This window comes from Hemitrygon akajei, chromosome 15 (genome assembly GCF_048418815.1).
Source record: "Hemitrygon akajei chromosome 15, sHemAka1.3, whole genome shotgun sequence".
NCBI lineage: Eukaryota > Metazoa > Chordata > Chondrichthyes > Myliobatiformes > Dasyatidae > Hemitrygon > Hemitrygon akajei.
Genome location: NC_133138.1, coordinates 67,123,063 through 67,267,241, shown reverse-complemented (window position 1 = coordinate 67,267,241; position 144,179 = coordinate 67,123,063). Strand labels below are relative to the sequence as shown.

General features: G+C 39.5%; 1 protein-coding gene across 2 annotated transcripts; it reads right to left on the bottom strand.

The window, feature by feature from the left end:
- Positions 1 to 29,449: 29,449 nt before the first annotated feature.
- cpeb4b (cytoplasmic polyadenylation element binding protein 4b) lies at positions 29,450 to 135,143 on the bottom strand. 2 transcript variants are annotated; one of them, XM_073067714.1, is made up of 10 exons: positions 133,838 to 135,143; positions 119,779 to 119,869; positions 97,891 to 97,941; positions 90,484 to 90,507; positions 61,972 to 62,145; positions 61,014 to 61,103; positions 55,183 to 55,301; positions 54,584 to 54,698; positions 35,797 to 35,978; positions 29,450 to 33,633 (listed from the first exon to the last, which is right to left on the bottom strand). In XM_073067714.1, the coding sequence occupies exons 1-10, from the start codon at positions 134,861 to 134,863 to the stop codon at positions 33,406 to 33,408; spliced, it is 2,100 nt and encodes a 699-aa protein (XP_072923815.1). In that variant the 5' UTR covers positions 134,864 to 135,143; the 3' UTR covers positions 29,450 to 33,405. The 2 variants fall into 2 exon arrangements, with proteins under 2 accessions (XP_072923815.1, XP_072923816.1); XM_073067715.1 differs by lacking the exon at positions 90,484 to 90,507 and having other exon boundaries at positions 133,838 to 135,142.
- Positions 135,144 to 144,179: the final 9,036 nt, after the last annotated feature.

Genomic DNA, 144,179 nt, shown 5'->3' with positions numbered 1-144,179 from the left:
TCCTTGAAGATGTCTTGAATACTACAAAGGCTAATACCCAAGATGGAGCTGACTAACTTTACAACTTTCTGTAGCTTATTTCAATCCTGTGCAGTAGCTCCCCCCCCCCCCCCCCAATGCCAAACAGTGATGCAGCCTGTCTGAATGCTCTCCACGGTACATCTGTAGAAGTTTTCAAGTGTTTCAGATGACAAACCAAATCTCTTCAAACTTCTAATGAAGTATAGCCACTGTTTTGCCTTCTTTATAACTGCATCAAAATGTTGGGACCAGGTTAGGTCCTCAGAGATCTTGACACCCAGGAACTTGAAACTGCTCACTCTCTCCACTTCTGATCCCTCTATGAGGATTGGTTTGTGTTCCCTTGTCCTACCCTTCCTGAAGTCCACAATCAGCTCTTTGGTCTTACTGACATTTCGTGCAAGTTTGTTGCTACGACACCGCTCAACTAGCTGGTATATCTCACTCCTGTATGTCCTCTCGTCGCAATAGACAATAGGTGCAGGAGTAGGCCATTCGGCCCATCAAACCAGCACCACCATTCAATGTGATCATGGCTGATCATCCACAATCAGTACCCTGTTCCTGCCTTCTCCCCATATCCCTTGACTTCACTATCTTTAAGAGCTCTATCTAACTCTTTCTTGAAAACATCCAGAGAATTGGCCTCCACTGGCTTCTGAGGCAGAGAATTCCATAGATCCACAACTCTCTGGGTGAAAAAGTTTTTCCTCAACTCTGTTCTAAATGGCCTACCCCTTATTCTTAAACTGTGGCCTCTGGTTCTGGACTCCCCCAACACCGAGAACATTTTTCCTGCCTCTAGCGTGTCCAATCTGTTAATAATCTTATATATTTCAATCAGATCCCCTCTATTCCTTCTAAATTCCAGTGTATACAAGTCAGTCGCTCCAATCTTTCAACATATCACAGTCCTGCCATCCCAGGAATTAACCTCGTGAACCTACGCTGCACTCCCTCAATAGCAAGAATGTCCTTCCTCAAATTTGGAGACCAAAACTTAATACTCCAGGTGTGGTCTCACCAGGGCCCTGTACAACTGCAGAAGGACCTCTTTCCTCCTATACTCAACTCCCCTTGTTATGAAGGCCAACATGCCATTAGCTTTCTTCACTGCCTGCTGTACCTGCATGCTTACTTTCAGTGATTGATGAACAAGGACACCTAGATCTCATTGTACTTCCCCTTTTCCTAACGTGACACCATTCAGATAGTAATCTGCCTTTCTGGTCTTGCCACCAAAGTGGATAACCTCACATTTATCCACATTAAACTGCATCTGCCATACATTTGCCCACTCACCCAACCTGTCCAAGTCACCCTGCATTCTCCTAACATCCTCCTCATATTTCACACTACTACCCAGCTTTGTGTCATCTGCAAATTTGCTAATGTTACTTTTAATCCCTTCACCTAAATCATTAATGTATATTGTAAATAGCTGCGGTCCCAGCACCGAGCCTTGCGGTACCCCACTGGTCACAGCCTGCCATTCTGAAAAGGACCCGTTAATCGCTACTCTTTGTTCCCTGTCTGCCAACCAATTTTCTATCCATGTGAATACCCTACCCCCAATACCATGTGCTTTAATTTTGCCCACTAATCTCCTATGTGGGACCTTATCAAAGGCTTTCTGAAAGTCCAGGTACACTACATCCACTGGCTCTCCCTTGTTCATTTTCATAGTTACATCCTCAAAAAATTCCAGAAGATTAGTCAAGCATGATTTCTCCTTCGTAAATCCATGCTGACTCAGGCCGATCCTGTTACTGCTATCCAAATGTGCTGCTATTTCATCTTTTATAATTGACTCCAGCATCTTCCCCGCCACTGATGTCAGACTAACTGGTCTATAATTCCCTGTTTTTTCTCTCCCTCCTTTCTTAAAAAGTGGGATAACATTAGCTACCCTCCAATCCACAGGAACTGATCCTGAATCTATAGAACATTGGAAAATGATTACCAATGCATCCACGATTTCTAGAGCCACCTCCTTAAGTACCCTGGGATGCAGACCATTAGGCCCTGGGGATTTGTTAGTCTTCAGTCCCATCAGTCTACCCAACACCATTTTCTGCCTAATGTGAATTTCCTTCAGTTCCTCTGTTACCCTAGGTCCTCTGGCCACTATTACAACTGGGAGATTGTCTGTGTCCTCCATAGTGAAGACAGATCCAAAGTACCTGTTCAACTCGTCTGCCATTTCCTTGTTCCCCATAATAAATTCACCCGTTTCTGCCTTCAAGGGCCCAACTTTGGTCTTAACTAATTTTTTCCTCTTCACATACCTAAAGAAGCTTTTACTATCCTCCTTTATATTCTTGGCTAGCTTACCTTCGTACCTCATCTTTTCTCCCTGTATTGCCTTTTTAGTAATCTTCTGTTGCTCTTTAAAAGTTTCCCAATCCTCCGGTTTCCCGCTCATCTTTGCTATGTTATACTTCTCTTTTATTTTTATACTGTCCTTGACTTCCTTTGTCAGCCAGGGTCACCCCTTACTCGCCTTAGAATCTTTCTTCCTCTTTGGAATGAACTGATCCTGCACCTTCTGAATTATTCCCAGAAATACCTGCCATTGTTGTTCCACTTTCATCCCTGCGAGGGTATCCTTCCAGTCAACTTTGGCTAACTCCTCCCTCATGGCTCCATAGTCCCCTTTGTTCAACTGTAATACTGACACTTCCGATTTTCCCTTCTCCCTCTTAAGTTGTAGATTAAAACTTATCATATTATGGTCACTACCTCCTAATGGCTCCTTTAGCTTAAGTTTCCTTATCAAATCTGGTTCATTACACAATACTAGATCCAGAATTGCCTTCTCCCTGGTAGGCTCCAGTACAAGCTGCTCTAAGAATCCATCTCGGAGGCACTCCGCAAACTCCCTTTCTTGGGGTCCAGTACCAGTACTCCATCTCTATCTGAGATTCTACCAGCAATGGTTGTATATTAACAAATTTATAGATGGTATTTGAGCTATGCCTAGTCACACAGTCATGGATGTAGAGAGAGTAGAGCAGTGGGCTAAGCGCACACCGCTGAGGTGCGCCAGTGTTGACTGTCAGCGAGGAGGATATGTTATCACCAATCCACACAGGTTGTGGTCTTCCGTTTAGGAAGTCAAGGATCCAATTACAGAGGGAGGTACAGAGGCCCGAGTTCTGTAGCTGATTGTTCAGGACTATAGAAATGATGCTGGTAAACACTGAGCTATAGTCAATGAACAGCATCCTGACATATTTGTTTGTATTGTCCAGGAGACCGAGGGCCATGTGAAGAGCCATTGCAATTGGATCTGCCGTAGACCTATTGTGGCAATAGGCAAATTGCAGTGGCTCCAGATCCTTGCTGAGGCAGGAGTTGATTCCAGCCATGGCCAACCTCCCAAAGCATTTCATCACCAAAGGTGTGAGTGCACATCTTACAAAGTGTTTATTGCCTTTGTAATATTTTCCTCTTGAGCTCTGTTCGGCTGTTTTTTTTCTAAGGCCTTTGAGTAAATTCTGTTGAAAGTTTTCACTTTATCACACTACGATCTATTTTCTTTGCTTATTGACATCCTGGACAAATATGTTTTATATTCATCCATGAATTCTATCGTATCCCACTGTTCTGTTTTATATTCTACTAGCTCTATTTCACCTTTCCTTATGGTTAGTGTTCTGCACTTAACTAGTCCAAAGTTCATGATTTTTTCTTTAGAAGATAGTTCTACTATTTGAATTAATTGCTTTAGTTTGACTGATGAAGTTTAACAAAGATGAAGGTCTCACTCTAAGAAAGAACTGGAATTCAATTGTAAACAAGGCAGGAGAGCAGAAACCTGATTGGATGAGGACTAACCAATCAGGAGGGACAGACTACAGGCCTATAGAAACAACTGAACTAGACATGCCCAGGCATTATCTCTCATGAAGGTGGTAGAGTTTGTCATCGAGATGTCAGTTATAATCAATACCTGTACCCATCTGGAAGCTCAAGAAGGGTTTATTCATCATTTCTGCCAGGAAAGCACTAGATACTTCCTCATAAAGCCCTGACTCCCACAAACATATCTCATCCGGTCATTGAGGCATGCAAGCTTCGAAAGCCTGCACCAACGTTCTGGTTCTCCTTGAAGTTACCTTTTAAGCAAGGATGCAATGTTGAGACTTTATAAAGCACTGGCAAGGCCTCACTTGGAGTATTGTGAGCAGGTTTGGGCCCCTTATCTAAGAAAGGATGTGCTGAAGCTGGAGAGTGTTCAAAGAAGGTTCACAAAATGTTTCCAGGCTTGAATGGCTTGTCATATGAAGAATATTTGATGGGTCTGGGCCTGCATTCACAGGAATTCAGAAGAATGAAAGGTGACCTCATTGAAACCTATCGGATGGTGAAAGGCCTTGATAGTGTGGATGTGGAGAGGATGTTTCCTGTGGTGGGAGAATCTAAGACCAGAGGACACAAACGCAGAGCAGAGGGACGTCCTTTTAGAATGGAGATGAGGAGGAACTTCTTTAACCAGAGGGTAGTGCATCTATGGATTTCTTTGCCACAGGCAGCTGTAGAGGCCAAGTCTTTTTGTATATATAGCAGCACTGCTCCTATATCTTATAGTCTTATGGTCTTTTATGCACGACTACATTTCATTGTGTGTGATGGACCACTGCAACACAAATTGAGCTGGCAAATAACACATTAGAGCCAGGTCAGATCCAACCAAAGCTGAGATAAGCTGGTGGTGTCTGCTAAATAATCAAAACAAAACAATACACTTTAGCCATTAATGTATTAAAATGTCTGAATTTCTGACGTAAATGTAATTCTTAAATTAGTCTTTAAAAACTTAAACACAAAGTTGTAAGGTTATTGGTCTTGACTTCATTCAGTAATAAAGGTATCCTTCTTGAATCTTGTTATTAATAGATACCTATTGTAATCTTTAGATATTTAAATTAATCTTTAATCTCTGTTTTATTTCTAGAAGCCGTGGGTGCTCATGATTGGAGCAATTCCTGACTGAAGCCATCAACACCTATCTCTAACTTTGATCCTGTCTTAAAATTTGCTGAATCTCAATGGGCACCATCAGTATTTCACCCAAAGCACCTTTGCCAATTAAGCAGATGAGCAATCAGCTTAAGCAGGATATACAACAGTGGACATGGGAAAAAATCCCGTGTTTATTCTGGCCCTTCAGGGTTTGAGCTCCTTAGAACAATATGGTTTTTGCCAGAGGAGTTTTCTTAAACACGATAGCTATAGGTCTTCGACCTAAGATGTTAACTCTTCCTCTCTTTGCAAAGATGTAGCCTCACCTTTGAATTTCCAGCATTTTTTCTATTTAAGCTCCATGTAATACTTTACTCTGAAAAACACAATTACTTTTTCTATTCTTTCAAAACACTTAATTTCTCCTTTGCTTCCCAGCTACTTGGCTGACTGTATTAGCAAGGACACAACAAGGATCCTGGAGCAGTGAAAGTGAACTCTCTGGATCAGAATGGGAATCTAGCCTAGCCGCCCATTTAAACATTAAATGATGCATCTGGTCATTCATCTACGAGTGATGGCGTTGTTGAATGTAGAGACTTGCAACATTTCTCAATGATCAGTAGCTGTTTCTGCAGACCTCTGAAAGCCCATACGAGATGGCAGGTATATGTTCTTTTAACCGGATAACAATCAGCTCCTATGGTATCTATCCTCTTTGTTCCTGGACAAATTAGCAAAGATTATATGCTGGCACTGAAAGATATTTATCTCCATTGAGCTTACCTTCAACACGCGTTTGTAATTTGCTGTGCATTTCTGCCAAGGAAGCAGATGCCTGGAAAAGATAAGTGATTTGAAGTACATTACAAGAAGGTTAATTAAGTCCATACATTTAACCTGGTGCCTCAACAAAACTGCATCAGTTCAACAAAACTCCGTCTGAAGCATTCCCTGGGAATCAAGGATGACTTTACTCTGGTCCTGGGGTGTTTGAGATGACTGATGAGGATAACCAGACACAGCAGGTTCTTCCACAGATGGGACGGGAGGTGCCTGATGGGGTGACTGGGTCATTAGTATGTGAGATAGTTTCTTCCCTCCGCCAGTTACGGACAGCTTCTGTGTGCTCCTGATACATGGACAGTCCAAATGCTCCTTCTACAGTACGAGTGGCTGTGGGCCAGGGATGGCCAGGTGCTAACTGCAGGGAAGATTTGAGAGTATCCTTAAATCTTCTGTCTGCCTGGCAATCTCTTCCCGCAGCGAAACTCAAAATTGAGTGTCTGATTCAGGAATCTGTTGCTGAGATGCTGCTGGATATAATTAAGGACTCGATGCTGCAGGTGTTAGATAGGGAGAGGATATAGGCAATGTATGAGAAAGATTTTGTGACGATCATCTCAATTGCTTTGAGGTTCCTCTTGTCGTAACCAATGGATGCAAATCAGTCAATCACAGTGAAAACTGGGGTCTGGCAGCTTTGTACCATTGCTCTGATTGGATGAAGGGATGAAAAGTTGACTGTCCATTTCTCCCTACAGATGCTGCCTGATCTGCTGAGTTCCTCCAGTACCCTTTCTGTATTGCTTCAGATTTAACACACGCAGTCTCTTGTGTCTCCATTGGTCAGAAAATATCTTCAGTCTTTCTCAATGCATTGCTCCATCTCATCTCCAACGAACTTCCCACTACAGTGGAATTAAACTACAGGACAATAGGGACGCTGTTCAACCTGAACTCTCCTACACTCCAGAACTAACGTCACCCCTACCTGAATATTACGTTGCAGTACATAGCTGGCACCTACACTCGTGCATGGTTAAAGGCTGAACACCAAACTGGTGAAGTCTCATAAACTGAGGCATCCAGGAAGAAAGGCCTTACACATGACTTTTGCAAAGTAAAGGTCATAATGATACAGCATGGTTTAAAGATCATAATGTGAAATTTAGCCCAGAATGTACGGTCTAGTGAGCAACAAGAACCTTGGGCATCTCAGAGAGCTAGATTAGAATGAAAAACACCTAAATAGTCTTATTTGTAGTTTTACTTTCTATTGTTAAAATTCTGGTTCCCAACCTTGATTTATTGAGTTGTCAAGGTTCAGTGGTCATGCTCTCTCTTCAGTCAGAAGATGTGTGGATTTGAGATCTTCATAGAAGTTTGAGCATTAAATCGACTTCAGTCTTCCAGTATAGCAATGAGATGCTGTTTCTCAGATGAGATAGTTACTGAAGCTCTTTTGGGTATTAAAAAATCCTAACTCAAGGAAAAATAGTCTGTTCTATCCAATATTCAGCCTGTAACCAATATAATCCAAATAGACAATGTTGCTAATAGTTGCAGGATTTGTTGTATGCAGAATAGATACTCTATATTCCTACCTTACAGCAATGGCAGTATGTCACTGGCTGTAATGATTGGGTGATTCTGAAGTAGCAAAAGGCACTGCATAATGGCAAATTTTTCATTTACAGCCAACGACTACAGATATCTTTACCCCCTTTAAGTTTTCATAAAAAATGCAAAAAGCTAATCATCCATCCACAGTTTTCCAGTGGGCTTCATTCATTGCTAAAGCTGGGCAAGGTTTAAAAAAAGCTCGGGGCCTTTTGGAACTTTTCAGAGGCTGTGATCATCGTGAAAAGTAGCTTGCAAGAGGTTCCAAAGGAGCTCGTGGTCTTTTGGAATTTTCCAGAGAGCAGCGATCATCACGATCTTTTAGGCACTCAGGAAGGGCCAATAAAAAGGAGCAAGGTGTAGGTGGAGTGGCCTTTGTGTGAGTGGGCCAGTGTTAGAGTGGTCGGGGTTTGGCACAACAGGCTTCGGCAAGAACAGGCAGAGGCTAGAGGCATAGCAAGTGTAGGCAGGATGGTAGTTCAGGCAGTGGAACGATCCTCCTGTGAGATGTGGGATTTCAGGTTACCTAATGGTCTCCATGATGGCTACATCTGCAGGAAGTGCACCCAAATTTAGCGCCTGCTTAACAAGGTCAAGGAGCTGGATGTACTCAAGACTCTCCGGCAGGTGGAGCACCTCATAAATGAGACTGTTATTGAGGGGGTCATACCCAGAGTGCAGGCTTCAGATAGTAGGTGGGTGACCAGCAGGAGAAATAAGGGGAGTAAGCAGTTAGTGCAGGGTTCCCCTGTGGCCGGTCCCCTTGGCAACAAGCTTGGATATGCTCAGGAAGGTGGGGGGCAGGAATAACCTACCAGGGTAGAGCAGCGGTAGTCAGGACAGTGGCCACATGGCCGGCTCTGAGGCGCAGCAGGTAAGGATACAGCGATAGAGATAGGAGACTCGATAGTAAGGGGGATGGGCAGCGGGTTCTGTGGCCGGAACAGAGAAGCCAGGATGGTGTGTTGCCTCCCAGGTGCCAGGATCCCAGTTGTCTGAGAGTGGCTGCAGAAGATTCTCAAGAGGGGCAGTGAGAAGGCAAAGGTTGTGGTGCACATTGGCACCAATGACATAGGCAGAAAGGGGGACAGAGGTCCTGGGGAGTGCATTTAGGGAATTGGGGAAGAAGCTGAAGAGCAGAACCTACAGGTGGTAATCTCTGGATGACTCCCAGTACCATGTGTTAGTCAGGGCTGGAATTGGATGATAGTACAGATGAATGAGTGGCTGAGGAACTGGTGCAGGGGACAGGATTTCAGATTTCTGGATCATTGTGATCTCCTCCGGGGAAAGTACATCCTGTACAAAAACAACAGGTCATACCTGAACCCGAGAGGGACCGATATCATTGTGGGCAGGTTTGCTGGAGCTGTTGGGGAGGGTTTAAACTGATCTGGCAGGGGGATGGGAACCAGAGTGATAGGGCTGAGGATGGGGCGGTTGGTGCACACGTCAATGTATTGCGTAGTGAGACTGTGAGGAAGGACAGGCAGATCATTAGGGCCAAATTGAAGTCAGTGGAAATGTAAATCAGGCAGTTGAATTGTAACATTGGGTCAAAATCAAAAAGGGTGATGAACACAGGACTAAAGGTGTTATATTTGAATGCACACAGTATATGGAATAAGGTAGCTAATCCTGTAGTGTAATTAGGGACTGGCAGGTATGACATTGCAGGCGTCTCTGAGTCATGGCTGAAAGAAGATCGTAGTTGGGAGCTTAACGTCCATGGATAGATCTTGTACTGAAAGGACAGGAAGGTAGGCAAAGGGATGGAGTGGCTCTGTTGGTAAAAAGTCAAATCCTTAGAAAGAGGTGACATAGGATTGGAAGGTGTAGAATCTTGGTGGGTAAAGTTAAGAAATTGCAAGGGGTAATAAGACCCCGATGAGAGTTATATACAGGCCCCTGAACAATAGCCAGGATGTGGGATATAAATTACACTGCAAATTAGAAAAAGCATGTAATAAGGGTAATGTTACAATAGCCATGGGAGATTTCAATATGCAGATAGAGACTGGCAAAATCAGGTTGGTGCTGGATCCCAAGAAAGGGAATTTTTAGAATTCTTATGAGGTGGCTTTTTAGAGCAGCTTGTAGTTGAGCCTACTAGGGGAAAGACAATTCTGGATTGGGCGTTGTGTAATGAACCAGGTTTGATTAGGGAACTTAAGGAAAAGGCATCCTTTGGAGGCAGTGATCATAATATGATAGAATTTACCCTGCAATTTGAGAGAGAGAGAAGCTAGAATCACATGTATCATTATTACAGTGGAGTAAAGGGAATTGCGGAGGCATGAGAGAGGAGCTGGCCAAACTTGATTGGAAGGGAACACCAGCAGGGATGATGGCAGAACAGCAATGGCTGGAGTTTCTGGGAGTAGTTTGGAAGGAGCAGGATAGATACATTGCGAAGATGAAGAAGGATTCTAAAGGGAGGGCTGAGGGTGAAAAAGACAGCATAAAAGGAAATGACAGGGCATATAATAAAGCAAGAAGGAGTGAGAAGTTAGAGGAGTGGGAACCTTTTGAAAACAAAAGAAAGCAACTAAAAATCCAGAAGGAGAGAAGAGATGAAATATGAAGGGAAGCTAGTTAATAATACAAAAGAGAGTACCAAAAGTTTTTTGCAAATATACGAAGAACAAAAGAGAGCCAAATGTCGGACTGCTGGAAAGTGCTGCTGGAGTGGTAGTAATCAGAAACAAAAATGGGTGGAGGAATTTAATAAATATTTTGCATCAGTCTTCACCGTGGAAGACAACAGCAGTGTGCCAGAAACATATGAGTATCAGAGGACAGAAGCTGTCAGGAGTTTGAACATTCTCCCTGAGACGACATGGGTTTCCTACAGGTGCTTTGGTTTCCCCCATAGTCCAAAAGACGTACTGCTGGCTAGGCTAATTGTCAATTTTCCCAGGACTAGGCTCTGGTTGAACTGGGGGTTGCTGGGCAGTGCAGCTCAAAGGGCTGGAAGGTCTATTCCGCATTGTATCTCATCAATCAATCAATCAGTATGCTTAAAGAGAAGGTGATGAGAAAGCTGAAATGTCTGAATGTAGATAAGTCACTTGGACCAGATGCCCTACACCCCCGGTTTCTGAAAGAGGCGGCTGAAGAGATTGTGGAGGCATTATTCAGATTCAGATTCAGTTTATTGTCATTTAGAAACCACAAATGCAATGCAGTTAAAAAATGAGACAATGTTCCTCCAAAATGATGTCACAAAAAAGCATATGGCAAAACAGACTACACCAGAAAATCCACATAACATTTGGCAATCCCCAATCCAGAGTCCGGAGAGGCTGCTGCGTATTAATATCGCGCTACCATCTTAGCGAGTTCCCCGGAAAGGAGCTCCAATTCCACCAGACAAAACAAGACCAAAAACTAAAGCTACAAGACCTGCACAAAATCACATAGTTACAACATATAGTTACAACAGTGCAAACAATAGCATAATTGATAAAAAAAAAGACCATGGGCACAGTAAAAATAGTCCAAAGATGTTAAAAGACTATAAGTTCAAAAGAAACCACCACACAGTTTCCACAAGTCCTCAGAGTCCCGATAGACTCGTCATCCCACGCAGGCGGCAAAGGGAATACCCCCACTATGGACTTCCACGGTGCCACCTGACTCAGCCTCGCAGACACAGCACACACTGAAAGCGACCTGACCATACTGGACTCCAAGTCCGTCAAACCTCCGAGCCGACGACCATCCCCTCCGGCACAGCTTCTCCGAGCACCATCCTCTGCCGAGCGTATTAAGACGCCCCCGCCAACGGCCATCGGCAATGCGACCCCGAGGACTGGGGGCCAGTTCTTCTCAGCAGAGACCCGGACCTCACAGCAGCAGCAGCAACGAAGAAGGTCTTCCTGGAGATTTCCAGATGTTCCTCTGTGCTCCCACGTCTGTTATTCACCTGATTATGATTGCGCACGGCACCCGGCTTCACAAATAACAGGTAATCAGTAATAATAAATAACAGATAATTAGTAATGATCTTTCAAGAATCACTAGATTCTGGAATGGTTCCGAAGGACTGGAACATTGCAAAATTCACTCCACTCTTCAAGAAGGGAGAGTGACAAAAGAAGGTGAATTAGAGACTAGTTAGCCTGGCTTCCATGATTGGGAAGAAATCGTACTCCGTTATTAAGGAAGAAGTTCTGGGGTACATGTTAATGTAGGCAAAAGTCAACATGGTTTCCTGAAGAATAAATCTTGCTTGACAAATCTGTTGGAATTCTTTGAGGAAATAAGAGTCAGAGAAACAACGCTGCATCAGTGGATGTTGTTTACTTGGATTTTCAGAAGGCCTTTGACAAGATGCCGCACATGATGATTGGCTGACCAGCTGGAGACAAAGAATGGGAATAAAAGGGGCCTAACAATGACTCCTTTGCTTGCATTTTTGGAAATTGTTCTATTTCTATCTTTAATATCTCTATTTTTCCCTTTCAGGGTTCTTTTGACCTGGAGTTGCACTCTGACTTTGGCTCTTTGCAGAAGTGGGACCCGCTCTCTGGGTCTCACAACTGGCTGCTCTTTGATATGCCAAAGACTAATGCGCCTCCAGGGTTCTGGGATTCTGTGGCACTGGAGACGGGCAGTCTCGAGGTCGGTGCCGCCTTTGAAAACTGGTGGGAGTCGTGGAAGATGGAAGATCGAAAGCAGTGAACTGGCTGCTGGCTGTTTCCCCAGAGACCTGAGTTCTTCGGGCACAGAGCTCGGAAGAAGTGTTGCAACAGACTTTTAACACTGTAAATCGGCGAGTTGTTTTGTTATGTCTCCCCTCTCGCTGTGAAATGGGACACCTCTCTTTCCCTTATGAGGGAGAGAGAGAGCCTGTGGTATGTCGAATACTGGGTGAAAGAGCAGTCTCTGGGATACTGCAAGCCCGTGTCTTTATTGATGCTTTGCTGTACGCGTGAGTGCTCATTGGGGGGTGCCGATGCTTTTTTGCTGGTGGGGGTGGGGGGATTGCTGCTTTGCTGCCGTGTATGTGTGGCGGGGGAGCTGGGGGGGGCTTTGCGGTTCTAACATTTTAACTGTCATTCATTCTTTGAGGCACTCCTCTGTTTTCGTGGACGTTTGCAAAGAAAAAGAATTTCGGGATGTATATTACATACATTTCTCTTTCATTAAATGTACCTATTGAAACCTATTCTGGTTAGCTGCCAATGATCAGTGGTATTCTGCAGGGGTCGGTATTGGAACTTCTCACATTATATGTCAGTGATTTGAATGATGGGATTGACGGCCTTATGGCCATGTTTGTAGATGATACAAAGTTAGGTGGAGGGGCAGTTATCGTTGAGGAAGCAGAGAATCTGCAGAAGGTCATAGACAGATTGGGAGAATGGTCTAAGAAGCGGCAGATGGAATACAGTGTAGGGAAATGTATAGGCATGCACTTTGGTAGAAGGAATAAAGGTGTAGACTGTTTTTTAAGTGGGAAAAAATTTCAAAAATCAGAGGTGCGAGGGGACTTGCGAGTCCTTGTGTAGGAGTCCCTGAAGGTTAACTTGTAGGTTGAGTTGGTGGTAAGGAAGGCAAATGCAACGTTAACATTCATTTCAGTAAGACTAGAATTAAAGAGCAAGCATGTGATACTGAGGCCCTATAAGGTACTTCTCAGACTGCTCTAAGAGAATTGTGAGCGGTTTTTGGCCCCTTATCTAAGAAAAGACGTGCAGGCTTTGGAGGCTCATGAAATGATTCTGGGAATGAAAGGGTTAACATTTGATGGCTCTGGCCCTGTGCTCATTGGAGTTGAGAAGAATGAGGTGTGATCTCATTGAAACCTGTCAGATACTGAACGGCCTAAATAGAGTGGGTGAGGAGATGGTTTCCTACAGTGGATGGGTCTCGCAGCAGAGGGCACTGCCTCAGACTAGAAAAGAGATGAGGAGAAGTTTCTTTAGTCAGAGGGTGGTGAACCCGTGGAATTCATTATCACGTGGAGAGATAATAAATCAGCCATGATGGAATAGTAGAGCAGACTCGATGGGACTCCTATGTCTTATGGTCTAATATGTTAAAAGTTTATAAAACCAAGTGATATAGCTTAAATATCATCTGACACTAATCATTAACAGAGTTATCCTGAGCCATATATAAACTACCGTACAATTTATATTCATTGCTCTGCCCTGGTTTGTGATCCTGTTCATAATACATTCTAAAAGCAAGCCTTATCTTCTTCAGCAGAGGTCCTGTGTCTCCATGCTGTGTGTTAAGTGATCAGACTTACAACTAGAAAGTGCTGAAAATACACAGAATTCAGTCCACAGCTGAATGGGAGAGATAGGCTGATAGTTCTGGGTGTTAGGTGGGGACGGGACATTGATGGTCCCACACTAAATGGTAATTCATGTAGTTCACCTTTCTTACTGTTATATTTCCAGATGTTTTATGTTTTTCTTTTTAATTCAAGTATACAATTTGACAATTTGTAATTGTAATCAGCAACGATTTACACTTGAGAAAACTCTTAACATAATAAAGATTCCAAAGGATATTGTATATTAGTAGGAAGATTTCATACCAAGAATGTTAACATTGAGTCACATAAGGAGATACTTAGGCAGATGACTGAAGTCTTTGCAAAGATAGATTTAGAAGCATCTTAAAAGCGTTAGAAGAAATGCAAGATTTTAAGACTTGGATTAAGACAGCGTTTAAAAGCTGCCATTGTTGTGGTTAGTTTCAAGGGTGTACAAAAGTCCATAATTGGAGGAATGTAGATATTTTAGAATATTAAAAGGCTGTAGGGGATGAAAGGGAAAGGGAGGGACAAGCACACAGAGGAATTCGAAAACAAGGATGAAAATGTTAAGATTTAGTGGATCCCAGCATAGATCAGCAAGCGCAGGAGTGATGATGAGTAGGTCTTTGTGTAAACTAGGATTTGGCTGAATTTTGAGTGACCTCTGCTTTCTGATACTGGAATGAAGAAGGCCCGGGAGTGTGCCAGAATATTCATAGCTGCAGGCATCAAAGCCGAGAACAAGTGTTTCTGTAATAAATAAACTGAGGCTTGCCTGGCATTGGCCTGTGTTAAAGAAGATAGAATCAAGTGGTCTTGGAAAGGCATAATGATGAGGTCTGCACGTCAGCTCAGGATTAAATATGAGAGTATTGCAAACGTTCAGAGATCTAGACGTTAATCAGGGCGTGGCACAGGATCAGTTGGTAAAACACTCAGCTTGTGTGGAGAATATTGAAATTACTTTGGCCTTTCCAGTATTTAAGTGGATGAAATTCTACCCAGTTGGACTTTGGCGTGGGCCAATTTAAAACTGGAGATGGTGAACTAAATCTATGTGTCATCAACACATGGAGCCTGGATCATTTTTTCAGATGACGTTACTAAGGAGCGAGCAGCAAGTCGTTGAGAAGTAAGGAGACAGGTCAAGAGGAACACCAAAGGGAAGAGTGGCCAGTGATTTATGACTTACTGACTAAGTGTTTGGTTAAGAATGGAAACAGTCAGTATGGTTCCATCCAAATGGACAATTGTGGAGATTTGATGTAGGCAGGTTGAGAAGCATGGGGAGCCACTGTAATAAGTAAAATGTGATTGGTGACTTCAGCATTGGTTATTTCACTACAGCAGGGCAAATTAAGAAACTCTCCAACTTGTATCACTTCTACTCCAGAACCAAAGTCACCCAGCTTAGGTCACCGAGCTGCAGTTTGCAGATGATGCCTGTGTTTGTGCATGTTTGGAGTCCCGTCTCTAAGTTATAGTCACCTTGTGTGCTGAAGTACACAGGACAGGTTTGGCATTTGGTCAAAACAAAGGTCCCCTACCAAACTGATCCCACAGCACAACGGTGCCCAGCAACAAGGTATAATGTAGATTTGTGGGATCCTCCGAACAGTGAGAGCCTACAGAACCCCAGAATTGACCATCATACCAATTCAGCTCACAAGCTGCTCACCTCCTGCCCACCTGCGTTGTGTCTCGTGGGTGCTAATTTGGTCTCATCAGCTACTTCAGAACATTAAGGAACTGAACTGGAAGCAGGTCATTGTGAACTTTGAGGTACTGCCGAAGAAGAAGACCCATTTGCAGAGAAAAAATATGCAAGTAATTTCAGGGAAGCCTTTCAGAGTGAAAGAAAGGATTTTCATTTTTAACACTCTCAGGCTGTTTGAGAACAGCTCAAACTGTTAGTACATGAACAGCTCAAACAGCTCAACACCAGTCGGTGTTGGCAAAGTGGCAGCCCCTATGCACAAATTCTTAAATTCAGAAATAGAATAACTGAGACTGGGCGTTTGGAAGAACTCTCTGCTTTTCTTCAAAGATAGGTTGTGGAATATTTAACATTTTTATTTACTGAGATATCAGCCCTTTTGGCGCTTTGAGCCACGCCTCCCAGTAACCCCCGATTTAACCCCAAGACTAATCACTGTATAATTTGCAATGACTAATTAACCTACTAACCAGTACATCTTTCGACTGTGGGAGGAAACCGGAGCACCTGGGAAACCACACATATTCCTTGAGGAGGATGTACAGGCCCCTTACAGATAGTGTTGGAATAAATTCCGAACTCTGGCTCCCTGAGCTGTAATAAAATCGCGCTAACCGTTAACTTACTGTGGCGCCCTGGGATATCTCATCTGGAGCAAAGCACCACCTGCAGTTCACAACTCCTTAAACCTACCAGCTTAGTTACTGGGATGCAGAGGGTGGGTGAGGTCATTGGATTCACAGATTTCTGATGCAGCCTCAGGAGCCTACGTTCAGTTCTACCCTTGGTCGCTGTTTATGCAGAGTTTGCATGTTTTTATTTACTGAGATCAGCATGGATCAGACCCTTCGAGCTGTGCAGCCCAACAATCACCCCCATTCAGTCTTAGCCTAATCATGGGACAATTTCCAATGACTAATTAGCTTACCAAGTGGTAGGTCTTTGGACTGTGGGAGGAAACCAGACCACCCGGAGGAAACCCATGCTTTCTTAACCACAGAGTCAACCTGCGCATCTGCTTTGAGTGTCCTATGGACTCGGACCCCAAGATCCCTCTGATCCTCCACACTGCCAAGAGTCTTACCATTAATACTATATTCTGTCATCATAATTGACCTAACAAAATGAACCACCTCACACTTACCTGGTTTGAACTCCATCAGCCACTTCTCAGCCCAGTTTTGTATCCTATCAATGTCCCGCTGTAACCTCCGACAGCCCTCCACACTATCCACAACACCCCCAACCTTTGTGTCATCAGCAAATGTACTAACCCATCCCTCCACTTCCTCATCCAGGTCATTTATAAAAATCACAAAGAGTAAGGGTCCCAAAACAGATCCCTGAGGCACACTACTGGTGACTGATCTCCATACAGAATATGACCCATCTACAGCCACTCTTTGCCTTCTGTGGGCAAGACAGTTCTGGATCCACCAAGAAATTTCTCCTTGGATTCCATGCCTCCTTACTTTCTCAATAAGCCTTGCATGGGGTACCTTGTCAGATGCCTTTCTGAAATCCATATATACTACATCTACTGCTCTACCATCATCAATGTGTTTAGTCACATCCTCAAAAAATTCAATCAGGCTCGTAAGGCACAACCTGTCTTTGACAAAGCCATGCTGACTATTCCTAATCATATTATGCCTCTCCAAATGTTCATAAATCCTGTCAGGGCCTTCTCCATCAACTCACCAACTCACTGGTCTATAATTTCCTGGGTTATCTCTACTCCCTTTCTTGAATAATGGAATAACATCCGCAACCCTCCAATCCTCCAGAACCTTTCCCATCCCCATTGCTGATGCAAAGATCATTGTCAGAGGCTCAGCAATTTCCTCCCTCGCTTCCTACAGCAACCTGGGGTACATTTCGTCTGGTCCCAGTGACTTATCCAACTTGATGCTTTCCAAAAGCTCCTGCACATTCTCTTAATATCTACATGCTCAAGCTTTTCAGTCCACTGTAAGTCACCCTTACAAATGACAAGGTCCTTTTCCGTAGTGAATACTGAAGCAAAGTATTCAGTAAGTACCTCCACTATTTCCTCCGGTTCCATACACACTTTTCCACTGTCACACTTGATTGGTCCTATTCTCTTACGTCTTACCCTCGTGTTCTTCACATACTGTAGAATGCCTTGGGGTTTTCCTCAATTCTGTCCGCCAAGGCCTTCGCATGGCCCCTTCTGGCTCTCCTAATTTCATTCTTAAGCTCCTTCCTGCTAGCCTTATAATCTTCTAGATCTCTATCATTACCTAGTTTTTTGATCCTTTCGTAAGCTCAAATGATATTGGCAACTCTCCAAGTTGACGGTATATATCCTCTTTAAATTTTACTGAACCCCAGTTTGATGGGGTTCTTCTCCCATTTCCTTCAGCATGGTTGGATATATTTTATTATATTGCAGCATTGGTCAGAAGCAATTTTTTGGTTTTCTTTATTATAATATCTTTCATCTTTCTTTTAATCATTTCAATGCTTTCCTTTGCTCTAACATCCCTTATTGTAAATATTAATGTAAAGTAGGTGGCAGTTACAATACTGTATCATAAATTACTATCCTCACTTCTTGGAGGTCTCACTTTGCACTTGCCAGTTTTTTTTGTGAGATGCTTCAGTGTAACTTGTAATAATATTCCATCTGGCAAAAGCACCAGTTAATCTGTGTAGTCAGAAAGGGAGACTGCAATGATATGATGTATGTTTTCTCATCTGCCCTTCTACAAGCTGTTATTTGACTTTAATTTCCTGTTTGGAGTGGGAGGCCTCTCGTAGTCTTTCATTACCCAAGAAGTATGTCATAGTCAATAGGAAATTTTCAGGGACACACACTACATGAAAAAGCATTTGGCAAAGCTTTTTATTTTTAATTCGGGAGTCAGATGAGTAACGTATGCTTTCAGTTACTGCAGAGTCATGCACAAAGGATGTTTCAAAGATAAGTCACGTCATCATGACGCATAAACCAAAAAAGGTTTGCTGAAATGCCTTTTGAGTTTGTACCACTTTGGAAATATGAAAATATAATTCTCTCTATCCCTTCTGTTTCCTCCTGATCCAACTGACCTAACACTCCATCTCCTTCCCTTTCCCTGTCCTCTTTTCCAATCACCCAGAGACTCCTGCCACTAGTTCCCCTCTCGACTCTTCCCCTTTATTCCATGTTCCACTGTCCTCTCCTATCACATTCTACTTTTCACCTTTCACTTCCCACCTTCTTGCAATATTCCTACTTGTTTGCCTCCCTCATCTGCTTGCCACCCCCTCACTTGGATCCATCAGATCTTGCTCCACTCCTCCCCAACTTTTTATACTAGCCATCTCCCCTCTTTATTTCTAGCCCCGATAAAGGGTCTCACCTGGCTAATTCCCTCCATAGATCCTGCCTGACCCACCGAGCTCCTCCAGCAACTTTGTGAGTTGTGTAAAATTACAAAGACACAATGGATGTTTTGAGAGAATACTGCATGACTGCTGATGCCATTTCTCAGTTAGACCTTAAACTGAGCCCCTCGTTTCTTCTTGAAATTACATGGAGATTCCAAGCCCCGATGTTAAGAGAAGAAGAACACTCTTGATTCCCTTTTTGGTATTTATCCCTCTAATTTAAGTTACTGAAACAATGGGCTAAAAAGTGCTAAAAAATATCAGCAGTCCAGTGTCAGCAGTTACCTCCAAAGGCATTAAGCAGTCCAGGACTCCTTGATGAAGAGAGAGATCCTGAACGTATTAGCTACTTATTGGCATGGTTTCCCTGACTGAGTGTTGGCATAGGAATCCTAGAGTTCAGCAGCAGTAAGACTTTAGGTTTGTGGACTTTAGGAAGGGCAAGCTGAGGGAACACACACCATAGAGGGGTCAGCAGTGGAAAGGGTGAGCAGTTTCTAGTTTCTGGGTGTGAACATCTCTGAAGATCTATCCTGGGCCCAACATATTTACGAAGAAGGCACTACAGCAGCTATACTTCATTAGGAGTTTGAGGAGAACTGGTTTGTCACCAAAGACACTTGCAAATTTCTACAGATGTACTGTGGAGAGCATTCTAACTGGTTGCATCACTGTCTGGCATGGAAGGGCCAGATAGTGATGGAACTATCAGGATTGGAAACAGCTGCAGAAAATTGTAAACTCAGCCAGTTCCATCATGGGCACTGGCCTCCCTGGTATCCAGGCCATCTTCAAAAGGTGATGCTTCAACCATTAAGGACCCCATCATCCAGGGTATGTCCTCTTCTCATTGCCGCCATCAAGAAGGAGGTAAAGGAGACTGAATACATACTCAGCATTTCAGGAACAGCTAATTTCGTCCACTGTCAGATTTCTGAATAGACAATGAATCCACAAACACCCCATCGCTATATTTTTCCTCTCTTTTTTGCACTACTTATTTATTACACACACACACACATATATACTTTTAGTAATTTCTAGGTTCTTTTTGTTATTATGTTTTGCAATGTACTGCTGCCATAAAACAGCACATTTCATGCCAGTGATATTAAACCTGACTCTGATTTTGATTCAGCATCATTCAATCTTACTATAATTCCTCAGCAGTTGTTAGATCGTGGCAAGATAGACTCCACATTCTATTCATCTCAACAAAAATGAGGAGCAAGACAATTTAAAATATTTTGGAAGTTTTTATTTGAGTTGTTTAATTTCTTTAAAGAATCCGAATCCAGCTTATTATCGCTGTCCTATATGGCATGAAACTTGTTGTTTCACGGACAAGATAACAATAAATTACAAAATAAATAATGCAAAGGAGGTAGTGTTCATGGACCATTCAGAAATCTGTTGATTGAGGGGAAGCTACTGTTCCTGAATCGTTGAGTGTGGGTCTTCAGTCTCCTATACCCCCTTTCTGCTGGGAATAACAAGAGGGCATATCCTGGATGGTGACGGTCCTTGATATTGATGCCGCCATTTTGATACAGCACCTCTTAACAATGTCATTGATGGTGGAGAGGGTTGTGCCCATGATGGAACTGGCTGAGCCTACAACCCTCCCAGCCTGTTGCAATCTGGTGCATTGGAGCCTCCATACAGGCTGGGATGCAACCAGTCAGAATACTCTTCATTGTACACCTTTGGAAAATTGGAAGAGTTTTTGGTAACCTACCAAATCTCAAACTGCAATCAAACTAGAGCTTCTTTTTGATTGCGTCAATGTATTGAGAACAGGATAGATCTGAACTAACTCTTGTCTCCCAATGAGCAAGTCAAGAATCTAGTTGTGGAGGCACAGGTTTAGAAGTTTGGTGATTAATATTAAGGGCATGATGATAGTATATACTGAGCTGTCATTGATAACCAACAGCCTAATGTCTAGATACTCCAAAGCAGAGTGGAGAACCAATAAGATTGCATTCATTTTAGTCTCAATGCTGAAGTGGCTGAATTGCATGGGTCCAGGACTTGCTCAGGGTGGAGTGAATTCTACCTCGAACCAGCCTTTTGAAGCACTTCACTGTGAGTGCTGCTGGTTGATAGCAAAGATAATTTAAAACTAGTTTAATTTTTTATAAGTTTTGAATGTTTATGGAAGTCTTTCGAGGCCTGTGACATGATGCCTATCACAGGAGGCTTTGCCTATATCTCTTGTCACAGCTGGTTGGGAATTCTGGACTGCCCAAATTTACAGTAGGTTTTCTTTTCAGGTGGAGTGGGGATGGGTAGGGATTAGAGTGTCATTGACAAGACCAGCATTTATTGCCTATTCCTAAATGACCATGAGAAGCTGGTATTCAACCACCTTTTGGACCTACTGCCATCATTTTGGAATTTCACATGCTTCTTCTGGGCAGGGAGTTCCGGGATTCAGAATGAATACTGTTGAAGAAACTGTGTGTTTCCAGTCTTCTGGTTTGAGCCTTATAACGTGAAAATTGTATTTCCATGCACCGTCTACCTAGGTTTTCCTAATTAATAAAGGTCATGGGTTTGGGCACTGCTGATGGAATTGTTAAGTAACTGCAGCATATTTAGGAGCCATCTAATACTGGTTGTAGAGGAAAGGAAGATTCATGGTAATAGGTTTTTAATTGACTTGCGTTGTCCTGTAAGTTGCTGAGCCTGTACATGGTTGGAGCTCCATTTTTTGGGCAAATGGAGTTATTCCCTCACAGTTCTGATTTATGCCTTAGAGATGGTGGAAAGTCTTTGCAATATCAGACCACTCACTCACCAAAGGGAACCCAGTCTTCTGATTTTCTTTTGCAATAACTATATTTATGTTGGTAATCCAACTGAGTTACTGTTTAATGGTGACACTCCCTGAATGTATATAGCTGGGCATTAAGTAATGGCAATGCCATTGTATGTTAGGAGATGAAATAGGTCTTTCTCTTGCCCAAGACCATAATAGGACTTTCTCTTGTGCAGACTATAAGGACCATAACACCCATTGCCTGGCACTTTTGTGGTACAAATATTATTTGTCACTTACCAGTCCATTTCTCAATGTTGCCTAGGTCATGAATTGAAGAGTTACAAATGGAACTGAACATTTTGCAAGCATACTCACTTCTGACTTTATGACAGAAGGAAGCTCATTTAAAAAATGGGCCGGGAAACTTCTGGGGCTGGGATGACTGATCTCCAACAACTACAACCATCATATTTTGAATAAGATGGAACTGCCACTGTTGGATTATTTCCACTTTGTCTATTAACATAACACGTGGACAGTATCTTCCATCAAAATGCTCACGAATGAGATTTGTTTGATCAGGAGGTCAGTAGGTGAACTTAATCTGTCCTGTTTTTCACCATCATTGTGGTTGTACTTGAACTGCTTGGCTAGAGGATCTGCTAGTTCTGGAGCACAAATCTTCAATATTATAGCTGAAAGCATGTCAGGGTTCATAACTTTTGTTCTCAGCCATTTGTTTATTACTTGGAGTGAATTCAATTGGCTGAGAACTGGCTTAACTAGTGATAGGGAACTCAGAACCAAGTAGGCATGAACCATTCAGTCATTACTTTTGGTTGAACATGTAGTGAATGCTTCAACACATCTTTAGCAATCATAAGATAGGCTCCATAGAGAATTGGAACATTCTTGTTGGAGGCATTTCCTTCCCCTGTTGGCTGTTTAATTGTCCTCTATCATTCTAGGAGTCTCCAGATGTGGTATTTTAGCTGACATATTTACCTTTGCCTATTGCCTGCTACTTTTGCTTTTCAGATCATGTAGTTCTCTGCAACCATGGGGGCTTAACCCAAGCAGCAAGTTCAGGACCAATTTTTTTTTTTCTCTGAGGTTGTTGTGTTTGACTATATCCAAATCAACTCTTCATATTACTCTGAAGCACTTTCTGATAGATGTTCTCAGGTACTCTGTAGGAGATGATCTCACCCTTGACTATTTAGGAATAAAATCTGGAAATACTCTCTGCCAAATGGGGAGTTAAAAAAATTAAACTGATTACGGAATAAAAGATTGCTGTGGCTGTGCAGGAAAGCATAGTTGAGTACAATTGAATTAACTACTATCTTATGAAATGGTGGAGCAGACTTGAGTGACTTGTCTGGGCAAAAGTGTCAGCTTGGATGTGAAAAGCTACTTTATTATTTCCTGTCAAGTCACCTTATGGGTATATAATCGGTCTATGTATATATCTTATGTATCTATATTTATTGTTTATTATTATTGTTCTTTATCTTTGTGTTTTTTTCTGCTGTATTAGATCAGAGTAACAATTATTTCATTCTCCTTTAGTTATGTACAGGAAATGACATTAAACCATCTTGAAAGGCCTGTCTCTGATCTGTATTTCTCTATTACTCTATAGCTTTTCTCTACATTTGCATATCCTTTATACAAGTATGTCCTCTATAATCTCCCATTACCAAATTTAAACCCTCCTTTTCTTTTAATCTAATTCAAATCCATTCAGCTTATGGTCCACCCAGACCATAATATTGAGACTACTCTGAAATTAACAATAATGTGTGGAGACAATGGTGACAAGTTATTCTTTCCAATTTTCATTGATCGCTTTTAGCATGTCTAGTTTCCATATTGATTGCAAACAGCTACAGCACGACTGACATGGTTGTAGATAAGCCATAATTACTGTAACTAAATATGAACTTAATCATTAAACACAAGAATGATACTGTCTTCAACCCTGGCTTCCAGATCAGTTTAAAACAGATGACCCACAACTTCAAATTTCTTTTTGAGTGACTAATGATTCAAACCCACCATCTAGTCTATAAAATTCATCCATTTCCATATTTGCACCTGTGCTTGCCTCCATTAGGGAGTTTCAAGATAACTGTTTTCAGTTTGAGACTTCAGTTATACTGTCTTACTAAATTCTTTGTTACTCTTGCAATAGGCGATAAGTTTTATTGTTCGTGAATTTGTAAATATCATGCGATCCAACAATCGGCAGTCAGTGTTAGTGAGGCTGACAAAGATTTAGTATTTATCAAAACTGATAGAAAGACTTTAAAGAACTCTTAAATGAGGGTAGATTGAGCTGCAATCAAATCCACAGCAGACATGATTAATATAATCCGATTTACTTGTGATTTTACAGAGCCTTTTACTATTTGAGACCTACATTTCTTACGATGAATAATTTCATGAAAAAGGATTCTGTAGCATCCAAGAGGAATGATAGCACTCTGCTACATTAATTTATGATATTGTAATCTGTCAATATTTTATAAAATTCAAATTTGGTTTTTACAAGCCAAACTCCAGACATATTTGCTGTGCATGAAACAGCTGCTAACTAGTTATCAATGTAATAGGTCTTCAGTACCATGATCTCAAGAAATAATATGACGATTCTATTTTAAAATTTAAAGCCATGTGCTTAAATTAACTATGCTTGTGAACATTTATAAACATCTTCATGAGTTGCTAAGAATCCTTCAAGTAAATTAGTTTTCTTTTTGTCCCGGGCCTCTACCAGTGATTGTTATTGTGAAGCAAACTGCTATTTGGAATGATGTAGCAATCTCAAGGCACAAAGCTGGATTTGGGAACAATTAACTGCAACACTTACCATTTCATTTTAATTTTATACCCAGATAGATTGAAAATCTGAGTGTCTGGGTCACGGATTTCTCTTTTTCTAGTGGCATAGATGAAAATTTATTACGGGAGGAATGCCGAAGAATATACATTATACCTCATCTCTGCTGAAGGCTCATGCACTTTGTATTCCACGAATCACCAATTTAGCAGTAACTTCTACCCTTGCTTTATGCCATTTACAAAATTAGCTTTATAAATCGCTATTGATTCATTGGGAACATTACTTGATTAAGATTTGCTCTTTTTATATTTTTGACTTGAATGAACTATTGAATTATTCTGCATACATTTACAGTACATGATAGGCAGAACATCAAGATATTCCTCACCTCCACCCACTGCAGACGTTCAGCAACATTGATTAAAGTGGCACAGGAGACCAACCTTATACATGAAATATCAAGTACAATTACTGTTCCATTTTATCACTTGATGTAAATTGGTCTCCTATTTACTTTGATATCTAAGTACATACAACACCTAGAATTCAGTTCCATCAATATTCCTGCAGAAGGCATTGCAGTTTAAATGTCAGAAACATTTTAATCTTGAATAAACTGCTCTAAAATCAACACTGCAATTCTTAAATATTACTTACAAATGATCCAAGTTTAACATTGTTATTTTTCCTAATGTCTTTTACTATGTTTTAATTTTCATTTGCTAATGGAGAATCTAGTATATGTAGTCAAGAATTGATTTAAGAAAGGCATTTATACCTGACCACAAACATATGCAAAATGTTATGTAGAATAGTCTCCAGTTGGCAGTTAAGTCAATCATCAAGAAATGGAAAGAACTGTATGTCCTTCCCTGTTCTGGGTTTATTCTCTGAACCCAAAAGTAAATAAGAAGGATCTTTTATTGAGCATGTTGTAAATGAATTTAATCTTTCTTTGGATATAAACAAAGAAATGCCTGGCTTCCAACCTGTAACTGAATTACAAGTGAAAACTGATATAAAATTATGAATTATAACTTTTAAATTCTAAATACATAGCAAGGCATGGGAAAAAAATTACTGAGCAAGTATTAAGAATTTGTACTATGGTAAAGGAGGACGTGGGTTTACTAAAGTGTATCTTGGGAGTTCCATGTACCTTTAAAAAATATTCACACCCTTGTAAGTTTTCATGTTTAATTGCTTTACAACATTTAATCACAATGGATTTAATTTGGTTTTTTTGACACTGATCAACAGAAAAAGTCTCTTTCATGTCAAAGTGGAAACAGATTCTACAAAGTAAATCTCAATTAATTACAAATATAAATCACAAAATAACAAAATAATTGATCATTTAACTATCCACCCCCCCCCCCTTTAATATGACACACCAAATCATCACTGGTGCAGGCAATTGGTTTCAGAAGTCACATTAATTAGTTAAATAGATTTCTGTTTTTGGAGACCATATAGTCATGGGGTTTCAATTGATTGTAGTAAAAATACACATTTATCCAGAAGATCCAACTGCTGGGGAGTCAGTATCCTGGCAAAAGCTGCACCATTAAGACAAAAGAACAGTCAAAGGAACTTCACGAAAAGGTTATTGAAAAGCACAAGCCAGGAAATGGATACAAGGAAATTTCCAAGGCACTGAATATCCCCTGGAGTACAGTTAAGTCAATCATCAAGAAATGGAAAGAATATGGCACAACTGTAAATCTGCCCAGAACAGGCTGTGCTCAAAACCTAGAGATCGTGCAAGAAGGGGACTAATGAGGGAGGTCACCAAGGGACCTATCACAACTCTGGGGGAGTTACAAGCTTCAGTAGCTGAAATGGGAGAGACTGTTTGTAAACAATGTTGCCTGGGTGCTTCACCAGTCGTAGCTTTACGGGAGAATGGCAAAGAGAAAGCCACTGTTGCAAAAACTCACTTGAAATCTCGGCTAGAGTTCCCATAAGTATGTGGGAGACTCTGAAGTCAGCTGGAAGGTGGTTGATGAAAATAAAATTGAGGTTTTTGGCCATCACACTAAATGGCATGCACATAATCAAAAACACACCATCCCTATCATGAAGCAAGGTGGTGCTTCACTGCAGCAGGCTTGTGAAGGTTGAGGATAAAATGAATGCAGCAAAATACAGGTAAGTCCTGGAGGAAAACCTGATGCAGTCTGCAAGAGAACTGGACTTGGGAGATTTGTTTTCCAGCAAGACAATGACCACAAGCATAAAGCCAAGGCCACACAGGAATGGCTTAAAAACAAAGTTAATATTCTGGAATGGAGAGTCCAGACCTTAATCCAACTGAGAATTTGTGGCTGTGCTTGAAAAGGGCTGTTCACTCACAATCCCCATGCAATCTGACAGAGCTTGAGCAGCTTTGTAAAGAATCAAGAAAAATTGCAGTATCCAGATGTGCAAAGTTGAAAGAATCCTATCCACACAGACTCAAGGCTGTAATCGTTGCCAAAGGTGCATCTACTAAATACTGACTTGAAGGGGGTGAATATTTATGCAATCAATTATTTTGTGTCATTATTTGTAATTAATTTAGATCACTTCACAGAGATTTGTGTTCACTTTTGACATGAAAGATTCTTTTTCTGTTGGATCAGTATCAAAAAAGCCCGATTAAATACACTGCAATTCAATGTTGTAAAACTATAAAACATGAAAACCTCTGGGGGCGGCAGGGAATACTTTTTAATAAACACTGTATCAGGTAGATAGGATAACGGTTGAGTAAAATAAATTCCTAGAAGATAAATAGCAAGTAAAATCAATTTGCATTCTCCCACATACTACAATTGTTCAGTTACATTTACATACACCTGGCAGCAAAATATCTAAGGAACCTTTTATCATCTGATCTGGAAATAAAACTATCTTTATTCACTGGAATGAGGACTAAAATAATTAATACGTAGTATTCATTAGCTCAAAAATACTTTTGCCCCTTCCCCATTCTTCTCCCAACCCCACTTCCAATTAAAAGCTACCATGGTAAATCAAAACCATTCCAGTTTGAAGCCTATGACTGTAACCTTCTAGATAAGACACATTTAATGATATCCATAAAAATCAATCTACATTTGATTGGGTAACATACCCTTAAAATCAGCAGGACCACTGTTGTTTTATATCACCTGTCAAAATTTCATGGAATTAGGGCCTGCAGTTTGCATGAAAAGAAATATTAAAGCTGGGCTTCATTATATTTTAACATTTCCTTTTAGTGAATCTTTTTTTCTCTAAAAGTCTGTATTCATTGTTTCAGGGGGATTTAAATGATGTCAATTATTTCTGTAAACAATCAATTTACACAGCATTTTATGCTATTTTCAAAGACAAAATTTTTTTGCTAATACTTGAACCAACAGCTTCTATTACCCTAATGATACCTGGTTTGACCAGAAACTGAATGTAAAATTCAAATTCTACTCAAAGTATCTTAAATATGCAATAACGTATTTAAGTCAAATAGATTTATGTTAGAATACCATTTTATTTAAATTGACGGTTTATTGTGTTATGTTGCAGATTTCAACATTTAATACTGACAAGAAATGGACAAAGTTTCTTGGCCTACATGATTACCCACTATTCTGCAGAAGTGTTCCATTAAAAATACTAAAATCATTAAGTATTCTTCAAATTACAATCAAAGTGAATTTGTAATTTCAGATCTATCACCTGGAAGACGTCAAATCATAATTTCAGAATTATATGTGCACAAGCCTTATAAATAAAATGACTGTATTCTTAAAAGTGGACAACTAATGGCCTTCAAATTACTTACAAATTCAATTCAAATACCATAATTTGACTAGTTTAAACAATATATATTTTAATTTAAAGTTATCAGACAACCTGAATAGGTTGAACAAGTTTTTAAAAAGGGTGTGAATTTGGGTTTTGTCATAATTTGTAGACAATCTTTTCCAATCTTGATGATCCTGCTCAATCCATAATTAGGACTAATTGGCTGATGTGTGAAACAAGTTTACAGAGATAAACCTAACAATTTTTGTATAACTATATAATTCAATGGATCCATATTATCTGAACATTAAGATTCTAAACATTATCTTCCAAAATATACCCTGTGTATTCTATCAACAAATTTGAAAGTTTAGTGCTTTATATACGAAGCTCATCATAATAATTGATTTAAGATATAAGGTTTATATTTGTAATACATTATTCAGAATTATAAAGGCCCATATTTTGTCTTCCACCAGCAAATGCACGTGAGATAACCTCAGCTGAACTTACCTGTTCCTAGTGCAGAATACTCCATCTTGCTTAGATTGAACTGTCCCAGTCGCGAAAAAGGAGATTTAAATGACAGGACTCAAAGCAGCACGATGGAAAAACCCATTTCCAGAAGCTCTCTTAAAAATGTTGACTCCTTGCAAAACCTCATCACTAACTTTGCTGGTTACAAATTGAAAACAAAACATTGAAAACAGATTTTTTGCATTAACACAAAAATTGAAATCAAATAACAAATATTTTAATACATTAAAAATAAGCTTCTCAACTCTCTTTTTAACAGCTTTACAATCCAGGAAGATACAGCGTCACAAATTGCTTCAGTGGGGAATTTCAGCAGTGCGAGTGATGGCAAATATAGGGTACCAGGAAGACTTAAGATTTGCTGCCATTCAAAGAGGCACATGTCAATAGTTCTGAATATTTATCAGCAAAATCTGATCACAAATCTCTTGATTTGCTCATTCTGTTTCAGGTTTTGCATGTAGGCTGAATACCTAATTACTTTAAATGTGCTGCAAATGTAAGATAATACATGAACAAGTGTATCAGTTGATCTTAAAAAATTTCTCTAAAATCATCCCTAAGGACTATGAGAGAGGCAAGCAGGAACACTAAAATGACCTTCAATAAAACAACAAAGGTGTATTGGGTAAATTTCGAGATTCAATACATAGAAGCAGCATCAGTAATGGTTAGCTAGTTATCCAAATTAAATAAATTAATGAAAAGCAAATTGCAGACCAGTATTAGTATAAAGCTGAGACATTTACAGTACATTGAAACACTTTAATCATTCAACATTTCACATTACAAATATTTAAAAATTACTGAGCGTTATAAATAGTTGGCATAAAACTTAACAACATTTTTTTTACTATCACTTCAACAAACAAGCTGTAAAAAGGGACATTTTTGAGGGGGTACATAAAATAAAATCAAAAAAGGTGAACCAATATTAATAAAAATGAGTTTCCTTTATTTAAAATTGTTAATCACTACAACCTCCCCAAACACAGTGAAAAGCACAAGGAATTCAGCTACAGAGTGTCACCACTGATGGCTGACTTCCAGAAATAACTATTCTTCTTATGAATATTTGCCATACAGTGTTGAATACATAAGCTTTCAATAAAAACTAGACATTTTAAAATATTAAAAAAGCTGCACATCCAAAAAATATTACAACATAAAAAATCTCAATGGTCAAAATGATAAAAAACTAATTATACATTTCAATTTAAAATACCAAAAAATAAAAATGCTGGACAGGATATTGACCCAATTATTATAATGCTGCTGAGAAAAGTAGTCTTTGCTACTTTTTAAAGTAAGGTAACAAAAATAAGCAAACAAGCACATTTTTCCTTTAGTCCATATCTAAAAATAACTTCAATTATTTATATTAGTACAAAGATCATATTCTGAATTTACAAATATCAGTAAGATAAAAGGGAATATAATAACAGTAGAAAATGACATTGTGGACAACATACTAATCTGAATGTTTGCAATTAAAAAAAATCGCATTAAAGGTTTACACTGTAAAGTTTTTTCAGAAGTTAGAAAAAAAGTATTGCACATAACAATATGACATTAACTTTTCACAATTTACCACATTCAAGTCTTCTGTAACTTTGTAAGAAATTCTTAAAATCCAGACACAAAGAATAAATTATCAAGTCCTTCCAATGGCATTCATAAAATCTTTTCCTTCTTGAACCATAAGATCAGATTTAAAATCATGCATTCTGCAGAGGTCTGTTTATGAGGATATATTTGCCATGCTATGGGCAAGTGAGAAATGAAATTTAACCTTTGTAAACAACTTTACAACACACAATAAACAAGTTTTGAATTTTACATATTGTTTTTGTTTGTTCGCATGCATGCTTTTAATAATTTTAACTTTGCACACTATTTAGAACTGAGGTAACTTGATGGCATTTCAAACCAGTTTTTGCCCATCAAAAACAGGTAAATCCAATTTTAAAACCATCAAACACCTAAGAATCCATACGTTCAAGTTTACTGCTAAATTCTTTTGTGTGCATTTTGTATTGTGAATTGTGGCAGGTCTGCTACTATACCACAAATGCAGGAGCTGAAAGAAAGTCTATATGAATATTTTCATTGAATATTAGCTGTAAATGCAATGTAATATTGGAAGAAACTGGAACCCACATTTAGACTTCAAGGTTTGGGCTGAGATTGCAGTTTGGCCCTAATATCTACTGTATCATTAAGATGTGAACAATATTTTTGCTGGAGTTAAGAGGGTTAATACTTTTTACATCCGTTTTTTTGTCTGAATCTGCAGTTTTATTAATAGCATTGCTGATCCCTACCATTCATGATATTTAAATTTCACTTTGCCTTCAAATGCTAAAAGGAAACAAAAAGTGAAAATAAAACTGATTGCTTTAACTCATTCTTGTTGCACAATTAAGTTAGCTATATGTGCAAATCTTTGAATAATAAACATAGAAAAATTATTCATCTCTTTAGATTATGAAAAATCGAGGTATTGCAAAAAGAGATGTCATCTGTGAAAAAGTGAGCTTAAAAATATTAACTGTTGGAAAAATCAAGATATATAAAAGTAGTGCACAACAAATGTTGGTATATGTTTTTATAAAAGGAAAACAAAATAAGGGAACAAAAAGCCAGTTAGAGAAATAATGTCCCAAAATGTTCAAAGGCAGATTATGTAAAAAGGGATTTAACTAAGAGTAAAAAAGTTATTTTTCAGTGTCAAATTTTAAAAATGTTAGTTCACTACATCTACAAACATTAGAATTGGGCATGAATGGCACAAAAACACACCAGTTCACCTAGAAAGGATGATAACCAACACTTCCTATAGTTTAAAAATTGCCACTAAGAATTACATTTTTTTTTACTTTAACAGTAAATCCCTGACGAGCTATGGTAAGCACCCTCACAACTCTCTGCTGCTGTTCGTTTGTCACTGCTGTGGCAGAACATAGATCAAATTTAAATTCTAAATTTGATCCTTTCACAGCAAATGTCTCCATTTTGACTAGGTTTAATTCTCTTTAAAGCCTTTAACTCCAAAGCAATAGTTACACTGCTCATTATCATTGTGTTACTTGTGGGTCACAAGTCAGCAATCAGCAGTGAATAATCCAGTCTTTGGTTCGCAGGAGTTTGAAGATGCTATGAACTGTATCAGAAAAAAAAAACAGCAAAAGTGAGGAGAAATAACTTTTCACATATATTTTTAAAAATTACACACGGAAACATAACCACCTTTGGCTGAATCACGCAATACTCATAAGGAATGAATTCCTTCAATGCAGTCCAGCACCTATATTGCCACTGCAAGGCAGTACCACTTAAAGCCAACCTGCATAGTTTACACTTATAGTGTTGTGACACCACATGCTAACCTATAGAAATACAGAAACATGCACATTGGCACTCTCAAATGAACTTCAGTGTTTCCTTTTTTCTATGACTTTTACATTTTGAAATGTAACTTTTTCTAAACAAAGTTTATAGGCAGAATATAAGTACTGTGGATAGTGGGAAAATGTATGAATATATAGTGCATGCAAAATAGGTGTACAAGTAAACATTCAATCATTCATACTATTCCACATAAAAAATAAAATAAAAAATCTTAGGCAGATGAAGCCATAGCCTGTGCTACACATAGTTGTGTTGTAATGTAGCCTTTTACTTTGTTATTTTCCAATTCCCATTTTTACTGGAAAAGACATGGTATTTTATATTACCATTTAAACAGCAGCAAGGCCTTTATTGTCTCTTGCAATTAAATAGCATTACTAAAAATAAAAAAATATAAATCAAGGCTACATTTGAGGTATTACTTTTGTGTGTCAAAATGGAGAGCAAAAGCTGACACATGACAATATATTAGTAGATCAAGTGGACTTTGTAAATAGCAACATCAAAAAAATAAAGGTATAAAATCTCTTCCAGCAACGAAAATGCCTCTCTACAATTAGATTTGTGTCAATCTCAACAACTTTGGTAAACTTTTAGGGGTAGCAGATCTTCAAATTGTGGTTTTCCTTTTCTGAAATAAGTGCACACTTCAACCATAGCAGCAAACTAAACCCCCTTTTCTAAAATCGTTTATTTTGGGGAGGTGAAGAAGGGATATGGGAAAAGCACCAAAAGCATTTATCCCGCATATTTGTTAGTGAAGCCTGTAGTGTGTCAGAAACAACTTTTTAAAACCACACTGATAGGTTTATGTTTGAAAACTACTGGGATTTGTATTGTTTCAGGCTATTTTTTCTTATGTGCTCTTCCTTTACTTTAGATTCAGCTCAATTGAAACAAAAACGCAGAAGGGGCTGCAGTAAAACTTCACATTAATTTTAGTTTTTGTCTATAGAACAATAAAACTGGTTCTCTGTTGTCAATTTCATTAACTTAACACTTTTCTCAAATACAAAAGCAAGCTGTGCAAATATGTTTTCCAGAAATACCAATCATACATTCCATTAAGATAAGGATCACATATCCAGTGTTATCACGAGTAATTCAATGTTATGAAAAACATTGAAACCGGAGATCAATTTAACTATTTTAAATGAATTTAGAAACTATGTTTTGAAATATGGGATGAGGCAGTAGAAGAATGCACTTATTTATTATTCCTAGCTAGTCTGGTGTCTGCAGCCCTAGAACACACTTATCCTGCCACTAGAATCATATTTGATTATTTGTTAGTTCCAACGGAAAGGAACCTGACGTGGACGGTCTCCTCCTTCTTTGACAAGTGGCTTGTGGAACTCTCTCCCAGCACGAGAATGTATGGCAGCCCAGCAGTATTCACAGTAATACTGCAGACATGTGACATTGGCACAGAAAAACGGAGCAAATTTCCCACCACATCGGGTACCCTGGCATTCATCACATAGTTGATCATCAAGGACATATGGCTTCACTTCCACCTAAAAGTTAACATCAGATTTCAATTAGTAGATTCAGAGATAAATATTAAACAAGTGTAAAACAACCTTTCAGATTGATGCACATAATGCAAACTGGTATCTGACATCGGCATTTTCTGCTCAACAGTAATATAGGGTGATATTTTACCCAGTTACTTTAATTATATTATTGAAAATTTTAAAGTGATAATTTTATTTGTACAACAAATATTAACTAATATTATTTCTAAACAACAATATTATTTCTGAAAGACAGTCACTGTTGCATGGAGAAGAACAAACAATATTCAGAACAAATAAAAACAGAAAATACTTGACATTAATATTTTGTTATTTGCTATTTTCACTGAAGGTGAAATGTAGTTAAAATGCCAATAAGCCTCCTTTCTCTCCTGTACCTACCTTAAAAGGCAGAAAAGACCGAAGTTAGCATTCACTTCAAGACAAGGATTTATCACAACTAAATTAGTACTGATCAGTATCTGAAATTGAAAGTAGTAGCTGAACCAGAAAAATGTTTATTACTTGTCATTACAACCATCAGGAGCCTGAAGACCCACACTTAATTTTCAGAAAAGCTTCTCCTCAGTCATTACATTTCTGAATAGTCCATGAACCCAGGGACACTACTTAATTTTTTTTTGCACTATTTATTTTGTAAATTATAGTAAATGTTATGTCTTTTCACTGGACTGCAGCCACAAAGCAACAAATTACACGTCATATAAGATGGCAATAAAACTGATTCTGATGAAATTTCTGCTATTAAGTTATCGCCATCTGTTTCTGACCACTTCTTCTTGGGTTAAATTACATGAAAAAAAGTAATCAAAGCAAAATTGTTATTCCAAAGAAAAAAACCCTGAAAATACAGGGACCAAAACATTTTTTTCCCCTGAAATTAAACTCTTAACTAAATTCTTGGCAAAGGAAACACTAAACCAAACTTTTATTCATATAAAGGAAGCAACACTAAAAGCAAAGTTATTTCTAGAAGTAAAATACATTGGGGAATGTAGCTGACACCTCTGGTTATACTCATGTACATTACATAGAATATGAAATAGCACAACACAGAAACAGACAATTTAGCCCAACATGTCTGCAACCAAAATGATGCCAATCTAAACTAATCTCATCTGCCTGCATGTTGTCTTAAAGCTTCTATTCCTTGCCTATTCACGTCTGTCTAAATACTTAAACATTGCTATGTAATCTACTTCTACCATCTCTACTGGCAGTATATTCTAAACTCATACCATTTTCCGTGTAAAAATAAAGAAATGCTTGCCAGTCTTTAAAGTTTCTCCCCTCACCTTAAAGCTATGCCCTCTAGTAGTTAACATTTCCACCCTGGAAAAAATGACTATCTAGTCTTCCTGTGTCTCTTATAATTTTACATATTTCTATCAGATTGTCCCTTGGCCTCTAGGACTGCAAGGAAAACAAACCAACATTATCCAACATATACTTGTAGTTAATGCACTATAATCCAGGCAACATCCTGGAGGATCTCTTCTGTACCCTTCTGTCTCCACATCCTCCTGCCTTATCTAATCTCTTCTGTTGTGAAGCAAAGATCAAAGATCTAGCTTACCCAGTTTTTCCTCACAATTGAAACACTCCATCCCAGACTACATTCTAGTGAATCTCCTCTGTACCTTCTCCAGCACTATCACATCCTTCCTATAGTACAGTAATCAGAACTGCACACAATACTCCAAAAATGTTATATAAAGTAGCTGCAACATAACTTGCCAACCTTTATACCCAATGCCCTGACAGATGAGAACAAGCAGCTTTACCATCCTTTCCACTTGTTGCCACTTTCAGGAAGCTATGAATTGTATCCTAAAATCTTCCTGTACATCAGTGTTCATAAGGATCCTGTAGTAGATGTTGCATTGAATCTCTCAAAATGCATTACCTCACACTTGTTCAGATTAAACTACATCTGCCATCACTCTGCCCATATTTTATTTAAATGATCTATATGTTGATGTATCCTTTGACAACCTTCCATGCTAGAACAGCTCCACAAAATTATGTCATCTGCACACTTACTAATCAGACTACTTGAATGCAACCAAATGTGAGACAGGATTTTTCCTGCATAAATTCTCTTATAATATTTTTAAAACATGTTTCGTGATTTTCACTTACCCGTTTATCAATGTCTCCATGCTGTAACTGGACAAAGCGAGCACTGATAGCAGCAATATAGCTTTGTTGATTTGAGAAAGCCACACGGCCTGCACCTTTTGGATATTTTAACTCTGGATCTGTGTCAATGCCAGCATAGCAAACTCCACCATACAGCCTGTCCATGATCATTGCCAGCTCCACTACAATGCAAAAATCATGACAATAAGATAAGCAGAACAATTGCGAAGTGCTAAATGTATTAATACAAAAGAATTTCATTGAAAAATTGTGAAAAAAGGTACAGTCTTTCTTGTATTTTTCTTTTCATGAATCACAGAGATCGTTCGCTCCGTGATTCACTTGTCCATTCGTCCCTCTCCACTGACCTCAGTCCTGGCACTTACAAAATGCCTTGTAAAAGTATTCAGCCCCCAATTCTTTGTTCACATAATTTAGTATTACAACCAGGGATTTTGATCAAATTAACTGATAATTTTTATTCTTTTTTGCCCCACAGTAGAGCCCAAAAAATTAAAAATTAAAAAATCCAAAACTTAAATGTCAGCAGTTCAAAAGTATTCATCCCCCTTACCTAGTACTCTTTTTCAAAAGTCTCTATTAGCTTTGCACACTGTGATGGGAGCAAGATTTGCCCATTCCTCCTTGCAAAATTGCTCAAACTGTGCTAGGTTAGTTGGGGAACAGCACTGGACAGCAATTTTGAGGTTTTGTTGGGTTAAGGTCAGGATACTGAGCGGGCTACTCAAGGACATCAATTTTCTTTATTTGAAGTCATGGTTGCTCTGGCAGTACATTTTGGGCTGTTGTCCTGCTGAAAGGCAAACTTCCTCCCCAGTTTAAGTTTTCTGGCAGAGGCTAGCAAGTTTTCATCCAGCATCTCTGCGTATTTAGCAGCATTCATCTTCGCACTGATCCTGACCATGATGCTACCTCCACCATACTTCAAAGTATGGATGGTGTTAACTGACTGATGTGCAGTATTAGGTTTATGCCACACATACCGCTTAGTATTGAGGCCAAAAAGTTCCACAAGACCTTCTTCCAAATCTTTATAGTATCTTCTAAGTGATACTTTGCAAGGTAAGTCACAGGCAAGGATATGCTTCTTTTTTTTTTACGTAGTTCAGTCGTTTTTGACAGACAGACATACTTTATTGATCCCGAGCGAAATTGGGTTTTGTTACAGCTGCACCAACCAAGAATAGTGTAGAAATATAGCAATATAAACCCATAAATAATTAAATAATAATAAGTTAATTATGCCAAGTGGAAATTAGTCCAGGACCAGCCTATTGGCTCAGGATGTCTGACCCTCCGAGGGAGGAGTTGTAAAGTTTAATGGCCACAGGCAGGAATGACTTCCTATGACGCTCAGTGTTACATCTCGGTGGAATGAGTCTCCGGCTGAATGTACTCCTGTGCCTAACCAGAATGGAGTGGATGGGAGTCATTATCCAAGATGGCATGCAACTTGGACAGCATCCTCTTTTCAGACACTACCGTCAGAGAGTCCAGTTCCACCCCCACATCACCGGCCTTACGAATGAGTTTGTTGATTCTGTTGATGTCTGCAGCCCCAGCACACAACAGCAAACATGATAGCACTGGCCACCACAGCCTCGTAGAACATCCTCAGCATCGTCCGGCAGATGTTAAAGGACCTCAGTCTCCTCAGGAAATAGAGCCGGCTCTGACCCTTCTTGTAGACAGCCTCAGTGTTCTTTGACCAGTCCAGTTTATTGTCAATTCATATCCCCAGGTATTTGTAATCCTCCACCATGTCCACACTGACCCCTTGGATGGAAACAGGGGTCACTGGTGCCTTAGCCCTCCTCAGGTCTACCACCAGCTCCTTAGTCTTTTTCACATTACGCTGCAGATGATTCTGCTCGCACCATGTGACAAAGTTTCCCACCGTAGCCCTGTACTCAGCCTCATCTCCCTTGCTGATGCATCCAACTATGACAGAGTCGTCAGAAAACTTCTGAAGATGGCAAGACTCTGTGAAGTAGTTGAAGTCCGAGGTGTAGATGGTGAAGAGAAAGGGAGACAGGACAGTCCCCTGTGGAGCCCCAGTGCTGCTGACCACTCTGTCTGACACACAATGTTGCAAGCGCACGTTCTGTGGTCTGCCAGTCAGGTAATCAATAATCCATGACTCCAGGGAAGCATCCACCTGCATCACTGTCAGCTTCTCACCCAGCAGAGCAAGGCGGATAGTGTTGAACGCACTGGAGAAGTCAAAAAACATGACCCTCACAGTGCTCGCCGGCTTGTCCAGGTGGGCATAGACACGGTTCAGCAGGTAGACGATGGCATCCTCAATTCCTAGCCGGGAGTTGTACTGTGTCATGTAACACCATAGTTCTGAAAAAACGTTGTCTCATTTTTACTATGTACTGTACCATGAGTTATGGTCAAAATGACAATAAAAGTGACTTGAACTTGAACTTCTTCCTTGCTACTCTTCCACAAGTACCCTTTTTGTGCAGGGCCTTAGAAATTGTGGAGCCAGGAACTTCATCTCCAGTTGTAGCTACTGACTTCTACAGCTCACTCAGAATGACTGTTGGCATCACAGTATCCTCTCTTACAAGTGCTATTTTTTTCTAGCAACTAAGTTTTGAGGAGTGGTCTGACCTAGGCAGTGTGGCCATAGTTTCATATTTTTTTCCCAGGTTTTTTTTTTACAATGGACTGCACTGAGCTCCGAAGTATGTTCATTGCCTTTGAGGTGGTCCTGTACCCTTTTGCAGACTTCTGCTTCTCTATTATTAATTTCCATGACATCTTGAATAATCTTTTTGTTTTCACTTTGGTTTGATCTGTTGAAATCTACCATACTGTTGGACCTTACAGAGGGAGGGGTTATTTATTCTTATGAATTCATTGAAAACAGGTAATCCTCCAATTTTCTACATCAACAAATTGGGTGAGTTGGTCAGATAATATACAATATTTCACCTGAGGAAAGTTAGCATAGTAATTACAAAGAGGATGAATACTTCTTCAGCCTCAAAAGTTTGGGTTATAATTGTTAAAAAATTGCTGACAGGTTTTGGAATTTTTCTTTCGATTTAACATGATGGATGATGTTTTGTAGATTAGCTCAAAATCATACTTCAATATATTTTAAATTTAGAAAATGAGACAGTAAAATGTGAAAATAGTTGTGGAGGCTGAATACCTTTTCAAAGCACTGTATCCCTAGAAGTGGAAGAAATACTTAACCTGCCCATTCACCTCCATTCAGGACCCTGATCAGTCCTTCCAGATGAGGCAACACTTTACATGCAAACCTGTCAGAGTCATCTATTGTATCTGGTGCAATTGGTGAGGTCTCCTGGTTGATGTAGATTGGGGGCCCACTTTGTAGAGCACCTTCATTCCTTCTGCAACACACAGGATTTCCCAGTGGCCAGGCATTTTAATTCCAATCCCCAGTCTGATATGTCAGTCCATGGACTCCTCTACTGCTATGATGAGGTTGCCCTCAGGCTGAAGGAGCAACATCTCATAGAATGTCTGGGTAGCCCCCAACCTGATGAGAGGAACATCGATTCATTAACTTCCAGTAATTTGCACCCCACCCCCTTTCTCTCTTCTTTCGTTCACCATTTCGGCTCCTCTCATATCTCTTTCTCTTCTCCTCACCTGCCTAACACCTCCCCCAGTAACTTTCCTCCTCCCCTTTCTCCCATTGTCCACTTTCTAATCAGAATCCTTCTTCATCCCTTTACCTTTTCTGCCCATCACCTCCCAGTTTCATTCCAACCCCCTGGCTTTACCCATCATTTACTAGCTTGTATTCCTTCCTCTCCCCTCACCACTTTATTCTGTCTTGTCCCCCTTCCTTTCCAGTCCTGAAGAAGGGTCTGTGTCTAAAATGTCAACTCTTTATTCCTTTCCATAGATGCTGCCTGACCTGCCGTGCTCCCCCAGCATTTTGTATGCGTTGCTCACAATCTTAGTTTCTAGTTTTTTTATGAACTAACTGCTGCTTTTTACAGTAGCTATTATGTAAACCCAAACTGGTCTTGGGAAGAACTAAAATTTTCATGTCAGATCCTGGATAGAATATTGGCAGGATTTTATAACCTGAAAACTTTACCCTATTTAGCCTGATATCATCCTCCTTAATACAAACATAACCATGATTTTGTAGATGCTACCACACTTAACAAGCACAATAATCCTGGTATGGTAACTTCCTTCCTACAATCCACCGTGTACACCAATTATATCACCCTTTCTGCCAAGCTAAATGGGAATATAAATGGATATCCTATCCAATCAGGACTACAATGATAATTTGGCTGTTCAATATTCAACAAATGTGGGGGTTTGAACCCAATATATTTGATCCATATAATTTGTGTGGCTCTTTCCTAAAACTAAATGGGGCAGCTATTTTCTCACTTTATACCACCCAGTTTCAAATACTTATCCATTTCTCTTTCACTGCAAGTGTCTCAACAGTTGTTCAAAAATATCATAAACTCACTCAGCTGGTAATAACCATCTTAAATTGATGACCACTCAGCATTGAATCCACATCCACCACAACCAGGAAACTCTCTTCCTTTTCATCTGACACAACCAAAGCCTAATGTAACTTGCAGTTTAAAGCCACTGGCAATAATTTTACTATCTCCATTATTTCTGACATCATCTTGCTAAATACTCTCTGAACACTTTCAACGACCTTAACATTTTTTCTTATAACACTGCATGTATCTCAACCATGCACTTGTCCAAATATATCAGTTTTATTCTTGTACACTGTAACACAAATGCTAAAGAAAACACAAAATGCTGAAGTACATTGTACTTTATGCAAATAAACAGGTCATGAATTCTGTGCAGTTGTTTATACTGTACACCGAATGTGGCAACTACAATCTACATCTGATGTTCAGCATTTTTTAAATTTCTCTCATGAACGTTCCCTTAAACTGTTAGTCACAATAATAGAAGCATAGAAAACCTACAGCACAATACAGGCCCTTCGGCCCACAAAACTGTGCTGAACATGTCCCTACCTTAGAAATTACTAGGCTTACCTATAGCCCTCTATTTTACTAAGCTCCATGTACCTATCTAAAAGCCCTATCATATCCGCCTCCACCACTGTTGCCGGCAGCCCATTCCATGCACTCACGACTCTCTGAGTAAAAAATTTACCTCTGACATCTCCTCTGTACCTACTCCCCAGCACCTTAAACCTGTGTTCTCTTGTGGCAACCATTTCAGTCCTGGGAAAAAGCCTCTGACTATCCACACGATCAATGCCTCTATCAGGTCACCTCTCATCCTTCTTCATTCCAAGGAGAAAAGGCCGAGTTCACTCAACCTATTCTCATAAGGCATGCTCCCCAATCCAGGCAACATCCTTGTAAATCTCCTCTGCACCCTTTCTATGGCTTCCACATCCTTCCTGTAGTGAGGCGAGCAGAACTGAGCATAGTACTCCAAGTGGGGTCTGACCAGGGTCCTATATAGCTGCAACATTACCTCTTGGCTCCTAAATTCAATTCCACGATTGATGAAGGCCAATACACCATACACCTTCTTAACCACAGAGTCAACCTGCGCAGCTGCTTTGAGCGTCCTATGGACTCGGACCCCAAGATCCCTCTGATCCTCCACACTGAGTCTTACCATTAATATTATATTCTGCCATCATATTTGACCTACCAAAATGAACCACTTCACATTTATCTGAGTTGAACACCATCTGCCACTTCTCAGCGCAGTTTTGCATCCTATCAATGTCCCGCTGTAACCTCTGATAGCCCTCCAATATTTCTCAAATACCAAATCAAGTACAGCCTCTCAGGCTTATCTACATACTGTGTCAAGAAACCTTCTTGAACACACCTAACAAACTCCACCCCATCTAAACCCCTCGCTCTATAGGGAGATGCCAATCGATATTTGGGAAATTAAAATCTCCCATCACGACAACTCTGTTATTATTACACCTTTCCAGGATCTGTTTCCCTACCTGCTCCTCGATATCCCTGTTACTATAAGGCGGCCTATAAAAAACACCCAGTAAAGTTATTGACCCCTTCCTGTTCCTAACCTCCACCCACAGAGACTCCGTAGACAATCCTTCCATGGTGTCCACCTTTACTGCAGCCGTGACACTATCTTTGATCAACAGTGACACGCTCCCACCTCTTTTGCCTCCCTCCCTGTCCTTTCTAAAATATCTAAAACCTGGCACTTGAAGTAACCAATCCTGTCCCTGAGCCATCCAAGTCTCTGTAATGGCCACCACATCATATCTCCAAGTGCTGATCCATGCTCTAAGCTCATCTGCTTTGTTCACAACACTCCTTGCATTAAAATAGACACATCTCAAGCCTTCGGTCTGAGCACGTCTCTTTATCATCTGCCTATCCTCCCTCTCGCACTGTCTACAAGCTTACTCCATTTGTAAGCTAACCTCTTCCCCAGTCTCTTCAGTTCGGTTCCCACCCCCCAGCAATTCTAGTTTAAACTCTCCCCAGTAGCCTTAGCAAACTTCCCCACCAGGATATTGGTCTCCCTGGGATTCAAGTGCAACCCGTCCTTTTTGTACAGGTCACACCTGCCCCAAGAGGTCCCAATGATCCAGAAATCTGAATCTCTGCCCCTTGTTCCAATCCCTCAGCCAGTATTTATCCTCCAACTCATCCTATTCCTATTTTCATTGTTGCGTGGCACAGGCAGTAATCCCGAGATTACTACCTTTGCGGTCCTGTCTCTCAACTTCCTTCCTAACTCCCTGTAGTCTTTTTGCATGACCTCTTTTGTTTTCCTACGTATGTCATTGGTACCAATATGTACCACGACCTCTGGCTGTTCTCCCTCCCACCGCAGGATATCTTGGACTCGATCCGAAACATCCCGTACCCTGGCACCTGGGAGGCAAACTACCATCCAAGTTTCTTTCCTGTGTCCACAGAATTGCCTGTCTGATCCCCTAACTATAGAGTCCCCTATCACTATTTCCTTCCTCTTCTCCTCCCTACCCTTCTAAGCCACAGGGCCAGACTCTGTGTCAGAGGCACGGCCACTATTGCTTCCCCCAGGTAGGCTAACCCCCGCAACAGTACTCAAACAGAAGTACTTATTGTCAAGGGGTACAGCCACAGGGGTACTCTCTAGTACCTGACTCTTCCCCTTCCCCCTCCTGACTGTGACCCACTTGTCTGTCTCCCATGGCCCTGGTGTGACCACCCGCCTATAACTCCTCTCTGTCACCTCCTCGCTCTCCCTGACTAGGCGAAGGTCATCAAGCTGCATCTCCAGTTCCCTAACTCGGTCCCTCAGGAGCTGCAGCTTGACACACCTGGTGCAGATAATGACCGTTCGGGAGGCTGGGAGACTCCAGGACCTCCCACATCTGACACCGAGCACAGAAAACTGGCCTCACACACATACTTCCTACCTCGCCTCATCCCGCCTAAGCCCGCTGAGCCAAAGCCCTACCATTCTGCTGCTTCTCACTCCGCTGCCTGCTCCAACGCTGCCCGCTGGATATGGCAGTCTTCTTAAGCTAATAACTTGACTAATTACACCAAGTAAGGAAACAGCCCATTTATCTACCTGATTTATTTGTATTCATGGCTGCAGATAATGGACTTGGTCACAAACAGAAGAATTCTCTTTACTTCTATTTAAAAAAAATATAATCTTGTTTTCTCCTTATCATCCGTTTCGAATCTCTGTTCAATCTCTTGCAATAATTATTCTTTTGGTCTTAGTATCCTCTCACCCAGTCATTTTCTGTTCTCTCCCCTTCCACTGGGCAGAAGATGCAAAAACTGGAAAATATACTTGAAAAAGGCCAAGTTCAAGGTACTTTCTGTTGTGTTTGATATTGAGGGATAGTGCAGAGCATGCCAAGATGCCAACATGTAGGATATTCAACTCAACTTTATTGATCCCCCTGATTGTATAGTATGTGAACTCCTTTCATGTGGGAGTGGCTGAATGGCATAGGAATAACACTATTAACTCCCGTTGTTGGAGAAAAAAATACTAGGTATGTTCTTCTTGTCCATAGAACTGCATTGAAATTATAGTCACTGAAATAGAGCAATTCTGTGCACTTTACCCATAGCATGTAATTTATGCTCCTTAAATAAACAAAAAAAAAAAGACTTGCCAACATTAAAAATGTCTTTCTTTGTTTTGATGGTATCCCTCCCTCCTTGCATCAATTCTTTTTTGGTTAAAGAACAGTCTCATTTAGTGAAATGTTTTCAACATTACACTTTGGAAAAAAAACACTATATCTAATGGAGAATCAGAGTAGACTACCTGAACACACTGGCAAATTGAGAGGATTATTCTGCCTCTTTATTCACTTGTCCTAAGCTATCAGGTTATGGCGTGTATGTCTGTGGTAGGACAGATAAATGACCCGATCTGGTACAAGTTCCTGGAAGTGTTGGGGTGAATGGAGATTCTTGAACAGGTGTGCCACCTCAGATAAATGGCCCTCATCATAAGGATCAGGCCACTCTATTTCTTCCTCTACCTTCTGTGGACTTTGAAGGCATATGAGCACATCACTGTTCTGCCAGATTTCACCTCATGATATTCTGATCACAAGCAATTGTGGTGCATGCATGCTATTATTCCTTTGGTGAATTGATCTGAAACCCAAACAGCTTAAGTGGTGACAAAGCTTTTATTTAGTGTCTGAAATCATGCATACTCTTCATTTTCTCACACTCTGTTGTCTCAAAATTTCTTACTTTGTCCAAGTCCGGTAAGTGAGGTTGGAAAAGGGAAGAAAGAATGGGCAGGTGTGTTCTCAGTCTCTGGCTCGTTAACAGCCCTGATAAGCTGGAGCTATTCGCAGCAGGTGTGGAGTGATTAGCTTCGTAGGATCTTTTGCCTTCAGAATGAGAATGAGTTTGCAGTACTCTTTCCACTTCTCCATTTGCCGATGGGTATTGAAGAGTGCTTAACTGGTGTTTGAACTCAGTCCCTAACAAATATTTTAAATTCTGAACAGCTGAATTGTGGACCATTGTCTGACACAAGTGTCTCTAGTATTCCATGGCGAATGAATACAGCTTTCAGGTGCCGTATAACTGCTGCTGAGGATGTAGAGGACAGCTTGGACACCTCAACATTCCATGAGCGGTAATCCACAGTGAGAAGATAGCTGTCTCTTCTCAGCTCAAAAATGTCTGTGCCTACAATTTGCCATGGAAAGTCTGGGAATTCTGTGGGACAGAGAGGTTCAGCATGATTTTTCTGCAGTTTTCTGCATGCTTCACATTGCTTTACATAATCTCCCAGTTGTGTCCTCAGACCAAGACACCACAAGGATTGCCTTGCTCTTAGGCAACATTTTTGATGCCTTAATGTCCTGGGGAGATTTGACTGATGATTTTGGCATGCATAGATGGAGGAGCGATGAGTCTAGAGTCCTTTAGCAGCAAACCATCAAGAATGGTGAGTGTGTCTCTTTCAAGCCAGTAAAATCTGAATTTATGAACTCCTTCTGGAACAGCTGGCCATCCATGCTCACAGTATTGCATGAGCTCACTGCAGATTTGGTCCTTTTTCAACTCAGCACGAATTTCGTCCAGTTTACTCTTTGATGCATAAGCCTCATTCTGAACGTTTGCAAATGTAGAGGTAAGTCATCCAAGTGTTTCAAGCTGAAGAGGCTGACAAGTAGCTTGTGGTCTGTTTCAAGTGGGAATTTAGTGCCGATCAAGCAGCAGCTGAACCATTCACAAGCCACGAGAGCCAGCATCTCCTTTTCAATTCGGGCGTAACACCGTTCAGTAGGAGTCAGTGCTCTTGATGCATATTTCACCGGTTTCCATATGCCACTGCAGTTTTGCATGAACACTCCCCCTAGGCCAAAGGACAACATGTCTGCTAAGACCACGGTTGCTTTGTTCAGATCAAAGAACACCCATGTTGGCGGTGAGATAAGCTTTAAGTGATGAGAATAACTTTTCTTGTGGTGTGTCCCAGGTCCAAACGTTTCTCTGAGAGAGGAGGTTACGTAGTGGCTTTGTTTTCTCTGCCAAATCTAAAATGAACTTTCCCAGCTGGTATACCGTGCCAAGGAAACTGCGGATCTCTGATACATTTGTAGGTCGTTCCTTGTTCTGAACTCCTGTCAGTTTGTCTGAATCTGGTTGCACTCCCTCTGAGGACAGTTGGTGGCCCAAGAACTTTGCCTCCAAATTTGCTAATTCACATTTCTTTTTGTTCAGGATGATTCCAGCCTGTTTCAATTTCTCCAAGGCAGCTTCCACTCTTTTGTCATGTTCCTCATTTGAGTCTCCGAAGATGAGTATTTCCATGTGGCAGACTACTCCTTCCAGTCCCTCCAAAATTTGGTTTGTCCTCATCTGAAAGTGTTCAGGGGATAATGAGATGACAAAAGGGAGTCTCTTGACTCATATAGTGCGATTAGGATTGTGAGCCTCTGTGGCTCAGGAACTAAATGGATCTGCCAGACTCTGAGTTTGCATCTAGTTTGGTGAAGAACTTTGCTCCACCCAGCATACCCAATGTGTGCACAACAGGGCAGAATAAACTTCTCCCACCTCACTGCACTGTTCAATTTTGCTAGATGAACATAGATCCTCACTGTGCTATTTGGCTTAGGAACATTCATTCTTGTTATGATGTCAAGCGCTCCATTCGCTCAAGTTCAGCTTTGTCTTTGTTCCACAGTGGGAATGATATATGCCTCACTGTGGTCAGAGTTGAACGTCACTCCTGACCTCAGTTGGATAAGGTACTTTTCTTTCAGTACCCTCAGGGCTGTGAACAACTTGGGGTACATCTGCCACTAAACATTGTTTAGCCAATCCCAGTTTGCATTGAATTTGTCCTGCACTGTTTTGTGTTCCTTTTTCTGAGCATCTGTCAGTCCTAATCCATCCATGATGTCATCTGGTTTGTCACCCATGCAGTATATCAGTGTGCTTACTCGATGCTCTTCTGAACCGACTGAGATAGCTTACAATCCTAAATCTCTCAAAGTCCCCTGGCTTAGAAAATTAAAATGTCTCGGGGGCTTAATTAAGTAAGTAGATGTTGGTACTGCAGGTATTCACTCCATTTTCCTGTTTGTTCGAGTCTATTTATTATTTTATTTATTTGGACTACAAATCTTCTTTTATCTTCCTGAGAGTTTGAGTGACTTCTCTGCTGTGTTTGTGTCCCTGTGCACTTTCCCAGGCTAGTGGCCCACAGATTATTACAAACTATCCATTTCTGGGAACAGCCTGAAGGCTATCCCTAGCATCTCTGGCCAGTTCTCAGCTCAAGTGGAGCATACAATTAGCAACTAGCATAGGGAATTTAGGTTAATAAGTCTCTGGATATTTTTCATAGATATATGCAAGCAAGAACAGTCTCACTGTAAATTCTTGCTTGCTGGGAATCTCACTTGGCCTGTAGCACCAATTCATTGATGATCAACCACCTCTTTAACCATGTTGTGTTCGATATTGAGAAATAGTGCAGAACACACCAGGATGCCAGCACACAGAATATTCAACTCAACTTTATTGATACCCTGCTTGTACAGTATGTGAACTCCTCCCATGTGAGAGTGGCTAACTGGCATAGGATTAACACTAACTACAACAACAGCTCTATCCTGCTCTTATCGGGCTCTTGAACAAATCTTCGTGTATTTTATTTGTTTATGTACTGGACTACAGCACAGAATACAGCCCTCCTCCCCTTCGAGCCACACAAACCAGCAATCCTCCGATTTAATCTGAGCCTAATCGCAGGACAATTTACAATGACCAATTAACCTACCAACCAGTACATGTTTGGACTGCGGGAGGACATCGGAGTTCCCGGAGAAAACATACAAATTACTTACAGGCAGCGGCGGGAATTGAACTTAGGTCGCCTATACTGTAAAGCGACATGCTAACCGCTACTCTACAGTATGACAAAGATAAACTCTCCATCTCTGAAAATTACCTTGTTGCGACCTTGCATCTTATTGTATACATCTGCTAAACTTTCTGGGTATTCTGTTATTGCTTTTCCCATTGTACTATCTTGATGTACACACATTTTAAAATATTCTGTTGGGATGGCATGCAAAACCAAGATTTTCCACCTTAGCTTGGTACATGTGATAACAATAAATCAATTACCAATCCTTGTAAATTTTTTTAGCTGTTTTCCCAAAGTTTCTATGCCCGCTTTAATGCACAGTATAATAGTGTAGCTAGTTTTAACCCATGGAAATTTAACGAAACATAGAACAGTACAGCACAGGAACAGGCCCTTTGGCCCACCATGTCCATGTCAAACAAGATGCCAAATTAACCTAATGCCATTTGCCTATATATGATGTTTTTCCATTCCCTGCCTGTTTAGTGTCTGAATAAATGCCTCTTAAACATTATTATCCTATCACCTTCCACCATCTCACCTGGCAGTGCATTCCAGGAACTAATCCCTACAAGTGGAACAAGTGCAACACCTGCCCCTACACCTCCTCCCTCAAGACCATTCAGGGCCCCAAACAGTCCTTCCAGGTAAGCCTTCATCTGTGAGTCTGTTTGGGTTATCTACTGTATCAGTGAGACATAATATAGACTGGGAGACCGCTTCATTAAGCACCCTTGCTCTGTCTGCCACACAAAGCAGGATTTCCCAGTGGCCATTCCCATTCTGACATGTCAATCCATGGCCTCTTAAACTGCCATGATAAGGCCATGCTCAGGTTGGGGGAGAACGTCTTGTATTCTGTCTGGGTAGCCTCTAACTTGATAGGATGAACATCGACTTATCAAACTTGCGGTAATGCCACCTCCTCTCCTTTAGCATTCCTCATTCTTGTTTCCCCCTCACATCTTCTCTCCTTACCTGCCCATCAGCTTCCTCTGGTGCTCCTCTCCTTCTTTCTTCCATGATCCTCTTACTTTTTCTATCAAACTCCTCCTTCTTCAGCCCTTTATCTCTTTCACCAATCACCTTCCCAATTCTTTACTTCACCCCACCCCCTCTCCTGATTTCACTTATCATCTGCCACCTTGTACTTCTTCCTCCACTCCACCCATCATCTTATTCTGACTTCTTCCCCCTTCTTTTCCAGTCCTGATGAAGGGTCTTGGCCTGAAACATTGATTGTTTATTCCTATCCAAAAATGCTGCCTGTCCAGCACATTGTGTGTTTTGTCACAGGAATCTCTCTCTCTTTCTCTCACACCCACAACCTCTCTCAATCTCTCTAGACCTCTCCCTCCCACTCCATCTCTCAAACTCTCCATGTCAGTCACTTTCTCTCTATCTCCCTTCCTCTCCCAATCCCTTTCTCTATCTCTTTCTCACAATCCTTCACTCTCTATCTCCCTCTCTCCACTCACAATCTCTTTTTTCCCTTCTCTCTATTCCCATCTCAATCTCTTTCCCTCTCCCAATCTCCCCATCTTTCTCAATCACCCTCTCCCTCTCTCTCAATCTCTATCAATCAGCTTCTCTCTGTCAAGCTCTCTGCCCTCTTTCTCAAAATCTGCCACACTCCGTCAAACTCTTCCTCTCTTTCTCAAACTTTCTCGCTCTCAAACTTCACCCCTCTCTTGAACTCTCCCTCTCTCAAACTTTCCTTCACTCTCACTTTCAATCACTCTCTCTCAATTTGCTTCTCTCAGTCACCCTCTCCCAATCTCTCTCTATTAATATGCTTATTTCACAATCACCCTCTCTTGATGTTTCTCAATCTTTCTCTCTATTTCTCTCCCTGTCAATCTCAATCTCTTCCTAGCCATCTCCCCCTCTCTCTTTCTCAATCACCCTCTCCCAATCTCTATCTCTCCTTTCTGCAGCTTATTTTGATCCTGCGCAGTAGTACTCCCACACTAGATGGTGATGCAGCCAGTTAGAATGCTCTCCACAGTACATCTGTAGAAATTTGCAAGACTCTTCTGTGACATACCAAATCTCCTCAAACTCCTAATGAATTATAGCCGCTATCATGATTCTTTGTAACTGCATCAATATGTTGCGCCCAGGACAGATCCTCAGAGATGTTGACACCCAGGAACTTAAAATTGCTCAATCTTTCCACTTCTGATCCTTCTATGTGGACTAGTGTGTGTTCCCTCGTCTTACCCTTTCTGAACTCTACAATCAGTTCTTTGGTCTTACTGACGATGAGTGCAAAGTTGTTGCTGTGACACCATTCAGCTAGCTGATACATCTCATTCCTGTACGCATTCTTATCACCATCTGAAATTCTGCCAACAATAGTTATACTGACATAAAATTTATAGATGGCATTTGAGCTGTGCCAGCAAGGCGGAGATGTTATTTGCAATCCGCAACAGATTGTGGTCTTCTGGTTAGGAAGTTGAGGATTTAGTTGCAGAGGGAGATACAAAGGCCCAGATTTTGGAGCTTTTAGAACAGAACTGTAGGAATGATTGTGTTAAAATGCTGAGCTGTAGTCAACAAACAGCATCCTAACAAAGTATTAGTTTTGTCCAGGTGATGCAAGGCCACATGAAGAGCCAATGTGATTGCTGTAGACCTATTGTGGCAATAGGCAAATTGTAGTGGGTCCAGATCCTTGCTGAGTCAGGAGTTGATATTAGGCATAACCAACCTCTCAAATCTCTCACAGCACTTTATCACCGTAGATGTGAGTGCTACTGAAAGATAGTCATTCAGACAGCTCACACTGCTCTTCTTGGGCTCTGGTATGATTGTTGCCTTTTGAAGCAGGTGGGAACTTCTGACTGTAGAAATGAAAGATTGAAAATATCTTTGAGCATACCCACCAGTTGGTTGGCATAGGTTTTAAGAGCCCTAACCAGGTACTCCATCAGGGCCTGTCACCTGATGACACCTTCTTGAAAGACAATCTAGCCTTGGCCTCTGAGACAGAGATCACAGGGTCACCAGGTGGTGGAAGGACCTTCATAGCTGTAGTTTTTATTCTCCCTTTCAAAGTGTGATCAGGTGATTGGACTTTCCACAGTGTGGGTGTAGGATGGCATGGTAAGCTCTCTTGATGGTAGTAAACAGTGGTCCAGGATGTTGGCTTCTCTAGTTCCACAAGTGATATGTTGGCAATAATTATTTAGAGACTTTTTCAAGCTGGCCTGGCTAAAATCCCCCAAAATGATGGGGAAGAAATCAGGGTATGCCGATTCATGCCTGCTCCCCTATCTCTCAATCGTTCTCTCCACACCCCCCCACATCTCTCTCATTCCCTAGTCTCTCTCCCTCTCTCAATGTCCTCATTCTCTGTGTAATACAAAACTTGTCTGATAAATCTCTATTCAAGTTTCCCCTCTCACTGTAGTGGTATTTGACATCTCCACCCTAGAATAATGACCATCTTTTCTGTCTACACATCTAATAACTTTATAAACTTCCAATGGTTTATCCCCTCAGTCTCTGATACTCCAGAGAAAACAATCCAAGTTTGCCCAACCTAATTACTGCTTATACTCATTAATTCAGGCAACAACTTCATAAACCTTTTCTGCACCTTCTCCAAAACTCCACATCCTTTTTGTACATAGCAACCAGAATTGCACACAATACTCTAATTCTGGTCTAGTTTTATACAGCTGCAGCATGACTTCCCAGTTTAATAGTCAATACCCCAACTGATCAATGCAAGTACGCTATGTGCTTTTTTTAACTCCACTTTCAGGGAGCTATGGTGTTTATTTGAATTTACTGTGAATTCTTACAAGAAAATGAATCTCAGTGTTGTATATGGTGACATATATGTACTTTGATAATAAATTTACTTTTTGAACTTTGAACAATGGATTTGCACCCCAAGATCCCTCAACACATCAATACATATAAAGGTCCAACCATTTACTGTATACCTTCTTCTTCCATTTGACCTTCCAAAGTGCAACACCAAGTACTTAACTGAACTAAATTCCACCTGCCATTCCTCTATACAATTTTTTATCTGGTCTACATCCTGCTGAATCCTTTGGTAACCATCCTCACTACCCACAACTTTCCCAATTTCTGTGCTATCTAAAGGTTACTAATCAGCCCACCTATACATCACAACCAACTAAGATCTGAGCATTGATCATTGCAGGACTTCACTGGCCATTGTCCTCCAGTCAGAATAATACCTCCCTTCCTCACCACAAATATAGATACCCCCTATCTTCTCTGCTCAAGACAATTTTGAATCAAGTCTACCATGCATCAATGGATTCCATGGACCTCAATCCTCTGGATCAAACTATCATCAGGGATGCTGTCAAAATCTTTACTAAAGTTCATGGTATACAACATCTACTGCCGTGCCCTCAATCATCTTTGTCACTTCAAAATAACTCAATCACATTTGTGAGACATGAACTCCTATGGACAAACATATAATGACTATTCATAATAAGTCTATTCTTTTCAAGATGCAAGTAGATCCTATCCTTAAGAATTTTCTCCAATAGTTTCCATATCGGTGATGTTTGCTCACTGGCCTATCACTACCTTGCTTGTCTCTACTGATCTTTTTAAAATGAGGAACAACAGTGGTTATTCTTCAGTTTTCTTTGGCCCTGTCAAGGCCCCAGCAATCTCCTTCTTGTCTCTCTCTATAGCCTGGAATAGATCCCATTGGACACTGAGGACTTACCCATCTCAATGTTCTTCAAGAGCTCAAAACCTTGTCCTTCTCCATATCAACATTCCCTCGCATATCCTTCCCTGATCTCACTATCCTCCATTTCCTTCTCAAGTGAACACTGATACAAAATACTTGTTCATTGCTTCACTCATTTCCTTTGGCTCCAGGCATAAGTTCTCTCTCTGGTCCTTGATTGGTCCTACCCTCTTCCCTTATTACCCTCTTGTTTTTAATGTATGTATGAAATGACATGGATCCAAACCTTGCCATACTTGTCTTTCTTCCTCACAGGAACATGCTGGTCTTGAATTTTGGCTAGCTAGCCTTTAAATAACTCCATCATATATGGACTTAGCAAATAAAGCCACTCCCAACCTACTCCCCACAGCTCCTGCCTAATACAACATTGCAATTTAGCCCAACTTAGCATGTTCACTCTTATCCTTATCCATAGCTATCTGAAAACTTATAGAGTTATAATCATTGTTTCCAAAATTATCTCCTACTAATCACCTGGCCAGACTCCTTTTTTTCAATACTAGATCTAGTATGACACCTTCCCTGGTTGGATTATTTACATATTGTGTCAAAAAACATTCCTGGATGTGCCTAACAAATACTGTCCAACTTCACTATTTTTAACTATATTACTGGAAGGCAAAATGATGTTTTTTCCATTTTGAAATGTTTTTCTTACCTGCATTATTACTATATTAGACATTGAGAAATGATCAAGGTTTAGAAAAGCAAAACGTAGAATCAATTTTCGTGGAGATGACAATCAACATTGTCTTGTTGGGTGACTTCTCAACTTCTAGTTTATAAATTTCAGATTATTAAAAAATCCATATGCTACTATGCATTAAGTCCTACTCATCATTAATATCCTTAAACTGGGCCTAAATAGCTCAAAATCAATGTTTTCATTTTCAGGCTACTATCATGTTGAGGATTCAGCCTTCAATCTTTCTAAACTCTGTCACTATAACCTGACCTTGAACCTTACCAATTCACTTGTAATCTATGGTGATTTTTCTATTCTGTCTTCTAGGTGTCCCCAAGTCCTGGAATTTCTTTCCTAAATCTCTGATCTCAAACTCTCTCAAGATTCCCTTGAAACTTATTTCTTTGGCCATGCTTTTAATGTTTTCAATGGCCTTTTTCATTGATTTGTTTTAATTTATTTTGTCCGAGTACCAGTTGTAATGTATATTGGTACATTTACCTTTAATGTATTTTATATATTATGTACAAATAGAGGCTGCTTATTTCAATCTGTTGTTTTATTACTTGATAGTGAGGTCAGCTGAGATCATTGGGGTCTCTCTTCCCGCCATTATGGACGTTTACACTACATGCTGCATCCACAAAGCAAACAGCATTATGAAGGACCCTATGCACCCCTCATACAAACTCTTCTCCTTCCTGCCATCTGGGAAAAGGCACCGAAGCATTTGGGCACTCATGACCAGACTATGTAACAGTTTCTTCCCCCAAGCTATCAGACTCCTCAATATGCAGAGCTTGGACTGACACCTTGCCCTATTGTCTTGTTTATTATTTATTGTAATGCCTGCACTGTTTTGTGCACTTTATGCACTCCTGCGTAGGTCTGTAGTCTAGTATAGTGTTTTTCTGTGTTTGTTTTTTTTACGTAGTTCAGTCTAGTTTTTGTACTGCTTCATGTAACGTCATAGTCCTGAAAAACGTTGTCTCGATTTTACTGTGTACTGTACCAGCAGTTAATGGTCGAAATGACAATAAAAAGTGACTTGACTTGACTTGATAATCTCTTTTTGCTGTTAGATTTGGAACTCCTAGGATGATTTTTGTAGAAAGTGCACATTACTCTACCATTAATGAAAATAAAAAGCCTGATCATTATTAAATATGATCATTGCTTAGTAAAGCACCACATTAGTTAGCCTTTAATGTTGTTATATTGAATTGACAATTTTAAAACATGATCAAGAAGCACTAATATAAATGGCATTTTGTGCAATTTCAAAAGTTCTATACTCTCAAAATACACTATAAACATGAACAAAATGTAAAAAAAGGAAGTAGTTTTTAATTGAATCCTTTATGAGATCACTAGTTCTAACTAAGAATAGAAACAACTACACATAATTAGTGAACTTTATTGGCATTTTAGCTTACCAGCTCTAAGAGGCCTGGGAACACCACCTACAAAAATAGTCTTCCGTGGATCAAGTGGCTGAGAACCATCCATTACAAAATCACTGTCATTGAGATTCCATGGGCGTATCTGAACCTGCATTTAGAATTATGTCCACTTGAATTTCAAAAATAAGATAACAAAATATATAGATCTTTTCATATACCCAAATAGTTAGCTGAAGCATTAGAAATTAAGAAAAGACACTGCCTGTGGCATTTGACTACATGTTAGAATTCAGCTTTTTATCATTTTATTTAAATGATTACTTTTTAAAAACAACTTTGTGGTTTTCCTTCTCAACTGTTTTCTCTGTACTTAGAAATATGAATTTAATGTTACTGGAATAAATAGGTGAGCTTATATAATGTAGAAAGTGACATTGTTTCTCTGTCAAGCACATTAAGATTCCTATGAAAGCTTAATTGCATATACAAAAAGGGACAAAATTATGCACTTGCAGAGCAGCATAGCTAGAGTTCCTATCTAAGGACACAAAACACAATCTAAGTCTCTTCCTAATTGTTAAATACAATATATTGAGATTTGATGCTTCGTTATTAAATACATATCTGCTTACTGGTTTATCCTTGATAGTTGGACTTGATACACAAAGATACAGCTTTCCTTCCTCTTCAATGCAAGCATCAATTAAAGCTTGCACAGAACCTTCCTCCTGAAACAGCAGAAACGCATAGCCTGCAAAAGAAGATAAAGAGTAAGTTGAAAATAAAAACACAAAATGCTGGCAGAACTCAGCAGGCCAGACAGCATCTATGGGAGGAGGTAGTGACGACATTTCGGGCCGAAACCCTTCATCAACCCTCCTGATGAAGGGTTTCGGCCCGAAACGTCGTCACTACCTCCTCCCATCGATGCTGTCTGGCCTGCTGAGTTCTGCCAGCATTTTGTGTTTTTATTTATTTCCAGCATCTGCAGATTCACTTGTGTTGCCTAAAGAGTAAGTTGATTCATTTCAACTAGTGTAGTTGATTAGGCACCTTGTATTTTACATATTATGGGAATATATACTCAGCTGCCACCTTATTAGATACACCTGTACATTAATACAAACATTTAATCAGGCAATCACATGGCAGCAACTCAGTGCAGAAAAACATGCAGATATGGTCAAGAGGTTCAGTTGTTCAGACCAAACATCAGAATAGGCAAGAAATGTGACCCAAGTAACTTTGACCATGGAATAACTGTTGGTGCCAGTTGGGGTGGTTTGAGCATCATAGAAACTGCTGATCTTTTGGGATTTTCATGCATAACAGTCTCTAGAATGATGCAAAAAACAAACAAAAATCCAGTGAGTGGCAGTTCTGTGGGTGAAAATGCTTGTTAATGAGAGGGGCCAGAGGAGGATGGCCAGACTGGATCAAGCTGACAGGAAGGTGCCAGAAACTCAAATAACCGTGCGCACAACAGTGGTGTGCAGAGGAGCAACTCTGAACACACAACATGTTAAACCTTGAAGTTGATGGGCTACAGCAACAGAAGACCACACACACACACACACACACACACACACACACACACACACACACACACACACACACACACACACACACACACACACACACACACACACACACACACACACACACACACACACACACACACACACACACACACACACACACACACTTACTTAGTGGCCACTTTATTAGATATAAGAGATACCTAGCAAAGAGGCCACTGAATGCAGATTTTAGATTTTATGCAGTGGTATGATCATTACTACAAAAAATTATTTTACCTTTTTATGATGAGGCATAAAAACATGCTTCACTTCAGCAGAATAAACATCCTTCAAAAATCTAGCAAATTAATAAATGAACATTCTTGAAAAACTTGCAAGATATAAAAATGGAACTCTGACAGTCATTGCTAGCTATTCAGAGACCACAAGAAAACCAGATAATGCTACTCCTCTTTCCAAATGGTTCTGTCAGCAATACATGTTCTAATTATTTTATTTATATTGAAGATAAGCTATTTATTGATTGGTAGACACAAGTCTTTTGTTAAATCTTAAGGCATCAACAATGAAACAATCTTTAACATTAAAGAATAAAAGCTTATTGTCCACAGTGCTACTACAGGGAGGAATAGAGAAAAAAAAGTTTAAGCCGATACTTAGAAGAACTCACAGCATGTACTGTACTTCTGAGTTTCATGATGATCCAGGGAAAAGCAGGATTGATGGCAAGAAGGAAAGCAAGGAAGCTGATAGATCTTCCCCAGTGCTGAATGGCTCCCATTCTTGCAGTACATCACATTTTAAATTCACTTATTTCTAATGAAATTCTGATGAGGTAGAAGTTCATTCTCCCTGCTGCCTGATTCTAGAAGTAAGTCTTCAGATCCCTGGTTAGCAATAGCTGTGGGTGGTGCTGTAAAGCCAAGATATGTATTCATACCCCACATGATTATAGTGTAAATTAAAACTTTGATGGGAACTATTACAATAATTCTTGGGGAAATCAATTTGCCTATGTGGTATATGTACTTGACAATAGGCATTGGGCCCACTGAAATACACAAGGTCATCAGTTACAAATAGTTCCCAGAGATAGTGATAGGGATAGTGACTCATTGGTTAAGTGAACAGACAGAAGATTCTGTGGATCAGAATGAGGCACCCAGAAGACATGTTGCCTCCTATTTCCAGGGTCAGATCACATACAGCAATCTTAAGGTGGAGGGTGAACAGTCAGAAAACATAATACATATTGGCACCAATGACAAAGATGGGAAAAGGGTTGAAGTACTGATGAGTGAAAATAGGCAGTTTAGGGAGAAGCGAAAAATCAGGAGCTCAATGATAGTAATCTCTGGATTGCTGCCTGTGCCACATGCCAGTGAGAGCAAATGTAGGAAAATTGTGGAAGATGAATGTGTGGCTGAAGGGTTGGTGCAGAGGTCAGGATTTCAGATCTATGAATCATGGGGATCTCTTCTGGAGAAGGTATGACCTGTACAATAGGATGGGTTACACCAGAACTCAAGACAAACCAATGTCCTCGTAGTCAGGTTTGCGACAGCTGTTGGGGAAGGCTTAAATTTGGTTGGCAGGGGGTTGGGAACCAGATAACTATAGGTCAGATGACAGAACAGTTGCTGTAAAGGTAGAGAGAGGGTAGAACTGCACAGGGATAAAAGGGGAAACATGCCTGGAGGGGGAGGAGGGAGGGGATGTCCTTAATGAAAACATTGTTTCAGCATTTACCAGAGGGACTTTTAATGAATGTGAGGTCAGTGTAGAACAGGCTAATGGGCTGAACCATGTTGACGTTAAGAAAGGTAGTGTTGAGAGCTTCTGAAAAACATTAACATTGATACACTCAGTAGTTACTTTATTTGGTGCTTTCTGTACCTAATAAAATAGCTATTGAGTGTACAGTATGTTCTTGGTCTTCTGCTGCTGTAGCCCATCCACTTCAAGGTTTGACGTGATGCAAATTCAGAGATGCTCTTCTCTGCACTATAATTACAATGCATTGTTATTTTAGTTACTGTAACCTTCCAGTCAGCTTGAACCAATATAGCTATTCACTGGATTTTTTTTTTGCTTTTTACACCACTCTCTGCAAACTCTGGAGGCTGTTTTGCGTGAAAATCCCAGATCAGTAATTTCTGAGATACTCAAACCATTCTATCTGATATCAACAATCATTCTATGGTTAAAGTAACTTAGATCACATTCCTTGCCCATTCTGATGTTTGGTTTGAACAAATGAACCTCTTGGCCACGTCTGCATACTTTCGTGTAATTAATTGCTGCCACATGATTGGTTGACTAGATATCTGCAATAATGAGCAGGTGTATAGGTGTACCTAATAAAATGGCCACTGAGTGTGTCTTCGGGGAACCCAGCTTACTACAGAAAGCAAGGGGAGAGATTGTTGGGTATTGACGATGATCTTTGTATCCACCCTAGCTATACAATTCGTACCAGAGTATTAGATGTTGGCAAATGTTGTTCCATTGTTCAAGAAAGGTAATAGGGATAATCCTGGGAATTAGAGACCAGTGAGTCTTCCAACAGTGATGGGAAAATTATTGGAGAGGATTCTTAGGGACAGGATTTATGAGCATTTAGAGAATTATAGTCTTATTAGGTATACTTAATTTAGCTTTGTGAGGGGAAGATCATGCCTCACAAGCCTTAACTGAGATATTTGAGATGTCAAAACAATTGAGATTTATGATGACAAAACAAATTGATGAAGGGAGAGTAGTAGATGTGGTGTATATGGATTTTAGTAGGCATTTGACAGTTTCCTATGAAAGATTCATCCATGAAGTCATGAAGCATGGGATCCCTTGAAATTTGGCAGTGTGGATTTGAAATTGGCTTGCCCACATAAGACAGATAGTGGTAGTAGATTAAGCATATTCTGCATGGAGGTCGGTAACTAAGTCATTCGCAGAGATCTGTTCTGGGACCCATGCTTTTTGTGATTTTTATAAATAATTTGGATGAGGGGGTGGGTTAGTAAGTTTGCAGATTACATGAAAGCTGGAGATGTGGACAGTGTAGAAGGGTATCAGAGATTGCAATTGGATATAGACAGGATACAGAGCTAAACTTTGGAAGATTGAGCTTGAAGGCAGAATACAAAGTTAGTTTCAAGATCATTCAAGATAGTGAAATTTAAGAGACTACTAGACAGGTATATGGAGGAATTTAAGGTGGGGGGTTATATGGGAGGCAGGGTTTAAGGATTGGGACAACATTGTGGGCCGAAGGGCCTATACTGTGTTGTATTGTTCTATGTTCTATACGTACCAGTGTGGAGTAACAGAAAGATCTTGGGGTCCAAGTGTCTACAGAATTTGTTGCAGAAGTTCATAGGGTGATTAAGAAGGTGTATGGTGCATTGGCCTTCATTAGTCAGAGGATCGAGTTCAAGAGCTGCATGTCATGTTACAGCTGTATAAAACTCTGGTTAGACTATACTTGGAGCACTGTGTTTTGGTCACCTCCTCAAAGGAAAGATGTGGAAGCTTTAGAGGGGGTGCAGTAGAGACTTACCAGGATGCTGCCTGGATTAGAGAACACGCCTTATGAGAAAAGGTTCAGCAAGCTAGGGCTTTTCTCTTTAGAGTGAAGGATGAGAGGTGACTTGACAGAGGTAAGAAAGATTATGAGAGGCGTAGGAGTGGACAGAAAGCATCTTTTTTCCCAGAGTGGCAATGGCCACCACCAGAGTACATCTGCTTAAGGTGAATAAAGTAAAAAGTAGTATGAATGTCAGACTTGATTCTTCCCCCCTTCCTCCTCCTTCCAATACATACAGAGTGGTGGTTACCTGGAACGTACTGCTAGGATTGGCGGTAGAGGCTGATATAACAGGGACATTTAAAAGACTCTTAGATAGGCACATGGACGTAAGGAAAATGGACAGTGTAGGATGGAAGGGTTAGATTGATCTTAGAGGTTTATAGGGGTCAGCACAACATTGTGGGTCGAAGAGCTCATACTGTGCTGTACCGTTCTATGTTCTAGATAACTATAAATGTACCTATGAGTTCAGCAAAATCCTGACCAAATGTCCAATTGGATAAGAACTGTTTGACTGATTACTATGTTATCAGTGCACACAAACTTATGCTAAAAAATATTGGTTTTTATCTTAAGCCTTTGATTGTATTTGTGATCACTACTGTGCACCCCATCGAAGCACAGAATGAAGGTAAAGCATTTTAGTAAAACTGTTCCTTAAATCTTGTTAACATTGTGACTACTTAACTATACAAATTTTAAACTCCATTTGTATCAAACTCATATAGATCACAAAGCTGCTAAAAACAGAATTATAATCCTGGTGGGGTCAGCTGTAATTGCATTTCACTTTCTTTCTTTTGTAATTCAATTCACATCATCAATATTTAATTCATCTTTCTAAGCATCCTGTATATCAATAGCAACATTAAGCTTAGTTTTTTCAATCAATATACCGTAGATAGATAGATCTTGTTTGGCATGGAACTGGTAGGCCTAAAGACCTGTTTGTATGCTTTATTACTTTTATGCTTCTTAAAATTTTACAGTGCTATCCTCAGCATTGTCAATAAGCATACAGCCTGATTTTTCATGCTGAAAGTAAAATTTCAGAAAATATTCTTACAAACTGATATCATGGTAACAAGTATTTGTCTACATCTTTTTAAATCATTTGTAATCTATGGCAATATTTAGACTAAAGCTAATTAAAATTGCTTCTTTTTAAAGATGAAAAAGTTATTTTTTATAATCATCAGCTCTTTTTCCATTATGCATGCCGAACATTCCAACAATAAATATACTGGACAGTTTTATATTTTTCTCAGTTAGGTACACCATGAATTGCTATGAAATCGAAAGCAAAATCATGTGTTAAATCAATCTGACTTACCTTTTGGTGGAAAATATGACTTGCTCTCTGCTTTGTGAGGCCAATCAACAACCAGGGAACCAAAACGACGAAAACTAGCTGTGATTTCATCTGTTTGAATAAAGTACATTTTCTATCTTTCTGTTGATAATTTTTTTAGGTTCAAATCAACTACATTCTTCATTTACAAATATGGAAGCAGATCATGCACAGCCTTTGGGCCCAAATTGCCCAGTTGGATATATGTGAAGATGTTTCTCATTACAGGTGTCCCCCGTTTTTTGAACGTTCACTTTACGACAGCTCGCTGTTACGAAAGACCTACATTAGTACCCGTTTTCGCTAACCAAAGAGGATTTTCGCTTTTACGAAAAAGACGCCCGCTTTATACGTGTGTTTACCCCGAGAAAGACTACAATGACCGTGAAGTGAAACTACATCGTACATACAATATTTCTACTTTATATAGGGTGTATATTTATCATATCATTCCTGCTCTTACTATATGTTAGTGCTATTTTAGGTTTTATGTGTTATTTGGTTTTTTTTTTGGGTCTGGGAACGCTCAAAAATTTTTCCCATATAATTTAATTGTAATTGCTTCTTCGATTTACGACATTTCAGCTTACGAATGGTTTCATAGGAATGCTCTACCTTCGGATTGCGGGGGAAACCTGTATATAGTTTATATGATATACAGTACTGTGCAGACGTCTTAGGCATCCTAACTATATATGTGCCCAAGCACTTTTGCACAGTACTATATACAAATGATATATAAACATACACATTGTAGACATCTAAATATCTCTGTTTATTTTAGCAAGTTATAAATGATTTTCTTATTTTGTGTTTATAACAAAATGGAGGTCATTCTCATCTTAAGCTTATTATTCTGCCATTGGGATTGATTCAAATTTTTTGTATATTTTGTTTCAAATTTTGTACCAACAAAACAATTTTAAAACTGCTATCTTACCTTCATCAATATCAGGTGGCAGACCACCAACAAATACTTTGCGGGAATATCGTTCCACTCGTTCACCATTTTGGTGAGGAAAACAATGAGGAGAATTTATGCCGCTATGAAGAGTTTGATCACCACGTCCATCATCAAGGAAACCATCTTCAACAGGGAAGAGGGATGAATGACCTGGATGAAATCAAATATTAAACGATTATAAAAATACACAAATATTACTCTTTAAAGAAGTTTTAGTTCAAACTTGTTCACCCAAGAACCTTATCTACTTCTTCTGTGACTGAATTGTATCCTTTCAATGCAGAACGTTGAAATCTTTTTTCACACTGGAACTTGTTCATTCAAGTTTGGAAGTACAGCAAAGTTAAACAAATAGAGATACAGAATAAAAATAAATTGGCTGACATAACTGGCCATCTGTATCTAAGTAAAGGTTAATATTTGTGTTAAGGATTTAACTGAATCATTTTCAAGTTCTATCATGTAAAATCATATGATTAATGCCACCTGGAAAACATACAGACAGCTGCCTCAGCCATGTCTGCAGTTCAGTCAGCTGTTAAAGACTAACAGTTAATTATTAGCAACATATTTAAATATTCTAAAATTAAGAAATATCCCTAAACTTCACTATTTAGAGATTAGCTTTATTTGTTTCATGTACGTTGAAACATATGGTAAAATGCATTGTTTGTGTCAATGATCAACACAGTCCATGGACCATGTTGGGGCAGCCCACGGGTGTAGCCATGCCTCTGGCACCAACATAGCATGCCTACAACTCAATAACCCTAACCGTACATCTTTGGAATTTTGGAAGAAACTGGAGAGGAAGCCCACATGGTCATGGGAAGTACATATACTTATAAAGTACATATAAACTCCTTACAGACAGCAGATGGAATCAAACATCGATAACTGGCGCTGTAAAGAGATTGCCTTAACTGCTACACTACCATTTTGCTTCCTATTTGTTATAAACTTCTAAAGTTTCTAAATGATTAAATATATTTATGAACAGAGAAACAATGATATTTGTTTGAAGTTGTGGATACTATCGAAAAGATCCACAGAGGTTTTGGGACCTCTGGGGCCTTTTGAAAACAGAAGGGTAAATGGATAATCCTACAGATCAGTTGACCTAATACCAATTTTGGAGAAACTTCAGAATGCTATAAATTAATAAATTAAAGACAAATGGTGTTTGATCAATTTCTTTGAAGTGGTGACAAAGAAAAATAATGAAGCTAACGTCTTGTTTGACATTTTATCATTTGGAGATTTGTAAGCAAATTTGGCTTTGTAACACCAAGATGTGGCCAGTGAAAAATGTTTATTTTCCAGACCCCATTTCCAGAAAAGTTGGGATATTTTCCAAAATGAAATAAAAACAAAAATCTGTGATATGTTAATTCACGTGAACCTTTATTTAACTGACAAAAGTACAAAGAAAAGATTTTCAATAGTTTTACTGACTAACTTAATTGTATTTTGTAAATATACACAAATTTAGAATTTGATGGCTGCAACACACTCAACAAAAGTTGGAACAGAGTTAAAATAAGATTGAAAAGTGCAGAGAATATTCAAGTAACACCGGTTTGGAAGACTCCACATTAAGCAGGCTAATTGGCAGCAGGTGAGGTATCATGACTGGGTATAAAAGTAGCGTCCATCAAAGGCTCAGTCTTTGCAAGCAAGGATGGGTCGTGGCTCACCCCTTTGTGCCAAAATTCGTGAGAGAATTGTTAGTCAGTTCAAAAGGAACATTTCCCAATGCAAGATTGCAGAGAATTTAGGTCTTTCAACATCTACAGTACATAATATTGGGAAAAGATTCAAAGAATTCAGAGACATCTCAGTGCGTAAAGGGCAAAGTCGGAAACCACTGTTGAATGCGCGTGATCTTCGAGCTCTCAGGCGGCACTGCCTAAGAAACCGTCATGTTACTGTGACAATTATAGCCACCTGGGCTCGGGAGTACTTCGGAAAACAATTGTCACTTAACACAGTCCGTCGCTGCATCCAGAAATGCAACTTGAGACTGTATTACGCAAGGAGGAAACCATACATCAACTCTATGCAGAAAAGCTGGCGAGTTCTCTGGGCCCGAGCTCATCTCAGATGGACCGAAAGACTGTGAAACCATGTGCTGTGGTCAGATGAGTCCACATTTCAGCTAGTTTTTGGAAAAAACGGGCGTTGTGTTCTCCGTGCCAAAGATTAAAACGACCATCCTGATTGTTATCAGCAAAAGGTGCAAAAGCCAGCATCTGTGATGGTATGGGCGTGCATCAGTGCCCACGGCACGGGTGAGTTGCATGTATGTGAAGGTACCATTGACTCTGAGGCGTATATTAGGACTTTAGAGAGACATACGTTGCCATCAAGGCGACGTCTCTTCCCGGGACGTCCATGCTTATTTCAGCAGGACAATGCCAGACCACATTCTGCACGGGCTACAACAGCGTGGCTTTGTAGACACAGAGTGCATGTGTTTGACTGGCCTGCTGCCAGTCCAGATCTATCTCCTATTGAAAATGTATGGCACATCATGAAGAGGAGAATCAGACAACGGAGACCACGGACTGTTGAGCAGCTGAAATCTTATATCAAGCAAGAATGGACAAAATTTCCAATTGCAAATCTACTACAATTAGTATCCTCAGTTCCAAAACGACTAAAAAGTGTTATTAAAAGGAAAGGTGATGTAACACAATGGTAAACATGCCTCTGTCCCAACTTTTGTTGAGTGTGTTGCAGCCATCAAATTATAAATTTGTGTATATTTACAAAATACAATTAAGTTGGTCAGTAAAACTATTGAAAATCTTTTCTTTGTACTTTTGTCAGTTAAATAAAGGTTCACATGAATTAACATATCACAGATTTTTGTTTTTATTGCATTTTGGAAAATATCCCAACTTTTCTGGAAATTCATCAACAAGAGGTAATTCATCTTGTTTTCACTTAATGACTTAGGCATTTTTTCCCTATTCTTCTTTACAAAACTGCTCAAGCTCTGATAGATGCATGGGCATCGTGAGTAAACAGCCCTTTTCAAGTCCAGCCACAAATTCACAATTGGATTGAGATCTGGACTCTGACTTGGCCACTCCAGGATATTAACTTCGTTATTTTTAAACTATTCCTGTGTAGCTTTGGCTTCATGCTTGGGGTCATTGCCTTGTTGGAAAACAAATCTTCTCCCAAGTCACAGTTCTCTTGCAGACTGCATCAGGTTTTCCTCCAGGATTTTCCTGTATTTTACTGCAGTCATTTTACTCTCTACCTTCACAAACCTATTCCTATCCTGCTCTCAACTGAGGGTCTGTTATGGCCATGGCACCATGTACTGATCGTGCTCTTAAGTTCATTGCCCCTATTAGCACCAGAATACCCAGACTTCAATCTTCCCGCTCCATCATGGATATTACATTGCTCCTGCATGTTCTTACTGATCATGACATCCACCTTCCTTTCAATTCCACCACTTTCTGAGCTGGTGCTCTGGTTCCCATCCCCCTGCCAAACTAGTTTAAGTACTTTCCTACTTTGTGTTATCAGCACATTATCTCTGATTTAATCTGTTATGCACCCTATCATTTCACAAGTCTGGTTCAGTTCTTAGTGTTCATTTCATTTGGTTACAGGCTTAAAAACCATACTCATTTCATTTACAAGCCTTCTAGGCCCTGCTGCAGTGAAGCATCCCCAGAACATGATGCAGCCACCACCATGTTTCGTGGTAAGGACAGTGTTTTTGATGATGTGTGGTGTTTGGCTTACACCAGAGTGCTTAGTTTAATGGCCAAAAAGTTCAATTTCATCAGAACACATAACCTTCTTCCAGCTGACTTCAGAGTCTCCCACGTGCCTTCTGGCAAACTCTAACCAAGATTTCATGTGGGCTTTCTTTTTGACACTCTCCAATAAAGCTGTGACTGGTGAAGCACCCAGGCAATAGTTGCTGTATGCACAGCCTCACCCATCTCAGCCACTGAAGCTTGTAACTCCTCCAGAGTTGTCATAGGTCTCTTGGTGGCCTTCCTCACTAGTCCCCTTCTTGCACGGTCACTCCATTTTTTGAGGACAGCCTGCTCTAAGTGGGTTTACAGCTATGACATATTCTTTCGATTTCCTGATGATTGACTTAACTGTACTCCAAGTGATAATCAGTGTCTTGGAAAATTTCTTGTATCCATCTCCTGACTCGTGCTTTTCAATAACCTTTTCGCAGAGTTGCTTGGAGTGCTCTTTTGTCTTCATGATGTAGTTTCTGCCGGGATACTGGACCTTCCAGAAACAGGTGTACTTTACAATTGAAATGCCTTGACTGCACACAGGTCTCCAGAAAGAGATTTCCATTTAACTAATTAATGTGACTTCTAAAACCAACTGGTTGCACATCAAATAGGGTGAAAACTTATGCAATCAATTATTTTTGATTTATATTAGTAATTAAGTTAGATCACTTTGTAGAAATCTGTTTTCACTTCGACATGGAAGAGTCTTTTTCTGTTGATCAATGTCAAAGCAAAAGCCAAATTAAATCCACTGTGATCCAATGTTGTAAAACAATAAAACATAAAAACTTCTGGGGGACGACGACACTTTTTATAGACCTAGAGTGCTGGGTCTTTTAAAGAACATTAAGGTAAAAAATTCCCTAGGGCCTTATGTATTATTGAGAGAAGCAAGAGATGATATTGCTGAGGCCTTGACCAATATCTTCATTTCTCTCCAGCCAAAGCGAGGTCCCAGAGGACTGGCAAGACTGGCAAGTAGCTAATGTTGTGTCATCATCCAAGAAGGGAAATGGGGATAATCCTGGAAACTACAGACAAGTGAGTCTCACATCTGTAGTAGAGAGGTCACTGAAGAGTATTCTTAAGGATAAGATTTATGAGCATTTAGAACTTCATAGCATAATTAGGGATAGACAGCGTGACTTTTGATGGGGCAAATTGTGTCTTATTAACATACCGTAGATTTCGCACTACAGAGCGCACCTGATTAAAAGCCGCTGGCTCTAATTTTAGAAATAAAATCAATTTTGTACTTGTACAAGCCGCACCGGATTTTCGGCCGCAGGTGTCCCACGTTGTAATATGAGATATTTACACAGAAAGATATTACACGTGAGGATTTTTTAACTTTTAATTAAATCCATATGGTAACATAAACAAATACATATTGCAAATGCTTTTTTTCGAACCGTGCCTGTAACGCGGCTACTTTTAAATATACGTTTTTTACTGAACAACATTCCAATATCTCCTAACGACTGGTAAAAAATATATTTACTGCAGCCTACCAGGAAAAGTTATTGATCGCCTTTAACTTAAAAGCAGCGTTTTGGCTCCGCCGCTCGCCCCCCACCTTCCCGTTTATCGCAAACCAGTATTTCCCACAAGACGCGGCGAAACCGGGTGTGACGTCATAGCATCCCGCGATGTAGTACAGAAAACAAATATAGTTAAAACACTTCTAACTTTAACTAACAAATGAATTACTAAGCGAAAATATTATAAACTAAATAACTGCCATAAAGGCAGCACAATGCTTTTCTTCGAGTGTTTTCCATGTTGATGAGGGTGAGTACAAATGACTGATTTACAATAATTTAATTGTGAAAGTGCGCTTGATTTATCGTACAATTTCATTGGACCTCTGTGAACTACTCATCAATTTTATTGGTCTACTGTTACGAGGCAAAATGTTTTTGGCGGCATGAAAAAAAATCATGCATTAGCCGCACCGTAGTAAAGGCCGCAGTGTTCAAAGCTGTTCAAAATGTGGGAAAAAAGTAGCGGCTTATAATCCGACATCTACGGTAATCGAGTTTTTAACAGGAGTGGACAAAGGTGGTTGATGAAGCTAGATCTACGGATGTTGTCTACATGTATTTTAAAAAGGCATTTGACAAAATCCCTCACGGGAGGCTATCCAGAAGATTAAGTTGCATGGACACAGCGAATTGGCTATTTGCATTTAGAATTAGCTTGTCATAGAAGATAGAGGGTAGCAGTTGATGGAAATTATCTTGGCTGGAGGTCTGTAAACAATTAAGTGACCTTAATGAAAACATAGAAGGGTAGATAAGTTAGTTTGCAGATGATATGAAGATTCATGGTATTTGGATAGTGTAGTGGACTGCCAGAGAATATAGATCAATTGTAGATTTGGATGGAGAAATGCAGATGGAGTTTAACATTGTCAAATATGAAGTGTTGTACTTTGGGAGATCAAATGTAAAGGGACAGTACACTGTTAATAGCAAGAACCTTAATAGTGTTGATGTGCACAAGAATTTTGGGGTCTAAGTTCATAACTCCCTACAGGTGGCCACACTGTGGTAAAGATGGCACATTTATTACGTTTGTAGTTGAGAAACTGCGTTCAATAGATGGGAAGTTAAGTTGCAGCTTTATAAAACTACATCTGGCATATTGCACTGAATTCTGGTCTCTCCATTATAGGAAGGAGAGTTTTTGAGAGGGTGCAGAAGAGATTTACTAGAATCCTGCCCGGATTAGAGAGCATGTGCTATAGGGAGAGGATAGACAAACCGTTTTTTTCTGAAGTGGTGAAGGTCAAGATTAGATTTGATTGAGGTTTATAAAATGGTATCAGAGGCACAGACAGACAGCCAGTATTTTACAGAGGGTATGAATTTAAAATAGCAGAGGTAGGTTTCAAGGAGATACATTGGGGATGAGGCACCTTTTTATAGAAAATACAGTGGTGCTGCCTGGAATGTGCCGGCAGGGTAGGTAATGGAGCCAAATATGATAAAAGCATTCAACACGTACTAAAGCTGGACAAACTCAGCAGGTCGGGCAGCATCTGTTGAAATGAGCAATCAACTTTTCGGGCCGAGACCCTTCGTCAGGACTGAAGAAGGAGGGGGCAGGGGCCCTATAAAGAAGGTGGGGGGGAGGGAGGGTGGAAGGTGCCAGGTGAAAAACCAATCAGAGGAAAGATCAAGGGGTGGGGGTGGGGGAGAAGGGAGGGGATAGGCAGGAGAGGTGAAGAAGAAATGTAAGGGGAAAGCACTATGGGTAGTAGAAGGCAGAATCATGAGAGAGGTGATAGGCAGCTAGGAGGCAGAGTGAAAGAGGGATGGTGGGAGAGGGAGGGAATTACCGGGTCTCCCTTCCACCATCCCACTTTCACTCTGCCTCCTCTTCCAGCTGCCTATCACCTCTCTCATGATTCTGCCTTCTTCTACTGCCCATAGTGCTTTCCCCTTATATTCCTTCTTCACCTTTCCTGCCTATCCCCCCCTTGCTTCCCCTCCCCCACCCCTTGATCTTTCCTCTGATTGGTTTTTCACCTGGCACCTTCCACCCTCCCCCCACCTTCTTTATAGGGCCCCTGCCTCCTCTTCTTCAGTCCTGACGAAGGGTCTCGGACCAAAACGTTGACTGCTCATTACAACGGATGCTGCCCGACCTGCTGAGTTCGTCCAGCTTTTGTACATGTTGATTTGACCACAGCATCTGCAGTATACTGTGTGTTTCATAAAGGCATTCAAGGCATTCTTAACTAAGCACACAAATTTGCAGGATATGGAAGGATGTGGATATTGTGCAGACAGAAGGGATTAGTTTAGTTGAGCATTTGATTACCAATTTAATTAATTCAGCACAACATCGGGGTTGAAGGGACTGTTCCTGTACTGTATTTTTCTATGTTCTATCCAAATAGCTGAGTGATGAGAGATTGCAGATATCTGAAATGCAGAGGGACCTGGGTGTTCTGATACATGCATCATAAGACTAGTATTCAGATAGAGCAAGCAATGAGGAATGTTAAAAGAATGTAATAATTTATTGCTAGGATAAGTGAATACAAAAGTGGGAAAGTAATACTTCAGATGTATACGACATTGGAAAACTATTCATAAAATTGTTTTTCTTACTTAAGAAAGGATGTTAATGCATTAAAGCAATTTAGGGAAGGTTTACTTGATTAATGCCTGTAATAAGTGCACTCCCTTAGGAAGAAAGGTTGGACAGACTTTGCTTGCATCCGCTGGGGAAGTTCAGAAGAGTGAGGGGGAACTTGATTTTAAAAAAGGACACTGATTGGTCCTGACAAGATGGACATGGAAAAACTCTCTTTTTGTAAAATCTAGAATAAGGGTTCATTGTTTAAAAATAAGGGCGGGCTACCCATTTAAGACAGATAAGACAAAACAATTTCTCCTGGAAAGGCCTGTGAAAGTCTTTGAATATTTTTAAGCCAGAGGTTAATCAAGTTGGGAAAAAAATTATCAAGAGTAGGTGAAAGTGTAAAATTGAGTTTACAACAAGATCAGCTGTGCCCTTATCAGCTGTGCCACTTGGGTGGCAGTGTGAAATGTCAGGAGGATGTTATGAGAATGCAGGGTGACTTGGACAGGTTGGGTGAGTGGGCAAATGTATGGCAGATGCAGTTTAATGTGGATAAATGTGAGGTTATCCACTTTGGTGGAAAGAACAGGAAGGCAGATTACTATCTAAATGGAGTCAAGTTAGGAAAAGGGGAAGTACAACAAGATCTAGGTGTTTTTATACACCAGTCAATGAAAGCAAGCATGCAGGTACAGCAGGCAGTGAAGAAAGCCAATGGCATGCTGGCCTTTATAACAAGAGGAATTGAGTATAGGAGTAAAGAGGTCCTTCTGCAGCTGTACAGGGCCCTGGTGAGACCCCACCTGGAGTATTGTGTGCAGTTTTGGTCTCCAAATTTGAGGAAGGACATTCTTGCTATTGAGGGAGTGCAGCATAGGTTCACAAGGTTAATTCCCAGAACGGCGGGACTGTCATATGTTGAAAGATTGGAGCGACTGGGCTTGTATACACTGGAATTTAGAAGGGTGAGAGCGGATCTGATTGAAACATAAAAGATTATTAAGGGATTGGACAAGCTGGAGGCAGGAAGCATGTTCCCGCTGATGGGTGAGTCCAGAACTAGAGGCCACAGTTTAAGAATAAAGGGTAGGCCATTTAGAACAGAGATGCGGAAAAACTTTTTCACCCAGAGAGTGGTGGATATGTGGAATGCTTTGCCCCAGAAGGCAGTGGAGGCCAAGTCTCTGGATGCATTCAAGAGAGAGTTAAATAGAGCTCTCATAGATAGTGGGGTCAAGGGATATGGGGAGAGGGCAGGAACAGGGTACTGATTGTGTATGATCAGCCATGATCACAGTGAATGGTGGTGCTGGCTAGAAGGGCCGAATGGCCCACTCCTGCACCTACTGTCTAGTGTCTATTGTCTTATTAAACTTGGAAAAGGGATGAATTGCTGAGTAGCCTGCTACTGTTCCAAATAAAATCAAAGAAATCCTTTGGTTTCTCATTAAAAGCCCTGGGAGAGAAGGATTAACTGCAGCACGGGCATGATGAGGTTTATAACCTTGATCACTTTGAGGTCTCATGTTGTGACAATTTTTTCAATGCTCCCTAAATTTGAGGACACCGTAACTTTCATAAAATAATTTTTAGGAAAAGCAACACTTCTTTAATACTAGGAGAAAAAGAGGAAGTAAACTTAGTGAAATTGCCGGTCAAACTGCTATTGAAGTATGACAAAATAAGGTTAAAATGCAATACACAATGTAGATGTCGTTATGCTTTAGACACAAAAATAACTTCTCCTTTGGTTATAAGCAGTGCTGAATGAGTCACTTGCTACTAGACAGCAGCAATATACTGTAGTGTGATGAGAAACTGAAATGAGAATCACTATGTAGGGATAGTATGTGGAAGTGCTTGCTCTTTCCCCAGCTCGCCCAAGCTTCCAAATGTAATCATAGTAAAATATGATAAAACTCATTCATTCCATGGTCTCCATGCTGCTTTAAGAACTACCAAACGCAATTCCACATTCCAGCTACTACAATTCGCAGACCATACTGACAGCTATGAAAATCAGGTAGACTGAGATGCATTGGTGGGGGGGTGGGTGTGGAGACTTGTAGGCTGTCAAAGTAGTAGTTCTGAGTACAGTAGGCTATGCCAACTGTTGGGAGTCAGTTTTCCAAAGGAAGACTACGCTCCTAACAACTAATCAGGAACAAGCTGCACTCTATGGAGGCAAGTGTCGGTGATCTCAGGGCAATGGAAAATCTGCTCTTTTGTCCATCATTTTGTTGAACAATCCATTTTCCTCTGAAGCAAAGAACACAAGAAAATGCAAGTAAGCTCTTCAAGCCTGCCTTACTGATCAATAGGATCACAACTAATCTATCCCCACCTTAAATATTTATTTAGAAATACAGCATGGAACAGGCCCTTCCACCCCAATGAGCTGCAACGCCCAGCAATCCACCTATTTACACTATCCTAATCACAGGACTATTTACCATTTACTACTAACCGGTACATCTTTGGAATATAGGAGGGAGGAAACTGGTGTGTCCGGAGGAAACCCATGAGCTCACAGGAAGGATGCACAAACTTCTTGAAGACTTCTTCGGAATTGAACTCTGAATTCTGAAGCTTCGAGTTGTAGTAGTATCGTGCTAACCACTATGTTATCCTGGTGCCCTGGTATATATCCAGTGATCTGGTTTCTACCACCACTGGGGTGAGAGAATTCCATAAATTCTCTTCCCTCTGAGAGAAGAAATTTCTATGCACCTTAGTTCTAGATGACCAGCACCTACTTTATCATTATGCCCTCTTGTTTGTGACTCTTCCATTAGTGAAAACATCTCAATATTTACCCTGTCAAGCCCCTTTAAGCTATCACTTTATCATTTGTTTAAGGTCACACCTAATTTTTTTTCCTAAAGAAATACACACCCAAATCTGTCTAGCCTCTCATGATAGCACATCCTTTATCCTGTGAATTAGCCTGGTGGATAATCCAGTCTTTGTGCAATCCTTTGGGATTGTATCCTTTTTATGCAAGGGAACTGAAGAGTGCAGTATATTCCAGGGGTGGTCTCACCAACACTGTAACAAAACCTCCCTATTCTTAAACTCCAACCCATTAGTTATGAACATTAACATACTGTTTGCTTTTGCAAAGCCATAGAGCGCTGCACCAAAGAAAAAGGCCTTTCAATCATCTAGTCTGTGCCAAATTGCTATTCTATCTAATCCCATCAACTCACACCTGGACCATAGTTCTCCATACTTCTCCCATCCATACACTTATCCAAACTTCTCTCAAATGTCGCATTATACCTATATACACCACTTCCATGGGCAGCTTATTCCACAGTCGCATCATCCTCTGAGTGTAGAAATTTCCCCTCAGGTTCCCTTAAATATTTCACCTTTTACCCTTAACCTACTGTCTCGAGTTCTAGTCTAATCCAACTTCAGTGGAATGAGCCTGCTTGCATTTATTCCATCTATAATCCTCCTAGTTTTGTACACCTCTATCAACTCTCCCCTCATTCTCCTATTTTCCAACAGATAAAGTCCCAACCTATTCAACCTTTCTCTACAAGTCCATTTGTCAAGTGCCTGCAATATCCTTGTAAGTTTTCTCCATACCCTTTCAATTTTATTGATATCTTTCTTATAGGTAGGTGACCAGAACTGAACATAATACTCCAAATTAGGCCTCACCAACATCTTAAACAACTTTAACATAACATCTCAACTCAAGTATTCAAAAGCTTTGATTTATGAAGGTCAATGTGCCAAAAGTTCTCTTTATGACCTTATCTACCTGTGATGCCACTTTCAAGGAATTACGGATCTGTATTTTCAGATTCCTTTGTTTTACTGCACTCCTCAGTGACCTGCCATTGATTATGCAAGTCTTACCCTGATTTGTCTTCCCAAAGTGCAAAACCTCACACTTAACTGCATTAAATTTTATCTGTCATTTTATAGCCCTTTTTTTCCAGCTGGTTTGGATCTCACTGTGAGCTTTGATAGGCTTCATTGCTGTCCACTGTGTCCCCAATCTTGGTGCCAACCACAAGTTTTTTGATCCACGTTACCACATTATCATCCAGATGGTTGATACAGATAACAACAATGAACACAGTACTAATCCTTGTGCACACCACTACTCACAGGCCTCTAATCAGAGAGACAGCCATCTACCACCACTCGCTGGCTTCTCTTGCTAAACTAATGTTGAATCCAATTGACTACTTCACCCTGAATGCTAAGCAACTGAACTTTCTTGACCAGCCTCCCATGCATGACATTGTCAAAGGCCATTGTCAAAAATCCTTGTCTTTCCTTCAACAATTTTGTATGTAACCTCCTTAAAAACTCTACAAAATTGGTTAATCATACACAAAGACACATTAAATGTTATGTATTGTAACTCCAAAAACTAATCAAAAGAAAACACCACAGCTAGGGAAAACATGTCTATTAGCTTTACTTTAGTGAGGTGTACATATACAACATGGTGGTGTAATGAATTATGTATACAGAGAATGCTTAATCAAACTTTACATTTACAATATTACTGAAATATTAAATAAACACCCCTCTCTGCTTAGCTATAAATTCCAACTCAATATAGAATGCATCTCAACTATATATATCAAATATGAGGTAAACTTAGTGAAATTACACCTGGTCAAACTGCTTTTAAAGTATGGTGAAATAAGGATAAAATGCAATACACAATTTAGATGTTGATTTTACAGTAAAAACTGCTGCTATGCTTCAGACATTAAAAATAACTTCTCCTTAGGATATGAGCAGTGCTGACAGAGTCACTTGCTACTCGAGAGCAGCAATACACAGCAAGAGCAGCAATACACAGGGACTATGTAAGTTGAAAGTTATGATTTACTGTTTTACTGTTTTACAACATTGAATCACAGTGGATTTAACTTGGCTTTTTTGAGGCAGATCAACAGAAAAAGACTCTTACATGTCAAAACAGGAACAGATTTCCACAATCAAAATAATTGATTGCAAAAGTATTCACCCCCTTTACCATGACATACCAAATCTTCACTGGTGCAGCCAATTGGTTTTAGAAGTCACATAATTAGTTAAATGGAAATCTGCTTTTCAAGACCAGTGTGCAGTCAGGGTATTTCAATTGAAAGAAGTAAAAATAAACCTGAATCCGGAAGGTCTAGTCAGTATCCTGGCAAAAACTACGCCAAAGAATCAAAAGAACACTTCAAACAACTCTGTAAAAAGGTTATTGAAAAGCATAAGTCAGGAGATGAATATAAGAAAATTTCCAAGTCACTGAATATCCCTTGGAGTACAGTTAAAAGTCAATAATCAAGAAATGGAAAGAATATGGCAGAGATGTACATCTGCACAGAGCAGGCCATCATCAAAAACCAAGTGACCATACAAGGGGACTACTGAAGGAGGCCACCAAGAGACCTATGCCAAATCTGGAGGAGTTACAAGCTTCAGTGGCTGAGACGGGAAACTGTGCATGCAACAACTGTTGCCCGGGTGCTTCACCAGTTGCAGCTTTATGTAAGAATGGCAAACAGAAAGCCACTGTTGAAAAATGCCCAAATGATATCTCGGCTAGTTTGCCAGAAGGCATGTGGGAGACTCTGAAGTCAAGCTGGAAGAAGGTTGTTTTGTTTGATGAAACCAACATTTAGCTTTTTGGCCATCAGGATATGCTCTGTTTGGCATAAGCCAAACACCACACTTCATCAAAGACATACAGTTACTACCGTGAAGCATGGTGGTAGCTACGTCATGCTGTGGGGGATGCTTCACTGCAGCAGGTCCTTGAAAACTTGTGAAGTTAGAGGGTTAAATGAATGCATCAAAATAAAATGAAATCCTGGAGAAAAACCTGATGCTGCCTGTAAGGGAACTGCGAGTTGGAAGAAGATTTGTTTTCCAGCAAGACAATGACCCCAAACATAACGCTAAAGCTACACAGGAATGGCTTAAAAATAACAAAGTTGTTTTGTTGTTGTTGGAGTGGCCAAGTTAGAGTCCAGACCTCAATCCAATTGAAAATTTGTGGCTGGACTTTAAAAGGGCTGTTCACTCATGATTCCCATGTAATCTGAGAGAGCTTGAGCAATTTTTACAGACAAATGAGGAAAATTTGCAGTGTCCACATGTGCAGAGCTGACAGAATCCTACCCACACAGAATCAAGGCTGTAATTGCTGTCAAAGGTGCATCCACTAAATACTGACTTGATGAGGATGTGCAATTACGCAATCAATTTTTTTGTGTTTAATAACTGTAATAAATTTAGATCAATTTATAGAAATTTGTTTTCACTTTGACACAAAAGAGTCTTTTTTGTAGATCAGGGTGAAAAAAAGGCAAATATACACACACACACACACACACAGAGTATACTGTATAATACAAGTACTTTATAGATAGCGACAGAATAATAAACTTTGAAGTATCCCATTCACGCTTAAAAATTTAATTGCTGTGGAGGATTTTCTTACTTCTATGGGATGTCTTTCCTGACAAGGGAGGTCTCTCTACTTGATAGGAGCAACTTTTGGCTGTGAAACAATCTTAGGTTCTGGGGCCTCCACTGTGGTAGCTGTAGGATTTGACTCTGGAATGGCAAGAAGTGGTTCACCTTTCTTCTCTAACGAATGACTCTACTCTCAACTTATCGATGTCTCCTCTCCAGATGACATCAGCTGCAATCTTCACTGTGTACGAAGTGGTCCAGTTCTGTACTTAATCTTTCCAATTACCTGTACCCAATTTTGATCACCTCTTTAGTCCCTCGCCAGTTCTGCTTAATCATAAATGAAACTTCGATCCTCCTTGTTTGAGGAACCCTCTATTTGTCTTGCCTATGCCTTCTGAAATTGGGTTTGAGGAGATCTATGCATTAGTGCAAGGGATGACCTACAAAGAGCAGAGCTGGTGGGTTGTTGGTTATGCAATGTATTGCATTGTGATATGCAAGGAGGAAATTGGTGAACTTCTAATTCAATGTCAGTGTAGTGTGTTCTGCTGACATTGCTTGCAGTGCATTCTTTAGATTCTGGACAAACCTTTCCGCCATTTATAGCTGCGTGGTATTACACCTGCACCATACATCTTATTCCATTCATTTTTCAGAATGACTGAAACTGCTCAGCAACAAACTGTGGTCCATTGTTGCCGACTAAGCGTTCTGGAACACCAGCCTTTGAGAAAAGGCTTTTCAACACCATCAACTCAGTGTGAGGCTGTACTGGAAGCTATTGGGAACACTTCTGGCCACTTTGTAGCTACATCTATGACTTGAGATTTGTGCCCATGTGCCCACTATTGTTCAGCAGAATCTACATGAATCCTCTGCCAGAGCAATATAGGCTATTCCCATTGAGGGAGAGGCACTGCTCCTGGCATCTTCTGGACGTGTGGGAATGCCAAACAATGCATGGTAAGCCTCTCAATCTGCTGATCTATCCCAGGCCACCAGACAAAGCTTCGAGCCAAAGCTTTCATTTTGATCACACCTAGATGACCAGCGTGTAGCTCTCAGCCTGGATAGTACAACAACTCTCAATCTCCACATAAGCCAGACACCAAAAATAGCAAATTCATCCCAGTGCTGGTAAACTTGGGGGAACTGGAAATTCTGCTGAGGATTGCAGCCATTTTGGGTTGCCATGTATACCTGAGGCAGTTTGGGACCGCTCTCATTTCCCTTTGGATCATCTCTGCTGGAACAGGGGGACTTTCAATTTGCATTAGTGAGAATATGTCAAGAGGAGTGTTCTCTTTTGTAGATTTTTTACCTATTTCTTTTTCCAAGGGTAAATGGAACAATCTAACAGCATTTCCATGATTAATTGTCCTCTTAAATTCAATCTTGTAATTGTGTCCCTCAATAAACAGAGCCCATCTCTGCATTTGTACTGCTGCTGTTAGTGGACCACCCTTCTGTGGCCTGAAAATGGACACTAGTTGTTGATAATCAGTAGTAAGGGTAAACTCTCTCCTATACAAGTACCGGTTGAAACATTTTACACCCCAAACCAGAGTTAAGGCCTGTTAATCCATGTGTAAATTTTCTCTGCCACAGTAAGGAAACGTGATGCAATGGCTTTGGGGCATTCACTTCCATTGGACATAACATGTGACATGATTGCACCTGTACCATAAGGGAAGGTGACACAGTCACGCTTCACTGGACAATGCGGATTATGTTTGAGTATAGTGCCTGATGTCACCATTTACTTTGCCTTCTGGAAAGCCACCTCACACTACTTTGTCCATTGCCATTTCTTCCTGATCTGTAGTAATGAGTTCAAGGGGTGAAGCACAGTGGCCAAGTTTGGCAAGAACTTATTACAGTAATTGACATATCCTAAAAAGGACTGCAACTGTGACCTTGGGGCATCCACCAGTGCTTGATTTTTTTTCAGCAGACTTGTGTGTCAATGTGTGACTACATTAAGTGATGCTTGGTTTAAATAATTCACACTTGTTGCATTATGCTCTAAGCCCATAACCTTCTTCAAAGATTCAAAGTACACTTATTACCGAAGAGTGTATAAATTATACAACCTTGAGATTTGTTTGCTAACAGTTAACACTGTTGAGATTTTGGAGATGTTCCTTGTCATCCTCATCAGTATAATAATGTCATCCAGGTAAATCTGAGTGCCTGGGGTAGCCTTGCAGTATCTGGTGTACAGCTTTCTGCCAGACTGCAGATGCAGATGCTACTCCAAAAATAAGTCTATTATTTTGATAAAGCCCTTTGTGACTGTTTTTGGTGAGAAACAGTTTGGATTCTTCTTCCATCTCCATCTATAGGTAGGCCTCAGTTAAGCTCACTTTGCTGAAGCATTTCCCTCCAGAGAGGTTTTCAAAGGTATTCTCTACCCTGGGTAGATGGTATTGATCTATCTTAAGTACTGGGTTGATGGTGACCTTAAAACGACAAATCTTGACAGACCCATCCTTTTTGGCTACCAGAACTACTGGTGTTGCCCATTGACTCCACTCAACCTTGGAAAGAATTCCTTCAACCTCCATGCAATCTAGCTCACTAGCTACTTTAACAAAGATGGTACAAGAAACTGGATGGGCTTTTTAAAATGAGCGTGTGGCATTTTCATTTAACACTATTTTACTCTTGATATGTTTGAGTTTTCCAATGTCATCTTTGAACACTGCTATGGCATCCAGCAGCTTCCTTAATTCACTTTCAGTTGACTCTATTGCAGTGATTGTGGAATGCAAATTGTGGATGCATCTTCAAACAAGTTGTGATTGGCAGAGACAACTACATCTCCTGTTTTTAAATCACACACAAGCCCAAAGTTGCTTTTAGTAGTTGCTTTCTCTGTTATGAATGTCATTTCCCCAGTACAAGTTCTTAGATGGCTATCCACAGGCTTTGATCAGTATCTTTGAAATACTGTTCAAGGTCAATTTTGTGTAATGACTGAACAGCCGAGCAAATGTTCAATTCCATCTCAATTAATTTGCCATTCACTTCAGGTGTGAGCCATATTGTTTGTCTCATTAGTTTTCACACTGTAAATCCCATGGCTACACAGTCCAGTGTCACTCTCATTATTATTGGATGTTTCATCAACAGCATACAGATTAGTGCTCTTTTTGAAACTGCAGCTTGACTTCTTTTTCTTCTGTGCAGTCCATTTATTTTTCTCTGCCCAACATGCTCTTTGTATGTATCATAACTTCTTGTAATTTCTGTAAGTTTCACCTTTAAACCTGCATTGGTCTGGTGACACGAGCCCCTGCCATAACAGTAACCTAATTTGTGCAGCCAGGCAGGTTTCTATTTAGACTTTACAATTTTGTTCATGCTCACTTTCATTCTGACTGCAATTCACTTGCAGCTCTGGCTGATGATTTTAAAATGAGAGCTGTACTTCAGTTCGGAGCCATTTTTGAATCCTATTTTTTGTTCCAGAAACTAAACGATCTCTCAGTGTATCAGCAAGCCCATTACTGAACTAGTAATGCTCAGATAATTGTTTCAATTCAGTCATATGAGCTGAAATGGACTCCCCTGCCTTTTGATTCTACCTAAGAAACTCAAGTGTTCTGCAATCTACAATATTTTATGTTCTAAATGTCCCTGCATTACATTCACAATATCAGCAAAGCTCATTTTGGTTGGAGCAGTCTAACTTCCAAATAAACTGTATGCTCTTTCATCAAGTGCACTCAGCAAAACTGACACTCGTTTCTCATCAGCTATTCCACTTTAAAATGCAGCTCAATTTCTTCAATATACAACAGCCAGTTATGTGTTGTGCAATTGACCATGTCTATCCTTCCACTGTAACCAGCTATTTCTGCTTTTCTTTATTATCAACACTAAGCACTGTTTATGAACCTGTGAATTTCATTTGTATTCTGCCTTTTTTTTAAACCTTGAATGTCCGTCTCCCCTTGCAAAGAAACATGCTATGCTTCTCAGGTTCATTTTAAAACAACTTGGTTGCCACTATTACGCTTTGTGACTCAAAAAGCTAATCAAAGGAAAAACATGGGAGCCAGTAAATGTATTTACTTAGTTTTACTTCACTGAAGCGTGCAAAAATGACAAGGTGATATAGAGATGTATGCCATTCACATACTTCTTACATATAATCTGTAATGGACCATGTAAATAAAGAATGCTTAATAAAACAATATATTTATGATAGCATTCAAATATTACTGAAATATTACATAGACAGCATTAAGTATCCCTAATTCGGCCCCGTTTATCCAAATGCTTGTACAGTCTGTTCTTCAGAATACCTTCCAATAATTTACCCACTACTGTCGTCAGGCTTACTGGTCTAGAATTTCCTTGCTTTGTCTTAGAGCCTTGCTTGAACAGAACAACATCAGATATCCTCAAGTCCTCTAGCATCTAACCTGTGACTAAAGACATTTTAAATTTCTCTGCCAGGGCCCTGCAATTACTGCACTTATCCACCCTAATTTGTCTCAAGCCAATGAGCATTACTTCTCATGTCCCCCCCTTCAGTTCTACAGACTCCATGTTCCACTCTCAAGGAAATGCAGATGCAGAAATCCATTGAAGATCTCCCCCATCTCTCTTAGCTCCATGCATAGATGGTTATGCTGATCTTTAAGTGGACCAATTTTGTCCTTGCTATCCTTTTGCTTTTAACATATCTGTAAAAGGCCTTGGGATTCTCCTTCATCTTGTCTGCCAGACCAACCTCATGCTTTCTTTTAGCCCTCCTGATCGAACTCCACAACCTATGGGCTCATTTTCAAGAACTTTACAACTCATGTTATCAACTTTTTATCATTTTTTTTTCTTTTTTGTATTTGCACAATTTTGTTGTATTTTGTGCATTGGTTGTTTGTCTGCCTTGGTTCTGTGCAGTTTTTTCATTGATTCTATTGTGTTTCTTTGTATTCACTGTGAATGCCCACAAGAAAATTATCTTAGCATAGTATACAGTGACACATACTGTACTTCGTTAACAAGCTATGAACTTGATTTCCCTCTTGTGTATTCTTGCATTTCTTGTACTTCTCAAGTACCTCGTTTGTTCCTTGCTGCCGACACCTGCCAGACACCTTCTTCCTAACCAAGTCCTCAAAATCTGTCAAAGATCAAGGGACTCTACATCAATTAGCTTTACCTTTTATTCTAATAGAACATCAAGTTTGTACTCTCAATATTTTCACTTTTGAAGGCCCCCCACTTACCAAACATCCCTTTGCCAGAAAACAACCTGTCCCAATCCACAGATCCTTTCTGATGCCATCAAAACTGGCCTTTCTCCAATTTAGAATCTCAACCTGAGGACCTTTCTCTAATTGTCTTGTAACTAATGGAATTACGATCACTAATTCAAGTCTTCCCTTAAACACACTTCTGGCATCTGCCTTGTCTTGTTCCCCAATAGTAGATCCACTGCTCACTGTAGTTGAAACCTCCCTACATTGATTAAGGATATTTTCCTAAACACATTGGACAAAATATCCCATCCAGCCCTTTTACAGTATCGTAATCCAGGTCAACACGTGCAAAGTTAAATTCATCTATTACCACAACATTTCTTGTCTTGCAACTATTTGCTATCTCTACAAAATGGCTCCTCTAAATCCTGCTGACTATTCACAGGCCTATAATATAATCCCATTAATGTGTCATCTGTTTCTTATTCTTCAGATCCACCCTTATAGCCTCAGCCTATAAGACTTGAATTAGTGATCGTAATTCCATTAGTTACAAGACAATTAGAGAAAGGTCCTCAGGTTGAGATTCTAAATTGGAGAAAGGCCAGTTTTGATGGCATCAGAAAGGATCTGTGGATTGGGACAGGTTGTTTTCTGGCAAAGGGACTGGCACACCAGTCTGCCCTGTCTGAGCACTGCTGTGACATTTTCCCTGACTAGTAATGCTACTCCTCCCACTTTAATACTCTCATGTCTAAAACAATGGAACCCCAGAATATTAAGCTGTCAGTCCTGCCCTTTCTGGCTATAATATCATAATCACACATGCTGATTCATGCTCTAAGCTCATCTGCCTTGACTATAATACACCGTGCATTGAAATAGATGCAACTCAGAACACTAGCCCCACCACACCTACTCCATTAGTTCTTAACTACTTGTTGGACCTGTCTTAACTTTTGGATTGATGCCTGGAATACCCAGATCCCTCAAAACTACACGCATTTGCATAATAATCCACCTTTGATTCCTCTTACTGACAGTTTAATATTCTCATCACTATTTAAATCTTTCCAAAGCCTTACCATGCACACCTTGCAGCTCTAAATTCCAGCAAATACCTTATTCCTCTTACTCTCACCTCTTAAGCACTGAATCATCATTGTATTGCACAATGATAGGTAGCTATGCATTCAATACATGGGTGTTGTTCCCAAATTACATGACATGCCACCTAGAATTACAAAGTATACAAAACTAGACTGTTTAATCCATGACAATCTCAAATAGACTATATTGCTCCCATAAATCTTTATTCAATCTGTTGTTAATGTTGAAGAGTTCTACTTCAATGATCAGCTTCAAAGTCTAATTCCAGTCTCATCATTCATTATGGGAAAAGATCAATTGCCTATTTTGTATCCTAAATCTTTCATTTCATCATTATTTAGAAATTTTATCCACTGGAAAAAGTTTGTAGCTGAATAAACATATGGTGCCTGCTTCAGCAGAGTGGCAGGCCTGAATTCATTTTGATCAAAGGATCACCACTTCAAAATATGTTTGAGACCCAAGCACCTATGTGTAAAGCTTCAAAACAGACCTTGGAGTCTGTATGCTCAAAGAACCTTACTTTTACACTATCATTATTGAGCAAAAATGGATGAATTGTGTGAAAAATCAAAAACAAAACTACTCAGCAGACAAGACAGCTTCAATCAAATTCTCCAACTTTTGGTAACTTGCTCCTTCTTTCTGTCTCTATTGAAATATGCCATTTGTGCCTGTCTTTATTTTGGCTCAGTTCTTCCTCATCCCTTTCCCCTTCCCTATTTGGATAATCTGACTTGTTGGCCATGTCGCACAACATTACTATTAGCAGCACATTCCACAGATGAAGTATAATACACTCCTAACTGCTTTTTAACTGCAACATTGTAATTTGGTCTCACTATTCTCCATCATCTATCCATCCCTCCCCTATTTGTCTGATGCTAAAAGCTAACTTCTCTTTTCCATTTCTGAAAAGTTCAAGACCTGAAAAGTTAACTTCTCTTTCCACAGATTTCAACTGACCTGCTGTTACCAGCACTTCCAGAATAATGGTAGCTGCATTGATTACAGAGTCTCTGGTATGGAGACAGTCACAGGATTTGTGGCAAGAGATGCACAAGGATCAACCAGAGGTGCAATCCCAGTATTAAACTGGGTAAATCTCCTTTAAATATCAGCACAGGAATCTAATTAAGGCTTGCTATGATGCAATCTTCTCTGGCCATGCATGCGTGGGCCAAATATTTAAATACACAGCACTGCAGATACCCTTGAACAAATGTATGCTTGATACTCAGGCACAAAAAGAGATTTTCCTTTGATTTAAAAAAATAAAATTGAATTGTGTACTGCATAAAACACTGTGAATTTTTAGGTCCATTTCTCTTTACTGTCCAAACTCTTGTATTGCATCATACTAACCAATAATGTTCTATCATTTGTGTCTATTGTTCCTCTCCTTGAACTAAACAGTTCACTGTTGCACTTTACAAAATCTATTTAATTTACATAGCAATAATCCACGTAATGAAGTCATCCTGCATTAGCTCTATAGAAATTTTATTTTGTGCATTAAAAAACCACACTTCATGTTATGAAATAGGATTAGTTTGTATGTTTAAATACAATAATGTTAATACTCAATTATTGAATTCAATAATAATTTGGATCTAGAGATGATAAACAACTTGGGAGATTCTGTTTCTTTATGCAGTTTATATTCTCTTGCCAAACACAAAACATCTGATAATAGCTATAACTGTTCAAAACTTATGTACTGATTGGTATTCTTGCCAAAATTTCCCAAGGTATTTTACAAAAGGGTAGAACAATGTTACAACATACTCATTTGTGTATTGATTTCTCACCATAACAAATAATTTGGCTTTTGAAAACATATTCACATTGATGATCTTTCCCTCAATATAGCCATAATAATTACCACAGCTGTTAGCACTGGGTGTCCTCTTGTGAGGCCAGGTGAGAAGAAACAAATATTTTGCAACTGTTTAACCAGAAAAGCTTGAAACCTTTTTATAATATTCTCTATGCTTCAGGATGCACAAAATGAAATCAACAGCAATTGCGTTGACCTCAGAAAACACATTTTTAGTTGCAAATTAAAAGACCGAGTTATAAATATTAACTTTCAAAAGAATGTAAAATGGGGAATCCCAAGTAATTTTCATGGCCTCCAACAGATTGAATATTTAAAATTAAAATCCCTGCCTTACCTAGATAATCCTCTTTAAATGGTTTCTTTTTTTTTGGTTTCACATTAACTCAATCTGGTGCTATTTTATCCCACTAAAGTTAGGCCTTCACTTCAGCAAACAACTATAAAAAAGCATTAGAATTTATAAAACTCACAGAAAATCCAAGATCCCATTGAGATTTTTTCAAATCAAAACTGAATCAGGCAGCGCACAAAAATGCGACACTCACAACTTGATTATTCCATTACTACATCATGCTAACATTTAGCATGGGAGCAACATAGCAAAGACATCAGGTCAAAAATGGTTGATTATGAGAAAGTAACTTTGTTTATATTCCTAGACAGGTGAGGATTAACCAAGTTTACGCCACAGTGATTAAAGTATTTAATAGTGAGAAACCAGGTTCCTTGACATTATTATAGCCAGGGGAGGTAGTAGGGATAAGTTCCTACTACCTATTAAATGCTCTCAATGGCATCTGTCTCAAATAGCCTCTGACAACCAACACCAGCTTCAAATGTGGCTTAGCTATTAAGCCCAGCATAACTGTTTCTACTAACCGGAAAAGAGGCAAGGGTGGCTTACAGGCACCTTAAAACCAGTTGCTTTGGGCAGATGAGGGCTTATCAGCCATGGCTGGCAGCTCACCTAGAAGGAAAACTCAAACCTCTGCTGCCTTGCAGCTATAACCACTCACGGGGAAGGCATCAGGAGTAAATCCCAAGGAAGAATCCAGAGCTGGAGCCCTTAAAGCAGTCCTACATGAGTTCAATGCTGACTGGCAACTCCTGTGACGCTGATGGTACCAAACTATATCAATCTCTGCCGTTGCTTTGATTCATCAACTGTGTGGAAAAAGGGAGTCTGCTACATGGGCGAGACCTTGCCCTCCATATCGTACTGTCCTGGCTTGCATATCATGTAGGCAGCTGAGATGCAACATCTGTGGTTGACCCCAACCAAAAGAGGGCCTTAACCTCATCAGTGAGAAACCATTTGTGTTGTGTAATACCATATTGCTTAATTACAGTGCCCATATAAAGTATTCACCCCGCCGAAGTTTAAAATTTTATTGTTTACAACATTGAATCACAGTAGGTTTAATATGGCTTTTCTGACACTGATGAACAGAAAAAAAACAACTCATGTCAAGATGAAAACCCATTATAAAGTGATCTAAATTAATTACAAACATAAAACAATAATTGCTTGCATAAGTATTCACCCTTAACATGACACCAAGTCATCACTGATACAGCCAATTCATTTTAGAAGTCACATTATTGGTTAAATGGAGATTTCTTTTTGGAGACCTGTGTGCAGTCAAGGTGGTTCAATCAATTGTAGTAAAAGAAGCACACAGATATTTGGAAGGTCCAATGCTGGTAAAAACTACACCATGAAGACAAAAGAACACTCCAAGCAACTCTGAAAAAGTTATTGAAAAGCACAAGTCAGGAGATGGATATAAGAACATTTCCAAGTCACTGAATATCCCTTGGAGCAGTTAGTCAAGGAATGGAAAGAATATGGCACAGCTATATGAATCTGCCTAGAGCAGGCTGTCCTTTCAAGACCTTGTGAGAAAGGGGCTAGCGAGGGATTCCACCAAGAGACCTACGACAACTCTGGATGAGATACAAGCTTCCATAGCTGAGGTAGGAGAAACTACACATACAACAACTATTCACCAGTCACAGTTTTATGGGAAAGTGGCAAAGAGAAAGCCACTGATGCAAAAAAACTCACAAGAAATCTTGGCTTGAGTATGTCAGAAGTCCTGTGGGAGACTCTGAAGTCCACTGGAAGAAGGTTCTATGGTCTGATGAAACCAAAACTGAGCTTTTTGGCCACCAGATTAAATGCCATGTTAGACATAAACCAAATAGCCCACATCATCAAAAACACACCATCCCTACCGTGAAGCATAGCGGTGTCCGCATCATGCTGTGGGAATGCTTCATAGCAGCAGGACCTCGAAGGCTTGTGAAGGTAGAGGGTAAAAATACAGAGAAATCCTGGAGTAAAATCTGATGCTGTCTGCAAGAGAACTGCAACGTGGGAGAAGATTTGTTTTCCAGCAAGACAATGACCCCAAACATAAAGCCAAAGCTACATCAGAATGGCTTAAAAACAACAAAGTTAATATCCTGGAGTGGCCAAGTCAGAGGCCAGAAGCCAAACCAATTGAGAATCTGTGGCTGGACTTGAAAAGGGCTGTTCACTCATGATTCCAATTCAATCTGACAGAGCTTGTGCAGTTTTGTAAAGAAGAATGGGAAAAAAATTGCAGCATCCAGCTGTGCAAAGCTGATAGAGACCTATCCACACAGCCTCAAGGCTATAATTGCTGCCAAAGGTGCATCCACTAAATACTGACTTGAACAAGGTGAGTAATTATGCAACCAACTATTTTGTGTTTAATACTTGTAATAAATATAGACCAATTTGTAGAAATTTGTTTTCACTTTGCCATGAAATAGTCTTTTCTTTAGATCAATGTCAAAAGAGCCAAATTAAATCCACTGTGATTCAATTCAGTAAAACAATAAAACATGAAAACTTCTGAGGGGGGGGGGGGGGTTGAATACTTTTTATAGGCACCGTATATTGCAACTAAGACATGACCACCGTACATACTAACGTGCACTAATATTAAGTGAGGTGGTTCTGGAATACTTCTGTGCCTCTTCTTCCTGTACCCAACCCACCCCAACAAAAAAAAGTGTTTGATCTTGTTTTCCACAAGGAAACTAACAAGAATAGAGAATTAAAATCTATACAAATCAAATGTAGAGGCTGTAACTTTGCGTACAATCCTAACAAATCTTTTGATCAAAGTGTTCAATTATACATTTGCATCTTTTGAATGCAAATTAATTTGCTATCAATTTTGCTGTTGATGCAAAGGCATGAACATTAATGCTATTTGCAATATATTCTTACTTTTTATTTTAAGACTTAAGATTGTGAAAAATGTTTTCAATGGGAATAATACTGCTGATAGCTAGTATCCTTTTAAAAATATGCATTAAGGAAGCAGACAAACTTGAATTCTGAACTAAAAAGGTAAAATCAATATATTTGTAAATATTAAACTTAATAAAAAATTAAACCTGCAGTTCCAATTTGGTGAACATTTTCCTTAAGATTGTTAATACAAATGTTAAACTGTATTTGTACTGTTGAAACATGAGATTTGAACAATGTTTGTGAAAAATTAACATTGACTATTCATACAGCAACGTGAAAGGAACACAGCAAGAACACTTGGTGGAATGCAACAGTGCAAGAGAACATAAAACTACCAAGGTTATGTTAATTGAAGGAATGGAGAACAGAACAGTTTTCAGGAAGTAGATTATTTTCATACAAAATAGAGAATGCATAAAGGAAATTTTTCGTGTGTCACAATTACACATATCATAAACAGCTGGCAAAATGTTCAGTTCGAATTACAGGCCCACAGATATTTTAATTTCACCTTCAACTCGGCATCCTACAAGGACTCTGTCCCAGTTTCCTAATTTCTCCTGCTCTGTTGTATCTGCTCCAATGATTGGTGTTCCATACCAAAGCTTTCAAGATGCTTTCTTTTCTCTCAACTCTGCCTCTAAGTTGACAGAATACTCAGCTGCATCTGTTCTATTTTGCATATTTCTGTTCCATTCCCCCCCACACCTAGAACTCAGCTATGATATCTTAGACAAGTGCAAATTTGTGTTGTAATTTTGTAAAAGAGGGTAGGACTTGCAAAGTAGCAGGACCGCAGGGAGTGTTGTAGAAACAGTGAGACTTAGGAGGTGCAAGTACATCATTCCCTGAAAGTGACAACACTAGCTGAGAGGCTTAAAGCAGCATTTGGCACACTTGCCTTTACTAGTCAGAGCATCGAGTATAGATTTGGGACGTCATATTACAATTGTATAACATGTTGGAAAAATTGTATCTGAAGCGCTGTGTGCAATTCTGTTAGCTAACTATAGGAAGGGTATCATTAGGTCGGAAAGGATGCTAGAAGGATTCAGGTGGTTGTTACCAGGGCAGAAGGGTTTAAGTTTAAGGAGAGACTGGAGAGGTTAGGGCTTTTTTCTCTGAAGCATAGAAGGCAGGATTCTATAAAATTAGGAGGGACATAGAAATGTCAGTCTTTTCCTCAGGGTAGAGAAATCTAAAACTAACAAATTAAGATTTCAGATGAGGGGAATTTTTTAAATGAGACTTGAAGGGCAATATTTTTCATATAGAGGTGTTAAGTATATGTTACCAGAGGAAGTGGTAGAGGCAGATGCACTTTGGACAGGTATTTGGATAGAAAAGGTTTAAAGGAATATGAGCCAAACATGGGCAAATGGAACTAGTCTAAGGTGTGCTGGTCAGCATGTACAGGTTGGGTTTAAGGGCCTCTTTTCTACGCTGTAGAACTATGACTAGGGCAGGATTCCCCTTGCCCCCACTTTCCACTCCACCAGACTCAAAGTGACTGAATATTCTCTAATTTCTGTAATCTTCAATAAGATTCCAGAGAATAAACTAAAGAGCCATGAATGAAATGGGTCCTTTTGTATACCTAAAGGGTGGGAATAAAGGGACCACAGCTCCTTAGTTTATTCTCCCCCAAAATACCAACACTTCTCACAGCAACTTTCCATGCTACATCTGACATTTTAACTTCCCTTTTCACCATCCAGAGCGAAACAGCAGTAATCCATTTGTAATACTTCCAATTTAATGTACTGCACAAGGTGCTAACAATGTAGCCTCCTCTGTATTAGGGTAACCATGTGTAGCTGACCATTCACAGAACATCTTCATTCCATCTGCAAGGGTGACCCAAGAATTTATAGCTACAGTTAAAACTTCAATCTCAGTAACCCCCACAGTCTTTGGCCTCTCACATTGAAAATGGCAATTGAGCGCAAGTTTCTGGAATAGTATCTTATCTTCTGAACCAATACATTCACATCCATTAGGATTCAGCACAAAGTTCAACCATTTCCAAATGCCAGTCTTTCCAGTTACCATCAAAATTTGTCAGATCTCATGAAAAGTCATCAAACTGAATCATTAAATACTTCCTATCTTCATTGTTCTGCTAGATATTTCCAATATTTTGTTCCTGTACTATTTTCAAAAGCATTATAATATTCCAAAACTCCATAAAGCCTTCAAGTTGTGCAGCAGTTTATCAGAACATTGAACCAACTATTAAACTTTGTTGGATCCAAATTTGTAACAATATCAAATGAAGTACATATTAAAAAGGATTTTTTTTCTGACTCAGAAGCTCAAAGATATTGACAGAACAAACTAGGTAGCAGGGTTATTTTAAGATTTCCCTCTGCCCCCTCCCCCCAATAAGCAGATCTGCTCTAAATTCCTCTCCAATAACTCTAGAAAATTAAAATGTATTATAATATTGGTCAATATACTCATGAAATAGAAGTAGAAACCAGCGTCATGAATCTCAGAAATTAGAAAGATCGTGTCTACAATTATATGACATATTTACACTGAAAATTAGTTTTATTTTAAGCAAAATACACTTGTTTGCATATGAAACTTAAAATACTTATTTGAAGTGATGTGTAAAAAAAGTGATTAAATACTAGTCCATTGTTCTGAGATGCAATACTATGAATACATTACACTAATTTTCAGTTTTACCTCTCCTTCGCCCATATGTCCTTGCTGCATGTAAACAGAAAGAAAATACTTTTCAATCATAAGAGAAAATGGTGTGGAATAGTTGGTCATGGAAACAGTTTAAATTGGATTCAGTTTGCATCTTCAATTGACAAAGGATAGGAAATACCTAATTGCTGAAATTTTAAAGCCATTTTATTATGGAACTAAAGGATATGATGCCAAATTATCACCACTTAATTGTGATGACGGGACAAAATGCAGGATAGAGTGTACTAATACAAGATGAATAATAAATTAAAGAAATTCCTCCTAGTGAGTTCCTGACTATGAAAAGTTTTAAAGAATTAGAACACTATTAACCCAATGTGCAAAGAAAGCATAGTTAGTCAGTTTATTAAAATTTATGGCATTTTATTTGAAAGTATGTTTCTACCAGGATGATATCTTTAACTGCTTTGAGCAGGTGGTGTGCACCACCTTTGTGATCAGCTGCAACTTCTGTGATGGAAGGTGCCCTCACAGTTACTAAATTGGAACTACTCAGATTTTCACTGATGAAAAACTGATACAAATCCAAGTTACTACAGTGTGAAACTTGGATGAATAAGAATAGAAGTGAATTTTTTTCCAAAGCCATCTGCTGCCTTTTTTCCTTCCAAGGTTAAAGTTGTTAAAGCTGCTGTTAAAGAAGCCATGGTGAATTGCTAGAAGACATTATAAAGTTTATGACATAGCTGCAGCAACCCTGTTGAGGACAGAGTGGATATTCAAGTCAGTAGACAGAGTCCTAATCATGCATATTTCATAGGAAGTCTCAAAAAATTCTCTTACAAACTCTACCTTGGGCAAGTGAAGTGTACAGTGTTCAATTAGACATCAGACTACATCTTACAAGCAAAAGAAAATGTGCAGATGTTGGAAATCCGAGCAACTGACGCAAAATGCTGGAGGAACTCAGTAGGCCAGGCAGCATCTATGGAAAAAGATACAGTTGACATTTCGGGCCGAAACTCTTCAGCAGGACAAAGGGTTTCGGCCTGAAACGTCAACTTTACTTCTCCCCCCTCACAGATGCTGCCTGGCCTGCTGAGTTCCTCCAGCATTTTGTGAGAGTTACTCAGACTACATTTTTGTAGGAGTGAAGGAACATGAGAGATTTGAGCCATTTACCACAAAGTACGTTGCTCCTGACCTGCTTTGTGCACCCTAACATTTTTTAATACAAAGTATGCACAATTTATCCACAAACATAATTCATGTCAACATGTGTTTTAAACACCAACTTGAAAACTAACTGCTTAGTCTCAAACAGTCTTGCCCTTAACTGTATATAATCATAAATGAGAAGATATTGGGTATAAACTCATGATGCAAAGGTTGCATAGGAAAAAAGTTTATATCATGCATGAGAACATATTACCAGCAATGCATCTTGAGAGGAAAGCTAATGCTTCAAAAACTTCTACAGGGAGGAAAATTTAAGAACATGTTAAAATTTCATAAGGGAAGGTATGCTGGTGTAAAGAGTTTAGGTTATTGTAGCCTTAGTTCATTGATTTGATTAAACAAATGCTATCCTGCAATGACAAATACTTAAATATACATACCTGTATATCTCAAATATCTGCACCTATTAATTTTTTCAAGATGTAGTGAACAACTAAACTTGCATGGCATTTGGGGGTTGATGCATTGTTCATACTGTATATTAATCACTCAATTCAAAATTAGAAGAAATTACTTCACAGAAAATTAAATTACAATGTTGGCCTTCCATATATTTAAATAGTCAATTATACTGTTTAAACTTTGTGTAAATAGTTATCAAGCCAGTCAGAGCAATACAGCACAGACACAGTCCCTTTGGCCAATGGGTCCATACAGCTCACAGTGCCCACTCAGCTAGTCCCAATTTAGTGTTTGAACTTTCCTATCCTGGGAAATACATGTTATCCACCTTATCCATGTTTCTCAATTTTAAACAGTTCATTCTAAGTGCCAAGGAATAAAGACTTAGCCTGGCCAATCTCTCCCAAGAACTCAGGCCCTTTAGTCCTGGCAACATCCTCACATTTTTTCTTCTTTCCAGTTTTAAGATAAAATGCATCTCATTTGCATGCAGGAACACAGCAGTTATAGACTCAATGGCCACTTTATGAAGTATTCCGGTATGCTTCTGGTCTTCTGCTGCTACAACCTATCCACTTTAAGGTTTAATGTGTTGTGCATTCAGAGATGCTCTTCTGCACACCACTGTTGTAACACGTGGTTATTTGCCTTCCTGTCAATTTGAATCATTCTGGCCATTCTTTTCTGACCTCTCATTAACAAGGCATTTTTTTACCACAGAACTGTTGCTCACGGGATTTTTTTTTGTTTTCACACCATTCTCTGCATACTCTAAAAGGAGGATGTGATGGCACTAGCTGAAGAGATTCATCAAGATGTTGCCTGGGATAGAGCTGGTTAGTTGCAAGGAAAAATGGAAGGAAAAATTAGGTCTATTTTCTTTAGAGCACAGATGGTCAAGAAGAGACATGATTAAGTTCAAACTCAAATTCAGTTTATTGTCATTCAGGTGTACACATGCATAAATAACATTCCTTCAGACCAAGATGCACAACACTGTTCATATAACGCAGACACAAAGTAATATTACCACAAATAAATTAACAAAACATAAGGTGCATTTACAACAAGTTAAAAAGTGAACAGTGCAATGCTATGAGGAGGGTTATGGATACGGTAGACTACAGTATGATCTCCACCTCCTCCCCAATCAGAGGTAAATAAAACTAGAGGATATAGATTTAAGTTAAAGGAAAAGATTTAGAGCAGGCACAAAGGGACTGTTCTTCACCCAGAGACAGCAACTACTGGTACCTGGAATGCACTGCCCAAATGGTTGAAGCTTGGTTGCTAACAGGTACTTAAGTAGTGTCTAGACAAGCACTTGAACTGTCTGTCGCTACTTAATAAGGGGTCATCAATTCAAGTTGATGAGACAAAATTTATTCTCAGTTTTGAGTCTTTGGGGGACTTCCTCAAACAGTAGGAGAAGCAGAGTCAAAACATTAAGGCAGATATAGATAAGTGGGTCAAAAACACTAGAGTCAAGGTTATAATAAGATTAGCCATGGATCTTACTAAATATGTGTAAGCTCAGGGGTAGGAGAGAAAGAAGGTGCTATTTCATTTCTACATTTATATACCGTACATTTCCATTTCACACCTTATCATGCTCTCTTTCTATATTCTTTTTGCCCTCACACCCCTCCAAGGCCAAAAAGCCTGTTCGAATCTGAATTTATAAATGCATTTTGAAAACTAAATTGTTTTACATTTGAGCAGCTGTAAGCAAATTGTAGAGTCAGCTTTTGCAATTTCTATTTTAACCATATTTCAACTCCATACTTGGAAAACTAACCAGGAAATTATGATGAATTATATTCCCAGTTTACAATCAGGAGTTAGTATTTCAGATAACTGAAATTTACACTGGAAGCCAAACTCTTTTTACCAATGTTAAAACCAGGAAGCTAATAGTTAATAAAATCTTTTAAACATCTGCTCGTAGGTACATGCTTAAGTTTAAATTTTCCAGACAAATTCACAAATTAGCTAAAATTCTCCAGAATAAGTCAATAGGTGAGTTGTTTAATCCCATTACTTAAGTATGCCAAAATACTTCTGAGAAGTACTATGTTTAGATGTGCAGAGAAGTTAGAAATCACTTCATCATGAAGCATGAAGCTAAGAAGTCTGAAGACAAACTTAACTAGGATAAGCTTTATGTTGAGTAATATTAAATTAATAAAAAACAAACAACAAAATGGTGGTGGACTGCCATCAAACTATATAAGAGATCTTTTTGATAATTGTACTTAATTTATTTATTTTATATTGAGATACAGCGCAGAGTAGGCTCTTTCGGCCCTTTGAGCCAGACTGCTCAGCTTAGTCCTGGCCTAATCATGGGATAATTTGTGAAGAGCAATTAACCTACCAACTAGTAGGTCTTTGAACTGAGAAGGAACCAGAACACCAGGTCGAAACCCACATGGTACTGAGGAGGAAGTACAAACTCCATATAGGCAGCGGCCGAAAATGAACCTGGGTTGCCTGTACTGTAAAGCGTTGTTAATCACTAAGCTATCGTGCCAAAATAGAGCCAAAATGTATATCTGATAACCACAAGCAAGAATTAATATGAATCTCTTACTTCAATGCAGAACATTAAAAATTAAAGTAAAAAATTAAGTTAGGTCATCAAGATATTTTCTGAGATCTTGTTGCAGAAATCATTGGCGAAAATCAAATTGAGAAAAGTAGTATTTCCCTCATACATTTGAGAAAACTAGGAATGGAACCAAGTCCTCAAGATCCATCATGCTACAAAGGCCAAAAGTTATTTATCTAACAAAGGGCCACTACTTAGTTTAAACTTTGCAATAAATTAGTAATAATAGGAAGACTTGTCATTAATGTAAACTGAATTACATTTGTCAGAGAAAATATATGCACCATTCCTACATCAGCTTTGCAACATTTATGCAGTGTGAGTTTGCATTTCATTACAATCAATTACCATTAAACAAATTAGCAGAAATTTATTTTATTTTTCTCTTGCTATTTTACTTTATTCACCATTTTTAATCTAAATTCTGGATTGCTTTTACTTTTCTATCATCTGTCCACGTTATCTTCCTGCTTTGAAGATTTGAGTGCCAAATTAAACAAGATTTACAGTGTTGAGAGTTACAAAAAACATTAGCAAAATATTATGATTGTTTAACATACAGATTATTAACATACCATGTGAACAGCCCAATGAAGTTATTTATCACTAACTATACATAAGGTACAATCACAGTGCCTATAAAAAGTATTCACCCCTCTCCCTCCAGAAGTTTTCACGTTTTATTGTTTTACAACAATGAATCACAGTGGTTTTAATTTGGCTTTTTTGACACTGATCAACATAAAAAGACTCTTTCGTGTCAAAGTGAAAACATCTCTATGAAGTGTCTAAATTAATTATAAATATAAAACACAAAGTAATTGATTGTATAAGTATTCACCTCCTTCAAGTCAGTATTCAGTAAAAGCACCTTTGGCAGCAGTTACAGCTTTGAGTCTGTCTGAATAGGCCTCCATCAGCTTTGCACATCTGGATGCTGCAAGTTTTCCCCCCATTGTTCTTTACAAAACTACTCAATCTCTGTCAGATTGCATGGGGATCGTGAGAGAACCGCCTTTTTCATGTCCATCCACAAGTTCTCAATTGGATTGAGGTCTGGCCTCTGACTTGGCCACTCTAGGGCATTAACTTTGTTGCATTGAAGCCATTCCTGTGTAGTTTTAGCTTTATGCTTGGGGTCATTGTCTTGCTGGAAAACAAATCTTCTCCCAAGTCGCAATTCTGTTGCAGACTGCATCAGGATTTTCTGTATTTTGCTGCATTTATTTTACCCTCCATCTTCACAAGCCTTGCAAGGCCTGCTGCAGTGAAGTTTCCCCACGACATGATGCAGCCACCACCATGCCTTCACAGTAGGGATGATGTGTTTTTAATAAAGTGCAGTGTATGGCTTATGCCAAACATAGCGTTGAGCCTAATAGCCAAAAAGCTCAATTTTGGTTTCATTAGACGATAGAATCTTCTTCCAGCCAACTTCAAAGTCTCCCACATGCCTTCTGGTAAACTCTAGCTGAGATTTCATGTGTGTTTTTTTCAACAGTGGCTTTCTCTTTGCCACTCTCCCATAAAGCTTCGACTGGTGAAGCACCTGGGAAACAGTTGTTGTATGTGCAGTCTCTCCCATCTCAGCCACTGAAGCTTATAACTCCTCCAGAGTTGTCATAGGTCTCTTGGTGGCCTCCCTCACTAGTCCCCTTCTTGCACGGTCACTCAGTTTTTGAGGACATACTGCTCTTAAGCAGAATTACGGCTGAGCCATATTCTTTCCATTTCTTTATGATTACTGAACTATACTCCAAGGAAGATTCAGTGACTTGGAAATTTTCCTGTATTCATTTCCTGACTTGTGCGTTTCAATAACCTTTTTGGAGTATTCTTTTGTCTTCATGGTGTAGTTTTTGCCAGGATGGTGACTCACCAGCAGTTGGACCTTCCAGATAGAGGTGTTTGAGTAGTTTTGTAAAGAATGGGGAAAAATTGCAGTGGCCAGATGTGCAAAGCTGATAGAGATCTATCCACACAGACTCAAGGCTGTAATTGTTGCCAAAAATCATCTACTAAATACCAATTTGAAGGGGGTGAATACTTAAGCAATCAATTATTTTGTGTTTTATATTTTAAATTAATTTAGATCGCTCTGCAGAGATCTGTTTTCACTTTGACACAAGAGTCTTCTTCTGTTGATCAGTGTCAAAAAAGGCAAATTAAATCCACTGTATTCAATGTTGTAAGATAATAAAACATAAAAACTTCCAAGGGAGGGTGAATACTTTTTATAGTCACTGTACATCACATTCAAAGATGCCACTACAACAAAAATTAAAGCTCATTCACAAAGTGCTTTACTAATCTCCTGTGAATTGTACACAACCCTCAAAGTTATTTGTTTGCTGTAACAATAAATGCCATTACACTATTGGTAGAGAAAAAAAAGACAGCTTTCAGTAATAGTTTCAGATCATAAAGTTTTCTAGTCAATTCAAAAATACTAAGGCTGCTATAAATAGAATGAAATATGAATTATTTTAACCTACAATGAATTTTTGGGATAAATGGTGGTTGACAGTTAAATATAAAACAATATTAACAAACAAAGACTACAAAAAAACTTGAGTACTTAGTGATTATAATTAATTTATAGCTTTAACCAACAAATTAATGTGGTACTCTTAAGTTGTTTTGATTTCGTTTCTTGATTAAGTACCAGAAAATCAAGAATGAGGAAGGTTCTAAAAATCTATTAGGATTTATGGTATAATTAGTTAATTATGACATGAACATCCCTTCAGATTTGCTTGCTGATCAATGTAATAAAGACTGCAAAAATTCTGCATATAAAGATTAATTATTAACCTTGAATTGTAATGAAATCCTTTGGTCCCAACTTAATACGTAGAGGTATTATTCCACTATGTAGTTAGCCAGTTTTCATCATTTGTTATGAAACAAAAATATATTCAAGATCACTTGTTCATACAAGGTTAAAAAGGTTTTGATAATAGATCCTAAATTAACACTTACAGAAAATGAAGGACTGTATTTGCAGGTTTCCTCAGAATAGAACCCACTGGACCAAAAGCATCTACTGCTGGGAGGAAGGATACATTGAATTTCTGGTGTTCTGCACCACAGTAATACAGTGCAAGTTGTGCCTGCAATTCTTCGAAAAAAATAAAACACCCAATTTTGGTAAAAGGATATATAGTTTGAGCATAAATACTCACCATTAATAGGGAGAGGACTGTCTGATCCAGGATGCGCATAGTTTAAACGACCTATCAAAAGGTACAAAAAGTTATAAGCAACTACAAACAGTCCAAAAAAAACCCCACCCTTTTCATGCAATTGCCATGTTATATCTATATTCAAGGTCTTAATGATTGCAATTTTGTTCTTAACTTGCAGATTTGTGCAATTAATTATATTTACTTAAGTTACTCAAGTCTTTCAGCGTTTTAAAATCTGCAAGGACTAATTCTGGTGTAGCTGTCATCACTTGTATCACAGAGAAGGCTAAAATTATGATTCCTAAGCTAACCTATATCGTTTAAAGAACCTGAAGCATATGAACAGCTGTGTTGTTTTAAATGGTTATACATTTACATTGGGACTGTTGGTTTCAGTTTAAAATATCTCAACTCTTTCACTAAAATTTCTGTACAGCTAACATTTTCATCTGAGTATGGCCAATATGCAACTGTGACTTACATTACATTAAATCTGTCATTCCTGTCCTGTAATCAGTGTGTCAATTTGCTTATTTGTTTCCCTTTTTGACATTTAATTTTTGAAGTTGTTCATTGATCCATCACAACCAATAAATTCAGTTTCTGTAAAATTACCCCTCAACATTACCCTACTGGGGAGACTTGCAGTCACATCTTTCAGTCACTGATTTCCAGTGATCTACCCTATTTAAGGAACAAATTGAGAAGCTTGGATTATCTACAATCAATGAATTGGATGATAATGTGCAAAGCACAGTTAGTAAGACTACTGATATGTGAAAGAAAGTGAATAGATATTAATGTCAGGAAGAATGTTAAATATTTAAAGTAATAAACTGAGCAGTATGGTAATGTAGTGGTTAGCACAATCACTTTACAGTGCCAGCAATCACTGATTTGGGTTCAATTCCCACTACTGTTTGTAAGAAGTTTGTACATTTCCCCCTGGGTTTCCGCTGGGTGCTCCAGCTTCCTCCCACATTCCAAAAAAAACAATTTAGTTTATTTTCTACTGGAGTCAGATGCAGTGAGGTAACAGGTCTTTCATCCCAGAGTCCTTAATCAACCATTAATTTACACTGTGTGTGTGCGTGTGCACACGCACGCCCTTAACTCCTGGTGAAGATGTCGGGGTGCCATCATGACAAGCTTTTAGCACCGATTTTTTTGGTGATCGCTCATCGTACGGCGTGTCTTGGGCATCTGAAACCCGGCAGAGCCCATCCCTCTCCAGGTTTTTTTTTTAATGCAGTCGAGCTGCTAGCTCGACACTCAACCCAGGCACGGATGGAGAGCATGCAAGGGGGAGCCGGCTGGATTCGAACTCAGGACCTCTCGCCCCGAAGTCCAGCGCTAATGCCACTATGCTACCAGCTGGCGTTTACACTAATCCTACATTAATCCTCAATTTTTATTCCTCTTACATTGTCATTCTCCCTTCCCCAGCCCTTCTCAAGATTCCACAACTAGTAGCTATTTACAATGATCAATAAACTGCAATTTTTTGGGATGTAGAAGGAAACTGCAGCACTCAGAGGAAACAAGCAAGTAAACGCCACTTACTCCAACTTTACACTGTACTATTACATCTTGCATGTGTCTCAGTCAGCCAGTATGACCGAAAAATTGAACTTTTGCTGAAAGGTAATATTTTATTGGAGATTGCTCAACCAAACCCGAGAATCTATCGGGAGTGTTTTCATATTCTTGGCACATCCAAACTTAGTGAGAGTGGTCTTCAAGTTTGTTGAATACATGTCAAGATAGCAACACGCTGGATGATCAGTTATGTTTTCTTTTTGCACTATTGAATTACCAAGAGGATCAGAAGAAAGCTTGTCCAGTACAAAGACTCTCACCACAACTGTTTACTTAAAACCAACTTCACCCTTCTCTCTGGCAACAAGGCCAAAGCATGCCAGTTGCAGTCTTAGCATCATTAAAACTAAATGTAACAGAGTCCTGTTGATAATTGTATCTGAATGAGTACTTAAAAGAGGGGTACATACAAGGTCATAGACATGAACATGAAGGGTCCAGTGAGAGTGCCCCAAGTTGTTACATTTCTAGCAAGTATAGACACAAAAGACAGAAATACTGCTTCCTCCAGTTTGTATCTGCAGCATAACAAGGGATTTACTTTTGTTGAGCCTAATGAAACGTGTTTGATATATTTTTCTGGGCAGTTGCAAGCTAATACCATGGAACAACTATTCCAATTATAATTCCAAACTATATGTGTGAGGTGCTACATGCTACATTTTGGTAGGACTAATCAAAATAGGACATACATGGTAAATGGTAGGGGATTGAGGAATGCAGTAGAACAGAGTGATCTAGGAACATAGAAACATAGAAAATAGGTGCAGGTGTAGGCCATTCGGCTCTTCAAGCCTGCACCGCCATTCAGTATTATTATGGCTGATCATCCAACTCAGAACCCTGTACCTGCTTTCTCTCCATACCCCCTGATCCCTTTAGCCACAAGGGCCATATCTAACTTCCTCTTAAATATAGCCAATGAACTGGCCTCAACTGTTTCCTGTGGCAGAGAATTCCACAGATTTACCACTCTCTGTGTGAAGATGTTTTTCCTCATCTCGGTCCTAAAAGGCTTCCCCTTTATCCTTAAACTGTGACCCCTCGTTCTGGACTTCCCCAACATCGGAAACAATCTTCCTGCATCTAGCCTGTCCAATCCCTTTCGAATTTTATATGTTTCAATAAGATCCCCCGTCAATCTTCTAAATTCCAGTGAGTATAAGCCTAGTCGATCCAGTCTTTCTTCATATGAAAGTCCTGCCATCCCAGGAATCAATCTGGTGAACCTTCTCTGTACTCCTTCTATGGCAAGAATGTCTTTCCTCAGATTAGGGGACCAAAACTGCACACAATACTCTAGGTGTGGTCTCACCAAGGCCTTGTACAACTGCAGTAGAACCTCCCTGCTCCTGTACTCAAATCCTTTTGCTATGAATGCCAACATACCATTTGCCTTTTTCACCGCCTGCTGTACCTGCATGCCCACCTTCAATGACTGGCGTACAATGACACCCAGGTCTCGTTGCATCTCCCCTTTTCCTAATCGGCCACCGTTCAGATAGTAATCTGTTTTCCTGTTCTTGCAACCAAAGTGGATAACCTCACATTTATCCACATTAAATTGCATCTGCCATGAATTTGCCCACTCCCCTAACCTATCCAAGTCACCCTGCATCCTCCTCACAGCTAACACCGCCGCCCAGCTTCGTGTCATCCGCAAACTTGGAGATGCTGCATTTAATTCCCTCGTCTAAATCATTAATATATATTGTAAACAACTGGGGTCCCAGCACTGAGCCTTGCGGTACCCCACTAGTCACTGCCTGCCATTCTGAAAGGGTCCCATTTACTCCCACTCTTTCCTTCCTGTCTGCCAACCAATTCTCTATCCACATCAATACCATACCCCCAATACCGTGTGCTTTAAGTTTGCACACTAATCTCCTGTGTGGGACCTTGTCAAAAGCTTTTTGAAAATCTAAATATACCACATCCACTGGCTCTCCCCTAGCCACTCTACTAGTTACATCTTCAAAAAATTCTATACGATTCGTCAGACATGATTTTCCTTTCACAAATCCATGCTGACTTTGTCCGATGATTTCACCGCTTTCCGAATGTGCTGTTATCACATCTTTGATAACCGACTCTAGCATTTTCCCCACCACCGATGTCAGACTAACCGGTCTATAATTCCCTGGTTTCTCTCTCCCTCCTTTTTAAAAATGAGACAGTGGTGTATAGTTCCCTGAAGGTGGAATCTCATGTGGGTAGGGTGGTGAAGAAAGCTTTTGGTATGCTGGCCTTTATAAACCAGAGCATTGAGTATAGGAGTTGGGATGTAATGTTAAAATTGTACAAGGCATTAGTGAGGCCAAATTTGGAGTATTGTGTACAGTTCTAGTCACCGAATTATAGGTAAGATGTCAACAAAATAGAGAGAGTACAGGGGAGATTTACTAGAATGTTACCTGGGTTTCAGCACCTAAGTTACAGAGAAAGGTTGAACAAGTTAGGTCTTTATTCTTTGGAGCGTAGAAGGTTGGCGGGGGGGGGGGGACTTGATAGAGGTATTTAAAATTATGAGGGGGATAGATAGAGTTGACATGGATAGGCTTTTTCCATTGAGATTATGAGGGGGATAGACACAGAGTTGACATGGATAGGTTTTTTCCATTAAGAGTAGGGGAGATTCAAACAAGAGGACATGTGTTGACAGTTTAAGGGGCAAAAGTTTAGGGATAACATGAGGGGAAACTACTCAGAGAGTGGTGGCTGTGTGGAACGAGCTTCCAGTAGAAGTGGGAGAGTCAGGTTCAATATTGTTATTAAAAAAAAATGGATAGATATATGGACAGGAAAGGAATGGAGGGTTATGGGCTGAGTGCAGGTCGGTGGGACTAGGTGAGAGTAAGCATTCGGCACAGACTAGAAGGGCCGAGATGGCCTGTTTCCGTGCTGTAATTGTTATATGGTTAATTTATGATTGTACTTACTGAAATTCAATCTTTAAGTACCGGTAATTATGCCTTCAGAATTGCTATGCAATTTCTGTACTTGTTTTCTTGAAACAGTATTATCTAGTATATTTAATTTCCCCTCTTGCTCACATAAATAGAAGTATGTCACGTGCTGCCTCCCACCCCCAAAGCATACTGCACCATTTAATGAGGGCATGCCTGATCTGTCCAAGGCAGATTTTATTTCTGTGCTAGTTCTCAAAATGTTCAATTTCCTGATCTTTTAAATACAAATTAAGCTGCTACTTCAAGAACCTACAATGATCTGACCTCCAATTCTAATCATTCACCAACCTCTGCAAATTCATATGCAGCTCAGTTCCAACCGATAGACTCCTATCATGCAACTATATCCCCTCATTTGAGATCTTCCCATCAGTGGAAAAATTTCAACATCGAACCTGTCAAGTCTCCTCTGGACATTATGTTTCATTAAGATCGCTCCTTATTTTTTCTAACTTCAAAAGAATACAGGTTAAATTCCCTTGGCCAGTGGCTTTAGGTAGCTCTCTCATCCCTGGAATTATCCTGGTCAATCTGTTTTTGGCCTGCCTTCAATGCCAGTGTATCTTTTCTTAAAGAAGAGGATCAAAACTGTGCACAGTATTCCAGGTACAGCCATTTCTGTACCCTGTACAACTTTTCCAATAAAAGATAATATACTAACCACTTCTTGTACTGTCTGCTAACATTTTTTTACCATGCACAGAGATCCCTAATTAAGTGATAACTAATTTACTCTTATTTTGCTCATCAGCCTTGTGTCACACAACATCCACATGCAACATCGACAAATTTATCTAACAACTCAGCTTTTCACATTCTTATAGAAATCTAGCAAATTTGTGAAACATGATCTTTCATAAAATTTCATTGACTTTGAGAGCATCAAGTTTCTCACAATGACTAGCCATTCCTGACAACTTCCTAGAATTTGACAAGCTTCAACCAATGGCTCCAAATACATGCAGCTGCTCCCTTAAAACACTAGTATAGGCTTTTGGGACTTGCCAACTGCCTGCCTTAGTTTTCTCCTTCTCCCTCACCCCCAAACCACCACCACCAAAATACCTTGTCCCTCATGATGGTGATTGTTACAAGTTCTTACATGCTATTTGACATTAGCAATGCAGATAACTTTGGACAATTTATATTGTCCTCTACAATGCAAGCCAATGCAAAGTTTTGATTTAATTTATCCTTCTATCCCATCATCAATTCCCCAAACTTCTCCAGTAGAGATCTCACACAACTGATTTTGATATTACATGGCAATTTTCTTAATTTTATCCCTGTTTTAACAATTATATCTTTTTACTGCTCGTTATAAAATTCTCCAGTTTATTATTAGTCCTTGCTAGTTAGTAATATATTCCTTTACCTCCTTTGTTGACCATAGATGGTTCATTTTTCTCTTGGGATAAATTTCAATCAGCACTTTAATTTCCTTGTTTAAATATCTGTCAGTGCCAATTCAATCACCAATACTTGAGTGTACTTGGTCCATTCCAAACAACTGCATTCATACCATTGTAAATGCCCATATTTAAGTCACGAGCATCAATTTACACGTGTTCACCCTTAAACTTACAATTTTGACTCTATTGTGAACACTACTATATGGAGGGGGTGGTACAAGGACAGGAAATACTTAGCATATATTTTAATAATCTTACCAATTACACATGGCTACACTCAAAATCTCATTTCTAGATAGGTTCCATTTCACTTTATTTTCAACAGTACCTTTGATTCACCCAACTATTATAATAACCTATGACAATTGAAGAATGTGCTCATATTTCTCCATTTACATTTTATTCTATTAACTTATACACTTATAAATTAACCCATGGTCACACTCCACTTAGTTCTTGAATGGTACCTTCAACAGCATGCACTGATACTTGTGAACTTTTCAACTATTTTCCATCTTACCAATACAGTTCCTGACTGAGTGCTTCCACAATTCTATCTTGAAAATTCTTCATGGCATGGATTCCTTCAGTGCCTATTACTTCCAATTACCTGTAATTCTAAGTTGAAATGCCAAGTTCAGCTGTGTTTGCAAATGTCGGTCATTGGCATCTCAGCTAGAGAATAGCTAATGGTGAAGCAATCTGGTCTTGCACATTACCAGAAGCAATGCAAGCTGATGATTTGTGGATCGCTTGAACTCCTTGTCCAATGATGGTCTCTTCACCATTTACTTTACCATACAGACTAAATTGCAAACCAACATAAGCCAGCTTCCCAACATACAAAACCACAATCTAAAAAAAGTTACCCATCACTTCAAATGATCAACCAGGATAAAATGCTCCATTTCCAGCTGCAAAATATGCACCTTCTGAAAGGATCAGTTGGACATTATCATGTTTGAATCAGGCCAGTTGTGGCTTGCAGTCCTGACATTACACAGAACTTCAGATAGTCCCAAGTTAGTTTACAAAGCCTCCAGCCACTTCATATAGAAGATCCCATCTGCAGAACTAGGACATCCTTGAGTTTCCAATTCCTTCCATGGCTCTAGTGAGGCAACTGGTTTATTGGCATCTCATGCTAACCTGCTCATCTAGAAGAACCTGATGCATCAATGGCATTACTAATCCCACCCCAATAGGCATATATGGCTTGAAGGAACATTTTATGGGGGCCCCCAGCAATCAGTAACTTGCAACTAAACAGTCATTGGCTCTTTGTGGAGGCAACTGTGACAAGTCACCTGCTGCATCATTGCTTCCCTATGGAGCAGTCAGTAGAATAGTTCAAGTGCAACAGAATGATAGCCTTTCATCAGAATCACCATCATCAAAAATTGCCACTAGTGACTTGATCTGTGACAAGAGTGAAATGCTTGCCAACCAGGAATTAGATAGTCCCAAAAGTGATGGCGAGATCTTCTTTTAATTTGTGCATCAATTTCCTCACTGGAGGAAAGGCTGCAGAAAACACATTGTCATGTCACAATTCTGTTACAGCACAAACCTTGTTGCTAAAGATACAACATTATAGTTATAAATCAATAGACAAGAAAGGCTTCAAAGCCAAATTCTGCTCAATATTGTGCCCTCTAGCTTTTCACGCCCAAGCCAGAAATTCCATTAGTATAAGGAGGAACTCAATGTAATGTCCAAAATAAGTTAAGCAGTGGAAAGTTAGCATTCAACATAGGCACAACTGTTCCAATTCTCAGACCATTCTCATTGATTCCAAATTTTAAGAGGCAGCTTAAGATTGCATAAATGCATGTCTGTTCCATTTTAGCTGGACATTTCTGCCTGTGTAATCTGCTGAATATGACGCCATGCCTTCATTTGTTCTCTTCAGTCACTATGGTAACAAGATTTTAGGAACCTATGCAATTAAGGGATATGGGAATAGTGTAGAAGTTGACATTGAGGATGTTAATCAGCCATGATCTTGATGAATGGTAAAGTGGGATCAAAAAGCCAAAAGGCCCATTCTTGCTCATTTTAAAGTGCTATTAGATACCCAGGAGCTTTCATCATTGCATCCATTTCTGAAGGAATGATAATGCTACTTGATATCTTGGTGTAGGTGCTTAATTCCTTCCACACAACAGTCAGGAGAATCCTCTACTTTAGGGAGGGATATCTGTGCAAGAGCAGGAACTATTGAAAAGAGCAAGTCTTATTGTATGTGAATTTCATTTGGACCAATAAAAAAAAGTGAGGTTTTAGCAGAGTGGCCATTAAGCAGAATGGGACAGAGTTGGGGGAAAACTGAGGTTTTGGCTCAAGATACTTCAGGCAGTAGCCAAGGTCCCAGAAGCTATTTTGAATCAGCCATTGTGTAAATGGGCCAGTGTAGGAGTCTGAAGTCTGACTCGAGAGGCTTTGGCAAGGAGACAGAAGTGAGTAGCAGGTAGGCACCGGTAAGGTGTTTCTTTTAAATATGGTAGTTACCAAACTACAACTAATAGGTTACCAAATTACAACTAATTAAATAAAGAAAGGATGCAGGATCAAGTAATGTAGCTGTATAATATGGGATCAGGTGGACCACATCTGCAGCAAGTATTGGGTGCTCAAGGAACTCTGGCTCAAAGCTGGTCACCTAAAATCTGAGCTTCAAACTCTGCATTGCATCAGGGAGAGGAAAAGAGATACCTGGACATTCTTTCAGGAGACAGTCACGCCCATTAAATACTGGAGGGATTGCGTACTGAGTCAGTGTGGGTGAAAGTAAGAAGCAATCTATTAGTATTCAATAAGCTCCACAATAGCAGCAGATAAACTGAAGTTCCGATCAGGAGGCAGATTTTGGAAAGATTAAAGCAAAGATAACTGCTTTTTTTGTCATAGGTAACTTTAACTTCCCTAATATTGATTGGCACCTCTTCCGTGCAAAAAGTTTAGATGGGGTGGAATTTGTTATGTTGGTCCAGGAAGAATTCCTGACACAGTATGGTAGACAGGCCAATTAGTGGAGAGGTCATACTGGATCTAATACTAATCAATGAACCTGATCATGTGACAAATCTCTTGGCAACTCTAAAAAAGCAACCAGAGCTCCCCAATCTTTACCATAGCCTTGGAGAGGATTAGGAGCAGACAGTATGAGAAAATATTTAATGAAGAGGAAGGCAAATTATGATGTTAGTAGGCAGGAACTTGGAAGTGCAAATTGGGAACAAATGTATTCATGGAAATGCACAACTGGATTGTGGTGGTTGTAAGGAAACATTTAAATGGGGTTCTAGATAGGCTTGTCCTAGTGATGCAGGAAAAGGATGGTAGGTTAAAGGAACCATGGTTAACAAAATATATGCAACATTTAGTCAAGAGAATGAAAAGAAGCACACTTAAGGTTTAGGAACCAAGGATTAGGCAGGGCTCTTGAAAATTGAAGGTAGCCAGATTAAGAATGGAATTAGAAGAGCTAAAAGAGGTCATTGCCTTGGCAAGTAGGATTAAGGAAAATCCAAAGATAGAACATAGAACAGTACAGCACATTACAGGCCCTTCGGCCCACAATGTTGTGCCGACCCGCAAACCCTGCTTCCCATATAACCCCCCACCTTAAATTCCTCCATATACCTGTCTAGTAGTCTCTTAAACTTCACTAGTGTACCTGCCTCTACCACTGACTCAGGAAATGCATTCCACACACCAACCACTCTCTGAGTAAAAAACCTTCCTCTAATATCCCCCTTGAACTTCCCTCCCCTTACCTTAAAGCCACGTCCTCTTGTACTGAGCAGTGGTGCCCTGGGGAAGAGGCACCGGCTATTCACTCTATCTATTCCTCTTAATATCTTGTACACCTCTATCATGTCTCCTCTCATCCTCCTCCTCTCCAAAGAGTAAAGCCCTAGCTCCCTTAATCTCGGATCATAATTCATACTCTCTAAACCAGGCAGCATCCTGGTAACTCTCCTCTGTACCCTTTCCAATGCTTCCATATCCTTCCTATAGTGAGGCGACCAGAACTGGACACAGTACTTCAAGTGTGGCCTAACCAGAGTTTTATAGAGCTCCAACATTACATCGCGACTCTTAAACTCTATCCCTCGACTTATGAAAGCTAACACTCCATAAGCTTTCTTAACTACCCTATCTACCTGTGAGGCAACTTTCAGGGATCTGTGGACATGTACCCCCAGATCCCTCTGCTCCTCCACACTACCAAGTATCCTGCCATTTACTTTGTACTCTGCGTTGGAGTTTGTCCTTCCAAAGTGTACCACCTCACACTTCTCCGGGTTGAACACGATCTGCCACTTCTCAGCCCACTTCTGCATCCTATCTCTCTGCAATCTTCCACAATCCTCTAGTCATTGTCTAGTTTTCATTATAGCTGCATCAATATGTTGCATCAAGGTTAGGTACTCAGAGCTATTGACACCCAGGAGCTTGAAATTACGCACTCTCTCCACTTCTGATCCCTATGAGGATTGGTTTGTGCTCTCTCGTCTTATCCTTTCTGAAGTCCACAATCAGCTCTTTGGTCTTATTGACACTGAGTGCAAAGTTGTTGCTGTGACACTACTTGACTAGCTGGTATCTCACTCCTGTAACCCCTTGTGTCACCATCTGAAATTCTGCCGACAATGGTTGTATCAGCAAATTGAAAGATGGCATTTGAGCAGTCTAGCCACAGAGTCTCGTGTATAGAGACAATAGAGCAGTAGGCTAAGCACACACTGCTGTGGTGCATTTGTGTTGATTGTCAGCGAGGTGGGATGTTATTTCCAATCCAGATTGTCGTCTTCCAGTTAGGAAGTCATGGATCCAGTTACAGAGGCCTAGGTTCTGTAGCTTTTCGATCAGAACCATAGGAATGATGGTGTTAAATGCTGAGCTATAGTCAATAAACAGCATCTTGAAATAGTTATTGGCATTGTCCAGGTGATCCCAGGCTGGGTGGAGAACCTTTGAGACCACATCTGCTATACAGCTATTGTGGCAGTAGGCAAATTGGAGTGGGTCCAGGACCTTCCTGAGATGGTGTTGATTCTAGCCATGACCATCCTTTCAAAGCATTTCATCACCTTAGAGGAGTGCTACTGGACGACAGTCATTAAGGTAGCTCATGCTGCTCTTCTTGGGCACTGGTATAATTGCTACCTTTTGAAGCAGGTGGGAACTTCTGACTGTAGTAACAAGAAATTGAAAACGTCTTTGAAAACGTTGGTTAGCACAGGTTTTCAGAGTCTTACTGGCTACTCCTTCGTGCCCTGCCACCTTCTGAGGAGGGTTCACTCTGTTAAGAATCCTGCCATTAATCCTGCATTCTGCCTTCAAATTCAGTTTTATTCTCCCTTTCAAAGTGAGCATAAAAGGCACTGAGCTCATCTGGTAGTGAGGCACCACTGACATTCATGATGTTGGGTTTTGCTTTATAGGAAGTTATGGCTTGCAAACCCTACCAGAGTTGACGTTAATTTGATGTCACATATGGATTTTAGTAATGCACATATATGACAATGTTCCACATGATAAGCTGATTCAGAAAGCCAGTAGGCATGGGAGCCAAGGAAATCTGGCAGTGTGACTTCAGAATTGGCTTGCCCACAGAAGGCCGAGGGTCATAGTAGATGGAGTGTACTCTGCCTGGAGTATGGTAAGCAGTGGTATTCCGCAGGGATCTGTTCTAGGACCCATGCTTTTTGAGATTTTATAAATGTTTTGGATGAGGGACTGGAAGGGCAGGCTAGTAAGTTTTCAGATGACAATGGTTGGAGGAGTTGTCTACAGTGTAGATGGCTGTTGTACGTTACAACAGGACGATGATAGGATGCAGAGTTGGGTTGTAAAATGGGGAGATGAAGTTCAACCCAGAAAAGTGTGAAGCGATTTACTTTTGAAGGTCAAATTTGAATACGGGATTGAAGGCAGTATTTTTTTTGTGGAGGAACAGTGAAATCCTGGTTCAGGTCCACTGAGTACAAGAGCCACAAGGTAATATTGCAGATCTATAAAACTTTTGTTAGACCACACTTGCAATATTGTCTTCAGCTCTGGTTGCCTCATTATAGTAAGGATATTGAAACTTCAGGGCAGGTGCAGAGCAGATTTACCAGGATGTGGCCTGGATTAGACAGCATGTCTTATGATGATAGTTTGCGTCTGGGACAAGAAGACATGACTACGAGTGAGGCCGGTAGGGGGATCCAAGAACTAGTGCTGGAGAAGGAGCAGCCTTTGAACTTGCCCAGCAGATCTGACATTGTTGCTCAGAGGATGAGAGTGAAGGCTGTAGGAATGACACTGGTTCAGGGAGCCATTTCAAAGAGAGGAAAGGAGAAAGATTTAGTTGTAATTTGGAACAGTACAGTCAGGAGAATAGACAAGGATTCAGAGTCTCAAAGGCCGTGATTGCCAGGTGCCCAGGTTCAGGACATCTCCCTTGCAGAGAAATTTGGAGTGGAAGAAGAAAGATCCAGTTGTTGTGGTCTCTGTGGGTATCAATGACGTAGGAAGAACAAGGAAAGAGGTTCTACTGAGGGAAACTGAGCAGTAAGGAACCAAATTAAAACACAGAAACTGAAGGATAATAACCTTTAGATTGTTACCTGAGGCACATGCAAATTGGCACAGGGTTAATAAAATTCCAGAGATAAATGTGGGTTTGAATTTGTGGAACATTGACTACAATCATGAGGGGCCCCAACTGAACTGTGCTGGGACCAGGGTCCTAGCAAATCACATAACTAGGGCTATGGATAAGGCTTTTAACTGAATAGCTGGGGGGGGGGGGGGGGGAGAGAGAGGGTTGCTGTGTTGAACAGCTTGGAAAAGAGTGGATAAAGTAAGGGAAGGAGAGAGCAGGAAAGGTTACTGAAGTCTCCAGAATGAAAAACAACACAAAAGTGAAGTAATGGATAAAAATTTAACTTCAAGCAACAAGGAGACAAAATTGAAAAGGGTGGTTAAAACAGGACTGCAAGTATCATACTTGGATGAACATAGTATATGAAATAAGGCAGATTAACTTGTAGCACAGTTAGAACTTGGCAGGTATGACATATGGCATCATAGAGTTATGGTTCAACAAAGCACAGTTGGGAGCTTAACATTTTAAGGCTACACATTGTATCAAAAGGATAGGTAGGTGGGTAGGTGACTTTATTGACAAAAATGAAATAAATCTTCAGAAAGAATTGACATAAGATTAGAAGATGTAGAATGTTTGTGGATAGAGTTAAGAAATTGCAAGGGTAAGAAGACCTTGATGAGAATTATATACATGCCTCCAAACCGTAGCCAGCATGTGGGGTACAAATTACAATGGGAGAAAGAAAACAAAACAGAGGGCATATAATATAGTAAAAATTAGTGGGAAGCTAGAGGATTGGAAAGCTCTTGGGGGGGGGGGGGAATCAACAGAAGGCAACTAAAAAGCAATGAGAGAAAAAATGAAATATTAGCTAGATATGATACAATTTTTTTTCTAAAATTTAAAAAAATAAGTTAAAAAGAGGCAAGAGTGGACACCGGACCACTGGAAAATTATGCTAGAGAAGTAGTGATGGGGAGCAAGGAAATGGCAGACAAACTGAATAGGTATTTTACATCAGTCTTCACTGAGGAAGACACCAGCAACATATCAAAAATTCAAAAAACAGGAATGTAACCACTAGTACAATGGAGATGGTTTGGAAACAAAGATATGAATGTAGATGTCACCTTTACCAGATGGACTACACCACAGGGTTCGGAAAGAGTCAGCTGAAGAGTTGAAGAGAATCATTAGATTCTGCAATGGTTCCAGAGGACTGGAAAATTGTAAATTTCACTCCACTCCAAGGGAGAGAGCCAAAGATAGGAAATTAAAGGCCAGTTAGCCTGACTTCAGTGGTTAGCAAGATGATAGAGTCTATTATTAAATATGAGGTTTCTGGAATACTTGTGTGACTCCAATAAAATGGACAACTCCCTTAAGAGAAGATCTTGCCTTACAAATCTTTTGGAATTCTTTGAGGAAATAACAGGAAGAATTGACAGTATATGTTGATTACTTGGATTTTCAGAAAACCTTTGACAAGGTGCGACACACAAGGCTGCTAAAGAGGAGCCTATGTTACTACAGAAAAGATACTAGCATGAAGAGAAGACTGGTTGATTTGCCGAAGGCAAAAGGTGGGAATAAAGAATGCCTTTTCTGGTTGGCTGTCAGTAACAACTGATTACTGTGTAGGGAAGCATACAGTCATGCACTTTGGAATAGAAGTGTAGTGTATTTTCTAAATGGGGGGGGGGGGGGAATTCAGAAATCAGAGCTTCAAAGGGAATTGAGAGTGCTGGTACAGGATTCCCTAAAGGTAAACTAAATTAAACAAATTGAGTCAGTAGCAAGGATGGTAAATGCAATGTCAGCATTAATTTCAAGAGGTTTCAAATATAAAAGCACAGTTGCAACGCCAAGGCTTTATATGCCATTAGTCACCATTGGGCCCCATATCTAGGAAATGATGTACTGGAATTGGAGAGGGTCCAGAGGTGGTTTACCAGAATGATTCCAGGAATGAAAGAGTTAACATATGGGGAGCATTTGATAGCTCTGGGCCTGTAGTCACTGGAGCTTAGAAGCATGAAGGCATGGCGGTGGGGAGGGGGCAGGAGGAGGAAAGAGAAGAATCTTATTGAAACCTACTAAATATTGAAATAGAGTGAATATGGCAAGGATGTTTCCATTTCTGGGACAGCAAATGACCAGAGAGCACAGCCTCAGAGTAGAAGGATGTTCCTTTAGAATGAAAATAGAGGAACTACTTTAGCCCCAGGTGATGAATCTGTGGAATTCATAAACGATTATGGAGGATATGTCATTGCTTTAAGTATTCCCAGAGGTTGTTAGGTTCTTAATTAGTAAATGCATCAAAAGTGTCGAGAAGAATGCAGGAGATGCTGTCATAATGATACTGCTAATCATTTGTTAATAAACTGGCAAATAATTGAATAGTAAATATTCAGAGGGATATGGGCCAAACATATCCCTCTTCTTTTGAAGACCCTAACCTGGAGTTACACGTTGACTTCAGTTCTTTGCAGGAATGGGACCCGCTCCCAGGATCTCACAAATGGCCGTTATTCAATATACCAAGGACACGGCCTAGAAGATTGGTGTACCTTCAGGGTTTCTGGATTTTGTGGCTCTGGAGGTGCGCGGACTAGAGGTCAGTGCCGTCCCTGGTGTGTCGTGGGAATACATGGAAGATTGAAAGCAGCAAGCTGGCTGCTGGCTGTGTGCCCAGAGACCCGAGTTCTTTGGGCACAGAGCTCAGAAAAAGAGACACAACAGACTTTTAACATTGTAAATCAGTGAGTTTTTTTATTAGGTCTCCCATCTCGTTGTGAAACGAGGACACCTCTTTTTCTCTTATTAGGGAGAGAGAGCACCTGTGGTATCTCTTTATTGATGCTTTGCTGCACGCTCAAGTGCTCAGTGGGGGGGGTGCTTCTTTTTGCGGGTGGGGGAGGGGGATCGTGGCTTTGCTGCTGCTTACGTGTGGGGGGTAGCTCGGAGGGAATTTGGGGTTCTAACATTTAGCTGTCATTCATTCTTTGGGGCACTCTTCTGTTTTCGTGGATAGTCGCGAAGAAAAAGAATTTCAGAATGTATACATCTGTCTGACAATAATGACCTTTTGAAACATGCACAAACGGAACCATCTAATATGGACATCTTTCTCAGCAAGGTCCAGTTGGGCAATCAGGCCATTTCCATACTCTATCATTGTATGACACTTACTCTGTTGAATACTTATTCACGAATTCCTATTCTAGTTCAATTCATGAGCTCATCTTTCGCCTGAAAAATGTAGACTTGTACCCAAAATTACCATTGCATGAACTGGTGCCACAAATGTCCCCATAGCCATCCCTTAGATTGTCAAAATAGAAGCTGGGCCCAAAGCTAGTCCTTTCACAACAGTATTGGCTGTTTAATGCAGCCAGCTGCCATAACTGGCAGCTTTCTTTCATGTTCCTGTACTACACTGTACATTAGTTTTCTGAGAATTTGCAAGGTCCTTATTCCACTGTATTCCTGTAGAATGGAGTTTCACAGAGTAATTGGTCAACTCACAACCATTATCATGTGATCTGCAATAGTATCAATAACTATTGTAACTGTGTGGCCTTATATGACAAAGATACACTGGCGCGCCGAGCAGCCAAGCTCCTCCCCCGGAACTGCATTCTAGCCGGCATTGCTTAAACACGTGCCTGTGAGCATCTGTGCTTAATGTCGATTTATTTTGTGCATCCATTAGCAAGATGAGTTTTAAGGTATCGGAAAATCCTAAAAGAGCGCGTAAGGGTGTTACACTTAGCGTGAAACTAGACATAATAAAGTGTTTTGATCGTGGTGAACAAAGTAAGGACATATTGAGTTTGGCTAAGGGTTTGTGGAAGTTGATGAAGATGATGTTGAAGAGATTTTGGCATCCCATGACCAAGAACTGACAGATGAAGAGGAAAGGATAACAATTGAAGCCGAACGCAGTAGTGAATGGCCCGAAAGTGAAGTCGTCCAGGAACTGAACGGGAAGCAATTGCATGAGATTTTCGCTGCGATTGACAATGCTGCAATGATTGCAGAAAAGTATGACTTTAATTTTGAAACGGTACGTAGGTTTAGGGCGTATTTGCAGGATGGTTTGAGTGCTTACAAAGAACTGTATGATAGAAAAATGCACGAGGCTAAGCAGTCAAGCATACTGTCATTTTTCAAGCCTTCCACATCAGCCACAGCAGACGACGAAACTCCACCTTCAACATCGAGGCAGGCAGATTTAGAAGAAGGTGACCTGTCTGCCCTGATGGAAACAGATGACGATGAGTTGGCACCCCAGTCTCCTCTACCTCCCACCACCCCAACCTCCGATGACTCAGCCTAACACACCATCATCAGTGTGCTCACTGTCTTCCCGATTCCGGTAAGTGAAACTACACTGTACATACATTATTTCTACTTTATATGGGCTGTGTTATTTAGTAGCTTCTTAGCTTAAAGGTTACTAAAGAGGGCTTCTGCCGGGAGTGCTTGCGCCGTGTGCTTCTGCCGCGAGTGCTGCCGAAAGCGCTTGTGTGAGATTTTCGCTGCGGTGGACAGTGCTGCAACAATTGCAGAAAACTATTCCTACATTATATAGGTTGTGTATTTATCAGATCATTCCTGCTTTTACTTTATGTTACTGTTATTTTATGTTTTATGTGTTATTTGGCATGATTTGGTAGGTTAATTTTTGGGTCTGTGAACACTCACAAAATTTTCCCATATAAATAAATGGTAATTGCTTCTTCACTTTACGACATTCCGGCTTATCTTTGCTCTACCTATAGGAACGCTCTACCTTCGAATAGCGGGGGTAACCTGTATAGAGGAGATTCACTAGGTTGACTCCAGAGAAGAGAAAGTTAGCCTATGAGAAGAGATTGAATAGCTTGGTACTATGCTCATGGGAATTCAGAAGAATGAAAGGAGATCCCTGAGAAACACAATTATGAAGGGCTAGATAAGACAGAGGCAGGAAAATTGTTTCCGCTGGTATGCAACACTCAACTTAGGGATGCAACCTCAAGATTCAGGGGAGTGGATTTAGGAGAGAGATTGGGGGAACTGCTTTTCCCACTGAGTAGTAAATCTGTGGCATTTTCAGCCCAGAGAAATTGCAGAGGCTCCTTCATTAAATATATTTAAGACATAATTAGATAGTTTCTTGTATAGCAGGGGTATTAAAAGTTATGGGGTAAAGCAGTAGGTGAAGCCAAGTCCACAACCAGATCAGCCATGATTGTAATGAATGGCAGGGGAGGCTTGACAGGCCAGTCGGCCTATCCTAGTCCTATTTCTTACGCTCTTATTTTCTTAGATAACCAAAAACCTCCAATTTCCAAAATTCTGTATGCCTTCAAGCTCGCTGCCAAATATTAAAAGGTATCTCAGTCTGAGGTACACTCTTATGATCTCCTCTCAACACACTGTACCAGTCTTTCCCCACCTTTTTAGGTCCCTGGGGTCTAATTTCCTGAAGTTTCTGTAACCAAAAGACAATGCTGCTGACAAAGATGATCATGTTTTCTCATGTAGGCGAAGTTCCAGTTTAAAAATTATACATCAAACAAAACTGTCTCACATTCTTAAATGTCATTCTCATACTACATTTTCTACATACTACCCATTCTACATATGCTATCTATGTTGCCTTCCACATTTGATAGCTTCCACTTGTTCCTCATCAGCGAATCCATACAGGGTCCAATCTACACTCAGTAGCCACTTTATTAGGTACACATACTCATTGATTTTATTTAATGATACAGTGCAGAGTAGGCCTTTCAAGCCATGCTGCCCCAGAAAACCCACAGCCCTGATTAACTCTAAACTAATCACGACAATTTACAATAACCATTTAACCTAGTCGGTACATCTTTGGACTGTGGGAGAAAACTAGAGCACCCAACAGAAACCCATGCATTCTATGGACAGGATGTACAGAGACTCCCTGCAGAACAGCACTGGAATGGACCTTTGAAGTCCAGAACACCTCGAGCTATAATAGCATTGCACTAACTTCTATGCTACCATGGCACCCATATCAATGCAATGCAAATAACTAATCAGCCAATCATGTGACAGCAACTCAATCCATAAAAGCATGCAGACCTGGTTAAGAGATTCAGTTTTGTTCAGATCAAACTTCAGATGGCGAATAAATGAGATCTAAGTGACTTTTACTATGGAATGATTATTGCTGCCAGAAATATCTCAGAAACAGCTGATCTCCTCTGATTTTCATACAAAAGTCTCTAGAGTTTACAGAGAATGGTGCGAGAAACAAAAGACATCCAGGGAGTAGTAGTTCTGTGGATAAAAACATCTTGTTAATAAGAGATATCAGAGGAGAACGGCAAGACTAGTTCAAGTTGACCAGAAGATTACAGCAAGTTAAAGCATTACATGTGGTGTGCAGAAGAGCATCTCTGAAAATACATGACAAATCTTGAAGTGGATGGGCTATAGCAGCAAACCATGAACATACAACACAGTGGCCACTTTAAGTACAGCAGTGACCTAAAGTGGCCACTGAGTACAGAAAAATATCTTTGGAGCCCTTTGCCCATCTTTCAGATGAACACATTCAACAAACATATCCTTTGGCTCTTTGGTTGTATATTCCAAAACTATAGCTCTCAAAATCTCCAGTGGAGAAATGGAAACATCTTTTCAAAGTATACCATACCCTCACACAAAACATGTCAAAATCTACTAACATAAAGGACATCATGTCTAACCCCCAATATTGCTTCCACTTCTCATATATCACTACTTTCTCCTGCTGTCTTTTTTGCTATGAACATTACCAATATTCTTTACCTTCAAGAAGATTCAAACTCATTCCATATGCAATATTTGTTTCAAATGCTTTTGACATCGTAAACATTATCCATCTGATCCACAGATTTAAACTATTCAAGTCAACATGGTTTTCCCCAATTTCAGATGGACATTCAAATTGTAATTACCTCATTAAAATATTTTGGATTTAGAATTACAAATCAACTTCCCATCCCCCAAACCAAGCATACCATCATCGATAAATAAAAGTGGTAGCAAAAGTGAATGGGAAGTTGGATGTCTGGGAAGTTTTTTAAAAATCCAACAAAAGGCAACTAAAAGAGCTACTAGAAAGGAAAAGGTGAAATACAAGGGCAAACTAGCCAATAATATAAAGCAGGATACTAAAAGGTTTTTTTTCAGTTATTAAAAGAGTAAAGGGAGGTGAGAGTTGATATTGGATCACTGGAAAATTATGCTGGTGAGGTAGTAATGGGGGAGAGAGAAGTGGCAGATGAACTTAATGGGTACTTTGCAGCAGTCTTCACTGTGGAAGACACTAAGCAGTGTGCCAAAGGTCTGTCAGTGTCAGGGAGCAGGAGTAAGTGCCGATGATATTAAAGGAAAAAGTGCTAGGCAGACTGAATGGTCTTAAGTTGGATAACTCACCTGGACCAGGTGGACTACACCCCAGATTGCTGAAGAGATAACAGATGCATTGGTCATAATCTTTCAAGAATCACTTGATTCCGGCAAATTGCAGAATGGTCTGGAAAACTGCAAATGTCACTCTACTCTTTAAGAAGGGAGGAAGGCAAATGAGGAAATTATAAGCCAATTCGCCTAACCTCAGTGGTTGGGAAAGTGTTGGAGTCCATTATTAAGGTTGAGGTTTTGGGGTACTTAGAGACTAATGATAAAACAAGTCAAAGTCAGCATGGTTTCTGTGAAGGGAAATCTTGCTGGAATTCTTCAAGGAAGCAACAAACAGGGTGGACAAAGGAAAGGCAGAGGATGTCATTTACTTAGATTTTCAGAAAGTATTTGATAAAGTGCCTCATAAGGCTGCTTAACAAGATAAAATTCTATATTGTGACAGGAAGTATACTGGCATGGATAGACATAGTTGACAGGCAAGAGGCAGTGAGTGGGATTAAAGGGAGCCTTTTCCGGTCAGCTGCCAGTGACTACTGCTGTTCCTCAGCGGTCAGTATTGGGACTGCTACTTTTCACATCGTTTATCAATTATTTAGATAGTGGAATTGATGGCTTTTTGGCAAAGTTTGCAGATGATTATGAAGATAGGTGGGGGGGGGGATAGTTAGCTGAGGATGCAATACAATTGCAGCAGGACAGAAAAAACTGGAAGAATGGGCAAAAAGCGGCAGATGCAACACAGTGTTGGGAAATGTATGATAATGCATTTTGGTAAAAGGAACAATAGTGCAGACTTAAATAAACAGGGAGAAAATTCAAACATCAGAGGTGCAAAGGCACTTAGGAGTCGTTGTGTAAGACTCCCAGGTTAATTAACGGATTGAGTCTGTGGTAAAGGCGGCAAATACAATGTTGGCATTTGTATCGGGGGAATAAAATATTATATATAAAAAAACCAAGGACATACTGCTGAAGCTTTACAAGATACTAGTCAGGCTGCACTTAGGGCACCATCAACAGTTTTGGGCCCCATATCTCAAAGGATGGATTGTCATTGGAGAGAGTCCAGAGGAGGTCCACAAGGAAGATTCCAGGAATGAAGGGGTTAACATATGAAGAGCATATGAAGGTTTGGACCTGTACTCACTGGAACTTAGAAGAATATGTGGGGGATTTCATTGAAACCTACTTAATGTTGAAAGAACCAGATCAGATGGATGTGGAGAGGATGTTCCCTCTGGTGGGGGTATCAAGAACTAGAGGGCACAGCCTCAAAATTGAGCAGTGACCTTTTAGAACAGAAGCAAGGAGGCATTATTTTAGTCAAAGAGTGGTAAATCTGTGGAATGCTCTACCACAGACTGTAGTGGAGGCCAAGTCCGTGGGTATATTTAAAGCAGAAGTTGATAGATTCCTGATTGGGTCAGGGCATCAAGGGATAATGGTGAGAGGGCAGGTGTATGGGGTTGAATGGGATCCGGAATCAGCCATGATGAAATAGCAGAGCAGACTTAATGGGCTGAATGGTCTAATTCTGTTCCTATGTCTTATGGTCTTATGGATTAAAAGTAGGAACACAGCAGGGGTGGAAAGGAGAAAATCTTGTTCCGTTAACTATTGTCAATTTGTCAGCAGTGTTATTGCCATATATAATTTATTATTTCTCTTTCAATGAATGAAACTATTTAAAAAATGTAAATCTTAGCACCATTTGGCTTAATTCAAATCCATATTATTTTGCTTCATATATTTAAGGAGGAACAGGAATGTTCTGTACTTCCCAAAACATTATTCTTGTTATGGCAAAAACCTCAGTATAAAATTGAATAACATGCATTTCAAAGCTTTCACTTACCTTTAAGAGGGTCCTGTTCAGCTCTCATGATGTCAATCAGTGAACTCTCCAATGAGTGCATGTTTAAAGTGTCATATAATCTAGTTCGATCCTGGAAAAAGAAATCATCTTTGTTTAAATACTTAAAACAAATCATGGTGAAAATTGAAATATTAGTGAACAATAGTTACTTCCAAACTAGAAGGGTTTTTCACAAATTTATTAAATTTACAATTATGAAATATTCAAATAGACATTTTCAAAGGCTAAACATTTTAGTCATTGAATTGTTACTGCAAATAAGTAACCCTTTGAAAATGTGAAATTATTTTTCATCTAAAACTGCTGCAAAAACAACTCAGCTACAATTTAAAAACGTAGAAACAGAAGTCTTCCTTTTAAACTCACTTCAAGAAACAAAGTGCAAGATTTAATGCAGATGAAATGACATTTCTGTACAAATCAAAAAAAGTTCAAGGTTCTGCTTGAAAGATTGTTGAATATGTCATCGAACATTACAAAGTTATACAAAACACTAATCATTCTTTGATGGCCAGTATAATTACGATTACTTCAAAAGATAAAAGCAAAATATGTCAAGTCATAATTAAAGAATGACAGAGCAGGTAAATGGAAATGAATAGCCACAATATCCTTACAGCATTAAAATATGAAGGAAAATGTCACAAGCAGCAATTATGAATCTTAGATACATTTTCCAAATTAAAACATAAGTAGAGAGGGAGAAAGGGAGGACCACATCTCAAACTAGTTTAGAAAACGAATGCCCGGAAAGTACAAAGTAACAATTCAATGAAGAAACACTTGAATAAAAACTACAAACCTCAGTAGAGGGACATTTAATTTTCTGAGCTGTGTTGAAGAAGCCCATCATGAATGAGCACCAGGTTTATTATGAAAAAAAAAATTTAGCTAGCTGAAATGTTAAAATGAGGAATGTTTGGTTTCAGTGACTGCCATGCAGGGGTACCTAGACCTCTTCAGACACAAACATTTTTCAATCATTATATTAACCATTCATGTTACATTGCATTCATCATGTATTTGCCAACATGAATAAGTCACTTTGTTAAGATACATCACATCTACTGATTCTTCATTATCTGATGCTAAAAGTGGCACCTTTAGTGTGTTGGACTTTGGAATGGAGAGCATTTAGCAACCAGATAAGGTTTAATTTATCTCCTCTTCCTTAGAAGGGCTAGGAATAACAGGACATAGAAACTAGGCCAGTGGTTTACTTTTTATGCAGGATGTGAGAGATCAAAGACCTTCCAGTGTCCCGGGTGACTAGATCTGCAGTTAGTGTGTTCCATTGCAGCTCTCAGACTGCAGAGCAGTTGGATCTGCAGCAGGACTCACTATTGAGCACTGGTGAGGGGGGTGGGGGGTGGGGGGGGGAAGAAGACGACAGTAAATGATGTATATACCAACATTAGTGAGCTAGCTGCAACATAACTATAGAAAGAATGATAGATGACCATCAGGAAGGGCAGCAAGTGTCAGCAGATAATGTTGGAAACACTGTTGCTCATTCCTCTCCAAAGCAAGTACATCATTTTGGACACATTTGGAAGACTGGCCTTTGAGGAAAAAGGCAGGAACAGTCAAATTGTGGCACATTTGCATTGCAGGGAAGGAAAAAGTCTTCAGTAGTAGAGGTGGGGATTTCATTACTGAGTAGAACAACCACAATTCTATGGCCAAGAAAAAGACACCGGTATAGTGTGTTGTCTCACTGAGGCTAAGGTTTGTGATATCTTGGTACAGAATATTCTGATGGGGGAGGGAGAACAGCCAAAATGTGACATTTTTAAACAGGCAGAAGGAGTGATGAAGGCCTGCAAAGAGTTCAGTAAGTTATGCTGAAGGTATAAAAGCAGGGCCTCTATGACTAATTTTGGGAACATTCTGTGCCACGAGCCTGTTTGATGGAACGAGGGCAGGACAGGCAGACAAAAGCTAAAAAGTGAGTGCAAGGAGAAGAGCTGTACAAGGAGGCCAGATTGTATCTAACCACAAAGAGAAATGCTTGGGAGGGCTTAAACTAATATAAAATGTGTGAAGAATCATAGCAGATGGAGACACCAACTTAAATGTACAGGATAAATCAAGTCCAATGGACAAAGCAGACAGATGTAGCGTAGGAAGCAGGCTCATATTAAGTTACTTTAACGCAAAGAACCTCACAGGCAAATCAGATGATCTCAGAGCAGATGTCTACAAATGAGTTATGAGGAGAGGGTATACAAATTTAATTGCATCACACCTCAATTTTCAAAACCAACAATACCCAAACCTTGTAAAACATTACACTAAATCACTAAAAGGCAGCTGCTTCAACAAGTGCAGCAATTACATTTTAGTATTAAAATACACACAAGGATTTTGGGTTAACTGCAGTTCAGGACCAAACATTTAGAAAAAGCTCACATTAAGCTAGCAGTTCAAGCCAGTGTCTTGATGCAGCTTGCAAGATGAAAGTGATTCAATAGTAGGACAGCTTATTTCTCTGGAATCCAGAGAACAACCCATGTAGTCCAAAAACAGTTGCATTTAAATCAACTCGGTTAAAGCTTTTTTTTAAATAGACAACCATTGCTTTGTTAACTTAAGTTTATTCCTTTGAGATCTCTGCAAAAACTGCTAACCAAATGAAGTTTTCAGTTCCAAACCCAAAATTATATACAACCAAGCACAGGTGCTCCAAAATACATGCACTCACATCCAACAGTTTTGCTTACATAAAGATAAGTCATCAAGTTGTGTGCAATGTCTGCTGACTACATTATTGGCATTCAGTTAGCCAAATTAGTTAATGTCCAAATCAATTTTGATAAAATTTTCTAATGAATAATATCCAACACTTTAAAGTTTACACTTGTGTGGAACCATAAACACTAACATTAAGACCATCCAACACTCATCCTCAGATGAAACTCAAGTATCTAACACAATCTAACATAATAGTACACACAACTTTAAATTTGCACTGTAATGATAAAGCAATATCTTGGTCGCGTATATTCTAATAATTTATAGCTAAATGTATGAAAATAGTGTCAAAGCTATTCTACTGCTACTAGTCAGGGTTACTTCTAAAAATGTGCAGCGTTAAAGAAATGCAGATAAGGTTTTCAAGAGCTAGTGACAAGATTGAACACCCACATAACAATGGCAGCATTTTAAAGAGAATTTGGTTTTGCGTTTCTAATACTGCTCTACACACTATTTTGTTGAGGCCAAAGGAAAACCAGAAAAAAAATGTTCATCTCTTTTTTGGAAAATATTTAAATACCTGCAGGGAAAAAATAAATTTTCATTTCCTTTCCACTTTAAATAGTCCATTAATTGAGTAATTTTATCTCGAGTATGATAGACCTGAAAAAATACATGGACAGCTCATGAATCTGAATAGCAATGGAGGGGTATAATTGTTGTAGGCCTAGAAATCTCCATTAAGCATCATTCTCTGCAATTAGAGCCAGACCTTTGAAGAGTACATTTCCAAACAACTTCTGCAAGAAAGGATGGTAATAGATTCAAACCTATTTCTGCTAATCATAATTAATGACAGTACTGATTTTTCAAATTTAAATCAACATTAATACTTAGGCTTGATAACTACATATTGAAGGATAGAAGACAGATACACGCTTAAATTAAACCACCCACAAGATAACCCATCTCATTGATCAGCAGAGTAGAGTGGCTAGAGGGCAGTGTGCCATGAGATTCCACAGACCTCAGGATCAGATCCCCTGCTCCTCGTTGCACATGACCAACTTAAATGTTGGCCCACAATTTAGAACATTACCCATCATCAACACTGGCAATGTGAATTAATGTGAGAGACAAAAATCTGGAGTGCAGAAAGACTGATATGAGACTGATATGCAGTCTCAAATGTACTGAATGGAATTTAATTCAAAAAAGTGAGAGGCAATGCATGTAAAAGGCACACATTGTAAGGAGTACAAAACCAATTTCAAGATATAAGTGTACAGGAACAGAAAAATTTTCTTTTACTGTGTCAAACTGGTAAGATGGTTAAAACAGATGAGAGGCTTTTCTTCACTGGCAAAGACAAAATAAAAAATAGGGCTGACACGATAGAAGAGCCAACGTTAGACAACTGTGTATGCAATTCTAATCACCACACAGCAGGAAAAATGACAATAGTACTAGTGTGCTAGGAGTACTTATAAGGACGATGCCAAATCTTGGCAATTATTAAGAAAAACTTTGTAAACTGGAAAAAGAATAAAGTGAAATTTAAGATTTTTATATAAAATTATGATAGCACAAAAGGCAGAAATTATGTGTATGGAAAAACAATTAAAGTGACGTAAGAGTAACCAAAGTAGTTCAATACTTAGCCTTATGGACTTAATTGGTCAACAGAAGAATTGTGATAGAAGATTCTATGTGTCTATGATTAGAGGTTAAAATGGTTTACAACTATTCCGTTGAAATACTTTAATTTAATTGCTTTGAAGCATGGATAATTATAATGTCCTTCAGTAATGTTGTAATTCCAGCTAAAAGTCCGATGGGCAAAATGTCAAATCACAACACGAAATCACTCATCTATACTGGTTCATTTGTAGATCCATCCAATTAAACGTACCCTCTTTGTGCTCCAACACCCCCCACCCCCCCAGAGTAACCCTACGGATCATTTTCAATTACTGGTTCTCGCCCATTACTTTTTAAACTGCTCCCACCACATTTTAGACAGTGCATTCTAGATCATTATAACCCACCTTAGTTAGGTCTGCCTGCTCTGAATTTTTACTTTTTCAAATTTTTATCATTTCAATTTGTATCCATTTACCAATGCAGCTTTTGCAGGAAACCAGTTTTATAGTACTTTCATGATTTTAGGCATCTCTATTAACTTACTAATCCTGTTTATACAATCAGCTCCAGCTTTTCTAGTTCCCCCCCCCCACCCCCCACGGAACCAAAGGCTCTCATTCCAAGTACCATTTGAAATCTCTTTGCACTTTCTCCATAGTCCAGATTCCCTTCCTATAGTACTGTCAAATTGCTCAATTTTCTTTACTTTCAATAATATCCTTGAAGGTAGTCATAGTTTTGCAACTCTGATTTTCGAGCTAAAGTCTACCATCAAGACTTTAGCTTTGGCAGGCCATGTAGGATGCATAAGCAGATTCTCAAATCAGACATTAATCCAAGCTCTACCTTGGGAAGAAATTACTTGGCTGATTGAGAAAAAAAAAATCATAATTGTATTCAAAGTTTACTTGATTCCTGCAATAAGGAGAAACTGGGTAAAATAGTGCTGTATTGAATAGAGTTTGGAAACTCAAGAACTCGATAGCTGAATAGAGAGGCTATTTCTGTTGGTTGGGAGGTCCAGAACCAAAGGTTCCAGACAACTAATATGGGCATGTATTTAGGACTAAAAAGGACTCCAGATGAAAGATTTCAGCCCGAAACATCGACTTTATTCCTCTGCATAAATGCTGCCTGATATGCTGACTTCCTCCAGCATTGTATGCGTTATTCTGAATTTCCAGCATCTGCAGAATCTCATGCTTAGGACTAAGTAGTAACGCATTCTTTACTAAGAGGGTGTCAACTGATGGATTTTCTATCACTGAAAGAAGTGAAGGTCAATTTACAATATATTTAAAAGGTAGATTTCTAGATTATAAAAAGCATCACTGGATATGGAAATCAAGCAGGGTTAAGACATAAAAAATAAGGCCGTGATTGTACAGAAAGCAGCATACATGGGATGAATAAATTATTTTTATGTTTCTTATTTCTATCTCCAGTAGATAAATGTAATTAACAAGCCTTTAGTGACAGCACTACCATCTTTGATATGAATCATTGCTCCAAGACCAACAATCCCTGTTTGTTTCTATCCTTCTCTGCAGTTTAAAATAAGTTTTTACCCAACCTTTCCAATAAAAACATCTTGAAGTTAAAATACTCGCACTACTTCCATTTCATTACCCAAATATTTCAGCATTGGTTTTTTTTTAATTTCCAGAATTTCTTCTTAAAAAATTGATATCCCTTGTCACAATTAGAAATTAAACATGAAATTGTAGTTGTAGGCTCTGCATTTCCATCAAATCCATCAATAAAGATGCTTTCCAATCCCCATTTGTCCTTAATACTTTATGCCACTTTACATACTGCTGCAATCCATGGGGAGTTTATTTTTTTTTAAATGTATTATGTCACGTCAGGAGTTTCAGATTTTGGAGAGCTTTTGCCATGCATTTTATGAATAACCGTCACCTGAAGGAAATAGTTGCTTAAGGCTGTGGATGACATACCAATCAAAATGGTGGGTTTATTTTCATGTCAAGCTTCCCGTGTTGCTAGGTTCCACTTAACCAGGCACAAGGATACCATTCTTTTCACAACATTAATAGCAGGAAGGTTCTGGGAAGGCAAGAGGCAAGTCATTCATTGGAGACTGCTTATACTCAGACCTGCTCTTGTAGGCACACGTGTGTAACCACTCTAGTCTAGTTTCTGGTTAATGGTGATGACAAGTCAATGAACATTATTCCCTAAAAATATTTTCAGATGGCCAAAAGACAGTTATCACAGACGTACATGTAATAATCACATAAAATTCCATCCACCATTGTTATGAATAAAAGACAATGATAGATTGGAAATTAAAACAAGGAAGATTGATTTTAATATGACATACTGAATGCTCCAAGGACATGGTTTTTCATATGCACGGAAATCTCATCCTTGGTAAAAGTGGACTGGGAGCAGCTACTTTCAGTTATGCCAGGGGTGTCAAACTCATTTTAGGTCATGGGCTGGATTGAGCAAAATGCAGCTTCATGCGGGCTGGATCAGTCGGACGCGTGCGAACGCAGCTTTCGTTGCCTCCGTTTTTTCAGCCTGCTCTCATGTGTCTCAGTCTCTGCTATAACTACAAAGTGTTTCACTTTACAAATTCTGTTTCTTATGAAGAAGACTGCTGAACAAGACTGTCGAATAAACACTAAAAACCCTGAAAACCTGGTACCTGAATAAACTCAGCATTAGCCATATCATACACCATAGGCGCTTTGATTACTGGGGCCAGCTTTAATAGTAATTAGATATTATCTCGCAGGCCAAAGATAATTCCACCGCGGGCCGGATTTGGCCCGCGGGCCTTGAGTTTGACATATATGAGTTATGCGCTACACAGTGGATTGTGGTTAATCAAGGTAACCATTTATTTGTGACAACTCTTAAAGAAGAAAAACTAATTGAGAAAATATCCAGGATTCTCTGTTTAGTTGGAACACTATGCCATTTAATTGTGGCAGAAGACTGTTGCCGGACAGTTTCTAACTAGCGTCAGTCACTTATATTTGTCTGGCTGTTAGACACTGCATCGTGCTTAAATAGCGTCAGTTGTGTGAGTTTGTGTTCAAAAAGCAGTGATTTTTGTTATTGATAGTTGGCGAGAAATAAAACCACAATTCAGAACTGTTCTGCTCATTGCAGTTTCAAGCACTCAGAATGGTAGAAATGCTGGGAGGGGAAATGAAACATTTCACTACCTCAACTAAGAATTACGGACAATTGAAGGTACTAATAATCATCTTGAAAGTTACAATGCAAATGAAGATTTGGAGGATGCAAACATCATCAGCATTATAGTAAATTGTCTGCACTAGGTGTCTGCACTAAATTTATTTATTGAGATACAAGCCACCCCAACCAGCAATCCCAATTCAATCCTAGCCTAATCGTGGGACAATTTAGAATGTCCAATTAATCTACCAACTGGTAGGTCTTTAGTGAGAGGAAACTAGAGTGCCTGGAGGAAATCCAACTGGTCATGAGGTGAGTGTACAATTTCTTACAGGCAGTGGTAGGAATTGAACCTAGGTCACTGGTACTGTAAAACGTTGTACAGTCGGCCCTCCTTATCCGCAAGTTCCGCATGCGCGAATTCAACCAACCATGAATCAAGAAAACCTGGAAGTACTCTTCCAGCACTTGTTCGAGCATTATTCGAAGCCTCTGTGTCACTCGAGGGATACAACATGCCTACAACCACTGCAAGATTTGTTTGATGATGCAAAGGAAAAGAGATAGCTTCCTATAACAATGTTTCTAACTAAAGCATCTGCAATTCTGAAGTCTCGACATTCAACACTTGAAGATCCTCAGCCCTCAACTTCCACAGTTCCTGACTTTAGTATTATTGAGCCTTTTCCAAAGCATCCTTATTCCCTAAACAAGACAGTGTAACAACTACTGTACAGGTATTACAAGTTTTACTCGTTGTTTGATCATTGTTCACCTTGCATCTCATTTGTTCACTGCTTGAGTTGTGAGCGAGAGGAACATGTAGTTTTTTTTCTTGTCAATATTCCCTAAACAAGACAGTGTAACAACTATTTATATAGCATTTCCATTGTATTAGGTGTTATAAGTTCTGTAATCTAGAGATGATTAAAACTTTTACTTGTTGTTTGATTATTGTTCGCCTCATGTCTCGTTCATTTGCTGCTTGTGTTTGTGAGTGAGAGGAACATGTATTTTTTTTTGTCAATATTCCCTAAATATTACAGTATAACAACTATTTACATAGCATTTACATTGTATTAGGTATTATAAGTAATCTAGAGGTAATTTAAAGAATACATGAAGATGTGGGTAGGTTATATGCAAATATTACACCATTTTATATAAGGGACTTCAGCATCCACGTTTTTTGGTATCCACGGTTTGGATTTTCAGAACGGCTTTGACAAGGCGCCACACATGAGGCTGTTTAACAAGTTTCGAGCCCTTATTACTGGAAAGATGCTAGCATGGATAAAGCAGTGGCTGATTGACAGAAGGCAAAGAGTGGGAATAAAGGGAGCCTTTTCTGGCTGGCTGCCAGTGACTTGTGGTATTCCACAGTGGTCTGCGTTGGGACTACTTTTTAACATTATACGTCAATGACTTGGTTGACAGAATTGATGGCTTTGTGGCCAAGTTTGTGGACAATGCAAAGATAAGTTGAGGGACAGGTAGTTTTGAGGAAGTAAGAGGCTACAGAAGGACTTAAGATTAGGAGAATGGGCAAAGTAGTGGCAGATAGAATATAGCATTGGGAAGTGTATGGTCATGCACTTTGGAAGAAATAAATACATAGAATATTTTCTAAATGGAGAGAAAATGCAAAAAAAAAAACAGGGGTGCAAAGGAACTTGGGAGTCCTTTTGCGGGATTCACTAAAGGTTAATTTGCAGGTTGAGTCAGTAGTGAGGAAGGCAAATGTGATGTTAGCATTCATTCCAGGACGAGAATATAAAAGCAAGGATGTAATACTGAGGCTTTAGAAAGTGCTGGCGAGGCCTCACTTGGAGTTTTGTGAGCAGTTTTGGGCTCCTTATCTTAGAAAGGATGTGCTAACACTGGAGAGGGTTCAAATGAGGTTCATGAAAATGATTATGGTATTGAAAGGCTTGTATATAAAGGGAGTTTGATGGCTCTGGACCTGTCCTCATTGAAATTCAAAACAATGAGGAATGACTTCAATAAAATCTATTGAGTGTTGAAGGGCCTTGATAGAGAGGTGTGGAGAGGATGTTTCCTATGGTGGGGGAATCTAGGACCAGAGAGGACAGCCTCAGAATAGAGGGGCATCCTTTTAGAATGCAGATGGGGGGAATTTCTTTCGCCAGAGTGGTGAATCTGTTGAATTAATTGCCACAGGTGGCTATGGAGGCCAAGTCATTGGCTATTTAAGACAATACAGTTGTTTGGCACCACCATCACAAGCCTGGGCGGAAGGTACAGAGATCCTGAGAACCCCAGTGATCATGACCGCCCTCTCGGTCTCACCAGTGTAATCCAAATGAAAGCTTATGAAGCAATACATTTGACATCAGCTTGGCTGCTGAAGCTACTGGAAGGATACTCAATGACACCCAGCCACCTCAGGGGTTTCACTCTGGATCTGCTGTCAGGGTTGACTTCCATAGCCCTCGTCTCTCCCAAGAATGCCCATGAGGCAGTGGGGCTACTTACCTATAGCTGGGGATCTGGGACCATAAGATATAGGGGAAGAATTAGGCCATTTGGCCCATTGCATCTGCTCCATCATTTCATCATGGCTGGTCTAATTTTCCTCTCAGCCGCAACCTCCTGCCTTCTTCCTGTATCCCTTCATGCCCTGACCAATCAAGAATTTGTCAACCTTTGCCTTAAATATACAGCTGCCTGTGGCAAAGAATTGCACACATTCACCACTCTCTTGCTTAAGAAATTCCTCCTCATCTCCATTCTAACAGGACACCGCTCTATTCTGAGGCTGTGTCCTCTGGGCTTAGAGTCTCCCACCATAGGAAACATTCTTTTCATTAAGGCCTTTCACCATTCAATAGTTTTCATTAAGGTGACCCCTCATTCTACTGAATTCTAGTGAATGCAGGCCCAGAGCCATCAAATGCTCTTCATATGACAAGCAATTCAGTCCTGAAATCCTCTCCAGTTTCAGCACATCCTTTGTAAGTGGCCAAAATCTGCTCACAGTACTGCAAGTGAGGCCTCACCAGTGCTTTATAAAGTTTCAATATTACAACCTGGCTTTTATATTCTAGTCCTCTTACTTATAGGCAGAGGCTGATAAATTCTTGATTAGTCAGGGCATGAAGACACGAGGAGAAGACAGGAGATTGGAGCTGAAAGGGAAAATGGATCAACCCTGATGAAATAGTGGAGTAGACAATGGGTCAAAGGGCCCAATTCTGCTTCTATATCTTATGGTCTTGTATCAAAATGTTTGCCAGTTTATACTATAACACATTTTACTATATTTAGTGCAACCGATAGTTACATGGTACTGGCTTTTATACTCACCCATATCCATTTCATTGATTCAGAAAGTATACCTCAAGACAACCATTTGATCTATCATTTGCTTCCCATATGGCCTTTTTCCACTGCGTACAAGTCTCTTTTTACATTACACTTCTAAAAGTACTTTAAAACCCACTTATTCCCAATCTACTTAAGTGGCCTATAATTCCTGAAAGCATTTAATCTTTCACATTTGTCATAGGTTAGGTACTATCAGCAAGTACTCCATGGTTTAAAAATCCTATCAGTTTAATGAGAGTGAAAAAAATCTGTCTAATGAAGAATAATTAATGCACCAAGGAACTCAAAACAAGAGCCTAGTGGGGAGCCAAAAAAACCAACATATTCTTGCTTTTGGAAAAAAGTAACACATACAAAATGCTGCAAGAACAAAGGTCACACAGCATCAATGGAAATGAATAAACAGCCGACATTTCAGGCTCAGACACTTCATCAGGAATGTCAACTGTTTCTATAGTTGTTGCCTGACCTGCTGAGTTCCTCCAGCATTTTATATGTTACTCTAGATTTCCAGTATCTGCAGAACATTTTGTGATTATATTGTACTATAAAGTCCCAATAAAATTAAACTCAAATTTGACTATGATTCATTACATCTAAAATTGTAGGCAATTAATATTTACTAAATAACCCATAGCCACTAAAAACTTGCAATCACAATCTGCTGCATCACTGCATGGGCACTGGAAAGAAGCTATAAAATTATAGCCTATTTCACCTTCTACAGTTACTAGGCCAACTGCCCAATGATTGTGAAATTGCCCATTCATTTAGAATATCTGAAAAAAGACTTCTACTACTCAGATACAATTTCAGTTCCAACAACCATCTCCCCTACTTATCTCATTGTAATCTATAAAGCCTTTCACTTGCTTTAAATGCTCAGTAGATATATAAAGTCTTCATTCCCAGGCATATGCTTCTATCTCTGTGCTGCAGATTCATTTGGCAATAAAAGGTTAAGTGCACATACAGCATCTGTATTACAATTAAGCAAAAGCTCCATTTTGGTCTTCTGACTTTTCCAACTGGAATGGTTAATACAACCAAACATCACTACAGTATTATACCTTTTAAAAATATATTGTATTCAGCTCGATTTTACAAATAAGCTTGCAAATGAAAGCCAAATGACAAAGTCTCCTACAGCTCTAACTCTTATCTGGTTAAGCTTTAGAGAGCCGTAAATATCTAAGTCATACAATATTTTCTATTAGTTTTCATTCCTGCAAATAAACCTGAAAGCAGCCTCTTGAATATCACTTAGAAGCTCCATTCCCAACTGAACAATTCTAGTTTAAAAGGTTTAGTTGAACTATTTACTAAATTTTTGAAACATACCTAGCTCCCTTCAAATACTTGTGCTTTCTTACATTCCAAAATGGTCCTGTTTGACACTTTATGTATAAGATCTTAAGACAGGAGCAGCTGTCAAAAGCTAGATCTCTTTGCCATAAACTACACAATAAAAGACCCCCATTGAACTCTTCGTATACAGTTTTTTCCAAAGACATCAAGCTGATAGACATCATCAACACCAGCTATTGGAACATGTGGAATCAATGCTCCAAGGATATAGACTTTTAAAGTTTCCTCCATCTACAATACCATTCATGACCAAAAACTGTCATTTTGACAAAATAATATGGTGGGTAACTGTTTTTTCTGACCATGTTGAGTCTTGCTCAGAAAAATACAAATCACTCTTTTGTAAAAGTCTAATTTATAACAAATAATTAGGTTTTTTTCTGTTCTTAACTGTTCAATAGTTTAGCTACCTAGATTATGACAACATTGAGACTCGGCCTATTAATGTTTCTATCAGCAAAAATAAAGCACAAGGCTACTGCAACTGAATACTGGCAAATATACATAAGCTTTCTCATTCCGAGGAAGTTGTCTTATATTCAAAATGCAAAATAGTGTTATCTATGAAATCATTCATTTAGTAAGTCCTCCAATTGTTGACTCCAATCATAGCACATTTTTCAAGCAGCTGTGTGTTTGCCTGTTTAAGACCTTGAATGTATGTATGGTAGCAATATTAAGTCATCTATTGGTCAGAAGAAATGGTACAATAGTTAAATTATGGCTTGATTTATGAGAATAAATGCTCTTACAATTAAAAATAATATCAGGCCAGTGAATATTAAACCCCATTTAAGAATTCGGAGCATTTATTTTGTTATGGCATGGCATAACTGTACTATTTCTTCTGACCAATCGATGACTGAAGATTGCTACCATGCATTCAAGGCCTTGATCAGGCAAGCACACAAATGCTTGGAAGTTTAAAATGAGATCTGCAGTGTATGACTCTTCTTAAAAGCTAACACTATTAATAAGCTGTTCATTGTTTCACCAAATTTAAACAAAAGAACAAAAATTCTTAAAGATGCAACTGGAAAGTAACTACCAGAAATCCTATAATTTTTTACATTATTAAAAGGGGATAAAATGTTATTATTTTAATGTATTGGGTAAGAGATACTATATGAAATTGCCAAGAATTTTAAAATGCATTTTATGGCTTTGCGCTCTACTGCTGCTGCACAACACATTTCCTGTCATGCAAGACATTGATAATAAGGCTGATTCTGAGTATTTATGCAGTTTGATTTATTAATTTCTAATAGACTAAACTTTGAGCTACAACATAAAAATACCAAAAATCACCTATTATAGTACCAGAAAGAGATTTTGCCCATTGTCTAAAAAGTGGAGACGATTTTTCCCTTATGTTGAAACCCTGAAAAAGGAATTTCTACACATTAGCTTCCTGCAAGTTGCTTCAAAGATTTTTCCAGAATAAACTACAGAGCAATGGAATCAATAAATTCCATCATCATTAATCTAACTGTCAAAAACATCTTCTATTGATAAATATTATAATTGCAAGATAACTTGCATAAACATAATTAGATTTCAAGTAGCTCGCTGGAACTGCTCATTTAAGAAAACACTGAACAATAAAAGAACTGCAGCATCCGAGGGAAAATGATATTGAACACTAAAGCGTTTTGTGGTATTTAAAGGGCAATTATCCACATTTAAAATAAAGATGGATTGGTCTTTACCAAGGGAGCAAACTAAAGACTGTTAGGCTTTTTATCTCAACATCGGCATTTGAAATCAAACTCTACAGATGAGCCCACTCGGGCTCTATGCCTCTCACCTGAAACGGTAAAATATCATTCCTTAACATACTGTCCTCCATCCAAGACTTGGGCTGGAAGGCTGAGCTGGATCTGGAGTACTTGTGCGCCGGGATGTGGTTGCCGGGGAAAGGTTTCTTCATGGGAGAGATGGAGTTGAGGGCTGCCATGCCGCGGCGGTGGTCCCGACCTTGGGATCCTCCCCAAACACCAACGCCACCGCCGGAGCTCCAGGACGACGAGGAAGACGACGAAGGCGACGGGCTTTGGTAGCTGTTCCACGGGGAAGGGGGTTTACTGATGCTGTTGGCCAGGTGGGGCAGCTGGTTGAAGGCGTTTCTGTGCGGGAACGGGCTGGCAGGCGACCGCCTCTGCTGCTGGTGGTGGTGCGGCGGCGGCGGCGGCGGCGGGTGGTGCGGGTGGTGGTGCTGAGACAGGGCCATCTGGGGCGAGAAGCTCCCCCCGAAGCCGGGGCTGACATGGTGGGGGAAATTCTGGAACAGCATCGCCCCGTTGGCCGAGGGAGCGGGGACGCCCTGGTGGAAGAAATTATCTTCGCCCATGGTAGGAGGAGTCATCGCTGCTGACCAGTTGCTGAAACCGGTCAGGGAGGAGGTTGACGAGGTGAGGGACGGCGTCCCGGTGGTGCCGAGCCCCGAGGAAGGAGGGTCGTGGTAGTCGAAGCCGGGCAGGATCGGCGACTCCATCCTCAGCTTCTCCTTGGTGCCGCTGGAGACGCCGGCGCCCCCGCTCTCCTCCTCCGACTTGGGCGACTCGGAGAGGATGACTACTTCGGGGGCGGCAGCCTGCTGATCCAGCCGGGGGGAGAGCGGCGGCGGCTGGGGCTGGGGCTGGGGCTTGGGCTTCTCTGACAGCAGCAGATCATCTTGCATGGTCTGGATGGCCGAAGCAGGGAAGAGCCAAGCCGAAGTGGAGGCGCTGCAGAAGCTGGCGGCGCTCTGCTGCTGGTGGTATCTGACTGGAAAAGCTACCTTACTGTTGGTATTATTGGTCTGAACTAGTAAACCGAACCCGTAATCCCCCATCGAGCGTGACGGCCGCACCTCTGCCCCCTCCCTACCCCTCCTGGTTCGCTTCTTAAATATATAAAGAAAATCATAAAAGGGGGGAAAATGTCGCGTCACCGCCCTTTCGGCACCACTTTTTTGCCTCAGAAAATCCAATTAACTGTTTCCAAACCAACAGCTTTTTTCCCCCCCCCTCTTCGACCGGCTTCTCTCCCTGGTCTTACATTATAGGCGGGTATATTTATATTAATCAGATCGCCCCCCTCCCCGAGGAGAAACTTCTCACTCTGTCCCCCCTCCCCAATCTCTCTCTCTCTCTCTCTCCCTCCTCCCCCGCCTCCTCACTCTGCGCTCGCCCGGACCGACAGCCTGACTGAGCGCAATGACAAGAGGCGCGAGCTTCTTCCTGTTCGACGGTTTTCAGGCTCCTCCCCTGCCGGCGCCCCATTCGCCCTTCGCCTGACGTGAAAGGGGGGGAGAGAGGGAGAAAACAACGCCGGCTTTCCCTTCCGGTTCGACAGTTTCAAGGTGCCCTCGGCCGTCTCGTTTTGCATATTGAGGTTGCGTCACAAACAGGAAATAACGCACGTGGGGGCACGCGCTGATTTCAAACGAAAGCTCCAAGCGGCCGGTTTTCGGCCTCGACTGATCCCGGGAGAGCCGGTCAGTGGAAAAGGGGCCGAGGTCTCTCCCTGGTTATTCTGTGGGGATGCCACACGGTGGGTTGAATGTTTGTTCCGAAGTCGAAGGGCGAGGAGGCAGATTCTGTTACTTGCCTCAGGAGAGGTTTGTGAAATGACAGCCCCCCCGCCGGCTGCTCTGTTGACCAACAAACAGATTTGTCCGACTTTTATCCACAAAGTGTCCCGGTGAAGGGTCGCCGTCTGTTTATTCCCCCATCCATGGACGCTGCCTGCTGCTGACTTGGGTCAGTTCTTCCGGCATCTGTAGAACCTCTTGTGTTTCCAGATTTATCCCACTCTGAAGCAAACATACTTTGCGAAAAAAGTAATGATGTTGCTTTGGGGCTGGAAGTGGTCCGCTGATGTCTCTATTGTCTTCTTATTTGGAAATTCTACTTTCCACCTCCACATATGACACTTTAGATTTTGCTTGCATGATTGGCATTTTAACTCTTTTGAATTGATGGATTCTGCGGGTGTTTGTATTGTGTAAATATAGATTAAAAATAACTGGTCAATTCGAGGAAATTTACTCAATGCGGTAGGGGTTCTGTCGTTGCCTTGAAGGAACAGTGGGAGCAATAGCTATTGCCTTCATATTTAAATAATGCGTATTTGTGTCCGTGTATGGTGAAAGTGTGATCTGCTAGTTTACAGATCTAATGCTGGATGGAAAAACTAAGTTGATACATGCAGTACAATTTGAGGTAGATTATCAGAATGTTGCTGCTTACTTAAATTAGAATTCAATAATTTCCTAACAGATTGAATGATTCTGAAGTGTAAATCAATATTTTAATTACTTCTGGCATAGGCATAATGTGCCAAATGGCATCTTTCTGTGCTGTATCATCTTGTGTATACAATAATGTGTTAACTTTGCTGAAACCCAACATCCTGCACTCCCCCCCCCCCCCAAGAAAATGAGGAATGGTCCAGCCAAGGTAACTTAGAACCAAGCAATCAAGAATAATGACAATGCCATAAATCAAAAACACCTTTAAAGTCTTTGGAATAAGTAGACATTGCATGTTGATGTTTAAGATAAAGCTCCTCTGAAACATTATATGAAATATGCACATGACTGGAATAATTCAGTGCAATCATCCTCTGTTTCAGAGATCTGTGGACTAACAAGCAATTTTGGAGCTTGATAACTTTTGCTGTGTATCAGAATACATGTCTCACTTTGCATTACAACTTTACAAAGATTCACGAACAGCTTCTTCCCCTCAGCCATCTGATTTCTGAATGGGTATTGAAGCCATGAACACTACCTCACTACTTATTTGTTATTTTGCACTACTTATTTAATTTAAATAGACAATTTACAGTATATGTATTATGTATTGCATTGTACTGCTGCCTCAAAGACAATGAATTTCACGATGTATGTTGGTGATACTAAATCTGATTCTGATTAAATGGTTATACATTTTTCAAAGTCAAAGTTTGACATTATTTTCATAGCAGACATGAGGAAATAAAAGCACATTACAATAAGCATGGATATAAAAGATCCAATTTGGCATTTCTACAAACAAGGGCATTAACATTTTATCAGCCAATATTTATTCCTATCGACTTTGTAAGAAAGACCATCTAGTTGTAATTAATTTGTTTTTTTTATTGGATTATACACCAAATTCACTGATATTTTTCCTGCATGAAAAGAATAATAGGAAAATCACTTGACTGAATGTGTGCAGTACTGGCAACTCTCAAGAAGCTTGACAGCCAGCAGGAGAAAGCAGCCTGCTTGCTTGGCACCCCATTGAACATATGTACTAAACTTTGTTCCCTTGACTGTAGTGTGCAGCATCTACAAAATGCAATTACACTAGTATCTCCCAAGCCTATGATCTTTACTACCACGGAGGACGAGGAGAACAAGTGCATGGAACACCACCACCTTCAGGTTCCCCTCAAAGCAACACTCCAGCCTGACTTGAAAATTTATCATTAGCCCTTCATTACCAATGTGTTTAAATATTGGAATTCCCTTCATTAAAAGCTTGTAGGAGCACTTTATTGGAGCAATTACAGTAGTTAAAGACAAAATATCTCAGTAGCCTTGGAGATCTTTATGACCCATAGCAGGCTTGACAGGGTAGACATTGAGATATTTTAACCAATGAAGAGGAAGCATAGTTGCAAAATAAAGGGCTACTTATTTAAAACTGAGGTACATTGAAATTTCTTTTTTCAGAGTAATACATCTTGAAAATTTTCTTTGTTTGCCTCCCTAAATCCCCCTGCCCCAGCCAAGGGTGGCAGTTAGATGGGGAGAGCTAAGCCTCTGAAACATCGAGGATTGAGGGTTGTGGGGATCTGACATGGAAGAGGAGTTAAAGCCAGCATAGATCAGCTATAATATTACTGGATGGTGGTACAGACTCAAGGGGCCTCATCACCTACTCTTGCTATTATTTTCTTATATTTTCAAGGGCAATTAAGGGTAGGCAATAGATACTCATTTTTGTTGCAACTCCCATGTTTCAAATATGAACTTTAAGGGGTAGTTCATTGGTTTTGAAGTACTCTGGGACTTGCTGTAATTGAAATAGCATGTTTTCTTTTGATGTGTAGCTGAAAGGCTTATTAACCATTAAAAAGATGAGTAACGCACAATTCATTTGCAAAAAATGAAAGCTCAGGCAGTATACATAAAATTCACAATGTTGCTGAGTGAAGATGTTCTTGGGGGGGTAAAGATGATTAAAATTTTATTTTTATCTAGTTGAATTTCTCTGAATTCTTTGTAATGCAAATACAGTTTGATTTATTCATTAATTATAAACAAATGGCCTCAATTATAAAGAGTAACTGTGCAAGTTGATTCATGGAATACTAGATTAACAAAAGAAAAACAAAAAATCTGATGCATTCCTGAGTTTCACTAAAATGGCTTGGCCACATTCTAATGGTGCTAATTTTTCACAAGGGGTTATTGATTCTGTTTCTTTTTATTTCCAATATGTGAACTATCACCCGACAGAAGGGCAGTCTTTTGAAGTGTCTTGATGTTGTGTGGCTAATATACAGAAGGTAATCAAAATATGGGATGTAAAAGCATTTTGCATACTTTGGCATTTCTTCTCAAACCACATTTACTGATTTGGGTTAGTATTTATCTAAATGGCCTTTGGAAATGTTAGCACTTAGCTGCTAGACCTTGAGTAGTATTCTTGATTGTGCAGCAAATCTCTGCCTGCCTCCCAGTTTTGTGTTGATAATCATAAATAATATTCTGACTGGAAGTGACCTACCATCCATTCATTTGGAACAGATAACAGCTTCATGGGCATGAATTCCTGAAATAGTACTTGTGTGATATTTTCAGTTTGTAGATATATCTCCGGACAGATTGCCAATATGAAAACAATTATAAGAACTTAAACAGAAGCAAGAATAGGCCATTTGATTCCCATTGCTTGCTTAGCATTCAATAAAACCACATACCAAAGTTTGCAAAAAATTATTTGCAAACTGTACACAAAGGGTACATTGATGTCTCAATAAATTGCTGATATGAAGAAATAAAAGTATAAAGAAATTCATGGAAAATTTGCAACTTCTTGCTAAATGAAAGAAGATGAAGGAGTAAGTTGATAAATGCTAAGGGGATGGTACAGATTAAAAATAAAGAGATGATTTGCAGTGCTTAAGGGCTAAAATATTGGGGGTGACGGGGGGTTAAAGATATTAACATTAAGAGGTTTAGCATAAAAACAAGGGTGAAAACTTGTCTTTAACTGGATTTTGAGACTAAACTACATTGGTGATGTTCTGGATTGGCAAGTTTTGTACTTCAATGTTTGAGTAATTTAGCCATGATGAAAGAATAAGGCCCAAAAGTGATAAAGATGTAGGATAGATTTAGAGTTATGGATAAGTACAGCACAGAAACAGGCTTATTGGCCCATCTAGCCCATGCTGAAACCATTTAAACTGCCTACTCCCATTGACCTGCACTGGGACCATGGCACTGCATACCCCTACGATCCCTGTACCTATCCAAACTTACATGTTGAAATTGAGCTCACCTGCACCACTTGTGCTGGCAGCTCATTCCACATTCTCATGACCCTCTGAGGAAAGAAGTTTTCCCTCATGTTCCCCTTAAACTTTTTCACCTTTTACCTTTAACTCATGACTACTGATTGTAGTCCCACCCAACCTCAGTGGAAAAGCCTGTTTGCATTTACCCTATCTATTCCCCTTGATTTTATATACCTCTATCAGATCTCCTCTCTCAATCTTCTACATTCTAAGGAATACAGTCCTAAACTATTCAGTCTTTCCTTATAACTCAGTGTCTGTGATTGCAAAATCATTGCATAGTTACTACTGAAAGAGGCCAAGGGGACTAGCAATTCCATATCAATTCTATTTAAGGGCAGTCTAGCTAGTCCCATATTACTGCTCACTTTTCATAGTCCTACAAAATCTACATTGCTACTTACTTTTTCCAATCAGAATGTAACACCTCCCATTTCTGAGCACCTATCTGCCACCTATCACTTATTTTGCCAGCCACTCTGTATTGTATTCTCAACCCCACAGCTCACTAAGATTCCAAGTGTTGTATAATCTATTAGCTTGGAACTTGTGCCCTATACAATTCCATATCCTTGATAAATATTAAGGAAAGTTTGCCATTGTATTGCTTTTATGAATCAACACAGATTGGTTAGCTGGTTGGAGGGCCTAAATTAAACTCATGACCAGGCCCTATCCAAAGGTAAATTGAGGAAATCCCAATGTGCCAAGGCCAACTCCACAACAAGCTAATCTGAGATTACATTTCTAATTTCATTGCATGTAGTGCACAAGGGAACTTAACAAATTTTGTTTGGTTGTGATAGTTTATGCTTCACATCTCATCTATCCCAATTAAGTTTGTTAAACATTTGGAGATACTTGTGTATTGCTGGGCAATGCTATCCTGTTGTAGGGGGAAAAAGAGTGGAAACTGCAAAATAATATTAAAACAGCTTGAATCCATATAGTATTCTAAATCAGAAACAGTCTTAGCCAGAGCTGTTCTTAGATCAATAGCAAAACTCAGCTACAGCTTTTTTAGAACAGCATTTTTAAATCAACAGCTTTTTTCAAACTGTAGTGTAAAATAAGTTCTCCACCTAAAGCAGGTAACTTCTTCAGAAATGAAGGATACTTACATAAAGATTGTGGGTACAAAATCATCTTGAAACACAAGTATGATCACAAATTTGATTTATCACGGAATTGCTCTGATCGCATCCACTCGTACTGGAGTAATAAATAGATTAGTTGACCTGTTAAATCATTTATAAAGTGAGTACTTCAGCTAACAGGGATATTGTAACTAACTAAACTACTGGAAAGTTAGAATTTCCACAGTTCAGTATCCGGTGAAAATGCACATACGGTGGAGACGACTGGAGTTTGCTTAATTCTAAAGCTGTCAGTGAATGAATAAATTACTTGAACAATTAGACTTTCACATAAATAATTGGCACACTTGAGGTATAAAGTACATCTGGTCCCTGCGAGTACAAACCTGAACTAAGATGCCATTTACATGAAATGTAAGAGGGGAAAAATAACATCCAGTTAAAGATGAAAATAAAGATTAATTTTAAATGTGAAGTTTCTTCTGCTAGGTGAATCTTCCCATTTAAGTTTATAATCTGAAGGATTGTGACCTCAGTTTCCAGTAAAGAGTTGAATGTTGTCTCTGCTGCAGCTATTTTAATTCATTGCCTGACAATTAAAGGCTCCACCTTTTAAAATTACCATTGCATGCAATAGTTCAAAACCCATTCTAGAATATTTACTGGTTCTACATGAATAATGTACTGTTATAAATAAATATTAAGATTCAAGAATTCCTATCTTGCTGCATTTGATTAAGGAAGTGTGCTACATGGTTTATAGATGTGTGCACATATTATACTGTGATGGGAAATAACACTGCTTTTAAGAACTTAAATTATTGTGCAAAATTGCAATATGTTTCAATTTTTATGGCTCGCTCTTTTACATATGTGCCATTATGTGGAAACAATTTTTACACTTTTACAATTGCTCTATTGTGACAGTATCATCCAATAATTTGTAGCATTTTACCAGTTTTAAAATTGCCTCATGTTAAAGCTACTTCAATTTTTACAAGCAAAGAATGTTTAAGTGGATCAAGGCAAACATTCAAGACCGTTATTTTAATTAAATAGGTGTTTATTGTTTCCATGTTCATTTTCCTGCGGTACTAGAAAGTTTGTGAACCCCGTAGAATTTTCTCTGTTTCTACATAAATATGGCCTAAAATATGATCAGATCAGATCTAGTCCTAAAACTAGATAAAAAGAATCCAATTAAGTAAATAACACAAAAAGATTATACTTGTTCATTTATTTATTTAATGAGAAAAATGATCCAATATTACATGTATTTGTTGGAAAAAGTATGTGAACCTTTGCTTTCAGTAACTATTGTGACAGCACTAACTTAAACCAAACGTTTCCAGTAACTATTGATCAGTCCTGCATATCGGTATGTAGGAATTTTAGGCCATTCCTCCTTACAAAACTATTTCAACTCTGGGATGTTGCTGGGCTTCCTTGCATGAACTACTTGCCTTAGTTCCTTCCATGACATTTCTTTAAGATTTAAGGTCAGCACTTTGACTCAGCCATGCCAAAACACTAATGTTCTTTTTAAACCATTCTGTTGTTGATTTACTTTTGTTTTTCAGATTATTATCTTGTTGCATTATCCAACTAATATTAAGCTTCGGGTGATGGACTGCTACCTGACATTCTCCTGTAAAATGTCTTGACACAATTTGAATTCATTGTTCCCTCAACGACTGCAAGCTGTGCAGACCCTGAGGCAGCAAACAGCCCCAAACCATGATACTCCTTCCACCATGCCTCACAGTTGGGATGAGTTTTTGATGTTGGTGTGCAGTGCCTTTTTCCTCCAAACAGCAATGTTTATTTCTGTCAAAAGGTTCAACTTTTGTTTCATCTGTCCACAGAACATTGTCCCAGAAGTGTTGTAGAACATCCAGGTGGTCTTTTGCAAACTTGAGAAGTGCAACAATGTTTTCTTTTGGAGAACAGTGGTTTCCTTTGTGGTGACCATCCCTGAACACCATTCTTATTCAGTGTTTTTCTTATAGTGGACACGGGAACAGAGACTTTAGCAAGTTCTAGAAATGTCTGCAGGTCATTTGCTGTTACCCTTGGGTTCTTTTTCACCTCCTTCGGCATTGCATGTTGTGCTCTTGGTGTGATCTTTGCAAGATGTCCACTCCTAGTGGACTGATGAACACTCAGGTCTTTAGAAATGCTTTTGTAGCCTTTTCCAGCTTCATGCATTCACAATTCTTCTTCTAAAGTCCTCTGAAAGATGTTTTAATCGAGGCATGGTGCACATAAATACAGGTGTCCCCCCTTTACAGCGGTAGAACGTTCCTATGAAACCTTTCTTAAGCTGAAATGGCGTAAAGTGAAGAACCATTAATTTATATGGGGAAAATTTTCGTAAAAGCGAAAATCCTCTTTGTAATGCGAGAACAGGTTACTAATGTAGGTCTTTTGTAAGAGTGAAGTGGCGTAAAGCGAACATTCGTAAAGCAGGGGACACCTGTAGATCTTTCTTGAGAAGTGCAGTCTCTGTCAGTAACTTGACCTTGTGTGCCTCTTTTTTTATAAGGCAGGGTACCTGTACAAACCACACCTCCAATTTCATCTTATTGATCGGAGCAACTGACTTCAAAAAGCTTTTGCAGAAGGCATTACCCCAGAGGTTCACATACTTTTCCCAACAAATACATATAATATTGGGTAATTTTTCTCAATAAGTAAATGAACAAGTATAATGACTTGTGTTATTTATTTAATTGGGTTTTCTTTTCCTTGTTTTAGGAATGCATGAAGATCTGATCACATTTTAATGTAATATTTATGCAGAAGTGGAGAAAATTCTACATGGTTCACAAACTTTCTAGCACCATTTTATGTCTATAAAGCCAACTTTGTGGCTGACTGCTAATTAACTGGTTGTAATTCGCTTGTTCATGAGATACCCAGGTATTCTTGCTATGGTACTTGAAATATATTTCAGAAGGACAATTTTCAGTTTGGTCTGCATACTTTTCTGTGAATTATGTAGGGGTTTCTCACTGGAAGATGAATTACTATTAAAGAAGTATATAGCCTCTTGCAATATTGATATATGACTAGCAATACCACAAAGTCAATATAAAATTTTCACAAACTAAATATTTTTTTGAGACATGGAGGCTGCGTGCTATTCTTAGTTTATTGAATAATCTCTAATTACCCTCCACATCATATCTGCTTTTTCAAAATAGCAATTTTAGCTAACAGAAGCTCTTAGCCCAGGAGATAAATTACAATTATAGTTAAACATAGTCAAAAATAAATGCATTTGTTATTATTTAAGTGAGTAACCAGTAAATGGTATTATCATTTGAATCTCAGGATTGCTTTTTTTTTGAGGTGGGGAAAAGGTACTAAATTCATTCGAGTTCTCATCTACAGAAGTTCATTGCTTGCCAATTTAATTACAGTCACCTAATGTGAGGTGTGATGCGCTGTTTGGACAATTTAAATACTGACCCAGGTAGATAGTAGAAA

Coding starts and splice junctions, on each gene's coding strand:
- cpeb4b (XM_073067714.1), bottom strand. CDS start 134,863: ATGGGGGATTACGGGTTCGGTTTACTAGTTCAGACCAATAATACCAAC. Junction 119,870..133,837: donor ATGATATTTTACCGTTTCAG/GTGAGAGGCATA, acceptor TTCTTTTTCCAG/GATCGAACTAGATTATATGA. Junction 35,979..54,583: donor TCCCAGGCCTCTTAGAGCTG/GTAAGCTAAAAT, acceptor TTTGCATTGTAG/TGGAGCTGGCAATGATCATG.